Source organism: Bos mutus, chromosome X, assembly GCF_027580195.1.
Source record: "Bos mutus isolate GX-2022 chromosome X, NWIPB_WYAK_1.1, whole genome shotgun sequence".
NCBI classification, from domain to species: Eukaryota; Metazoa; Chordata; class Mammalia; order Artiodactyla; family Bovidae; genus Bos; species Bos mutus.
Genome location: NC_091646.1, coordinates 90,631,401 through 90,775,579, shown reverse-complemented (window position 1 = coordinate 90,775,579; position 144,179 = coordinate 90,631,401). Strand labels below are relative to the sequence as shown.

At 38.2% G+C, this 144,179-nt stretch overlaps 1 protein-coding gene, 1 non-coding gene and 1 pseudogene across 5 annotated transcripts; 1 reads left to right on the top strand and 2 right to left on the bottom strand.

Annotated features, from left to right (window-relative positions):
- Nucleotides 1-26,585: 26,585 nt before the first annotated feature.
- On the top strand, nt 26,586-141,131 carry USP9X (ubiquitin specific peptidase 9 X-linked). Of its 4 annotated transcripts, none has more exons than XM_070366149.1 (45): nt 26,586-27,226; nt 60,613-60,866; nt 64,756-64,901; nt 66,594-66,673; nt 68,378-68,490; nt 69,660-69,878; nt 72,365-72,480; nt 72,680-72,931; nt 73,004-73,142; nt 74,812-74,964; nt 76,055-76,159; nt 78,533-78,739; nt 80,087-80,223; nt 81,243-81,391; nt 86,312-86,399; nt 91,092-91,434; nt 93,661-93,756; nt 94,513-94,724; nt 96,506-96,746; nt 97,091-97,240; nt 98,057-98,177; nt 103,693-103,823; nt 104,015-104,293; nt 107,458-107,583; nt 108,782-108,907; nt 110,088-110,254; nt 113,575-113,683; nt 113,915-114,061; nt 114,644-114,790; nt 115,685-115,907; nt 118,475-118,695; nt 120,874-121,064; nt 123,989-124,162; nt 126,568-126,709; nt 127,879-128,632; nt 129,006-129,129; nt 129,630-129,855; nt 130,321-130,450; nt 133,101-133,286; nt 133,738-133,958; nt 134,152-134,240; nt 137,092-137,248; nt 137,446-137,706; nt 138,003-138,098; nt 139,543-141,131. In XM_070366149.1, the coding sequence occupies exons 2-45, from the start codon at nt 60,771-60,773 to the stop codon at nt 139,678-139,680; spliced, it is 7,728 nt and encodes a 2,575-aa protein (XP_070222250.1). In that variant the 5' UTR covers nt 26,586-27,226; nt 60,613-60,770; the 3' UTR covers nt 139,681-141,131. The 4 variants fall into 4 exon arrangements, with proteins under 4 accessions (XP_070222250.1, XP_070222254.1, XP_070222251.1 ...); XM_070366153.1 differs by having other exon boundaries at nt 26,587-27,226; nt 81,258-81,391; nt 137,446-137,658; XM_070366150.1 differs by having other exon boundaries at nt 26,587-27,226; nt 81,258-81,391.
- On the bottom strand, nt 47,469-47,540 carry TRNAC-GCA (transfer RNA cysteine (anticodon GCA)). Its single transcript has one exon. It is a non-coding gene; the product is annotated as a tRNA-Cys (tRNA).
- On the bottom strand, nt 88,266-88,991 carry LOC138986427 (chromobox protein homolog 3 pseudogene; annotated as a pseudogene).
- Nucleotides 141,132-144,179: the final 3,048 nt, after the last annotated feature.

The window sequence follows — 144,179 nt, the reverse complement described above, 5'->3', positions numbered from 1 at the left end:
ACAATGAAAAGACCCTGAGAGGCAACTCTTCTTCCCCACTAAGTGGAACTTTTTAAACTGTTTTTTAAGGCATAAGGTAGATAACATGAATATTGACTGGAATGTAACAAAGAAAAATATGGAGAGAGCCCTGGGGACTTGTACCAGTAGGGTGGAAATCTTTAGATGGTTGTTAAGAAATAGGATGAAGTAAAAATGGGACATTGGTGGGGTTAAAACAAAGGTTTCTTTTTTAAAATAATTTCTTTTGGCCACGCTGTGCGGTTTGGGGGAATTCTCTGACCAGGGATTCAGCCTGGGCTACAGCAGTGAAAAAGTCCTATCCAGTAGACCGCCAGGCAACTCACCAAAACAAAGGGATCCTAAGGATGGGTGGGCACAAGGACCCCTGGTTGACTCCCAATATTAAAGGGCCCCAAACAAGTCCGCTCTATTTACCCTAGTGGAGAAATTAAAAGCTGGAAAGCAAACTTTGCGATGAGAAACATGACCAGTATAGTAATTGCTTGGGGTCATGCTTAGGCCTGTTAATCAAAACAGATTGATAAAAGGGTTGGGGTCCCTGGGCTTGACCCCTCGCTGAAGACCTAAAGCCTTTTACACTAGAGTGGATAAAATGCGTAGGGAGTGAAGAAGAGAAGTTGCCAGTACTCACTGATAGGAGAATCACATGAACCCATTGGTGAAGCCCTTACTTAGGTTACAACTAAATCGAGAGAAAGTAAAAATGGAATGGTTGATAGAATCATGAAAGTTGAAATGTCTAAGCAGGGATTTTGTAGAAAAGTTGTGTTGGTATTACCGGAATGTTTTGTGGGAATGGCTGTTATGTTTGGCTGGGGAACACCTCCCCTACTTAGTGCTGTAAAATCCAAACCTGTGGATGAAATCCTAAGGGAGGCTACAGTTAGTACCGTAATGGATGGTACTAAGGTAAAGTTTTGTGGGAGAAGCCATATGTTGGAATAGGCTTTCTGTGAAGTGGTGGTGTCTCTCTTACCTGACTGTCATGGGGACGGACATACTATCTGACCAGGGAATGTTTCTCCCACTGAGGATTGTAAAACAGAGGACACGTGACTCCACCCCTCAAGCAACATTAATGGGACTTGCTAAATGGGACCCAGTAAGACCGCCTAAGTCCACACAGTGGAATAGAAGCTGGAGTACCAGTAGGGACAAAGTCTCTGGGCCATAGCCCGACATAGAATGTAGCTTGGACTTAGGGCAGGAGCCTGTTAGCACTCCCCGTGACAACTGGGACTTGTAACTAGAGAATTCCCATTTGAGGGCTATTTGCTACCTTGTTATTGTACGTTATTAACTGAAGCTACCCTTATGACTGAAGGACTTAAAGTGCTCTTAAATCTGAAATGGTTATAATGTCAAGGACAACGTTGGAGAAATGCCCTAATGGGAATGGCAGGGCCCAGAACAGTTCCATAACAATATGGGAATGGGTTATACAGGATTTTGTTATTGGGAGGAAGAAAGCAAGGAGACAGTCAGGAGCAGGAAGCCTCTTTTCTCCTAGGACTGACTCCAGAACTGTGTGAGTAGCGGCTGGATTCTACCGTCATTTGAACAGTGCCCTGTAAACAGCTCTCTACCGACAGAGAAAGGGCCGCTTGGTTTGTGGACAGCAGTTCCACAGTAAATGAACACCCCCGATCGAAGAAGGTGAAAACAAATTAGCTCAGTGGGCTGAGTTGCATGCTGTTTGCCTAGCAGTGATGAAAGAATTGATCAGCGGTAAAGCCCCTGTGTCTGAGTTTTTACTGACTCATGGGCAGCGGCCACTGGCCACATGGTCAGGCAGAGGGCAAGGGAAACCTGGCTTATTAAAGGGATGCCCGTTTGGAAATCACTATGGGAATTTGAGGAGGGGGCATGAAGGTAGGATGTGTTAATGCTTGTTGGGAGAACCCCCTTCCGGCTTTGGGAGGTGACTGGAATCAACAAGCAGATATCCATCCCCACGCTTGCTGGAGGTGGCCACCTAGGCCCATCAAGAGAGTGGATATGGGGGTGCTGCAGCATTGCAGAGACGGGACTGATCCGGACGTGGTCTTCTTGTTCCCTCTGAGACGCAAGATGCCAAATAAGAGCTGTTCTGTCAGCGAGACAGACGGGGGTGCGGTGGGCTGTGTGGCAGATTCTGGTGGGAAGACCTTGACTGTAGCTGCCAAGTGAGGCCAAAGCTGGAGGCTCAGGGTTCCAAATGGATCCTGGGTCCTGACAGGAGCAATGTTGAGCCCAGCCTGGGCTTTACTTGCCTGGTGGTCGATGCCAGTTCTCAGGGTGTTAGGAAAGGACCTGAACACAGGAGAGGGCACCAATTTGAACATCTGATCATCATTTCTTCAGACTAAGGAACACACTTCACCAGCTCATAATGTCGAAGGATGTATGTTTGTGCTAAGTCACTCAGTAATGTCCAACTCTTTGCAACCCCATGGACTGTAGCCTGCCAGGCTCCTCTGTCCATGGGAATCTCCAAGGATGGACAGCAATATATCCTCTTCAGAGTGTGATGGAATCTGAAGGGGCAGTTAGAACAATGGTTGTCTATAACAGGGGATAGAAGCATGAAGGGCCAGCTTCCCTGCCTTCAACACTCATATGAGTGGGGCTAAAGGGTTTCCTTGTTGGGTAGATTTCTCTGTTTCTCTGGTGGATCTGAGGGAAAGGGGGAGTGAAAGGCATTGGTGTTTTTTTCTTCCCCACATCACTTCGGCTTTTTTTTCCTTCCTACTTGATACAGGGGTCACAAGACCAGGGCTGGAAACAGGGATGGTTCCTGAGCAAGTAACTGTAACTGTGTTTTTAGCCTTTGTGTCATAATTCCTAAGAGCCTGATGGGGCAGGATGTGCCTTCACGCATGTAACAAAATTGGGATCAACAGCGAAAGCAGCGATATTGCCTGGAGGTAAAGATAGCCTGCTAGTTCTGAGTCTGTAACCTTATCTGACTAGAGGAGCACTCAGGGGAGGCGCTTGCTTAACTAGTATTGCTGCCTGCCATCTAGACCAGCGCCGAGGCCGAACCTAAAGTCCCTCCCAAAGGTAGGAAAATTTGGATATAGACAAAGAAAAGGGAAAATGGTAGCCGAGGGTAAATAGGAATGAATAAATAAATTGGTTGGGTAATGAGGGACATCCAATATTATGTTAACATCTCCCAAGAGGCTCAAAGCAAGATACCTGAAAGGGTGAAGCCGCATGTTGCTGACCCTACTCCTGCTTTTAGAACCTGACAAGATCAAATTGAAGCTTACAACCTGAGTGGACCTGGCCCTGGGAGACATTTTCATAGGATCTGATGCTGGGTTGGAAACTTATTAATGACTGAGTGGGATTCTAGTCATGGGCCGGTATCTTTTGACTTTTAGGACTATTTTGCTGTAAGGGATCCATATTTGAAGATCAGGGAGTGAACTGGGATATTTTGACTTATAATAAGAAATATATATCTTTGGTCCCCGATTGTGGCAGTTACTAAAGGATAATCCTTGGAACTTCCGTAGTGAAGAGAGCAACAAAGGTGTCTTTTGTTATGCTAACGAAGTGGCTTTTGGACTGTTCCTTAGAATGGGGTTGGTTGCCAGGGGGACCAACTTGTTGATTAGAAGGTTGGAACTTCTAGTCCTACCTCATATCGGAGGAGTAGAGGGGAGCTGTATGTAAGTTGAATCTATCACCCGTGGCCAATGACTTAGTCAATCTTGCCTGTGTAACAAAGCCTACATAAACACCTAAAAGTACAGAGTTCAGAGAGCTTCCAGGCTGGTGAACACGTGGAGATGTGGGAAGAGTGGTGAGCCCAGGGAGGGCATGGAAGCATGAGCCCAGGGGAGTCCTGTCCCCCCACCTTGCTCTATGAATCTCTTCCCTCTGGCTTCCTGAGTTGTAGCCTTTTATAATGAACCAGTGATCTAGTGAGTAAAATGTTTGAGTTCTTTGAGCTGCTCTAGCAAATTAATTGAACCTAAGGAGTGGGTTGTTAGAACAAAGCCAACTGCTCCAAAGTACAGGTCACAACCTGGACTTGGGACTGGTGTCTGAATTGAGTTACCAAGGAAGACATGGTAGGAATCTCTGATCTATAGCCAGTTTGTCAGAAGAATGGGTCACAGCCTGGACTTGTGACTGGCATCTGAAATGGGGGTGAGGTAGAGGGCAGTCTTGTAGGTTGAACTTTCAACCTATGGAATCTGATGCTGTCTCTGGGTAGACGGTATAAGAATTGATATGACCTGAGTTGAATTCTTGGACACCCTGCTGGTGTCTGAGAATTGCTTGTTTGGGGAAACCTCCCTGCCCCCAACATGCATTGAAAATTGGATCTCAGAACACCTAAAAGACAGGGTACTAGGAAGGTGCCAATGTTCTTCTTACTATAGGATTCACTATAGCTGTCTTAGCCTTCATTTCCCATCTGGCACTGCTCTGGGCCCCCTTAGTAGAGGATAACCCAGTGGAGAGAGAGAGCTAGCTGTTCACCCCAACCATCCACAAGCCACCCTACATTGTCTGCATTCTACTGTCCACGGGGCCACCAGGACAGGATTAACTTGAATGTCACAGAGACACCAAAGGGGAGTCTTCAGGCTGGCAGCAATGTCTGTGGTGTCCCCTGAGAACAGAGTCTCATAGAGATGGTTGGAATGGGCTTGTTCCTGGGCCTCTGTGACAGTCCTTAGCAACTCCTGGAAATAATTACAGTAATTACATATGAATGAGTTCCATTCAGAGAGTGCGTTCATTAGGTCCAATTTGTTCGGGAAGTCCAACAAACTTTGCCTAGGTACTCAACTAACACGATCGGCTATATAGTACTGTACTGTAATAGATTTATAATACTTTTCACACAAATGATATATCACTTCAGTTCAGTCGCTCAGTCGTGTCCGACTCTGCCACTCCACGGACTGCAGCATGCCAGGCTTCCCTGTCTATCACCAACTCCCAGAGCTTACTCAAACTCATGTCCATTGAGTCAATGATGCCCTCCAACCATCTCATTCTCTGTTGTCCCCTTCTCCTTCTGCCTTCAATCTTTCCCAGCATCAGGGTCTTTTCCAGTGACACACTTCTTCACATCAGATGGCCAAATATTGGAGTTTCGGCTTCAGCATCAGTCCTTCCAATGAATATTCAGGACTGATTTCCTTTAGGATGGACTGGCTTGATCTCCTTGCAGTCCAAGGGACTCTCAAGAGTCTTCTCCAACACCACAGTTCAAAAGCATCAGTTCTTCGGTGCTCAGCTTTCTTTATAGTCCAACTCTCACATCCATACATGACTACTGGAAAAACCATAGCTATGACTAGACAGACCTTTGTTGGCAAACTTATGTCTCTGCTTTTTAATATGGTATCTAGGTTGGTCATAGCTTTTCTTCCAAGGAGGAAGTGTCTTATAATTGCATGAAATAATATATAAACAAACACAAAAAATAAAACATTTTTAATCTTGCAGTACAGTATTGGTGGCTCAGCAAGTAAAGAACCTGCCTGCCAATGCAGGAGATGCCGAAGATGTGGGTTTAATCTGTGGGTCAGAAAGATCCCCTGGAGAAGGGAATGGCAACCTACTCCAGTCTTCTTGCCTGGAGGATCCCATGGACAGAGGAGCCTGGTGGGCTATAGTCCATGGGATTGCAAAGAGTTGGACATGACTGAGTGACTGAGCAAGGCACACACTACTGTACTCTATACTGCTGCTGCTGCTGCTAAGTCGCTTCAGTCGTGTCCGACTCTGTGTGACCCCATAGACGGCAGCCCACCAGGCTACAGTACTGTGCAATAAAGTGCACAAAAGTACAACTACTTGTACAGGATGCACATATATGACAATGTATGCCAGACACTTGAACTAACTTACATGATTGACATTCGAAGAAGTGTTAGTTGCTCAGTAGTGTCTGACTCTTTGTAACACCATGGACTAGAGTCTGCCAGGCACCTCTGTCCATGGGCTTCTCCAGGCAAAAATACTGGAGTAGGTTGCCATGCCCTTCTCGAGGGGATCTTCCTGACCCAGGAACTGAACCCAGGTCTCCCGCATTGCGGGCAGATTCTTTACTGTTTGAGCTACCAGTGAAGCCCCTGACATGCAAACAAATGTTCGTATCTGTGAAAATTTGAAACTTAAAGTTTCATATGTAGGAGACTTACGGTAGTTGTACTTCGGCCACCTCATGCAAAGAGTTGACTCATTGGAAAAGACTCTGATGCTGGGAGGGATTGGGGGCAGGAGGAGAAGGGGACGACAGAGGATGAGATGGCTGGATGGCATCACTGACTCGATGGACATGAGTCTGGGTGAACTCCGGGAGTTGGTGATGGACAGGGAGGCCTGGCGTGCTGCGGTTCATGGGGTAGCAAAGAGTCGAGCACGACTGAGCGACTGAACTTAACTAAACTGAAGTCCTTGCCTGACCCTGGGGCAGAGTGAGTAGCTTACCATAGCCTTTCTTTTATGCCACTAACACTGGACCCAGTGCCTGTGGGAGTGGCATCAGGTCCATGGGCATCGGGTTCAATGTTAGTGGCATCTGCATGAGAAAGGCTAGTTGGTTTCTTTCAGTTATCCCTAAGCATACCTGGGATTGGGATCCACGGTGTACTTGGCCATGTCAATATTTGTAAAAATATTTTTCAGGCAGAGGAAACACAAAGTCCTAGGATCTGAAGTGAGGACATGCTTATCGTGTTGAAGGAATGGTCCAGAGCTGGTTGGAATACAGAGTGAGGAGGACAAGTAGGATACAGAGTCAGAGGCAATGATGGGGATTGGCGACTACATCAATTTTCCAGCTCACTCCTGCCCAAGGGTTGTTTTAAACCTCCAGGCTTTTCCAGACTGGGCTCTTGGTTTCTTTGGCGATTCAATTCCCTCAAACCTGAATAGGCCTCTGATCTTTTTGCTTCTAGGCAGTTTTGAGTTTTGTAACCATATTCAAAGTTCTTTCCTAGATATAGTTGTTAAGTCTGCTTTGTGTTTTTACCTCCTTCTTCCCATGCTTTTCCTTTTTCAAGTGAATGGTGGCTACCTTGATGCCGTCACAGAAAACAGGCTCAGATAAGAAGGATGGACACCAACCACCACCCTCAATCTGATTTTTTTTCTTTTTTTTTTACTATTGAAGTATGGTTGATTTACAATGTTGTGTTAGTTTCAGGTATACAGAAAAGTGATTCAATTAAACATATATATATATACACACACACACACACACACACACACATATATATATATATATATATTCAGATTCTTTTCCCTTATGCGAATGTGCTCAGTCATGTCTGACTCTTTGCTACCCCATGGACTGTAGCCCTCCAGGCTCCTCTGTCCAGGGGATTTTCCAATTAAGAATACTGGAGTGGGTTGCCATTTCCTGCCCCAGGGGATCTTCCCAACCTGGGGAATGAACCCTCATCTCCTACACTGACAGGTGGATTCTTTACCACTGAACCACCAGGGAAGCTCCTTTCCCATATAGGTTATTATAAAACATTGACTATAGTTCCCTGTGCAATACAGTAGGTCCTTGCTGGTTATCTATGTCATACTCAGTCTGATTTTTGCTTCAGGGCAGAGTCCCTCTGTTTAACTGAGGAGTCTTTTCTTTTTTTTTAACCTGAGGAGTCTTAATGTGCCTTGTGTCAAGTGCTTAAGCAGTCCCTAAGCTGGGGCCTGGTGGCTGACACGATTGCAGCTGTTAGGCTGGGGAGAGATAATGAGGCCAAATGCATTATAGATTATATATTACAGACACACAGGCAAGATCAGCATGGTCTCCGCTCCCCACGTCCCTCGTCCCACAGCATCATACTGAACAAGAGGAGCCAAATGACTGAACACCAGTGTGCTAAGTCGTTTTGCTAGGGGGAGGCCAATTCTAAACTACAGTCAAGCAGTTTTCTAGATAGCCATGGAAGTTGGCAGCTGTAGCCTGGCGGGTAATGGGGTGGGTAGAAAGGGTTGCCCTCCCCAGAACCAGGGAGATGGGTGAGAAATGGCCTTGTGGCAGTGTGCCACAAGATAGTGAGGGGAAACTGCCTTGCAGCAGCTCCCTGTCCTTATCTCCCTTTGTTCCAGGAGGAATCACAGAGCCTTCTGCCAAGTCTGGTCAGACTACCGACAAGCCCTGCTTCTGTGACCTATATGGAGATGTGCAAGGCCACCAGCGTGTCCTGATACAGCTTGTCCCTTACACTCTGTTGCACAAAGCCTCTTTCAGTCTTCTCTCTTGTCGTTGGGGATTCAAAAGCAGGCAGCTTTTCTAACCCTGTGTTCCCCAATTTTTTCCCTCTTTTCCTTTTTGTCATTAAATCTGCCAATTCTGGCCTGAGCTTTTCATTTTCTTGGAAAAATACCTTGTTAAATACACCAGGTAACCATCAATACACACTATGAACACTTCCTTCTATCCTCTTTCCCTAAAGTCATTGGCTCAGTCACGTGTAGAATCATCATCGTGGCATGTCAGCTCTTAGTTGCGGCACGTGGGATCTTTAGGTGGCACACAGAATCTACTTCCCTGACCAGAGATTGAACCTGGGCTTCCTGCAATTGGGAGCTTGGAATCTTAACCACTGGAGCACCAGAGATATCCCCTGATGTCTTTTTAATACAGGTGTTACCTTAATCAAGCCTTTCACACCATTTAGTAAAACTCTCCATCTTTCCATTGCAGAAGGCAATGGCACCCCACTCCAGTACTCTTGCCTGGAAAATCCCATGGACGGAGGAGCCTGGTAGGCTGCAGTCCATGGGGTCGCTACCAGTCAGACATGACTCAGCGACTTCATCTTCACTTTTCACTTTCACTCATTGGAGAAGGAAATGGCAACCCACTCCAGTGTTCTTGCCTGGAGAATCCCAGGGAAGGGGGAGCCTGGTGGGCTGCTATCTATGGCGTTGCACAGAGTTGGACACAACTGAAACCACTTAGCAGCAGCAGTTGCAACCAAGGTCATCCATAGAGTAAGGTACAGAGTCATCCATCTCTGTTGTAGCAAGCTGGAAATGTTGTAGCAAGCTGGAAACGTTGTAGCAAGCTGGAAACGTTGTAGCAAGCTGGAAACGTTGTAGCAAGCTGGAAAGGTAGCAAGCTGGAAAGCTACAAGCTTGCCTTGTAGCAAGGCAAAAACATGTAGGAGTATAATTCAGTTCAGTTCAGTTCACTGGCTCAGTCATGTCCGACTCTTTGCAACCCCATGAATCACTCTTTGTGACTCCATGAATCACAGCACTCCAGGCCTCCCTGTCCATCACCAACTCCCGGAGTTCACTCAAACTCATGTCCATCAAGTCAGTGATGCCATCCAGCCATCTCATCCTCTGTCGTCCCCTTCTCCTCCTGCCTCCAATCCCTCCCAGCATCAGGGTCTTTTCCAATGAGTCAACTCTTTGCATGAGGCGGCCAAAGTACTGGAGTTTCAGCTTCAGCATCAGCCCTTCCAATGAACACCCAGGACTGATCTCCTTTAGGATGGACCAGTTGGATCTCCTTGCAGTCCAAGGGACTCTCAAGAGTCTTCTCCAACACCACAGTTCAAAAGCATCAATTCTTCGGCACTCAGCTTTCTTCACAGTCCAACTCTCACATCCATACATGATCACTGGAAAAACCATAGTCTTGACTAGATGGACCTTTATTGGCAAAGTAATATCTCTATTTTTCAATATGCTGTCTAGGTTGGTCATAACTTTCCTTCCAAGGAGTAAGCGTCTTTTAAGTTCATGGCTGCAGTCATCATCTGCAGTGGTTTTAGAGCCCCCAGAAATAAATTCTGCCACTGTTTCCACTGTTTCCCCATTTATCTGCCATGAAGTGGTGGGTCCAGATGCCATGATCTTAGTTTTCTGAATGTTGAGCTTTAAGCCAACTTTTTCACTCTCCACTTTCACTTTCTTCAAGAGGCTTTTGAGTTCCTCTTCACTTTCTGCCATAAGGGTGGTGTCATCTGCATATCTGAGGTTATTGATATTTCTCCCGGCAATCTTGATTCCAGCTTGTGCTTCTTCCAGCCCAGCGTTTCTCATGGTGTACTCTGCATAAAAGTTAAATAAGCAGGGTGACAATATACAGCCTTGACGGGCTCCTTTTCCTATTTGGAACCAGTCTGTTGTTCCATGTCCAGTTCTAACTGTTGCTTCCAGACCTGCATATAGGTTTCTCAAGAGGCAGGTCAGGTGGTCTGATATTCCCATCTCTTTCAGAATTTTACACAGTTTATTGTGATCCACACAGTCAAAGGCTTTGGCATAGTCAATAAAGCAGAAATCGATGTTTTTCTGGAACTCTCTTGCCTTTTCCATGACCCAGCGGATGTTGGCAATTTGATCTCTGGTTCCTCTGCCTTTTCTAAATCCAGCTTGAACATCTGTAAGTTTATGGTTCATGTACTGTTGAAGCCTGGCTTGGAGAATTTTGAGCATTACGTTGGTAGCCTGTGAGATGAGTGCAATTGTGAGGTAGTTTGAGCGTTCTTTGGCATTGCCTTTCTTTGGGATAGGAATGAAAACTGACCTTTTCTAGTCCTGTGGCCACTGCTGAGTTTTCCAAATTTCCTGGCATATTGAGTGCAGCACTTTCACAGTATCATCTTTTAGGATGTGAAATAGCTCAACTGGAATTCCATCACCTCCACTAGCTTTGTTCGCAGTGATGCTTCCTCAGGCCCACTTGACTTCGCATTCCAGGATGTCTGGCTCTAGGTCAGTGATCACACCATCGTGATTATCTGGGCTGTGAAGCTCTTTTTTGTACAGTTCTTCTGTGTATTCTTGCCACCTCTTCTTAATATCTTCTGCTTCTGTTAGGTCCATACTATTTCTGTCCTTTATCGAGCCCATCTTTGCATGACATGTTCCCTTGGTATCTCTAATTTTCTTGAAAAGATCTCTAGTCTTTCCCATTCTGTTGTTTTCCTCTATTTCTTTGCATTGATTGCCGAGGCAAGCTTTCTTACCTCTCCTCGCTATTCTTTGGAACTCTACATTCAGAGGCTTATATCTTTCTTTTTCTCCTTTGCTTTTCACTTCTCTTCTTTTCACAGCTATTTGTAAGGCCACCTCAGACAGCCATTTTGCTGTTTTGCATTTCTTTTCCATGGGGATGGTCTTGATCCTTGTTTCCTGTACAATGTCACGAACCTCCGTCCATAGTTCCTCAGGCACTCTATCTATCAGATCTAGACCCTCAAATCTATTTCTCACTTCCGCTGTATAATCATAAGGGATTTAATTTAGGTCATACGTGAACGGTCTAGTGGTTTTCCCCACTTTCTTCAATTTAAGTCTGAATTTGGCAATAAGGAGTTCATGATCTGAGCCACAGTCAGCTCCCGGTCTTGTTTTTGCTGATTGTATAGAGCTTCGCCATCTTTGGCTGCAGAGAATATAATCAATCTGTTGACCATCTGGTGATGTCCACGTGTAGAGTCTTCTCTTGTGTTGTTGGAAGAGGGTATTTGCTATGACCAGTGCGTTCTCTTGGCAAAACTATTAGCCTTTGCCCTGCTTCATTCTGTACTCCAAGGCCAAATTTGCCTGTTACTCCAGGTGTTTCTTGACTTCCTACTTTTGCATTCCAGCCCCCTATAATGAAAAGGACATCTTTTGGGGATGTTAGTTCTAAAAGGTCTTGTAGGTCAGAGTTGGACACATCTGAAGCAACTTAGCAGCAGCAGCTGCAACCAAGGTCATCCATATCCTGAGGTACAGAGCCATCTCTGTTGTAGCAAGCCTGAAACGTTGTAGCAAGCTGGAAATGTTGTAGCAAGCTGGAAACATTGTAGCAAACTGGAAAGCTACAAGCTTGCCTTGTAGCAAGGCAAAAACATGTAGGAGTATGCTTGGGAGGTTCTTTATAAGGGCAGGCTGAAAGTGGCACATGCAGTTTGTTCTCACATTCCTTTGCTATCATTTCATTGCCTGGCCATACCTAACTGCAAAAGAGGCTCGGGAAATGCGTCCCCAAGAAGACACAGAAAACCTGGATTAGGTAAGCAGCTATCCATCTCTGTCAAGGGGTGCTGTGGAACAGTGCATTTGCAGTGTGAGGGTTGTGAGAAGTGGCTGAATTCTGGGTTTATATTGAAGCTAGAGACATCAGAGGAAAAGGCAATGGCACCCCACTCCAGTATTCTTGCCTGGAGAATCCCATGGACGGAGGAGCCTGGTAGGCTGCAGTCCATGGGGTTGCTAAGAGTCGGACACGACTGAGCGACTTCATTTTCACTTTTCACTTTCATTCATTGGAGAAGGAAATGGCAACCCACTCCAGTGTTCTTGCCTGGAGAATCCCAGGGATGGGGGAGCCTGGTGGGCTGCCGTCTATGGGGTTGCACAGAGTCGGACACTACTGAAGCGACTTAGCAGCAGCAGCAGCAGCAGAGACATCAGAATTGTTGATGCCAAGGTTTGGGGCTTGAATAATTTGGAAGAATAGATTGACTGTAAAAGACTATTGAGAACTCAGTTTTGACCAATGTGATCTTTCGGGTGCCTGTGAAGCTTCCATGTGGAGACATTAAAAAGGCAGTTGGATATGCAGGTTTTACAGTTCAAAGGAGGGCCCTCAGGCCCTAGATGGTATCTAAAGCCATTGGACAACACTAATGGCAGCACTGTATGTACAAATAATACTGCACAAATTTCATTCATTCCATAAAGTCCATTTTTTCACCTTTTTGAGATTGGAATGTATGTCAAAACACTCAGTCCAGTCTTCAACGATTATGACTGATGGTGTTATCTTTCCTTGGTGGTAGTACTTAAAATAATGATGTATCTTACAATTGGTAGCACCTCAGATTCAGTGAAACTGTATTTATTAATGGTTGTAAAAACAATGATAATATTAAAAAAAAATTTTTTTTTTGGCTGCACTGGGTCTTCGTTGATGCTCACAGGCTTTCTCTGGTTAGGTGAAAGGGGGCTACTCTGAAGTGGTGGCTTCTCTTGTTGCAGATCACAGGCTCTAAAGCATGGGCTCAGTAGTCGTGGCACACAGGGTTAGTTGCCTTGAGGCATGTGCGATTTCCCTGGACCAGGGATCGAACTGGTGTCCCCTGCATTGCAACACGGATTCTAAACCACTGGTGGCTCAGATGGTAAAGAATCTGCCTGCAATGTGGGAGATTTGGTTTTGATCCCTGGGTCAGGAAGATCTCCTGGTGAAAGGAAGGGCAACCCACTCCTGTATTCTTGCCTGGAGAATTCCATGGACAGAGGAGCCTGGGGGGCTACAGTCCCTGGAGTCGCAAAGCGCTGGACACAACTGAGCGACTAACACTTTCACTTTCCACCAGGGAAGCCCTGATGATAATATTTAGAGCACTTAATATTGTGCATCACACAGTGTGCTAAGCCACTTCCGTGATTATCTTTATAGTATGGAAATATTCAGAGCACAGACATTGTGGCCTGACTGTGTGGGAGGCCAAATGCTTAATCCACCTGTGCCATGGTTTCCTCATCTCTAAAATAGGATGATAATAGTACCTAAGTTGGGCTTCCCAGATGGCGCTAGTGGTAAAGTGAGCAAGGCAACCCACTCCAGTATCTATGCCTAGGGAATCCCTTGGACAGAGGAGCCTGGTGGGCTACGTTCCATAGGGTCAGAAAGAGTTGGACACGACTGAAGTGACTTAGCAGGCACAGTACCTAAGTTATAGGTTTGGTAAGAGAATGAAAGGAATCGATACATGTAAAGCACTTAGAACAGTGCTGAAGTGCATTACTATTTGATAATATTATTGTTGAACCTATGAAAAATACATGTATGCAAAAAATTCATCAAGCTATATGCTTTAGTGCCTTTTATCCAAGTTACCGTATATGTTTTATGTCTAAGTATAAGAGGAAAACAAACCAAACAAAAAAGTTTAGAGAAAGAGATAATCTGTTTTCTAAATAAGAAAAAAATATGTGTACAATGATATTCACTGAAGTATTTTGTTGGAAATTAATACAGTTATTCCAGCTTTCTTTTTACTAGAGTTACCTTGGTATATCTTTCTCTATCCCTTCCTTTTTTTTTTTTTTTTTGGCGCACCACACAGCAAGTAGGATTTCCATTTCTGAACCAGGAATCAAACCTATGTCCCCCACACTGGAAGGCGGAGTCTTAATCACTGGAAGTCCTCCAGCCCTTTACTTTTAATTTATCGTTTCAATTTATTTGTCTCTATATTTAAAGTGGGTTTCTTGTAGACAACAATGATTGGGGCTTGTTTTTTTGTAATCTACTCTGACAGTTTTTGTCTTTTATTTGATGTACTCAGAACACTGATGTTTAAAGTGATTACTGATATAGTTGGATTAATATTCCTGTTTTCTAATCATTGTCCTTGTTTGTGTGTGTGTGTGTTTTGTGTGTATGTGTTTGCCTTCTCTTTTTCTGCCTTTTGTCTTTTTATGAGATATAACTGTATATCACATTATATTAGCTTCAGGTGTTCAACATGATTTGTTATGTGTATGTATTGCAAAATGATCACTGCAATAAGTCTAGTTAACACCTGTCACCAGACATGGTTACAGCAAAAATTTTTTTCTTGTGATAAGGACTTTTCCTATCTACCCTCCCAGCAACCTTCAAATATTACAATACAGTATTATAAACTATAGTCACCATACTGTACATTTCATCCCCGTGACTTATTTATTTTATAACTGGAAGTTTGTACCTTTTGATGCACTTCGCCAGTTTTGCCCACCTGCCCCCTCCATCTCTAGCAACCACCAATCTGTTCCTGTATCTATGAGCATGCTTTCATTTTATTTTTTAAAGATTTCACATAGAAGTGAGGGCATACAGTATTTGTCTGTGTCTGTCTGACTTATTTCACTTAGCATAATGCCCTCAAGGGCATCCTTGTTTTTGCAGATGCCAAGATATCATCCTTTTTTTATGGCTGAATTATCCATTGTATATATCTCACATTTTCTTTATTCATCTGTTGATGGACGCTTAGGTTGTCTCCATATCTTAGCTATTGTAAATCATGCTGCAATGAACATGGAGGGTGCTGCCTTCTCTGGTTTTAACTGAACCTTTTGTATATGACTCCATTTTCTCTCCTGTCTTAGCATATTGGTTATATATATTTTTAGTGGTTCCCCTGGAGTTTGCCATATATATTTACAACTAGTTCAGTTCACTTTCAAATAACACTATACCACTTCATGAGTAGTGCTAATACCTTATAATGGAGTATTTTCGATTCCTCCCTCCTGTTCCTTATAACCTCCTGTCATTCATTTCAGTTATGTATTAGCTATTGCACTTATTAAGTATTGCTATTATTGCTGACATTGTTGCTATTATTATTTTGAACAAACTTATCTGTTAAATCAATTAAGAATAAGAAAAATAAATACCTTATTTTATCTTCATTTATTCCTTTTATCTTTTTTTTTTTTTTTGGCCATACCATATGGCTTGTGGGATCTTAGTTCCCTGACCAGGGATCAAACTGAGGCCCATGTCAGTGAGAGCTTGGAGTCCTAACCACTGGACTGCCAGGAAAGCCCCCACTTATTCCTTTTCTAATGTTCTTTCTTTCTTTCTTTTGATCCAAGTTTCTAAATTGTATCATTGTTTTTCTTCTTTCTGAAGAACTTATTTTAACATTTCTTGAAAAGCAGATCTACTGGCAACAAATCCTCTTAATTTTTCTTTGTGTGAGAACGTGTTCATTTCTCCTTCATTTGAAAGATAATTGACTAGATACCGAGTTCTAGGTTGGTGTTTTTTTTTCTTTCAACACTAGAAATGTTTCACTCAAACCTTCTCTCTTCTTGTTTGCTTGGTTTCTGAAGGAAATTCCAATGTAATTATTATTTTTGCTCCTCTATAGGTAAGGTTTCTTTATCTCCTCGGGCTTCTTTTAAGATTTTCTCTTTGTCCTTGGCTTTCTACAGTTTCAGTATGCTATGCCTAGGTATAGATTTTTTGGTATTTATCCTGGTTGGTATTCTCTGAGCTCCCTGTATCTGTGGTTTGATGTCTGGTGTTTGATGTCATTAATATTGGAAAATACTCAGCAATTGTTAGTTCAAATATTTATTCATTTCCTTTTTCTCTTTCTTCACCTTTTATTATTCCCATTATGTATACATTATACCATTTATAATTGTGCCTCCTCTTCCAGTTCTTGGATATTCTATCCTGTCTTTTTCATTCCTTTTTTCCTCTTTACATTTCAATTTTAGAAGTTCCCATTAACATATATTCCAACTCACTTATTCTTTGTACTGATGAAGCCACCAAAGGCACTCATTTCTGTTATAGTGTTTTTTATTTCTAGAAATTCTTTTAAATTCTTTCTTAGAGTTTCCAACTCTTTGCTTACGTTCTTTGTCTGTTCTTACATGTTGTCCCTTGTTCCCACCAGAAGTTTTAGGATATTAATCACAGATTTTTAAAAAATTCCTTGTATGATAATTCTAACATCTTTTCTGTATCTGAATTTAGTTCTGATACTTGCTGTCTCTTGAAACTTTTTGTCTTTTGGTATGCCTTGTAATTTTTGGTCAAAAGTCGGACATGATGTACTGGGAAAAGGAAACTGTAGTAAATGGCCATTTAGTGATGTGGTGGTAATGTGTGGGGAAGGGGAAGCATTCTATAGTTTATGATTAGGTCTTAGTCTTTTTGCGGGCCTGGGTCCTTGAACCATGACCTTCACAGGTACTTCTCATCCTTTCCCCCTTTCTCATGGTAGGTGAAACAGGAAGGCTAGTGGGGACTGGAGTTGAGTATTTCTCTTACTGTTTGTAAAAGGCTACAGGGACCAACATCCCAGCCCACATCTTTTAGGCTCTAGGGATAGCCAAAATAGTTCAGCAATGTTACAAAGTTTCCCTTGGGACTTCCCTGGTGGTCCAGTGGATAAGAATCTGCCTGCCAATGCAGGGGACGTGGGTTCAATTCCTGGTCCAGAAAGTTTCCTCATGCTGTGAGGCAACTAAGCCTGCGTGCCACAACCAGTGAGCTCACCCACCTAGAGCCTGTGCTGCACAAAAAAAGTCACCCCAGTGAGAAACCCAAGTACCACAACTAGACAGTCACCTCACTCTGCAACTGGAGAAAGTTCGTGCAGCAAAGAAGACCCAGCACAACCAAAAAAAAAGTTTCCCTTGAAGGCAGGTCTTTATTGAGGAGAACAGAATACTCTGGGCATATTTCGCAAAGGTTATTTTTCCCTCTCCCTGCTCAGAAGTAGGAGGGGATTTTTCTTCAGTCTGCACAAAATATGGTGGAACTCCTAGAGGTAAAACATAGAAAATTATGGGGGCTCTCCTAAGACGGGACACCCCCACCCCCAACCTCGCGTTTTTAGCTCTCTAATTTTTGCACACTGAATCTCCAGTGATTTATCGATTACAATTTAAGTTTTCCTATCCAGGTAATGGCTCCAGCTGCAGGCTTCGGTTCCAAGGCTTCTGCTCTAGTAAACTGTAATTTTCTGTAATTGCCTGTCTCTCCTGTTTGAGGGGCAGTTAACTGTGAGATCTCAATTTTCTGATGTAAAGATTTAAAAGGAGTTGTTGATTTTCAATCTATTTACCTTTCTTCTTGTGAGGATAGAAGTGATGAATTCCAAGCTCCTTACATGCTGGATGGGAAACCAGAACTCAGCATTTTCTTATAATAGCAAAAGATTAAAAACATACCAAATGGATGCATCGATAAATGACTGGCTATCCTTCCTTGGTAGCTCAGCTGGTAAAGAATTCGCCTGCAATGCAGGAGACCCTGGTTCAATTCCTGGGTGGGGAAGAGCCCCTGGAGAAGGGAAAGGCTACCCACTCCAGTATTCTGGCCTGGAGAATTCCATGAGCTGTATAGTTCATGGGGTTGCAAACAGTCAGACACGACTGAGTGACTTTCACTTTCATCCAAATTATGCTGCATCCACCTAATGGAATACTATACAGTCAAAAAACAGAGTTAGCTCTAGAAGTCTTGATATGGAAAGATTACCAGACATTTGAAGTGAAAAATGCATGGTGCAGAAAATAAATAGAATAAATAGAATAATAATATTTGCTGAATGTTCTTTGAAGTGAGTGTTATTTTTTTTAAAAAAGGGGGTATGTGTATACAACTACTAATTAATACAGAAAATATAATTTTAAGAGATTAGTGGAAAATACACCAAAATTATAGCAATCACATTTAGAAGGTGGGCCAGGGAGGGAAATGGCAACCCACTCCAGTGTTCTTGCCTGGAGAATCCCAGGGATGGGGGAGCCTGGTGGGCTGCTGTCTATGGAATCGCACAGAGTCGGACACGACTGAAGTGACTTAGCAGCTGTTGTTCCATGTCCAGTTCTAACTGTTGCTTCTTGACCTGCATACAGATTTCTCAGGAGGTATTCAGGTCTGGTATTTCTCAGGTATTTCTCAGGTCTGGTATCGCTCAGGTATTTCTCAGGTCTGGTATTCTCATTTCTTTAAGAATTTTCCACAGTTTATTGTGATCCACACAGTCAAAGGCTTTGGCATAGTCAATAAAGCAGAAATAGATGTTTTTCTGGAACTCTGTTGCTTTTTCTATGATCCAACAGATGTTGGCAATTTGATCTCTGGTTCCTCTGCCTCTTCTAAATCCAGCTTGAACATCTGTAAGTTCATGGTTCATGTACTGTTGAAGCCTGGCTTGGAGAATTTTGAGCATTACGTTGGTAGCCTGTGAGATGAGTGCAATTGTGCGGTAGTTTGAGCATTCTTTGGCATTGCCTTTCTTTGGGATAGGAATGAAAACTCACCTTTTCCAGTCCTGTGGCCACTGCTGAGTTTTCCAAATTTCCTGGCATATTGAGTGCAGCACTTTCACAGTATCATCTTTTAGGATTTGAAATAGCTCAACTGGAATTCCATCACCTCCACTAGCTTTGTTCGCAGTGATGCTTCCTAAGGCCCACTTGACTTCGAATTCCAGGATGTCTGGCTCTAGGTCAGTGATCACACTATAATGATTATCTGGGTCGTGAAGCTCTTTTTTGTACAGTTCTTCTGTGTATTCTTGCCACCTCTTCTTAATATCTTCTGCTTCTGTTAGGTCCATACCATTTCTGTCCTTTATTGTGCCCATTTTTGCATGAAAAGTTCCCTTGGTATCTCTAATTTTCTTGAAGAGATCTCTAGTCTCTCCCATTCTATTGTTTTCCTCTATTTCTTTGCATTGATCACTGAGGAAGGCTTTCTTATCTCTCCTTGCTGTTTTTTGGAACTCTGCATTCAAATGGGTATATTTTTTCTTTTCTCCATTGCCTTTCACTTCTCTTCTTTTCACAGCTATTTGTAAGGCCTCCTCAGACAACCATTTTGCCTTTTTGCATTTCATTTTCTTGGGGATGCTCTTGATCACTGCCTCCTGTACAATGTCACAAACCTCCGTCCATAGTTCTTCAGGCACTCTATCAGATCTAATCCCTTGAATTTATTTGTCACTTGCACTGCTAGTCACAAGGGATTTGATTTAGGTCATACCTGAATGGTCTAGTGGCTTTCCCTACTTTCTTCAATTTAAGTCTGAATTTGGCAATAACGAGTTCATGATCTGAGCCACAGTCAGCTCCCGGTCTTGTTTTTGCTGACCGGATAGAGCTTCTCCATCTTTGGCTGCAAAGAATATAATCCATCTGATTTAGGTATTGACCATCTGGTGATATCCATGTGTAGAGTCTTCTCTTTTGTTGTTGGAAGAGGGTGTTTGCTATGACCAGTGCATTCTCTTGGCAAAACTCTGTTAGCCTTTGCCCTGCTTCATTCTGTACTCCAAGGCCAAATTTGTCTGTTACTCAGGTATTTCTTGACTTCCTACTTGTGCATTCTAGCCCCCTATAATGAGAAGGACATCTTTTTTGGGTGATAGTTCTAGAAGGTCTTGTAGATCTTCATAGAATTCTTCAACTTCAGCTTCTTCAGCATTACTGGTCGGGGCATAGATTTGGATTACCTTGATATTGAATGGTTTGCCTTGGAAATGAACAGAGATCATTCTGTCATTTTTGAGACTGTGGTAGTTGAGTTGCTAAGTCGTGTCTGACTCTTGCGGCCCCATGGACTGTAGCCTGCCAGGCTCCTCTGTCTATGGGATTCTCCAGGCAAGAATACTGAAATGGGTTGCCATTTCCTTCTCCATGGGATCTTCCCGACCCAGGAATCGAACCCAGGTCTCCTGCATTGCAGGCAGATTCTTTACGAACTGAGCTACAAGGAGGTACTTGGCCTCAAATACTCCTGCAGGCCATAATACTCTGGGTACCTGGTTAACATTTGGGCATCTCAAAGGTTTAATGGATGACTGCGGATTGGCCTTTGGCTCTAATTATAAAATCAATAACATTTATCCAGAAAAATGTGTTTTAAGGCCCAGACTTCCAATCTACAGCTTCTTGGTTTCAGCCTGACCCCCATGCAGAGTGCAAATAGCTTCTCCTGCCTTGGAACTTTCCACTATGATTTGGCATCCTGTAGCAGCTAAATGAGGGCTTCTCAGGGCCCTCAGAACCAGCCTGCCAATGCAGGTGACATAAGAGAAATGGGTTCAATCCCTGGGTTGGGACAATCCCCTGGAATAGGGCATGGCAACCTACTACAGTATTCTTGCCTAGAGAATCCCATGGACAGAGGAACCTGGTCAACTACAGTCTATAGGGTTGCAAAAAGTCAGACATGACTGAAGTGACTTAGCACGCACGCACACACAGCCACTAAATAGTAGCATCTTGGGGGGCAGGGTAACTGCAGTGCTATTTTGATTGTGAAAATGGTTGAGAAGATCAGATTGACTTGGCACGTCCACATTTAAATCATGAGGCATATACTTTGGCTAAGTAAGACTTGGAATCTTCTGAACAGATATGTGGACGGAGCCTTGCTATACCACTGTTGGGGTGCTCTGAGTTTATTAGAGCTAGCATAAGGGCAGGAGGGAGGCCTAATTAGCAGCCGGAAGTCATGCTCAAGCAGCTCACCCATGCCACAAACTGGTGAAAGGAAGACTCAGGCTTCTCTAGACGCGCAGTTGTTACTCTCCAAGTGGGAAAATATGTATTTCTTTGCTTAGATGAAATAGCAAGACTGTGCTAGTAAAAACACATTTAAAGGATCAGATTATTTTGCACTGTGGTTTACGTGAAATATATGAAATAGAACCCTGCAAAACTTAAGTAAAACCCAAGAGAACCAAAACTTCTAGAGTAAAATGAGTCAAATAATAACCTGGACTGTAACCAAGTGCTTGACTGGGAATAAGTCCATTTCAGAGAGATCCTCTCAGAGCAGGATGGATGGACTATTTTTAAGCATGTCTGTTCTAGGCACTGGTGTCTAAAATTCAATTGAATATCCTTGAGCACTAGCATATTATCGTCTGTGATCTTTGATGTTGTACCTTTTCTCCCTGGCTTCATTCTCTGCTTGATGTCATGAAGGAAGATGAAATGGGGCCATGTCCTCAGATTCTTAGTTCTCATATTTTTATGTTAAAATACTCAGTCACTGTGGATTTTCTTCATTCCATTCAAATCACAAAGCCTTCTCCAGGGGACATATTATCAAAGATCCCTCCTTTTTTATATTAGCTCGGCCATTAACCTAGAAGACACTTCTGCAGGAATGAAGCATTTAACACTTTGCCTATAGAACTTTGAAATGTGTAGCTCTGAAAATATTAAATAATAACAATTTGTTCAGGAAATTCTGTCTAGTCTTTAAGTAAAGTGTACTAGGAAGTAATGAGTAAACTTATCAAGCTTTTCTGGGGGATCATGGAAATAAGAGTATATTGGGAAATTTTATGAGGAAATGTGATATAATAAGGCTTTGCTCTACAAAGGCAGAACTAGGAAGTAAAAAATTAGTTTTAAACCTAAAGGACAGGTGTTAGAAAAGAGAAACCAAAATAAAAGACCTAAGAAGGAAGCCCTGGACAATATGGACTTTAAGGAGCTGCAGTGTGACATTCAACCTATTCTTTAAACTTGTGATGTGCTCAGTCATTCAGTCCTATTGGACTCTTTGTGACCCCATGGACTGTAGCCTGCCAGGCTCCTCTGTCCATGAGATTCTCCAGGCAAGAATACTGGAGTGGGTTGCCATTTCCCCCTGCAGGGGATCTTCCCAATCCAGGGATCGAACCTGGGTCTCCTGAATTGCAGGTAGATTCTTTACCAACTGAGCTTCGAGGGAATCAAGTGGAAGATGTTAAAAGGGGGCAGTCTTACAGGCCACACTCACCCTGGGAGCCACGGTGCACTGGGTAGCTCCAAAGAGCAGAGAAGGGAATGAGTTGCTGCTGACTTGGGGGACTAAGTCCCCCTAGAACTACTGATGGGGATGTAGTTCAGGCTAAAGCATATGACATTGATTTTTTTCCTACTTGCACAACACTGCAAGTAGGAAAAAATTGGTAAAATGTATATAACATAAAATTTTAAAATGTGTACCATTCATTGGCTTAATGTGCATTCACAGTGCTGTGCAACTTCCACCACTTTCCATTTCCAGAACTTTTTTTATCACTGCAAACAAACACTGTACCTGTTAAACAATTACTGTTCATTCTCTCCTTCCCCCAACCCAGGTAACCTCTATCCTACTTGTTGTCTATATGTGTGTGCTTAGTTGCTCAGTTGTGTCCGACTTTTTGCCACCCCATGGACTGTAGCTTGCCAGGCTCCTCTTGTTCACGGGAGTTCTCTCAGCAAGAATACTGGAGTGGGTTGCCATTCCCTTCTCCAGGGGATCTTCCCAACCCAGGCAGCAAACCTGCATTGTAGATGGATTCTTTACCTTCTGAGCCACCAGGGAAGCCCTGTTGTCTCTGAATTTGTTTATTATAGGTACCTCATTAAGTGGAATCATATGATATGTGATCTTTTATGTCTGACTTCTTTCACTGAGCACAATGTTTTCAAGGTCCATCCATTTGTAGCATATATTGAAATGTCATTCCTTTTTAAGTCTGACTAGTAGTCCGTTATATGTTTATACCACATTTTGTTTTTCCACTCATCTGTTGATGAACATCTGAATCGTGTCCATATTTTGGCTATTGTGAACAATACTGATGTGAATATGGGTGAACAGGTATTTGTTTGAGTCCCTGCTTTCAATTCTTGTGGGCATATACTTCGGAGTGGAATTGCAGGATCATATGACTTAAGTTTAGCTCTTTGAGGAACTGCCAAACTGTTTTTCCAAATTGCCAAATGTTGGCTGCGTCATTTTACATTGTCCACCAGCAGTGTACAAGAGTTCCAAGTTCTCCACATCCTTGCCAACACTTGTTATTTTCCACTTTTTGATAACAGTCATCCTAATGGGTGTGAAATGGCTTCTTCTCATGGTTTTGATTTGCATTTCCCTAATGTCTAGTTGATGTTAAGCATCTTTTCATTGTGCATATTGCAAAAAAGCCAGCTGGGATTTTGGTAAGGAGTGGGCTGACTCTGTAGATATATTTGGGGAGTACTCCTATCTTAACAATTAAATCTTCTAATTGTTGAACACTGGCTGTTTTTCCATTTCCTTTGGTCTTTAATTTTTCAATGATGTTTTGTAGTTTTCAGTATACCAATCTTGTCCTTTACTTAAATTCATTCATTAGTATTTTATTCTTTTTGATGCTATTGGAAGTAGAATTTTCTTAATTTCATTTTCAGACTGTTGATTGTTGGCATATAAAAATATAATTGAGTTTTAAAATGTTGACCTTATATACTGCAATTTTGCTAAACTCATTTATTAGCTCTCTTATTTTTTGCCGCACCGGGTCTTCATTGCTGCACCCAAGCTCTCTCTGATTTTGGCAAACGGGGGCTGCTCTAGTCGTGGTGTATGGGTTTCTCATTGCAGTGACTTTGTTGTTGCGGTGCATGGGCTCTAGGATGCGTGGGCTTCAGTTACAGCTCGTAGGCACTAGAGTGTTTGCTCAGTAGCTATGGCGCATGGACTTAGTTGCTCCGGGGCACATGAGATCTTCCCTGGACCAGGAATTGAACCCATGTCCCCTGCATTGGCAAGAGGATTCTTAACCTCTGGACCACCAGGGAAGTCCCTTTAATAATTTTTTATAGTGGATTCACCAGGATTTTCTACATACAAGATTATGTCATCCGCAAATAGTAGTTACATTGTTCCTTTCTTACCTGAATGCCTTGTAGTTCTTTTTCTTTCCCTGGTTTGAGCCACATGTACAATGTTGAATAGAATCAGTGACATCCTTTTAAAGGTGCATTTTAAAATTTTTTTATTTTAAGTAAGTATTTAGTTGGCTGTGCTGGGTCTTAGTGGTAACTTTCGAACTCTTAGTTGCAACATGTGGGATCTAGTTCCCTGACCAGGGATCAAACTCAGACCCCATGCATTGTGAGCTCAGAGTCTTAGTCATCAGGGAAGTCCCTAAAGGTGCAGTTTTGATAGGGGTAAAAGACCTATGTTCAACATTTACCAATCTTGTCTGGTGACCTTGTGAAAATCACTTATCCTTTCTGTTATCTAACATCAATAGTAATAAATTTTCTGGCTATCTCATGGGGTTCTGAGGATTAAATAAACCATTCACTTCAGAGTGTATGTGGATGGTAGTCTACTCTTTAGGAGCTCATACACTAGTGGAAGACAGTCCATTCATGGAATAATTATAAAAATAAGATTAAATGTGGTTTCAATTATTAGGCCCATGAATTTTGTGTCTTGGACACCTTATTGGATGATTTGCATAGTGAAAACTTATAGTTTACTACTATATACGGAAATGGTTTAAACTTATTTTTAATATTTATTTTTCGCTGCACTAGGTCTTCATTGCTGGGCATGGGTTTTCTCTACTAGCAGAAAATGGGGGCTACTCTCTAGTTGCCCTGCCTGGGCTTCTCATTGGAGTGAGCACAGGCTCTAGGGCACTCAGGCTCAGTAGTTGTGGCTACGGCTTAGTTGCCTCCTAGCATGTGGCATCTTCTCGGATCAGGGCTTGGACCCGTGTCCACTGCATTGGGAGACAGATTCTTAACCACTGGACCACCAGGGAAGCCCTCAAAATTTAATGTACTAATAACATTATGCTCTCCTGGTGTCATCCTAGTTTGGACTCCATTTTAACAACCGTTTATTAAAAAGCAACTTAATTGTAGCCACTAAATCCAACCCTGTTCTACACAAAATATAATTTTATTTTTTAGGGTTTTGCTATAATTTCGCATACAATTTGGTGTCCACAGCATTTTTTTACGTCCAAAGAGTATCTGCTTAAATTAGGAGCTGCATGTCTTTTCTCTTCATCTGGGCATTCAAGACAGGCTGTATTTTCCTTGCACTCCATTTATTTGAGATTAGCCTGATAGGCTTCACGTTGGAATATAAACACGTAGAAAATAACCCATGACATGGATGTCTTAGGTTCGCAAGGCCCTTCCGGGTTCTAACACTGAATTGTGCTGATGATTTGGTATGAGGCTAATCTTGGCACATTCGCTATGCCATCAGTGGCACCTAACTGTTCTCTTTGATGTTTTAAGGCTCCAAAGGGTGGCAGGTCACGGTCAGGCAGTGAAGGAGCCCAAATGCTTTCTGGCACAGGTGCTGCACGATCACCTGAATGAACTTCTCAGAGCACCTGCTTCCAAGATTGGGGAGAGGGCCCCCACTCCCAACTCCCCCCTGCCGCCGCAGGAGATAGCCACACCTTCTCCCTATCGGCAAGGAGCAGGTGGCTGGCCCTTGGCACCTCGCACTACGGCCCCCGCAAGGTACCCGCCCCGTGGGCTTGGCCGGCTCACGAAACACGTGACGAGGGTCAGCTGTGCCACTGGGATCCACCCCCCACAACCACTGCGAGGGCGATCGCCCAGCGCGCGGTCTCTGGGTCCGCTACCCCTCCCCCCACAATCCCGGAAAGGGGGGTGGTGACGTCATCATCCGGGCACTCGGCGGCGGGGCCTCGGTTCACAATGGAACAAAAACAAGCGGCCCAAGTCGAACTCTGAGCGACGCGACTGTGGCTTGCACGGTTAACTCTGTCCTGGCCACGCACCCTGCCAATCCCGACATCCCAGTTCCTTCTCCGGCATGCCAGATCCTTTTGGGCCGCCCCGCCCCCGCTTCTGCCCGTCCTGCCCTCACACCGCCCCGGAGGCGAGGGGCATGGAACAGTTCCTGGCCGTAGTGCAACCCTGGAGAAACAGTACTGTTTGAAAAATCTTGACCGCATTTTCCTCCCTTCCCCCACCCCGTCTCCCCGAATTCCAAGCGTCTCTCGCCTGGCCCGGCTTTCCCAGAGGCAGGAGCCATTCTTCCCCGGCGGAAGACCGCCCCGGCTGGACGGGGGAGAAAAGGGAGAGCAGAAGGAGCAGCTGAGCCAGAAGGAGGAGGAGGGCTCTGGGGCTGGCCCCGTGAGGGGCGGGGCTTGGCGGGGGCGGGGAACCTCGGGTCTGGGCGGTGCTGGGGCTTGTAGGAGTCTGCGCCGTCGCGCTGCTGCCTCCACCGCCGCCACTGCTGCTGCCACCGCTACCGCCGCCGCCACTGGCCGAGCGGTTTTTTTTTTTTTTTTTGGTTTGCCGGATCCGCCATATTGAAGAGGACGGGCATCCGCGGCTGCGGAAGCTAGTCTCCGCCGCCGCCGGAGCCGCAACCTCCCTGCACCCGGCCCATTCGGGCCTCTGCCGCGCGGAGCCCCTCCCCGTATCGCTCAGCTCACAGGCCTAGCGGGAGGCGGCTGCTTCTGCGCCCGGTGCTTCGCTGGGCGCCGGGTGCTAGGAGCAAGCCGCAGCAGAGCGAGCAGGCCCGGAGCGGGGACAGAGGCGGCGACCAGTGGAAGGTGAAGCCGCCACTGCGGGAGGAGGAGCAGGAGGAGGTGACGCAGGAGAAACGCACAGCCCGGAGCCCGTCTGCGCTCAGAAAGAGCCTCAGCCCGAGGCGAGAAGGGGGAAGAGGGCCGCCGCCGGCTGAGGAGGGGGGGGGGTAGGAGGCGGCCGCGGCCACCTCTGCTGCAAGGCGGGCGCGGCGAGCAGCGAATTTCGGTGCCTCTGTGCAGCTCCCCGGTCCCTACGCCTACGATCTCTCGACACACTTTGTCGCCCGTCACCCTTGGGCCTGGGATGCACCCAGGGTCGGCCTTGTCCCGGGACTGAGCCTTGGTTGTCGCCTCCGCGTGTCTTGCTTCTTAAGAGAAGACGCCTGTGTCGTGCGGTGAGTAGCCAGCAGCGCCAGGACGACGCGCTTTTCCGGGGCCAACAGCTGGATCGAGGGGAGGGGAGGGGAGGAGGGCGAGGGGGTGTGCGTGTGCGCGGTTCCTCTCGCCGCGGCCGGAGGCCGGGCCGGGGGCTTCCCGGCTCTCGGCCCTGGGCCTCGGGCGGGGCGGGCGCGCGCGGCGCGGGTGGGGGCGCGGGGCTCTGTTCCACGCCGAGCCGGCGTCCCGGGAGCGTGTCTGTGTGTTTTGGACTGTAAGGGAAAATGGCTGACGGCTCCGTCCCTCCCCCTCCTCCCCTTCCCGTCCTGTCTGGGGCCGAGTCGGAGGATGGAGTCTCCGGGCGCGGCGTGCAACCCCCGCATTCGCAGCCCACGGCCGGGTCGGCGCCGGGGGCTCGTCGCCCCCTGACCTCGGGGCTTGCAGCCCGGCCCTCGGCGGGCTCGCAGTCGTTCTCCTTCCCGGTCTCGTTCCACTTGACACCAAACGCCATTACTGAGGTGGAGTGATTTGGAGCCGTAGAGCTAGGCCTCGGCTACGCCTGGCTATCGGGCCCGCCGACTTGTCCACCTCTCCCCCACCCTCCCGCGATAACCCGCAGCTTCTCCTGGGCCTTGGGGTCTGGGAGCCGGAGCCGGGTTATCGGCCTCCTCCATCTCCCTCGCCCCCCTTCATTTACGGAGGGCCAAAGCTGCGGAAGATGTTTTGATGCAGAAGTCGCTTCCCAGCGAGCTTGGACCCACCACCTTTATATTTTTAACGGTTTGTGCAAAAAAAAAAGTACTAGCATGTGTAAGTTGGATAATGATAAAACCTTCGGATTCTTGTGACGTGAGGCTTCGGATGTGAGAAATGGTATATTTTTCATTCATTGTGAAATATTCAAGAGTTATGGAACAGGTGTATACGTGTTTTGCAGTATTTGTATGGACTTCTGGGGCGACTGGAACTTACCCGGGGATTTTTAAACTCTTCAACAGAATCTGCTTAAATTAAACTTGTTATTATTTGGAAGTTCCATACTTAAAATGTTAATTGGGTTTTCCGTCGTGCAGTTTACAGGTGTGTTTAATTTCTCCAGATTGTCTTTGAATGTAACTGAGCGCGTTCTTGGTTAAATAGTCACGCTTCATTTCGAGGAGAGGGAAAGACTTGCAGCGTTCTCTGACCTGGAAACCCTCGAGTCCCCCTGAATCTGCATAACATTGGTAAACCGTAACTTTTGAGGAAGAATTCGGGAGTCTTTGATTAAAAGAAACTTTTCAGCAGTTACTTAACCTCTTTTGGAGCGCATTATCCATTCTTAGTGATTATATGGTAAGGACTCCTTAACCGTGACTCGCTTGGCTTTGTTAATCCGTACACTTGAACTTAAAAATAGAGACTACAAACTCTTCTTTAGATCTTACTGGTGTACTGATTCGGTGGGCTGCCATTTTGGTTTTAGCAAATGCCTTCATAGTTCTGAAAGATTTATGCATTAAATGTACAAAGATGTCAACATTCTCAATTTGATAACCCATGTGCTTTGTCATACTTGTAACAGCGCTTGGATTAGAGTGAGAAAGAAACATTTGGAATTAATACACCAAGGGCGGACTCATAATGTTTCTGATTGCCTATTATGTTTTGTTTTCTCTCATTTAAAAATGATCCTTTTGAACTATACGTGTTTTTTTTTTTCCTCTACCCTGTTCCCTCTATTTTTTGCAAGAACACAGTTTGTAACTCTTAACTTGTTATCTTAATGTTCTCTTGCCGTTTCTTTTGTTTGCTGACCTTGGTAGTTTCTGAGAGAGAAAATTTTTGGAGGGATTAAATAACAGCAAAAACCGTACAAGAATCTATGAATCTAGAATCTGATAATCTAAATTCTTTAGAAAGTAGCTTTGAAGGGCAGATGTTACCTTTCATCAAATTACTGGAATCCCTTGGTGTTACATAGTTTTCTTGTTTTATCAATGAAAATGCTTCAGGAGGATTTACTTTGAATCTTTTTTTTTTACCCAGGCTTTTGAAATAAATTTTCTGACCTCTCAAGAAGACGAGATATTTTATGAGTACCTCCTTAAAGATAATTCTTCTGATATGATGTTAATAATGCTGCTTCGTTTTTGAAAATGGATTTTTCTCATGAATTTCCTGGTCCTCAAGTTCTTGATTAGTTGGGCACAGCAAGCATTCTTTCTTTTAGCTCATTGTTTCATAAGCTTATTGTTTGTTTCATAAGAATTTTAAAAGTAACAATTTTTGTACTTTCAGAATTTTTATATCAGGTTAAAAAAATTGTTTTAAAGATTAGTTCTCTTATAAATGTTTTGGACAATTACAAAGGAGTAGGGGAATTTTATTCTGTGGTTGTGGAGCTAGTTGGTGTTTTTGTTTTTGTTTTTTTTAATTTTAAACAGTGTAATGCTTTTATGATAGCCTGCATTATATTTTTCTTAGTGGTGGTATGTTTTCTGAATCCTGAAATATTTTCCCCCAAAATTTGGAAAATGGGGTTTTAGTTTCTATGTAGTTCTTTGAGGAGCTGTATCTTTGAAAGGTATTGTATTTATTGCTAAATTCTCTTCTAATTTTAACATGGAATCTAACAATGTTTAACAAAGGTTTAATGCGTTGGACCTCAACCCTGACTGTACATTAGAATCACTTAGGTAAGTTTACTGTTTTTAAAAAGAAAGCAAAAACTAATGCCTGGGTCCCGCTCCCAAAGACTTATTAATCGGTCTGATATGGGCCCTGGGCAGAGGTGTCTTTTAAAAGGATTGTGGGTGATTGTCACGCTGTCAGGGTTGAAAAACCACTGTTATTGCTGGTAGCATGTTCCTATTGAACTTTCTAGTGGATAAATAAGATAGTTTTTTCTTCCTTAACTGTTTCCTGTTATCACAACAATTGTCATTTGTTGAATTATGTGCCAGCGCTATGTTAAACACTTGGTTTGACACCATATGTGGATCTTAAATATTATTTGCATTAAACAAAGGACTAAGGTCTGTCCGGTTCAAGTAGTGGTGCTTCGACTACTCTGCCTTGTTAGTAAAATGACACCAATTATTTTTTTTTTTAATGGGACTTTTGTTTCCTGTACCAGAGAGGCTTTAGATTAAAATTTTAATAAAAATATAATGGTCTGCAATTTGGGAAATATCTTGATTGACTAAGGGAAATGCTAAAACTCTGCTGCAAATAGGTTCTTCCTTCCCCTTCCATATGTTTCCCAACACGTTCAGGTTGATAGTTTAGTTGGTGGATCTGTTTATGACTAAAATAACGTAAGGCAACTTAAGATTCCTAAAAGATGCAACATCAGACATTTCTCTCTCAGCAATTTATTTAAATCATCCCATAAGTGAACGTTTAGTATCATGTGAATTTCTGTTATCTCAATTTGAGAACTCTTGAGTTTTATTTAGCTTAGTTTAAAATCAGTGTAATTTTCACAAAAATTTCAAAATGAAAGGTTTTATTTTGTTTTTTTTGCAGTATTGGTTGATAATTTTATGGGATGAATGAAATAGCAATTACACCTTTATTTGGTGTTTCTGTTAATTCCCTTGGTCCATTGTGCTAAATTCTATATGAGAAGGCTGCTAATACAGAGTCTGTGAGCATCCTTAAGGTGTCACATGATTTGTCACAGATCTGTTATATTAATGATCACTGTTTTCCTATTTTCTATGCTGTAGGGTCCATCATAAGGAAAAAAGATATCAGGAAAGGTCTGATATTGGAGTTTGAATTTATCGTTCAGTTATTACTATTGCATATAATGATCAATGTAATATGTTTTTAAGGAATATGGTGTGAAAAGGCATACTGTTAAGATGAGATGTGTTACATAAATTTTTTTCTTAAAATGTGCCTATGCTAGTCTTTTGGGCCTCAGCACACGCACACTCTCTCTATATGCATTTCATAGCTAGTGGGTTTCCAGTTCTACAGTCACTGTCTTAACAGTTTTCTAGTTGAGCTGTGTATTAGAATCACCTGTGCAGCTTTTTCAAACTGTATTTGCTTGGGTCTTACTCTCTAGAGATTATAATTGAGTAGATTTGAGGTAGCAAATGGCATTTAAAAACTAAGAATATGATTCTGATGAGCAGCTAGGTTATTTTTTGGCAATGTTTTTTAGAAAAAGGGAAGATGAGATTCTGAGTTAACACACATATTTATTCATTATCTCTTACTGAGCATCGTCTTAGAGTTTCAGCTTTAATACTAACAGTATTAATACCTGTTAAGGCATTAGTTTTCTTTTCATCAAATATTTATTTGGCATCTACCATGTGCCAGGCACTGTTCTAGAGATTACTGTTGTCTGGAAGCTTTTGTTATATGAAGTGAGGGCCATTGGACTAGCTGGTCTCTAAGGTCCTTCCTAGCTCTAATTTTGTTATTCCTTATTGTGCTTTATAGAAGGGGCCTTAATTAAGTTGTTATAAGAAATATGCTGGGGCTTCTCTGGTGGCTCAGCGGTAAAGAATTCGCCTGCAGTGCAGGAGACATGAGTTCGATCCCTGGGTCAGATCCCCTGGAGGCGGGCATGGTAAGCCACTCCATATTCTTGCATGGGAAATCCCGTGAACAGAGGAGCCTGGCAGGCTGCAGTCCATGGGTTCACATAAAGTCAGACACAACTGAAGCAACTGAGCATGCACGCATGCAAGAAATATGCTTAGTTATGGTTTAAGCCAGTGGAACTTGCCTTTTACCTTTTATCCTCTTTAAGTAAATTAAATAGAATTTCCCTATGAATGCCAGCCTTCTCCAGTGAGCCCAGATGTCAAGTACAGCAGACATGTATTCTTTTAGTATTGGTTTTAGAAATAGCCGTACTTAGGATGCTTTTAATTTTGGGCCAGTAACTACTACATAACTCTGGTGTCAACCGTTATTTTACCATTCCTTTTCTGTATTGATACTCTGTCAGTTACCTCTGCACTGCTTGTATGTTTTTTGTTTGTCTTACTTATTTTGTTCAGATGCTTTGATTAATTTTATTAGTTCAAATTCTTTTTAGGTTGGTGGCATCTATCTGATCAGATTCAAGATCCTAAGTCATTGACATATGCCTGGCACATAGACTTTCAATAATTATTTGTTGGACGTTTAGTTCATTTTCTTAATATGATTCCTCTATTTCTTTGCGGCCCCCCCCCCCCCTTTATTACTTGGAGTCACTTAACTTGACCAGATAATCCTTTTATGATGAGCAGTCCTGGAAGTCCTGGAACAATCTAGTCAAACTCCTTGTTTTTCAGGTGTGGCACATGGCTCAACAAACTAAGTAACTTCACTAAGATAGTGTGCATAGACTAGCTTCTATGTGAAGCTATTTCCATATCTAACAAGTCACGTTAATTACTGAATTCTTTGGATTCCGTGACCTTTGTAGTGATTCAAAATTCACACTTAAAATCTTTTCTTAATAATGGATAAAAAAGGTCAGAGATTCTGTCCTTTACCTTTGTGTATTACAGAACACATAGAGTAACATTATTTACCGGGACTTCCTTAGTGGTCCTGTGGTTAAAACTCTGCTTCCACTGCAGGGGGCATGGGTTCCGTCCCGTTGGGGAACTATAAGATCCCACATGGCTCACCTTGTGGCCAAGAACAAACAAACCCCCCAAAACAAAAAGAAACCTCTCCCCCAAATTGTAAACAATCACTTTGACTGCCTGAATGGCAACATTTGGGGGAATGTTTGACTCCTGATGTCTAGAATGGCCTGTACAAAATTGATGTATCATTGTATTATGGCCCCTTTCTGGTTATCTTTTCTGTAACTGATCAATCATGTACACTTTGAACACTTTAGACTAATTGGCCAACCGTTACCGAAGAATTGTTTTCCTTGGGACAGTTTTGAGCTGGTTGTCTTGGATCTGATCCTCTGCTACAGAGCCTATGAAGTGGGAAGAGAAGAAAACAGAAAGAAAAGGAGCAGGGGAAACCTCTTTTTCCTGTCAATTTATTAATGTCCATTTCATTCCTACTGACTGTGGTGATTATTAAGAATTGTTAGTTTAGGTAGTTGGTTTCCGCTCTGTTCTAGTCTTTTCTTTCAGCTAGCTACTTAGAACTTCTAAGTAAGTCTACCCTGTTTAACTTGGATAAGGAAATTATATGGTATTGGACCCATGTTCTGCCTAGGTAGTGTAGAAAGATTTGGCCTCTCCTTAATAACACTGCCTGAGTTCAGAGCGGGGATCAGCAAGCTGTTTCTTGTAAAGGGCCAGATTGTAAATATTATAGACGGTAGTCTTTGCATTCTAAGAGGCAAAATTAAAGCTATTAGGTAAATTTTTTGTTGATAAAATTTAAACTATAATGATAATTGAGTTCAATTAATTGTAATTCTGGTCTAATAAGAGGCATAGAATGGGGGGGAGGACTAACAATACAGTATTTTGCCTATTGGGAGTTTAAAGTTCGAATGCTCTGCCATCAAGTTGATTGTAATTATAATGACCCTGTGTGAAATCCATTCTAAAGTTTGTGGGCTGTACAAAAACAGGAGGCTAGATTTGATCTGTGATTGTAGTTTGGCAGCCCTGGTATGGAGCATTGGTTCTCAAACCTGGAGGGCTTGTTAAAACAGAATGCTGGGTCCAAGTATGGAATGGGGCCCGAGAACATGCATTCTCGAACAACTCCCAAGCATGGAACTAGTCTTGGAGAATTAACTGGTTTAGAGGTGAAATCGAGCATATCCTACTTTTCTTCGAGTTAATCGCTTTATCTAATCTTTTTGAATATTTTTAATTTTGTTTTACTTTGTACTTTAAATTCAATGATTACACGTTAAATGCCTGTTGCGTAATATACCAGGTAACAGATGCACAAGGTGAACAAAACAGAGTTGTCCCCATTATACATACTGGTTGGAGGGAGTTTAAAAATTAATTTCCACAAACCCTTTAGAACTGGAGTCTGGGGACAAAGAGCACCATTTTAAAAGCAGTACAGTGGTGTTTGATACTCATGTTAAAGGAAAGCTAAATTGGAAAGGTTCGTTATCAAAATATTCATTAATTTGATTTCTTAGGGGATAATATTCTGTTTAAATGAATTTTTCAGAACACCAAAACTTGCTTTTAAATACTTAAAACCAATTTATTATTTGATGGAAAGCTTTCTAAAGATGTTATATGCTTTTTTAAAATTTTCTAATTATGAAACGACTGTTATCTATTCTGTTAAAAAGTTTGGGTAGCATAAGAGAATGAAAGCAAGGAGCAAAACACACAGACTCCACCCCCTGATAATTCCGTCATGTGGAAGCAACCTTATTATTAGCTGTGTGTTTAAAGGTTCTCATCAGATGATCAGCTGACTAAGTCGTGTTTCCTCCTGTCCTCTGCCTCCACTTCTGCCTCAGGACTTCAGAGTGTGCTGTTTGTTCATCCTAGAAGACGCTGTTTTGGGTCCCTCCTCACTCTGCTGCTCCTTTTTTAGATATTGCTTTGGTAAATATTGCTCAAAAATCATGAAATTGATTTTAATATGATTTTCCAACTTTCCTGCTGTTTAAAACTTTTTTTTCCCCTGTCCTCTGTTCATCTGACTCCAGATTCTTGGTACACTTTGTGTGCGTCCCCACTTCTCTTGCCTTTTCTTCAATCCCTCTTTTAGGGGCCTTCTGTTCTTTGCTAGTGGGAGTAACATCAGGAGTATAATTTAACTATTTTTGACCTGTTTTATTTTATGTATTTCTTGCTTTTCTTCTTTGGTGGCTATTGAAGTTTAAGGATGGTTCACATATACACTAAAAAGGTGCCAGACTGTTTTGAATTAAGTTTTTTTTTTTTTTTTTTCTTAAGCTATCTCACTTTCTCAATGTTTATTTTCACTGTTGTCAGTCCTGGTTTCAATCTTATTCCCCCCCCACCCGACCTTTAAACTGTGCTGTGGAGTGGGAAAGGAGGTAAGAGTTAGTAGTCTAATTGTGTATATATGTATATGTATATAGAGTGTGGATTTCGTACAAGAACTTTGAGCTCTGCTTCCTGTTTCTGTACTTTTTACCATTGAAACATGTTAGTCTTTAACTGTGATGCATAAGATTTTTGTATACTCAGTACTTTAATACACTATGTATTAACCTCCCTTCTTTTTGTTCTTTTTTGGCGGGGGAGCTGCGCCGGGTCTTTGCTGTGGTACATGGACTCTTCCTAGTGGTACAAGGGCATCTCTGGTTGTGGTGCGTGGGCTTGGTTGCCCCGAGTTATGTGAAATCTTAATTAGCTGATCAGGGGTTGAACCCCCATCCCCTGCATTGGAAGATAGATTCTTAACCCCTGGACCACCAGGGAAGTAACCTCCCTTCTTTAAGTCAGACTTCTGTCCATTAGCCGAAATGAAGCAAATGTCTTTTGATTGCATGGTGGTAGTGCCTGTCTGAGAACAGTTCTATTTCGGCAGTTAATGCTATATTTGTACAGCACTGTCTTGTGTGTTAATTTGCAAGTTCAACTGTATTTTGTCCTTTTATAAAATGAGTAGGAAAACAAAAGTGCATCAGTTTGAGGGCTCAAACCTAATGTCTTTGAGGCAAGGAACTGATTGGGGACATGAATCTTTAACCTTACTGGATTAGGTTCTGCTCATTGGTTATGTTGGTTGACTTTGTTCAGTGGTGAGTGAAATAATTAGAACAAAATAGGAAATTAACTACGGCAAGTATGTAATAAAGCTTATATGTGAAAGGTGAAGTGTAATTAGGGATTTTATAATACTTTCCTTTACTCTGACTGAGAGTTGGAAAAACCCCTATAAACATGTGAATCTGTTGTTTGGCTTTGAAATATTTGACTTCTGTCACATTTTCGGGAATGCATTATGTATGAAAGGGTACTGACTATATACAGCGTTTGCCCAGACTCTCTTGGAAATGACTACAGAAAGTCTCATTTTCTTATATTTAACCTGCCTACGTATATATGTTTACTGTGTTCTCTGTACGTAGATATCAATCAGTTACCAAAAATATTTTTGTTGTTGTTGTTGAATATAATTGACATACAGTATTAGTATTAAGTGTACAATATAGTTATCCAAAAATCTTGAGAATTTTTAACTTGAAGTATGCTGAACTGGGCTGAGAGAGACTGTGAGTCTGGGCTGAGGTTTGGAGAAGCCCAGTGGAGTCTCTGTCTCATAATGAATGTCATTATCAGAGCTCCCTGTCAGCTATCTTGAATTGCTTCTACTGGAAAATCCCATGGACAGAGGAGCTTGGCAGGATCGCAGAGAGTCAGACACAACTGAACACACACGCACAGTACACGAGGATTACCTTAGTGCATCGTGGGAAGAAGAATCACGTCAGTGAAAGGAGACTAATGGAAAGATTCTTTGGCTTCTGTTCATCTCTCGTTGCTGTTTAGTCGCTCAGTCATGACCGACTCTTTGCAGCCCTAGAGACTGTAGCCCGCCAGGCTCCTCTGTCCATGGGATTCTCCAGGCAAGAATACTGGAGTGGGTTACCATTTCCTACTCCAGGGGAGCTTCCCAATCTAGGGATCTTCTCTTGTGTCATTGGCAGGCAGATTCTTTACCACTGCGCCACCTGGGGAGCCCTCTGTTCATCTACACAGCCACAAAAATGAGGTTCTTCAAGTACCTCCATTTCTCTTCCTTCTCTCTTCCCAAATACAGCTCAAAACTCTTACCATGTCAGCTTTACCCAAATAGGTCATTTGGATGTAATTACCATCTACTTTTCCGAGGTTACTTCTTGTTCTCCCACCGAATCAAACTATCCATAGTTGATGTGGATGCGCTAGTCTTTGCTTTTTACCCATGGCTTTACTTTTGGAACTCTATCTCCCCTTTGTGGCTAGCCTGCCACCTAGCTCACAAGCCATCTTCATGAACTTTTTTCTGATTCTCTATAGTAGGAAGTGGTCTTTATTTTCTCCCTCGTAGCTCAGTCGGTAAAGAATTTGCCTGCAATGCAGGAGACCTGGATTCGATCCCTGGGTCGGGAAGATCTCCTGGAGAAGGAAATGGCAACCCACTCCAGTATTTTTGCCTGGAGAATCCCATGGACTGAGGAGCCTGGCGGGCTACAATTCATGGAGTCACAGAGAGTCAGACACAACTGAGTGACTGAGCATGCATGTACACACGCATGGTTTGGGGGGAGTGGAGTAAAGGAAGGAGGTACCTGAGACTTCACTTATATGAAGATGATGCTTTGGCTTCCATATCACTGAATGGAGTGCGTGATAAGTCGCTTCAGTTGTGTCTGACTCTGCTGCTCTATGGACTGTAGCCTGCCAGGCTCATCTGTCCGTGGAATTTTCCAGGCAGGAATACTGGAGTGGGTTGCCATTTCCTCCACCAGGGGGATCTTCCCAACCCAGGGATTGATCCCGTGTCTCTTATTTCTCCTGCATTGGGAGACAGGTTCTTTACCACTAGCGCCACCTGGAAAGCCTTTAAAAAACAGTACTTAGCTAAAAACCTTTATTATCTTCCCTTTAAACTCCTTCCCCCGACTCTCCACTGAGAGCTTCTTTCTGTTCAGATCTATTGAATGGTCATCAGGAGAAAGGAATCTGTGTTATAGAATGACTATTTCTCAATGTGGCTCTACTACTTAAACAGTGGATTCTCAAAGCACATGCCTCTCTGTATATGTATGTATATGTATTTTATATATACATATGTATAAAATATGTGTATATTTTATATATACACATATGCATGTGTATAAAATATGTATGTATTTTATATATACATATATATGTATGTATATATAAAAGCAACCCTTTCCCTCAACATGTAGGGGACTAGAATCTGGCTGGCATCCAGTTAAGTGTTAACTATAGGCTCTCCATGGTTTGTATAGGTGATATTTTACAGCTTTTTAAATAGATTGATACACAAAATGGATGAATAATGTCATTGTTTAAATAGTTGCAGTAACCCCACTGACTCCTATTTTGGAGAGTTTTTTGTTTTAAAAAAACTTTTCATATTTGAAATGAAAATGATGTAGTCAGTGAAAGTGTACTGGATTTGTAGTCAGAAGGGCTGTTGTAGTTCCAGTATCCCCCTCCATATGTTAAATCAATTAACTAACCTTCTGAGTCCTCACTACACTTATCTGTAAAACCAAGGTGTTAGATAAGAGATGACTTAAGGAACTTTATTTTTTAAGTTAGTAAATTTTATCTGTATGCCTAGAGATGTGGAAAAAACTGGAGTCTTAAAGAAGAGACATTTTCAAGTAAAGGAACATTGGAAAAGGTGTGTTTTTTTGTTTTTTTTTTTTTTAAGTTAATAGTCCTAAGCCCAAGTAGGGAGAGATAATGTAATTTGAATTTTTCCTCTCCCTTGTTTTTGGTTGTCCGTGTGTGTGTGTGGAGGGGTTTATTTTATTTAGTATCCTGTGGGTTAATTGTGCTTGCCCAACAGCTTGTACTGTAAATTTAGGGATTACAGACTTGCTGCTGCTAAGTCGCTTCAGTCGTGTCCGACTCTGTGCGACCCCATAGACAGCAGCCCACCAGGCTCCCCCGTCCCTGCGATTCTCCAGGCAAGAACACTGGAGTGGGTTGCCATTTCCTTCTCCAATGCATGAAAAGGAAAAGTGAAAGTGAAGTCGCTCAGTCGTGTCCGACTCTTAGTGACCCCATGGACTGCAGCCCACCAGGCTCCTCCATCCATGGGATTTTCCAGGCAAGAGTACTGGAGTGGGGTGCCATTGCCTTCTCTGCATCTGAAGTCCAGATTAAGCTTTAAGAAAGTATGCAGATGAATATAGTAGCAATGATTTTTGTCTGGCACAGATGGTTTCAGAGAAAATGTTGAAAACCTTGGTGTTTTTTTCATCACTTTAAGTAGCAAAAGAAGCTTATCGTTTTTATTGTTTATCAGTAGGCCAGTCATTCTTAAACTTACTGGTCTCAGGACCCATTTATAATTATTGAGGACCCCAAGGAGCTTTTATTTATGTGGGGTTCTGTCCATTGATACTTACTATATTAGAAACTAAAACAGAGACATTTAAAAACTTTTTTGTGTGTTTGAAAATCAAACTCATTGCATGTTAATATAAATAATACTTCTATGTAAAATAACTTCCAAAACAGAAGTTAAAAGTGACATTTTAAAAATGTTTTTGCAAAATTTCATATCTGACTTAATAAAAGAAAAAAGATGGAGTCTCTGTCCACTACTTTCTTCAATTTGTACATTATATAGACTGGAAGAACTCCACTGTATACTCCAGAGAGAACGACAGTGAAAATGGCAAATAATGTCATATTATTTGTGAAAACAATTTTGATCTGTTCAGTCTACTGAAAGGCTCTTAGTGGACCACACTTTGAAAACCAGTGCCTTAGACTCCCAAGGGAAGTTTGATATTATCTTTGGAGTGGCTTACCTGCTATATAGCTTTACTTTTTATTTTTGGGCCTTGTGGCGCAGCATCTGGGATCTTAGTTCCCTCACCAGGGATCAAACCTGTGTCCTCTGCATTGGCAGCACAGGGTCTTAACCATTGGACCGCCTGGGAAGTCCAGTCTGTGTCTTTTGATGGTCTCTGGTATACACCCAGAAGTGAAATTGCTGGCTTGTAGGGTATATGTGTGTTTAACTTTAGTAAATACTGCCAAACAGATTTCTCAAGTATTTGTACTAGTTTCGAACCCTACCATGAGTGTAGTTGCTGCTCTTCCTTAGCACTTAGTATTGTTGGTCCTTTAAGTTTGGCCATTTGGGTGGAGATTTAGGAATATCTAATTGTGGCTTCGGTATCTATTTGCCTGTGTTTAATGATGTTAGAACTTTTTCCATATGCTTATTGGTCTTTTAAACTCTATTTATTGGTCCATTTAACTCTTTCTTACCTATAAAATTGAAGTTTGGCCAGTAAATGACTTAAGTCTCTTGCAAGGGCTTCCCTGATGGCTCACTAGTAAAGTAGTCTGCCTGCTAATGCAGGTGACATGCCTTCGATCCCTGGCCTGGGAAGATCTCACATGCCACGGAGTAACTAAGCCCCGTGCACCACAACTATTGAGCTTGTGCTCTCGAGCCCAGGAGCCACAACTCCTGAAGTGCACACCCGCTAGAGCCCATACTCCACGACAAGAGAAGCCACAACAATGAGAAGCCCGTGCACCACAACTAGAGAAAGCCTCCGCAGCAATGAAGATACAGCACAGCCAAGGGTCTTGCTGCTCAAAGTCACTAGCTCAGTGAATTCCCTGAAATAAGAGATTCTTTAAGATACACTAGTAATTGATCTGGTAGTGACAAAGAGGATTAACATTCCTGTGATAATTTAAAAAATAATTGTGCATTTTATGGCTTTAGAATATGTCTGGAAATATGTTTGCACTTGAGAGACTGAATACTTCCAATTAAAATAAACTTTAGAAATAAACTGAGAAGACAAGAAATAACAAGTGTTAGGCTGTGGAGAAAAGGGAGCGTTTGTGCAGTGTTGGTGGGGTGTACATTGGTGCGGCCGCTGTGGAAAATGGTATGGAGGTTCCTCAGATTACAAATAGGAACTACAACATGATGCATCAGTTCTACTTCTGGTATTTTGCCTAAGAATATGGAAACACTAGCTTGAAAAGACGTATACACCCCCATGTTTATCGCAGCGTTATTTCCAATAGCCAAAATATGGAAGCAACTTAAGTGTCCATTGATAGATAAATGGATAAAGAAATTGTGGTATGTTTGTATATACTGCTGCTGCTGTTAAGTCGCCTCAGTCGTGTCCTACTCTGCGACCCCATAGACGGCAGCCACCACGCTCCCCCGTCCCTGGGATTCTCCAGGCAAGAACACTGGAGTGGGTTGCCATTTCCTTCTCCAATGCATGAAAGGGAAAAGTGAAAGTGAAGTCGCTCAGTCGTGTCCGACTCTTAGCGACCCCACGGACTTCAGCCCACCAGGCTCCTCTGGCCATGGGATTCTACTTGGCCATAAAGAAGAATGGAATTTTGTCATTTGTGACAACACAGATGGACTTTGTGGGCAACATGCTAAGTGAAATAAGTCAGAAAGGCAAAAAACTTATAATATATCTTGTATGTGGAATCTTAAACGAATTGAAGCTCACTGGTATTGGGAACAGATTGGTGACTACTAGAGGTAGGGAGTAGGATGGGAGAAATGGGCGAAGAGGGGGCAAAATGTAAAAAAAAAAAAATAGTATGTTATCATAAAAGATATAAACCAGGAAGCTTATTCCATTCTCAGTTTGTTCAGGACTGTCCAGGACTTTTATTTTTAGTGCATCCCAATAAATGCTCTAAGCTTGTGTGCGTGCACAGTTGCTTCAGTCGTGGCCGACTCTTTGCCACCCCATGGGCTGTAGCCTGCCAGGCTCCTCTGTCCGTGGGATTTCCCAGGCAACAATACTGGAGTGGGGTTGCCATACCCTTCTCCAGGGGATCTTCTGGACCCAGGGATCAAACCTGCATCTCCTGAGCCTCCTGCATTGCAGGTGGGTTCTTTACCACTGAGCCACCAGGGAAGCCCAGGTTGGCTATTGTTTTTGTGTGTGTGTGTGTGTGTGTGAAATTCAGTTATGAAATACATTTTAAAGAATTTGCTTGCTGTCTGTTCCTTTAGCGGGGAGGGAGCTAGACTAGTGAATTCCTTAAGGGCAGAAACTGTTTATTAGTCTATCTTTTCAGGGTCTGGCACAGAGTAATGACATTCAGTAATATCACCAAGATAAATTATCTTTTTCATAGATATTTTATTTCACCCTGCCTTTATTTAACCAGATTTCACCTATATAAACATACATTAAGGAATAGGCAAGGATAGAGATAACTCTTGCATACTCTTAAAACTACTGATTTGTTTTAATAAGAGTGCATGTTTTACCACCAGTGAACTTGTATAGGCCAAATTTTCTTTGTTATAAATTTGCATCTAGGGACTTCCCTGGAGGTCTGGTGGTTAAGGCTCTGTGCTTCCACTGCACGGGGCACAGATTTGATCCCTGGTCAGGGAAACTAAAATCCTGCATGCTGTGGCATGGCCAAAAAATACATCTGTATTACATCTGATGACAGGGGGAGAACCAGGGTTGTGGATGCTGCCCAGTTATGCATGCCATCAGCCTTAGTTGGTAATTGGTGCTGGTCTTCTGTGACTCTGAACTGCTGTCACATTGACTGCCTTAGGTTCCTCTGTCCCGCACACGTTTATTGGGTTGACCTGCTACTCATCCTTGGGCTTCCCTGGTGGCTCAGCAGTAAAGAGTCCGCCTGCCAGTTTCTGCCAGTACAGGAGATGAGGGTTCGATCACTGGATTGGTTAGATCCCCTGGAGGAGGAGATGGCAACCCACTCCAGTATTCTTGCCTGGAAAATTCCGTGGACAGAGAATCCTGGCGGGCTACAGTCCATGGGGTCACACAGAGTCGAACATGACTGAGCACACACACGTAGCACCTATATATGTGCATAAAATTTCTATATATTCTTACAGCAACTTGAAAACATAGCACTATTGTCCTCATTTTATATATAAGGAAACCAAGATACAGATGTGAAGGAACTTGTCCAGTTTGGACACCGAGTAAGTAACTGAGGCAGTTTGTCTTCATTCTATATTTTTAACCACTGCACTGTATAATGTCTGACTAAATGAGTTCCATTAGCATTCCCCTTGTTATTAATTTGGCCTTCTTTTGCCACAGCATGGAGGCATAAAATGTAGCTAAAGGGCCCTTAGCATGCAGCCTCTCATTTTAAAGATGAGGTTCCCTTGCTTTTAGCACTTCTGCTTCTTATTTCATTTGCGATCGGTCAAAAATATTGCTAACCTCTGGCCTCTCTTTTTTTTTTTTTAAGGTCTCAGTACACTAAGTGGGGGAGGGGCCATAATTGAATTAGAATGTTTTAAAGTTTTTAATGTTGTTTTCGTGTTCAGTGACTTTATATAAGTTCCTCTTTTGATTTGAATATTAGCCTTCATGGCATACTGCAGGATGTTATTTTGAACCTTTAGGATTAATTGTACACAGTCATGCAGACTTGAAAGGATAGCTTTTTTCTTCTATCTCTCAGCGGAGTCTACATGTATAAAACCATATTACAGAATAATGCAGTGTCCAACTAATGAATACATCAATAAAATGTGTACCATACAATGGAGTATTTTTCAACAGCAAAGAGAAATGATACGTGGTAAAACTTGGATGAGCCTGAAAACAGTCATGGTGAGTGAAGGAAGCCAGTCACAAGACTCCATGTTGTATGGCACCATTTATAAGAGGTATTCAGAACCGGCACATCTATAAAGACAAAAAATATCAATTAACTTGGGGCTAGGGGTGAAGCAGGAGGGAATGGGGGTGATTGCCACTAATAGTATGGGGTTTATTTTTGGGGTGATAAATATTCTAAAATTGATTTTGATGATAGCTGTACAACTCTGAATAAATACAGTTGAATTATATCTTAAGACTTATTTAAAATTTATTGTATATAACTTCAGACATAGTGAAGATAATCTCATTGACTACAAGGAATTTCAAATTCTTGGTTTTTCAGATTCTTTACATTTGTGATTTAGTCTTGTGAAGGTTCAGGCAAAACGAGTACTTACCTACTGGATGCACATTGAAAATGCTAATTTTGGGCAATCTTATCTGCCGTGTATAAAATGACTAAATGAAATGAAGTCTCTTTTCAATTTGTTGGATCAGCATGTTCATGCTTGGATTAGTAACTTCTAAGTGAAAGTGTCACTCCCTCAAGTTGTGGCGACTCTTTGAGATCCCACAAGTCTCCTTTGTCCCTGCAATTTCCTGCACCAGAGTACTGGAGTAGGTAGCCATTTCCTTCCCCAGGGGACCTTTCCTACTCGGATCAAACCTGGGTCTCCGGCATTGCAGGCAAATTCTTTACCGTCTGAGCCGCCAGGGAAGAAAGTGTTAACTAATTTTGATAAAGATTGGTAAGAGCTGTTAATGAATAACTCTGAGTTGTTTATCTTAACCTGTCTTTTAACAAAGAGTGGACTGATAAGTAGGCATATGTTCTGTGATATTTGATATGTTACCGTGTCTAATATTTTAAGTCAGTGATGTTCACTTGCTTTTTATGAGTAGATTGATTTGTTTAGGGACTAAAATTTATTGAGACCTCGCACTCTTTTTAAGGGTTTAATAAAGGAATATTTAGGGAAAAGTGTATCTTTTTTTGAGAAGTGATTTGAGTTTATGTACAGTATAAATCTCAGTATTTTGAAGGATTATAATTTAGAAAGTGGTGAATATTATTAACTTTTGTTTCAGTGGGCATAACTGTAAGCAATAGGTGTCAGTGACAAGGGAAATAGACTTTAGACTCAATAAAAAAGAGACCTTGCTGAGAGCAGTGAGCTTTACAGTGTTATAACTGAGAACTTTAAAGGGAAAATGTAAAGGTAGAATTTCCTACAATTGGAGCAGTTTCCAAATCCTAGTAGTCTCTGAGCACCTCTCCCTGATGGCCTGCAAGGTTCTAACCTTAAAAACATGTATCTCTTTGGTGCCCTTTTTGTGCTCAATTTAGAACAATTATTTTCTTTTTAAAACACGTCTTTTTCATTTTTATGATATTAAATATGAGTGTATGTGTTTTTGGGTACCTGGATGGATAGTCCAGAACTGCCACACCATTTCAGCACTTGCGTTAGCTTTGTGTTTTTAATGTATTAATGTTCAACTGTAGGGTTTGTCAGATGAGAGCAACAGAAGCAGATGTAACACGCAAATGATGTGTTGATGTGAAGGAAGAATGATGTCATGGCAAATCATGTACACAGACAGAGTGATGGAGTCATTTAAGTGGGAAAGCTGTATCTCGCACATGGTGCGCGATGGTGGTAGGATGGCGTGCAAAACCCAAAGGAGCCTCTGCCCTAACAGCCAGCGGTGTGCTGCCATCTGCCACGTATTAGTAACAGTAATAGTTTTGTTTGTATTTAGTTTGTGAACTTGTTTTGTAGCAGAGCAGTAAGCATAAGGAGTTGAATTCTAATTTCATTTATGCACATACTTAAGCAGCATTAAAGTAGAAAGTAATTTAGTTTTTTAAAATACTGTTAAGGTAGAACCAAATTTGGCAAACTTGAGGCAGCTTAGTATATTGTTGATGGAACTCTGATGCTTGGCGTCACATGACTGGAACTGGAGCTCCAATTCCATATTTACCAGGTTATTTCCCTATTTAATAAGTGAAAAATATATTTATACCTAAAAGGGCAGTTCATGTTCATTATTTTACTCAAAAGATAGGTTACTTACTGTGTAACACTGAATAATTTCGATGTCTTGTTACTGGTTTCTTTAGTTTTCCTATTGTAACATATTCTTTAGAGCCAGCACAAGTTCTCATAGGAATGCTGTGCTATGAATTCTCTTACAGATGGTAAGATTTGATTTGAGACATTTCAAAAAATAGGGCAAATTTTTGAAATATGGGATTTCTGTGTTAATGTTAACAGAATAATAAAAGCAACTACTTTAACATTTTTGACGGTGTTCATTTTATTAAGTTCAACCTGCACAGTTATGATATGTATATCAGGAACACAGAATCCTGGTAGTTAACAGTTGGGAGAATACTTTTCCTCTGGACTGATCTAGAGATCATATTCATAGGGAGCCCAGGAAGGTTCAGAATTGTCAAGTGTGCGTAATAATCGAACTAGCATTTCAAGGGAGAAATAACCAGTGTTTGTTAAAACATTACTATTTATTGGGTGCCTTCTTTGCATGGCACTTCAAATTCATTCTTCCATTAAAGTTTTTCAGGAATCTCTAAAGGTCTTGGCCACCTTGAGAGAGAAAAAGATGCTTGGAGGTTAAATATGATCTGTTCCATGTGTATCTATTATGTTGAAATTGCTGAGAAACCTCATGCTCTGCAAAATCAGGCACTACAAAGTAACACGACTTCCGGGGAAAGCAGGATTGAGAGCAAACTGATCACTCAGAAGCTATATAATTTTGTAGTTAGAACAAAAACTATAAAAATTTCAATAAAATAAACAGCACAGTTTAAAAGATTCTAAATTCCTGACAAAGTATAGTAAATATAGTTTTTTTTTTTTTTTTTTAAGGTAACCCTTCTATATAGGGAATGGGGAGGTTACTGAGTTAGGGACAAGACTGAAATAAAATTAAAATGCACAGAGACTAGAGGGAACAGTATGTGTACTTCCAGGACAGAGCAGCATACGGCTAGACTGAGCCAAGAAAAATGTAGGGTGACGGCTTTCCAGTCCAGACCTTTATCCCATCCTCAGGCTGCATTCAGCTGCCGTTACTTAGTACAAAATATTAGCATATTGAGGGGAAAGTTGCTTATGAGCTAATATGATTTTCAGATGTGTTTACTGGTATTTGCTAGTGAGGTAAATCTCAAAACTACCTTACATTGTGTTTTGCTTAATGCTCTTGACAGATGTGTTTTTTTGCAAATTGAAGGTTTGTGGCAACCCTGCCATCGAGCAAGTCTGTTGGTGCCATTTTTCCAACGGCATTTGCTCTACAATATACTGTAAACACAATTTTTATGTGTACTGGGAAACCAAAAAATTCATGTGACTTGCTTTGTGATATTTGTTTTAATGTGGTGATCTGGAACTGAACCCACTGTATCTCCAAGGTATGCCTGTACTTGTTTTGTAACAGAACACATCATTTTTTTTTTCCCCAGACTTCATATTTACCAAGTGTTTTTCACTCCCAAACCCTCAGACATGTTCCATCCGCAGTACTTAGTTAACAAAATAGTTGTCTTTGAAGTGTCCCCCCTCCAATGAAATGTTACTTGAGAGGAAAGGAAACTAATGCTTAACTGGACAGCTCTGACATTTAAAGGTAATCATTACCTCATTTAATCCTCACAACCATAGCCTTGTGTCCTCCTCAGGTGAGGAGACTAAGTCCCAAAGAGGTTTGGGAATTTTGCCCAAGATCACACAGTTAAGGACCAGAGTAGAAATTTAAGTTCATATATTTCTGGCCAGAGAATTGCTTTTGTATACCATACTGCTTCTGGCAAAATAAGTTTGAGATCTTTAACAAAAGTGGTTGACTAACACACTTGCTAGAATTGAAGTGAAGTCGCTCAGTCGTGTCCGACTCTGCGACCCCATGGACTGTATCCTACGAAGCTCCTCTGTCCATGGAATTTTCCAAGCAAGAGTACTGGAGTGGGTTGCCATCTCCTCCTCCAGGGGATCTTCCCTACCCAGGGATCGAACCTGGGTCTCCTGCATTGCAGGCAGACGCTTTACCACCTGAGCCACCAGGGAAGAATTGGTGAAGTCCTTCTATTTATCCCCTCTATGGTCTTTTCTCCTCCAGCACTGAAATTGAAATAGCAGTTGTAGTATAGCGGGGAGATGAGCAAAACTGTTGGTACCAGGGTATCTAGATTTGAAATTTAATTTGCTAGCTTTGTCCCCCATTAGTTATTTCATTTTAGTCAGATTACCTTTATGTGCCTCATTTTTTTCCATCTGTAAAATGGTAATAATGAGTACTTAATTCTTGAGATTGAATATTAAATGGGTTAATAGGTTAAAACTTTTCAATGATACCTGACGCGCAGTATCTGCTCAGTAGATGTTAACTGTCACTCCTGCCCCATTGCTTCCCTTATTTCCTTTTTGGTTCATTCTTTTTCTACGCTAATTCCATACTGTTTTCCTAATTTCTCGCTTTCCTCCCCATCTCTTCGTATCATTGATTTGAAATAGTTAAATATAGATTGTACTTATGACTATTAATGTTTCCAATACTTCCTAAGTTTTCATTAATGTTTTGGGTGTATATGTTTGAATACCTGTTGTTTGTAGGGCTGGACAGTTTTAAAAATCAGTGATTGTGAGTAGTCGTAATGCTTTTATTTCTGACCTCAGGGAGGCTCTTCTTTGCTGTTTTTTTCCCTTTGTTCTCTCTGGTAAAGTTGAGCTTGTTGCCCTCCTCAGACAGACAGCCCCTTAATTGCTTATTATCTCAGCCTCCATTGTGTTCAAGTGCTTCAGGCACGAACTTGCCTTTACTCTGTTCCAAGTAAAGTCAGCTCACTTGGCGAGAACTTCAGAGCTCCCTTATGGCCTCCTCCTCCCCTTGAACAAAACCTTTACACCATTGCTTCAGAATCGGGGTGGGGCAGTGGCCCTGCCTCACGGGGTGCTTGCCAGTGGTACCCCTGCTTCATGAGTAGTGTTGAGTGGCAGCAGCAGCCTCTAGGCTCCTGGTGTGGAACCTCAGTCATGTGAGTGAGATGGAGTGAGGGTCATTAGGACCGCGTTATTCTTGGCCTGCTGAACCTGGGGTCAGAGCTTCTGCTCTGCAAGTGGGACCTGGATGGAAGGAAGGCTCCCCACCCAGCTCTTCCCTGCAGTGGGAGCCTCTGCAGCTGAGAGTTGAGGATGATGAGAAATGCTTGCTATCTTCCTCCTCTTAAGGGGAGGGAGGGGTGGGCGGGGGCAGGAGTTGACTGGGAGTTTGTGGGTGAGAGCCTGTGTTCCTCTCTGTACCCACCTGGAATGGGGCTTCTGTCCTGCTGAGCTGGCTCAAAATGCCAGACTCTCTGTTTTTACTGAGTAGATTTTCTTTAGTATTCATTTGCTGTGTACCCTTAGGGTCATTTCTAGAGACTACAGAAGTTTTTTAATGGTTTTTACCAGTTACAGTTGTTTCACTGGCGAGAGTGTCCACAGAACTTCTGATGCCATCATTCCACAAGTCTTTTTTTTTTTTTGCCACACTTACAGCATACAAGGATCTTAGTCCCCCAACCGGGGATCCAGTCAGTCTCCCCTGTGTTGAGGAGGATGGGGGGGTGTTTAACCACTGAACTGCCAGGGAAGTCCCCCGTAAGTCATTTTTAATTTATTACTCATTGCCTACAGCCACTAAAAAATTCACATTTGAGAATGCTTTCCGAAGGATGCTAGAATTTATTGAAGCTTTTATGTACATATAAAAACCTCTGGTACCCTAATTGTGTACATATGGCTTGACAGATACAGTATGGAGAAGTTTTGAATAAAAAGGACCATTTACTGAGCACTTCTAAATGAATAAATTTCTGTTGCCACAGAGTTTAGAATGAAGGATGCAGTTCTGTTGTGATGACTTCTAGGAAGTACAAGTGGATGTACATGGTGATTTAGTGACAAAAATTAATGGTGTGTGTGTTTAATAGTGATGATAATAGAATACGGACATTTAGCTTAAGTAATGTTTTTAGATTTAACAGAGATTAATTAGACATCTTCATTTGCATGAGCTTGAGTTATTGATCGAATTTGAAGCTATCTAAAACTAGCATCACACTGGAGGGGTGGGGACTCTTTAATATAGCTGCCTTGACTGGTTTTGTGTATAATTTTATCATAATGTGTGATAAGAATGATGAGTCCTGTTATAATGATAATGGCAGTGCTGGTGGAACTACAGAAAGAAAGGCCTTTACTCTTGAGTGAAGGCTGCATTTTAAAATTGCCAAGGGATATTTAGGTTTATAGTTATGGACATGAAATGGCATTTTCCCATTGAACTATTGTTTTTATAACATCATTTTTGATTATGCCATGTTTCTTAGGAGTACAGCTGTTGTGATTTAGAAGAAAATATTTTGTGATATGTAGCCATTAAAGTGGAGAAGGCAATGGCACCCCACTCCAGTACTCTTGCCTGGAAAGTCCCATGGGCAGAGGAGCCTGGTGGGCTGCAGTCCATGGGGTCGCTAAGAGTCGGACACGACTGAGCGACTTAGCTTTCACTTTTCACTTTTCATGCATTGGAGAAGGAATGGCAACCCACTCCAGTGTTCTTGCCTGGAGAATCCCAGGGGCAGGGGAGCCTGGTGGCCTGCCGTCTATGGGGTCGCACAGAGTCGGACATGACTGAAGCGACTTAGCAGCAGCTGCCATTAAAGGTGAATATAGAAGAATACTTAGCATGAGGAAATTATAAATTAGGTGAAAAATCCGGTTTTATAAAATGTGCTTCTGCATCATAAATATTTTGATACTGTATCTTGGAGGTGTGGATATGGTGAGATTAATGGTAGTTTTCTCCCTATTTTCAAGCATTATTCGTGCGTGGCCTGGAAGTTAAGACTGTCACCCTGGAACTTGTACTCCCTCAGAATTCTGGCTCTTCCACTTGACTGCCTCTTCACTCTGCCTCACTTTCTGAGGCTTGTCAACCTGACTGTGATGGTATTGAAATTGAGGAATGAGAGATGGACTTGGAAAAATAAGTTAGGGCTGATTGTGATTGATCTTGAACAGTATTATGTAAAAAGTAGAGAGGTTTTTTTCTCTGAAAACTAAAGGTTTCAGAGACTGAAAATGTTGACATTAATTTAGCAATAATATACTAAAAAGATTGGTAGTGTGGAGACCGTCCAGGATGTTAAAATTGGAGTCTAGCCTAGAGTGCTGTGAGTGGGAGTGGAAAAAATAATGTTGGACACGTCATAAAAGGAATTACTAGAACTGAAAAGGGAGAGGGTTTGACTTGTAGTTCACCACCACCACCCCCTCTTTTTTTTGTTTTGAGTGTTTACCTATTGTGTGCCAATGAATTCTTGGAATTCAATGATGAGCAAAGCGCATGCAGCTTCTGCCCTTAGACTTGTTTTGTTTTTTTTTTAACTGTTCCTTGAGGCATGTGGGATCTTCGTTCCCCTACCAGGGATCAAACCCGTGCCCCCTACAGTGGACTTTCAGAGCCCTAACCACTCACCGCGGGGAATTGCCGCTTGTGGAGCTTTTCTGTTCTGGTAGGGAGCGAGATCATACACAGGTGCTGTGAAAGAAGAATGCAGTTTCCTCTGAGAGCCTCTGGGAGGAGTACTTGATGGATTCTGAGTGAGGAGAGTTGAGGATTGGTGCATCAGTAATTGGTGGGCCAGACTAAGACCACTTTTGCAAAGGCTCCACAGTCAGCATGAGAAAGTACATTTTGAAGGAACAACAAGAAGGCGAATTGGAGTTAGAACCAGCTTTGGGTAGAGTAGTTGCAAGATGAGCCCAAAGTTGGGTGTTCTAGAGCATACTAAACCATTAGAGAAGTATTTTGGTCTTCATTGGGTCTTTGAGGATTTTTTAAGCAGGGCCATGATATTTTAGGGCTTGCATTTTAATAAAATTCAGTAGTGATCATTTTTAATGCCAAAAAAAGAGAAACATAATTGGCACAGACAGGCCTGACAATAACCATACTTCTAAGAGAAAAATCAGTCTCATCCTTGCCCCACCCCACCCCGCTCCTAGTTCTCCCTCTTCAAATATGGAAAGAATATCTTCATCTTGGGGCTGTAGAGAATCTTCATGGTATATAATGGAAGAGCCAACGGCTTTGAGGATCTAAAGAGATGTTAATGCCATCTTGGACAGACTGAAGGTACTTAATCGCTTAGCTTCTGCTTCTGTTTGTTAAATTGGACTGATAATCATGGAATAGGGATCCTGGTGATTAAGTGAGGTTATATAAATAAAGGACCTACTATTGTGCCCCGTACATAAGTGCTCATAACTTGTCTAGAGTAATGTACAAATTAAGATGGAACTGGAAGGGGACCTGTGATACTATGATTTATAATAAGAAATGGTCTTTATCCCAGTTACTGGCGACTGAGCTTTTAAAACTTGGCATTTTCTAAGTGGTGAGGATCTGGAAGGTGTCTGTTGTTAGGTTAATGAAGTGTCTTGAAAAGCCCCTAGATCGCTGAGGATGGGGGCTGGTTGCCAGGGAAGCCAACCCTATGAATAGTGTTCTCTCTCCCTTCCTGAAGGAAGGGGAGAAAGGCTTAGAGGTCCTTAATGGCCAGTGATTTAATCAGTTGTGCCTAGGTAATGAAGCCTTCCTAAAACCCCAAAAGGATGGGTTTCAGAGAGCTTCCAGTTTGGTGAACCCGTGGAAATATGGGCCGAGTGGTGAGCCCAAAGAGGACATGGAAATTCCATGCCTTTTCTCCATACCTTGCCCTATACCATCTGGCTGTTCCTTAACTTATATCCTTTTACAATAAATAAACCAATAATGTAGTAAGTAAAATGTTTCTTTGATTTCTGTGAGCTGCTCTAGCAAATTAACCCAAGGAGGGAGTCTTTGGAGCCTCTATTCTGTAGCCTGTCGGTCAGAAGCACAGGTGACAACTTGGATTTATGGCTGATATGTGAAGTGGGGGGAGAGTAAATCTTGAGCTGTCTTTCGGGAGATAGTGTCAGAATTGAGTTGAATTGTAGGACATCCACCTGGTATCGATAATTACTTGGTGTAGGGCAAAAAAACACCCATTGTAAATAATGGGATACAGAATTGTAGAGCCACAGAGAAACTTTGAATGGAATAGAACCAACAACTCCACAAAATAAAAAATCCTTGGATAGTATAAATACTGAAACGTGTTTTGCCTTACCCACTTAGAGTGGCTATGGATCATGGTGTATTGATATAATTGATTGTGAGGTGTGTCACAAATAATAATAATAGGTAGTTAAATAATTAGTTAAAACAAATACAGTGACAATGTTTGCAAATGAGTTTATCTAAAAATTAGTCGGGATTATCCCCCAATAATTTTCACTTAACATTTCAATGTTATCTTAGAAGGGATTTTTTAAAAAGCAAAAGTCCAGGTATTGCACAGATAATTAAAAGTACATACTTGTTTTTGATCGTTGTTTGTTTATTTTAATTTTGTGTTCTGTTTCATATACTTTGAGGGTTTTGGCAGTTTTTCTCTGTCCATGGACGTGTGTCAAACCTGTAATACCCCATGTGTGTCATTTCTTATGCTGTAGAAGAACTGCTATGTAGAGAAGGATATTTTTTCTTCCAGACTACAATGCATAAAAAATTTGTTTTTAAACATGTTGAATCTATCATAGCAATAGAAATTCCAGTTTAAGATTCAAAAATATCTAAGTACTCTGGGCTTAAAATAAGCCAATACACTAAAATAGTGGTTATTTTGAAATAAAGCTTAGTACTTAAAAGATGTTTCATATTGACTTATAATAAAGATGAGACGACTTACACATTTTGCAGTTAAATTTTAAACCAACGTGTAAGTTCTTTCTTTCTGTTCTGTACTAGAGTATTAATTGCAAAATAATAGTTTGTCTAGTTAGTTGTAATTACGGTTTTCATTTTGTAGTGATCGGTCAGAGGAGGAAGGTCTAGTGCTAGGTATGTATAGCTTGTGTTTCACAGGTATGTCTCTCACCGCTTGAGTCAAGTATTTTAAGAGGAAAACAAGGGTAATAGATGCCAATTAAACATGGAAAGTCACTAGATGAAGAAAGATAAGTGAATAATTGTCCCCTTTGGTTTTGATACATAAAACCAGAATAGGTTAAGTTCTCAAGATAATTTCATGGATGTATATAAGGATGATCTATCAAATTAGTTTCTAATGAACTCATTTTGGTGATCAGTAAATAATTTGTTGGTCTTGCCATTGTTGCTTGTTTGTCTCTCAACACATTGTGTAATGTTAGTTCCACAAGAGCAGAGAGATTTGCCAGCTGTGTAATGCCATGTATTTATTCCTTTATGCTTAAAACAATATGTGGCTCACTGTAGATACTCAGCATATATTTCTTAAATGACTAAGCTTTGAGTTTTTATTTTAACGTCCTTTATATTTTGGATGAAAAGAGAAAAATTTAGAAAGAGAAAAGACTCTTTAAGTATAGTAGTATCATATATGTGGAATTGTAGAGACTTTCAGTGTGCTGTATAAAAGAGATACTGGAATGTAGGGAAAGTTTGAGCAGAGATGGGAGAATGTAGAGAAGGTCCTGTAGAGAAGGACCATTCTTTGTCTTGAGGGTTTCTGTGGTATTAAGGCCCTTCCATTTGAAAGCTGCTGTGGGAGAGGGAGAGGGTGGGGAGATTTGGGAGAATGGCATTGAAACATGTATAATATCATGTATGAAACGAGTCGCCAGTCCAGGTTCGATGCACGATACTGGATGCTTGGGGCTGGTGCACTGGGATGACCCAGAGGGAGGGTATGGGGTGGGAGGAGGGAGGAGGGTTCAGAATGGGGAACACAGGTATACCTGTGGTGGATTCATTTCGATATATGGCAAAACTAATACAATATTGTAAAGTTTAAAAATAAAATAAAATGAAAAAAAAAAAAAAGAAATTCAGTCCTACAAAGTTTAAAATAAATACAAATGGTTGATGTTTATGGAATACTAGGTTATTTAGTATAATGGATAACTAAGCTTTATCCAGGTAAACGTGATGCTGTTCCCATCTTGGAAGATGCTAAGTTTGAATATAAAAATACTATAGGTTCTAAAGGGACCATCCTTTTCAGCAAAATAACACTAAGGTAAATGGAAAAGGCAGCAGTCTGAGACCTCTCCCCAGATAAAACACCTAATATTGCCATTTTGTATTGCTGAAAATCCAAGATGCATTCTGGTAAAATTCGTATGAAAGGGAGGGAGAACAATGACCCTTGCAGTACTCCTGTTTTTCTAAAATAAAATGTTAAGCTTCAAACTTTACTTTGTACAGTAAATTTTCGCATTGTGATTTGTTGACTTTTAGTGCTCCTACAAGAAGTGGTGGCTATTGTGTCAGATTTTAAATGATTTGAATGATTATTGAGTTGCTCAGTTCTGTGTAGGATACTTTGACTTTGACTTGGTAGAAAGTTTGTTCTAACTCAGCTGCTGCTGCTGCTGCTAAGTCGCTTCAGTCGTGTCCAACTCTGCGACCCCATAGACGGCAGCCCACCAGGCTCCCCCGTCCCTGGGATTCTCCAGGCAAGAACACTGGAGTGGGTTGCCATGTCCTTCTCCAATGCATGAAAGTGAAAAGTGAAAGTGAAGTCGCTCAGTCATGTCTGACTCTTAGCGATCCCATGGATGCAGCCTACCAGGCTCCTCCGCCCATGGGATTTTCCAGGCAAGAGTACTGGAGTGGGTTGCCATTTCCTTCTCCAGTGCATGAAAGTGAAAAGTGAAAGTGAAATCGCTCAGTCATGTCCAACTCTAGCGACCCCATGGATGCAGCCTACCGGGCTCCTCCGCCCATGGGATTTTCCAGGCAAGAGTACTGGAGTGGGGTGCCGTTGCCTTCTCCGTCTAACTCAGCTATGAATGCCTAAATATCTGTGACTTGGAAGATAAGCTCCTTTAGAACCTTGAGAGTACTTCTTGTAATCAAGTAAAGGAGTGTGATAGCAATTCAAATCCCATCCACTTGAATTGAATGGGATTTATTAAGAAAGGTACCAGTGTTCCAGGGGATTCCCTGATGGTTCGAATGGTAAAGAATCTGTCTGCAGTGCAGGAGACCCTGGTTCGATCCATGTGTCAGGAAGATCCCCTAGCCATTCCAGTATACTTGCCTGGGAAATCCCATGGACAGAGGAGCCTGGCGGGCTATAGTCCATGAGGTGGCAAAGAATTGGACATGACTGAGCAACTAACATTTCACTTAAAAAAAAAAAAAGAAAGTTACCAGTGTTGGAAATTCCCTGGCTGTTAGTGGTTAGGACTCGGCACTCTCACTGCCAGTGACCCAGGTTCGATCCCTGTGGGGAAACTAAAGTCTTGAAAGCCCTGTGGTGTAGCCCAAAAAAAAAAAAAAAAAGGAAAGAAAAAGGAGGAAAAAAATAGTGGTGTTATTCTTGGGTAACATAGTTGTAGTCTATCTTTGATTTTTTTTTCCCTCCATTCAGACTTTCCACATTATATTTCAAAACATTATTTTCAAATTCTTAGCTCAAATATTCAATAACTCTACACAGTACACTATAGAAAAGGAAGAGAAATTTAAAATTTTTGAGAATTACTGTGTTTGGTATTTATGAAACACTTTTATCAAAATAATTCTCATGACTTTTTTCTCTTTTTGCTGTGCTACATGGCATGTGAGATTTTAGTTCCCCAACCAAGCATCAAACCTCTGTCCCCTGCCTTGGGAGCATGCAGTCTTAACCACAGGACCACGAGGAAAGCCCCTTCATGGCATTTTTGTGGGTAGCACTGTCTGCTTTAAAGACCTGGAAAATTAGTGACAGTACTTGTTACTGGACTTTAAGATAGGGCAGCTTGTAAGTGGCAGAGGTGGGGTTTTGAGCAAGAGTTATGTTTGAATCCAGAAATTACTTTTAATTGTTCCATTCCTGTGTCCTGTTCTTAATCTCTCAACCTAGCACACTAAGGGAAAAGTATCCAATTCTTATGTGGTGGTAGAGAGATGACTGTTAAAAATAGCAGAATAGAGCAGAGTATATGCTGTGCTGACACCTACTGTGCCTGCCCAGCACAGAAATGTGGAGAAGATGATTTAGTTCTGTGGTCTGAGAGAAAGGTGTTTTATTTGGGGAGAGGTCTCAGACTGCTTGCTGCCTTTTCCATTTACCTTAGTGTTATTTTGTTGAAAAGGATAGTCCCTTAGTTATCCACAGAATGCTTTTATCTAGAATAATTTGTCCTCTGACTTTTTGCCAGATATTTTTGATTTGTCTGTAGATGGAGAGTTACTGAGATGCATATGAATGGAATGATGTTGAGCATAAACAAACAACATGAGAATATAATTTTAAGATGTTTTAAGTTAATGTCCTAATGTTAAAGGAGTACAAAGCAAGAGAGCCGTTTAATATATATATATATAATATATTATTGTGGGAAAAATTCATAATCGATTTTAACCATTATTAAGAATACAGTTCAGTGGCATTAAGTGCATTAACATTGTGCAGCCATCACCACCAACCATCTCCACAACTTTTCAGTCTCCCAAACTGCAACTCTGTACCTCTTGATCAATAATTGCCCGTCACCCCACTTTTCCAACCCCTGGTAACCACCTTTCTACTTTCCTTCTCTGAGTGTAGTTACGTCATATAAGTAGAGTCATGGACCGCTTGCCCCTTTGTGACTGATTTGTTTCATTTAGCATTACGTCCTCTAGGTACATCCAAGTCAGAATTTTCTTCCTTGTTAACGCTAAATACTATTCCATTGTGTGTGTATACCAAATGTTTATCCATCCACCCTTGGGTTTGCTTCCTGGAAATACCTTTTGAAGAGTGATGGCATTGGTTTAATGGACGAAGTAATAAAATTCACTTTAGAGTTATTAACTTATCTGTGTTTTGTTCAAGTCACTTCTTAGAGCCATGGTTTTCTAGTTTACAGGAAAATACCACATTCTATGTAAACTGTAAGGATGTACCTTAAAAATATCATTTTAATTTTGTTGTGCCTCAGGATTTGTTTCCCCCTTTCCAACTTGCCCTATATTTGGGAATAAATAATAGACTTCTTCCCACCCCCCAAGATTGTGACTCCTCACTTTCAGAAGGAGGTGTTTATTTGTGGGGGATACCGTATGATGATAGAAGCGGAAAATGGGGAAACAGTGTCAGATTTCATTTTCTTGGGTTCCAAAGTCAATGTGGATGGTGACTGCAGCCACAAAATTAAAAGACACTTGCTCCTTGGAAGAATAGCAATGACAAATCTAGACAGTATATTAAAAAGCAGAGACATCACTTTGCTGGCAAAAGTCCATATAGTCAAAGCTATGGTTTTTCCAGTAGTCATGTATGGATGTGAGAGTTGGACCATAAAGAAGGCTGAGCACCAAAGAATTGACACTTTGGAACTGTGGTGCTGGAGAAGACTCTAGAGAGTCCCTTGAACTGCAAGGAGATCAAACCAGTCAATCCTAAAGGAAATAACCCTGAATATTCATTGGAAGGACTGATGCTGAAGCTGAAGCTCCAGTACATCAGCTGTCTTTTGCAAAGAGCCAACTCATTGGAAAAGACCCTGATGCTGGGGAAAATTGAGGGCAAGAGGAGAATGGGGCAACATAAAGAGATGGTTGGATGGCATCACCGACTCAGTGGACACGATTTTGAGCAAACTCAGGGAGATAGTGAAGGACAGAGAAGCCTAGTTCGCTTCAGTTCATGGCATCACAGAGTTGGACATGGCTTAGCGACTGAACAACAACCCATATGACGCTCATGAATCCATCTTGTACTCTTTTGTGAACATTCTCTTCAAGACCCCCACCCCCAAGTTTTCCTTCAGTTCCTGACCTAGAGTCAACTGTTTAGTGGATGTTTTCACTGTTGTTTCAGTGTCAAAAAGTGTACTTGTCACTGATGTGACTACTATCTACTTACTATTGTCTCCCCTCCCCTTTGAAAAGAATTGGAAAGGAAATCGAAGTTCAGGATTGTAAACGCCAAGGAACCTCAGGTTCAGGAACGGACGTGGGAGTAGTTGCAGCCAGTTGTGGCTAATTCTGAGAAGAGAACAGACAAGGTGAACAGCAACAGTCATTTGACTATCAGCTGTCAATTAGTAGAGCATTGATCAGTGAACCAGACCTTCTTTCCCCTCCAAAGTACGTATTTATAAAGATTTGCATGTAATTTGGGGGGAGTTAATCCTCAAACCTGTCCATAGACCTCAACTGAGGTCTAAGACTTAAAACAGTCTTGATAGCTTAGATATAACTAGATGATGAGAGAGACAATGGAAGAAAGGAAGGGGGAAGCAGAGGCCTTCTTTTTAAAATTTGGGGGGAAAGGGAAGGACGGAAGTTGGTGAATTTTCATCTTGGTAATGAAGATTGAAGCACATTTATAGGCTAAGAGACATCCAGGAAAAGATTGAGGGGGGTGACAATTGAGATATTATTCATTGGGGATCATGAGTAATGGGATCAAAAGGAAGAGATTGGAGCAGGGTTGAAGTAGAGAAGATTGAAGTTGAATCGGTTAGCTGATGTTTTGAGTGGTAAGAAAAAGAATAGTTAAACAATTTGCCAGCCAACCCAAAATGGCTGAAGAAAATGGTAGGTGGGTTTTTTAAATTGTCTGCTGCTGCTGCTGCTAAGGCACTTCAGTCGTGTCCGACTCTGTGACCCCATAGACGGCAGCCACCAGGCTCCCCCATCCCTGGGATTCTCCAGGCAAGAACACTGGAGTGGGTTGCCATTTCCTTCTCCAATGCAGGAAAGTGAAAAGTGAAAGTGAAGTCGCTCAGTCGTGTCCAACTCTTAGCGACCCCATGGACTGCAACCCACCAGGCTCCTCCGCCCATGGGATTTTCCAGGCAAGAGTACTGGAGTGGGGTGCCATTGCCTTCTCCGTTTTAATTGTCTACTTCACATAAAACTTTTTTGTAATGTAGGTTGATAAAAAAGGAAAGCAAAAGTGAGAGAGAGGCTGTTCAACCATGTTACCTTTGTTTTTCCACTTTACGTATTAAAGATTTTTCCGTTTTTAGCCTCACCAGTGCTCGATATTATCAGTCTTAAACTTTTTATTATTCCAGTTTGATAAGTGAAAGGAAATCTTCTTAGAACCCCATCTCTGGGTTAAGTGATTATATTTAAGCTTGAGGCAAACATGGAGTAAATGGAAATGTGGTTTCCTTAAAACTAAATTACCTGTAAATCAATCAGTTGAGGCTCTCATTCTTGGGGCATATTAGAATCAGTTATGGGGGAGGTATTTTTAAAAGTACTGATGCCTAGGCTTAACTCCAAAGTATTGTAATTTATTCATTCTGAAGAGGGGTTTAGACATCAGTGTTTTTAAAAGCACCTCGGATGATTTTACTCTGCAGCCAAGAATACAGAATTGAGGGTTTGGTGGTCTTCCTCTATACAGCTTTGCTGCTCAGGTAGCAAAGAAGAATTCCATTGTTAAACAGTTCGGGTCTGGAACCCTGCTGTGGCTCTGGGGGTGCCTGTGGCCAAAACCTTCCCAAAAGGGAAAAGTCAAGGTCATTTGACAAAACAGGTTGTATTGGAGGAGTAGGATACAGTTTGAACCCTCTCCAAAGAAAAAGTCCCCCAAAGTTTTAAAGTTTCTGTTGAAACCACTTGTACATTTGTTTAGAAACCATTTTAATACCCATGTACCAGTGATAAATGTTAGTTGTGCAGTTCTTCCTGAAATACTTTTAATAATCAGATTTTATTACTTGGTTTATATCTTAAATATGTTTGTGAGATTGTGTATATTCAAGGCATTAGCAAATTGAAGACAGTTTTTGCCACTCCATAATTGAATTGAAATAACAGCCAAATAAATAACCTTGATAATGTCTTTGGAATCCCAGGAGGAAACTGAAATATTATGAGGCTGTACTTGTATGTTTTCTTGATGTAACTACTGATGTACTATTATCAGTTTATTTAAATATAGTATTAATGAAACTAACTTTTCACTTTGTCCTCTCTTTTATATAGCCACCTTCTCCTGACTAGATTCACTGGTAATACTGAATTTGAACAATTCCTTAATGTTTTTTATGTCTAAAACAAATGTGCTTTTTTTTCTTTTACTTGTAGGTTATGCAATGGTCTCTGCAAGATGGTTTATTCTTGAATTGGAGCTTTTTAAGACTGACAAATGCTGGTACTTCATCTTCTATAAGTGGACTATAATTTCTTTTTTCAAGACAACTACATAAGCAGACAAAATTGCAAAGATCTGCCCTGTGTCGAGTATGACAGCCACGACTCGTGGCTCTCCAGTAGGAGGGAATGACAGCCAGGGCCAGGCTCCTGATGGACAGTCTCAGCCCGCCCTCCAACAGAATCAGGTAGGAAGTTTAATAGTTAAAGCTATGTTGGTGTATCTGTTACGGGTACAGATATCCCATGTTCTAAATAACTAAATATCCCATGTTCTGAATAATTAGCATATTCTGAATAATTTGTGAAGTAACATAAAGCTGTTATTAAGAAAAATAAACGTGTGTCTTACACAGTAACAAGAATCTCAAATGCTGTATAGGTGGTGATGCTTGGGTATGTAGCCCCTTTTTTCCCTCTGGTGTCTTATTCTATCAGTAATCATTAAAGTTAAGCCCTTTGTCGGTTCCAGAACAAAGCATTAAATCATTTGATGTAGCCTGTGGTGAGCGTATGGGCTCAAGTCATGTTGCTTGTGTTCACATTTGAGCTTTGCACCATGCGATGCTAGCTTTATGACTCTGGGTAAATTATATGACCTTTTAAGCCTCAGTTTTTCTGCTGTAAAAAGATAATACTGTAACTACTTCATGGGATCATTAATAGGATCAAATGAAATAATATTTTCTTAGAGCTTAAAATAGATTTGGGTATCAAGAGTTTATGCTGACCTCAAAACTCAGAGGGTAATATTCTTTTTCTGTTCTATGGATGAATTTGTGTAAGATTTCAGTTATTTCTGCATTAATAATTTCACCAGTAAAATTGAAACAATTTGGCCTGGGGCTTTATTTGTGGAAAGGATATAACTGCAGATCCAATTTTTTTTTAATAGGGGGATTTTCTGATTTGTGTGTGTGTGTGACTTTTGGTAATATATTTTCTCAAGGAATTTGTCCACTGCATCTAGATTGTCAAATTTATTGAAGCAAGACTGTTTATAATATCCTTTTTTATCTTTTTAATGTCTTAGAATCTGTAGTAACATCTCCTTTTTCATCCCTGATACTGCTAATTTGTGTTCTCTCTTCTGATTACCCTTTCCTAAAGGATTTACCAATTTCATCAAACCTTCCCTCAAACCAATTTTTTGCTTTAACTATCTCCCCCCTTCCTACTTGTATGCTTTTAACCCTTATTTCATGTTCCCTTTTACTTCTTTTGCATTTGAATTGCCGTTCTTTTTCTCACTTCTTGAAATGGGAGTTTAAAGAATTAATTTTCAGCTTTCTATTGTACATACTTTTATACCAGGAAATATTAAATTGAATAAGACAAACATTAAAACTTGTAACGCAGCTCAGACAGAGCTTAGAGGTGAATTTGTCACTGCGGGGCATGCACGTGAATCACAAACTTGCTTACAGTTGGTGCATGTTTCTGTAGAATTCTGTATGGGTTAGTGTTAGGCAAAAGTTACTGTAGAGTACTTATATCTGTCATTTGAGGATAACTTTTTATTGTCTAGCTATTATAGGTTATTCTCTCTATTGACAAGAATGATAGGAAAGAGTCGCACGTGTGTGCGCGCGCTCATGCGCGTCCTCTTTCCCTCCCTCCTTCCCCCACTTTCATCCTCTCCCTCTGTCATTTTAGAGAAGTGAGCAAGTCAGGTTTTAATAAATGTCAATTTTATTCCTTTTCCTCTCCAGTTCCCACTTTTAGGACATGTAATACTTAAGTATATGGTCACAGGTCTTGGACACAGTTAAGTCTTTCCTATGTCATAAATTTGTTAGTCAGTACTCGTGTTTCTTTAAACATAGTCAGTTTGTGGTAGATGCCAGAGATTTTATATTTTTAAACCAGGAGCTTGTGGGTGGATTTCCAGTGTCTATTGCCCTCTCTTTTCTGTTTCATACCTGCACCATGCACAGACTCCTAAATCATTCGCCAGTGTTTGTGGTTTGCATGGCTTTAGGTAGAAATTAAATCTTACTCTTATCTTAAGGTATATACTAAGAGCTCTTGGGTTTGTGATCTTCAACTTAATATTATGCATCTGCCTTATGTCCTCTTACTTTAAATAGCTCTTTACATTTTTGGAGATGATAATTTAAAAAGGAACAAACAAATTGCATTCTTCCCTTTTTTTGGCCTCGTGGCTTGTGGGATCTTAGTTCCCCAACCAGGGATTGAACCTGGGCCCTTGGCAGTGAGAGCACGGAGTCCTGACCACTGGATCGCCAGGGAATTCCCACAAATATATTCATAACCGTCTGTAGTATCCCTTTTTCGCTTTCTTATCCTCTGCTTTTTAATGTTAGGATTCTAGTTATTTCAAAAGGTTTAGCACTTAATGGACCTGGAAGAAGCAACCATAGCACTAATCACTGCCCACCTTATGGCTTACCTTGAATATATTTTTTTCATATGGCATAAAGGGAATTTCTAAAATCAATCAGATTTTTCACTTAATATATAGTAATTTTTAAAAGGGTTCCCACAGGAGAGAATTTTAAGCTCTACTAAAGCTCAGTGATAAATGAAGCAGCCTTGGGAAAGGCCCTATGAGATGAACACTCTTGGGAGATATTTATGGGAGGGTGCAGACTTCCTGGAATGGAATTTGGTAATATATATGTCAGCAGCCCTAAAAGAAATAATTTTTACCGTTGTTGTACTAATTATATTCCCAGGGTCCTGTCCTAAGGAAAAATTGAAAATTTTTATGTAAAAGATTTATATATAAAAGTATAATTTTATCTTAGCAGTAAAAATTGCAGAATGCTAAATGTCCCTTAATTTTGTTTAATTGATTGAATGCAATGTCCATATGGCCATTAATCAGCTCTTTAAAAAAGATTATTAGTGATGTGGGAAAATACTTAAATGGAAAAAGACACAAACTTAAGCAAGTATTATCCTAATTTTAGTGAAAATTTATACATATATATGGACAGGATTTGTGGGGGTCACAGAACAAAAATTTCAGGAAATAATTGAAAATGTCTCTGGTGCTTTGGTGTACTATTATGGGTATCTTAATTGTTATTTTTGTCTTTACAATTTCTGTGAGCATATCTATAATACATATATACCAGAGGAAATGGGGGAGGCTTTTTAAAAATTAATGAAGCAGACTTCCTAAGTTACATACTTAAAATGCAAATATTTCTGTTGGGCTTCTAAAACTTGAATTCTGTTGTGTAGTTTTTTTGCCTTGAAACTAGCCCTTTAGCACCTACATAGTGTTCATCATCTTAAGTAAAGATTTGCTGTTTTCTTGCAAATTGGCTCTATGAGTTCATGTATAAGGTTTGTAACTAGAATATAGTATACCCACCTGTCTTCAGTACAAGCATTTATTTACGCATCTGTTCAGTGAGTGCTAATAAAATGATAAGGAATGGGACCTTCTCTAAAAGGGCCATCAACCTACAGTGGGTAGAAAATTCCACACAAACACACAAAAATCAGCTCAAAATTTAGACTAGTTTCAATTAGGAGAAAAATACTATCTGCTTTCAAAATTAATAAGGGTTATAAAAGTTCATTCACTTAGTTGTAGAAATACTGTGCACAACTAAAGTATGGAGGGGGGAAAAAAAGAAGCACCAACAGTGAAGAGTAAAGTTAGCCTTATTAGTTGAAGATGAAGTCAGAGACTTTTTAATCTGTAAAATGTGTGCAGTAATTTGTATCATGAACGGCTCATATATGGGAAATGTAAGTGGAGAAGCAGTACACATGGTAAATAAGAACTCAGACTTTAGAATTAGACTTGGATTTGAATCCTGACCACAGAATTGGAGCTGTGTGACCTTGGGCTAATTACGTATTGTCCGAGGTTTTGTTTTTTTAATCTATTAAGTGGAAGAATACTTCCTTAGGCTGTTGAGGATTAAATGAATTTATGTTAATGTGTAGTAGCACACAGACTGCCTGATACATCATAAACTTACAATGATCATATCTTTAAAAATTTAAATTATTGCCCCCAATCTGTTTTGGTGTTTGAATTATTAGATGTACGTTTGTTATAGAAACTTAAATCTGGAATATCTAATCTTTAAGACCTCATCGCCTGATTCCTCCAATGAAAATTCCCCGGCAACTCCTCCAGATGAGCAAGGTCAAGGTGATGCCCCATCACAGCTTGAAGATGAGGAGCCTGCATTTCCACATACTGACCTGGCAAAGTTGGATGACATGATCAATAGGTGAGTTGATTTTGTCTTGTTTTTTGATGTATGTCATACACAGGGAAAACAAGATTTTCATAGTGTATTTTTATATTATGAAAACATAGTATATTTTCATAGTACTAATCAGCATAGTGATTAGTACTAAGAAAAGAGCAAGAGTGGATAGAATATCACAGTTAACCATGTTGCCTCTTTAAAGACCCTTAACATCTTAGTCATTGCCAAGTATTTTGCAACCTGTGGTTCTTAATGGATTTAAAAATGAAAGGAAGTAACAGTGTCAGTAAAGTGTTAAGATTAATGATGATCACTCTAGCTGGTGTATTACTGAAGTAGAACCATATGTGTGATTTCCCTTTTTTCTTATTGGTGAATGGGTTACTGGATTACTTGAATACTTTTTGCATGGCCCTAAGGTAAACCAGGTCAAAAGGAGATTGAATTCCTCAGAGCCTGCCCCTTGTCAACTGATTAGCTGGAGGCATTTAAGCATCTCACCCATTTGTTTCTCCTGATCTTCATCTCTAAGGAGTAGTTCAGCATATACATTTTTTCATATTCATAATACAAACATTCACCTCCACCCCCCACCCACCCCCACGCTTTATTTGGAATAAGACTCAGAGAGTGAAAGTTTAAGCTTGTGTGTACGGGAAGGAAAATATTTAAAAAGAAGATAAGGGAAGAGTGTGTTAGGGACCCTCACCCCACCCCCACCCCCACTGGTCTGTGGTCTTACACCAGGCTGTAAGCTCAACAAGTGAGTCCTAGGGAGGTGTGACACATCCCCTCAAAAGAAAAGGAAGACACACACTTATAGGGACTTACTTGCTTTACTAAATTTACTTTTTAAAAACATTCTGATTACATAACTAATATAATGTAAGTACACATTGTTAAACATAGAAATATATTATGTCAGTAAGGTTCACTATAATTTCCTTGTTAGGTACACACCTCCCAACCAAAACTTAACCACTAGCAATAAGGTTTTCATTTTTCCAGGTTATCTTTGTGTTTATTATCATAAGCACTGCTTTCTCTAGAAATAATGGAATTCTTACTAAATTACTGAAATGTTCTCCTCATTTCATTTATCTTAATTTTCCTATTAATATGTATTTAATTCATTGTTTTTAGAGATATATTTGAAAGAACACATTAAATGTATATAATGAATTAGTCAAGCCAACAAACAATTGTATAAAGTTGTAATGTCCCTGACCATTCTCTATAACAGAGGTACAATAGCAAAAAGTTGTATTTTGCTATTCAATTTTTGTCTGGTGGTTGCTCACTCAAGGACAAAATTGCATGTTAGCAAATCTGGTGGGGAAGAGAAACATAAAATGATTGTTTTTTATGTAAATGAGCACTTTCGTATGAACTCTAACAATAGATATCCATTTAAGTGATATATGATTATTATAGTAGTTTTATATCTAAGTTATTAAAATAATTTATTCCCCCTTCTCTCATTGCTATATTTTTTTCTTGATAGTTCCTTAAAAATTTTTTTGTTTGTAGAGACAACAGATGACACTTAGTCAAACAAAGCAGATAGTCTGCCAACTTTGTGGTTTTAATATTTTAGTGTCATTTTAATATTTTCATGGTGAGGTAAGTAACTGTAATTAGTAACTCATTTATAGTGCCTCTTTCAGTGTTCAACCAATAAACATCTTTTTATATTATTAAAACTCTTAGGCCTCGATGGGTGGTTCCAGTTTTGCCAAAAGGGGAATTAGAAGTGCTTTTAGAAGCTGCTATTGACCTTAGTAAAAAAGGTAAGTTTAAATGGTATTAGGCTTTGCATACAATGTATCCTACTAGAAAATAGTTTCACTTCATGCCTGAATACTTTTTCTGTATATTCTTAGACAAGAACATTTAGCTAAGTTTTCTTGCTATGGCTTAAGATTTATACCTGGAGCAAGGGTTCATATCCTTTGGACAACCTTCAAGGATGTTTGTGAACTCTCAGAAGTTATACATGAAATTTGTATATATTCATGTTTAAACTGTCCAGCTTATGTGTTATTTTTTAATACATAGAAAGGTTTGAATTTCCTCTAAAAGAAAAAAAGACTTGAAAGATGAGATACTGGTTTTTTCCTTAATAACCCGTTTTTTTTTAAAACTGTGTTTTTATTCTTGTCTAGAAGTAAAAGCTTAACTTTGGAATTAATTTTTTTCAATGATTGGTTCTTAAGGTGCAACTGAATTTTCTTAGCAAAGGGCTACTATTGTAATATGTACATATTTTTAAGGCTTAGAGATTAAAGTAAACAGCAGTAACATTTTAGTTTCTGAAATTGGGTAGCCATGGATATGTTCTCATTATCAGTTGAAATTAATTATTACAAAAATTGTCTTTGGTACTTTGCTTAAGTCTGTCTCATTCCAAGCAAGGTAAAATTTCCTTTGTCTTAATTACCCGCCTTCATTTAAAGAATGTGTCTTTACACCTTATTAATCTTATAAAACCAATCTAATGAGTTATGAAAATGCATTATCAGATTACCATTGTTTTTCTACTACTCAAATTTCTTTTGTTCATTTACACATTTATTCATCCGTTCAGCAGATTTTTTGAAGACTTCTGTCCTAGGCATGTTTTAAGTCCTAACTGTACAGTGATAGGCAAAAACACACAATGGTTATTTCATTTAATATCATTGCCATTCACGGGACATGCAGTCTCTACCCCTCCCACCCCCCCCATATTTTTTTAGGACCCATGGTTTATTTTAATTTTAGACAAGGTTCAGATTTTTTAAAAGTACAGTACTAGGTTTAAATGTCATGTCTTTTGTACAACCAAAATCAGACACTTTATATACAAATTGAATGGGTTTTCATTTTGTCATCGAGAGTTAAAGATTTTGTGTGTGTGACTGGGGACATGTAGCACTATTGCCTTTCTGAAATCAGATGGAATTAAAGACATAAACAGATGTTGAGCCAGTAAAAGAGACTAATAATGAAGATGAAAATTTATCTTTAATTGATGAAGCTCTTCTTTAGAATAATATAATAGTATTTGTCAAATGGATAATTTACAACCAGAATGAGATTTTAAAAATAGTTGAGAAACATCATTTTTTGTTTTTTTTGTTTTAAAGTTTATTGTCAATAAAATACTGTAAAGTATTTAAATCTCCTATCACATTGTTCTCATAACCATTTTGTTTTTAATGTTGGGCCACTGTCATAATTAGAAATATTTTCAGTTCATCTTAGTATTACTTGGCTTAATGTACTTTTATACTGTTAAGTATTTTTGAAATTCATTGATGGTGGTTTTTATTTTTCAATCTGTTACTTTTTTGACCTCTTAGATAATGCTATGAATTTTTTTCTGAAACTAGTCTGCAATTGTTAGCTGTTACTGAATATTTTACAGTTACTACTTTTTATCATGTAATTGGACATTGTAAGACAATTAGAGAAATAATCTGTTTACATTAATTTTTCTCTCCTTCTCTTAGGCCTTGATGTTAAAAGTGAAGCATGTCAGCGATTTTTTCGAGATGGGCTAACAATATCTTTCACGAAAATCCTTACAGACGAGGCAGTGAGTGGCTGGAAGTTTGAGATTCATGTGAGTCTTTTATTTTAAAAATCTGACTTATATAGTCATGATTTATATATATATATTTGGTTACATATTTGATCATTACTTGAATTAAAGGATTTTTTAAAATGAGAAATTTTATAATTTCTGTTGAAGAAGCATGATCATTTAGAATGTGAGTTTTCAAGTTAGAAAACATAGGTTTAATCTGTTTCCTTATTTCTCGAGTGCCTTGTGATTTTTGAGATGCCACCATATTTCATTGAAAATATGACATGTTGTGAAATGCACCATTTACTCATTTTATGTACCACTAAGGAAGGAAAACGCCCAAGATGGGGAACCTATTATCTGGCACACAAAGGGTCAATGCAGAGAAGTAAACTTTAAGTACAAAAAGAGACACCAAAGAAACCTGCGCATTTCAACTTTGGCGCCTGGTGGAGGGGGAGAAAATCTCTTGAAATTTTAAACCACAAGCCAATATTCAGTAGTGGTCTCAGGTTTATATGATGTATGATTATATGATACAACCAAATTCCAGAGATCTTAAAAAGTGAAAAAAAATGTGCATTTTTAGATTGAAGTACCGTAATTACTACAAGTTTCTGTTTTTTGTTTATTATAGGGAAATATGGTCACAAATTGTGAGTTTTTGAGTATGAAATGGAAGCTTTGGGAGTAGTACCAAACTTTTGCATTGAGGCTTAGATAGCAAACCTACTCCATCTTGGATATTTCTACATTGCTTAGATTTTAGAGTTGTTGCCTCCAGTTTAAAAATTGCAGGGAGGAAGCAGTGGTAATGTGCATCTTGTCTGGGGACACAGAGCAGTGCCTACTTCATTTTGTAAGCCATTGCAAATGGTTCTTGAAAGTAGATACTATATAATTTATAAAGTAAATGCTAATTGCTTTTTTAAATTTATTTTTAATTGAAGGATAATTGCTTTACAATATTGTGTTGGTTTCTGCCATAGGTACACATGTCCCCTCCCTCTTGAACCTCTCTCTCACCTCCCTAATTTCTTTTTTGATATATCAATTTGATCCCAATATTAGTAAAGTTAAACATAACTCAGATGATCAGTATCGAACAACTGAAGGATAATTATTAAAATATAATTAATTAAGATTGGAAGATATTTCTGTTCGGAATTCTTTATCTCATTAATTACCTTCCTTTTATATAACAGAGGTGTATTATCAACAATACTCATCGCCTGGTGGAACTATGTGTGGCCAAGTTGTCCCAAGATTGGTTTCCACTTCTAGAACTTCTCTCCATGGCCTTAAATCCTCATTGCAAATTCCATATCTACAATGGTACACGTCCATGTGAATCCGTTTCCTCAAATGTTCAGTTGCCTGAAGATGAACTCTTTGCTCGTTCTCCAGACCCTCGATCGCCAAAAGTGTGTTGATTTGTTGTTTTCAAAGTTAAATGTTACAGTTGTTCTGCTCTGCTACAGAACTTTAAATGATCTTAACCTCCTGGTAGCATGGGGTAGAGTTATTTCATATAGCTTTTGCATTGTTATTATTATTTTTTAATATAAAAATATTTTTGGCTTTCTCTGTGTAGTTAGTCCAATTGTCTTTTGCCCAGTCTCTTGGGAAATAGTCATAATTTGGGTTAGTATGGAACAGAACATGTTTTTCCTTTTCAGTAAGGGTGGAGTAGATTATTTCTTTGAGGCCTGTCTAATGTGTCATAAAACAATATAAAATACAAATGAAAGCAAAATAGCAAAGCTGACAAATATCAATTAAAAATGTAAAAGTCCTCCAGTGTAAATTTTCTATACCAGCATAAATATAATGTACGTTTAAAAATGAGTGCCTAACTATATTCTAATAAATATTAAATAATTAATTAACCATATACAGTTTTTAAATTTTAGAATTTAAGACATTTTTTAAATTTGACCTTTTTTTCTTTAAACAGGAAAATTTGAATTTAAAATATTTGGTTTGTTCTGTTGAAAGTGGAAGTCATCAAAGTATATTGATTATATTGAGCTAAGATTTTCTGATTTTTCCTTAGATTCATATTGTTGCCGCTTCAGGCTTGTTTTTGAGTAAATCAGTATTTAAATAATGACAATCTCCAAAATATACCTGTATTTTTTTTTTTAATTAATTTTTTGCTCTATAGTCAACAATAATCTGCAAGAGTCTCAGAGGGGACAACTTGATTTAGGATGGCTTCGAGTTGAAGATTTTTTTATGTATCTTTCTTTGAAGCCTAGCTTTTTTTGAGTATTACTAGTTTTTGAGTATTTCTAATTGCTTAAATCTACATTGCAACTAAAAACATGAGAGATTAACTTTAGACTGATTTTTACTTTGTGCACATATATATAATATGCTATATATATTTAATAACTGTTGAGTATATCAGCCTAATAGTCCCATTCTGGTTACTGGAGAAATAAAAATACATTACATAATAAGTATGTACTTTCTTTGAATTGCTGAATGCCAGAAGGGACCTGGTGAATTAAACGCTCAGATTTTTCATTGTTTTCATTTAGCCTTTTAAGGCCAAATAAAAAGGAAAATATTATAATGAACTTACATAGAAATATGGTAGTTGATTTATTTGAGAATTTAATTGATTTAGAGTCTCATAAAAATCATATCAAAACTGCCATAGTGTTTCTTTAAAGCATTATCTAATACTTGGCATTTTCCCTGTGTCCTGAACATTGTTTTTTGTTTTTAAATAGTTGTAGAAATGACTTTTGCTTAAGACCTAATATAGAAAGTGCCCCTTCCTCCCCACCCCCACCCCCCTTTGTTTTTCTTCCCTTAGGGACTTCCAAAATGTAGCCTTTTAGAAGGCAAGGAATAGAAAGCTGTTCTAGGTACATGAGTTTCTAAATACACTTGATTCTTTTATCTATATAAGCTATTGACTTGTTTTTAATTTTACCTATGCTATGCTATGCTAAGTCGCTTCAGTCGTGTCCGACTCTGTGCGACCCCATAGACGGCAGCCCACCAGGCTCCCCAGTCCCTGGGATTCTCCAGGCAAGAACACTGGAGTGGGTTGCCATTTCCTTCTCCAATGCATGAAAGTGAAGTCGCTCAGTCGTGTCCGACTCTTAGCGACCCCATGGACTGCAGCCTACCAGGCTTCTCCATCCATGGGATTTTCCAGGCAAGGGTACTGGAGTGGGATGCCATTGCCTTCTCCGAATTTTACCTATAGGCGTGCTTTTAACTACACAAACTGTTGCCTATCCCAGCTACATTGTACTTGTTGTCTCTTAGGGAAGAGGTTGAAAGGTAATTGATACTATATTGCATTGTGGTACCTCTAACATGAGAACTGGGGATATTCACAAGTCAGAACAAAGCATCATCCAGCATGTTCTAATTAAGAGCAACAAACAGAATACCAGGAATTCATTTTTAATGGATAGGTCACTCTTGGGCTTTAAGATTATTGTGTTTCAAGGGTATTTATGGTTATTCACAGCTACAACAAAAAATAAATTTCAAACGGTATCTTAGGTTACCAAATAATCTTTCTTTTTTTTAAGTCTTTTTACCCTCTTAAATTTTTAAAAATAGACCTTCAGATAATAAGGTTTTCTCATGATGGGATCTTTGAGATGGAAGCATGGCTTCTAATTCCAGTTCACCAGTTATATTGAGACAAACAAACAGCTGTGCCCTAATGGTCTAATCTGTACTACCAATTATGCTTTTCTCTCATAGGCAGGATTACTGTGAACAACATGCAATATTTTGTGTCTTTTTTTCAAAGAGGATTTTACATAATTATTTTCCTTTATTGCATTTCCTGTTTTCAGCGTGTTTAAGAAATTACTTCAGATAGCATTTTCTCTCCAAAAGTAGGAAGTTAACTTTTTTATTAACTGTATTACAGGGTTGGCTAGTGGATCTTCTCAACAAATTCGGCACTTTAAATGGATTCCAGATTTTGCATGATCGTTTTATTAATGGATCAGCATTAAATGTTCAAATAATTGCAGCCCTTATTAAGTAAGTTATGTTTTAAAATGAATCTTCAGTGCATTCTAGAAATTGCTACTTAATTGCTTAGTAAAAATTGAGTTTCCTTTTTCAAATATGGTTTCTTTAGCTGGTAACTTGGATTAAAAAAAACAAATAGTCTGAGTTCAGTCCTAGTTGATTGTAAGAAATTGTATATTGAAAGAAATTTCTGTCTGTCTTGTTTCAGACCATTTGGACAATGCTATGAGTTTCTCACTCTTCATACGGTGAAAAAGTACTTTCTTCCAGTAATAGAAATGGTTCCACAGTTTTTAGAAAACTTAACTGATGAAGAACTGAAAAAAGAAGCAAAGAATGAAGCCAAAAATGATGCTCTTTCAATGATTATTAAATCTTTGAAAAATTTAGCTTCAAGAGTTCCAGGACAAGAAGAAACTGTAAAAAACTTAGAAATATTTAGGTTAAAAATGATACTTAGGTAAGATATTTACCTCTTGAAATAATTTATGTGAATTTTAGAATCATATTTAACACTTAAATTCTCTTGTAGATTATTGCAAATTTCTTCTTTCAATGGAAAGATGAATGCACTTAATGAGGTTAATAAGGTGATATCTAGTGTATCATACTACACCCATCGGCATGGTAACCCTGAGGAGGAAGAATGGCTCACAGCTGAACGAATGGCAGTAAGTCCTTTGATTCTAATTTCATGAATAAGAATCTGTCTAAGGCAAAAACCATAGCTCTACTTAAAGTTAGTAATATTAGCATTTTAAAGAAAATTTTGCATTTGGGAGATGTTTGGATCAATTTGTAACTGTTAATCCTGAGAACTTTTTGTAAGTAACGTGGTTTATTATTTGGTATTTTTGGTGATATATAATTATTTGATGATAATGGGTAGCTTAGCACATCTTTGATAAACTTACTGCTGAATGTAGGCGTTCTGAAGTAATTATTAGCTGGGTAGGAGTTGAAATTGAGTAAAGAAAGGTGATTGGGTAGTATCTGGTACCTATTGAATGAAGTGACCTATTCGTTTGATGAATTCCACTTAAAGATTTTAAACTAGGAAATAAAATTACTGGAATAAGAAACACATGAGTTAATGTTTTATCATAATTGTAAGGACTTCACTTATGTACTTGCGTTTCTATTATTTTGATGTTGAAAGTTTAGGAAATTTTATTTACCATAGATGCTTGCATACTTACAGTTTAAAAATGAATAAGAATGCCCCTTAAATATTGGTTGCATAACCTCAGTGCATACTGTCTGACAGTACTGAGGAGACATCTGTAAAAGAACTGTAAAAGAAGATAATGATTAGAATATGAGAAAAGGTATGGTATGTGGAGGATGCCTTGATATTGGCCCTGTGTTAGGGGGTCAGGTGGTAGCCTTCTGGTTTGGGGTATGTTATTTGTCTGATCGCCTTGTGGGAGGTCTAGCACAGAGCTACTCAGTGTGGTCTGAGGTCTCATTCTGGTCCTTGAGCTGCTACAAAGCCTAGATGAATACAGAAAATGGCATTAAGTGTTTAGGAACTTCTGTAGCAAATTGATATTGCCACATTTTCATTGTGTTCTTCAAAAATACATGCCTATAACAGATTAGAAGTAAAAATGGACCTTTACTAGCTGAGAAGTGTACTTCTTTCTCTAACATGTTTTGGGGCTATATAGTTTTTATTCTCATTAAGTTGAATACTGTAAAATCATACCGTGTGGGCTATGATTTTGTATTATATCATGAGTTAGTTTTCTTTTATTGGCTTAAATATTAAATAAATGCCTGTCAAGCAATATAGCATAGTGTTCAGACTTAGGAAGCCTATAGCCTTGATTCAGTTTCTGGTTCCAACACTACTGAGCCTGTTTATTTTTCTGTAATAGGGCAGTATAGCCCTCATTAGGATTGTTAAGATTAAACAAGCTAATAGATAAACAATATTGTAGTTGGATCATAAATAAGAGCAAAATAAAAAAGTACCTTTTATCCAAATAAAAACTGGTATAAAAAATGTAAATCCTAAAATGGGTCTTATACCTACCATACTTAAACCATTGGTGATTGCTACATTTAAGCAATAATTTTCTGAGTAAATGCTAGAGTAAAATTTTTTAATGAATTCACTATTTTTAATTCATGGAAGCATTTCTGTTTGTGCAAAATTAAGTTCCATGAAGTTGTGATTTTTTTTTTCATAATTTTGTATCAAAACACATAAATGTGTTAACATTAGTACATTATATTTTGTGAGTTTTTAAATTCCTACTAATGCTTACAAGTGTGAGCAATACTTTATGTATATATTTTTGAAAGCTTTGAGACAAGTTTTTGAATTCTTTTTAGGAATGGATACAGCAGAACAATATTTTGTCCATAGTCTTGCGAGATAGTCTTCATCAACCACAGTATGTGGAAAAGCTAGAGAAGATTCTTCGTTTTGTCATCAAAGAAAAAGCCCTGACCTTACAAGATCTTGATAATATCTGGGCAGCACAGGTAAGGACTTTAAGATGGTGGTTATTTGATTTGTAAAAAGAAACATGCTAAAAACTAAAGAAAATGAAGTAGTTGTAGTGAAATGGAATGAAGACTTAACATTGTTTGAAAGTCCTGTCAAGAATCTTTTGGAAATAGCCAGTAATATTTTTAAAATAAAAATAGTCCGTCATCTACTGTATATATTTGGTAAAGGTCAGCAATTTGTAGGTTTTAAATAAGAGACAGTAAAATAATGAGAAATGTCTATGGAAAGAGTATAAGACATCTATAATTGATTTCTTCATATACTTAAAGAACTCTAGTGTCAGGAGAGTTAAATCACTAGATTATTTATAAAAACCTGTAATACAAAGGATTAATAGTTTTTAGAAGGGTAAGTAAGCTTTGGTTTCAGAAATAGGAACGGTGTGATTCCTTTGGTTATCTTAATGACATGTTTTCTATTTATGGAGCACTTGAGAAGTATTGATGAGTTCTACACTACAAAGCTTTGTTTATTGAGTTTGTTGTTGTTGTTTAGTTGCTCAGTTGTGTCCGACTCTTTTGCAGCCCCATGGACTTGTAGCCCACCAGGCTCCTCTTTGCATGGGATTTCCCAGGCAAGAATACTTGAGTGGGTTGCCATTTCCTTCTCCAGGGCATCTTCCCAACACAGGAATTGAACTCACGTCTACTGCATTTCAGGCTGATTCTTTACCACTGAGCCTACCAGGGAAGCCCTTATTGAGTCTTTAGAAGCTGAGAAAACATTCAATTTTGACTTTGGTTCCAGTTTTGAAACAATACCGCTGGTGTGCCTTACTATTTTCCTATTTGCATTGTTAAAATTGGCATGTTAAATTCAGTAAACTGTACTAAAAGTGAACATGTGTTTGCAAAGTCTACATTAACCGTGTATATCAGGAAATCAAGTGGGCAGGTTTTAGATGGCTGTTGTAAAACATTTAAAACATTAGGAATTTTCTTAGGTTACACAGTTAGATGGAGATGGGAACACTGTATTAATTAATAGTGTTCACAGACAGTATATGCTGCTTATTGCTGTTTAGATTTTAGTGTGCTCTGATTTTGTTTGTTTTTTCCATAGGCAGGGAAGCATGAAGCCATTGTGAAGAATGTACATGATCTACTGGCGAAATTGGCATGGGATTTTTCTCCTGAGCAACTTGATCATCTTTTTGATTGCTTTAAGGTAATAATTAATGTAGTTTAGTAGTACAGTTTCATTTTTAATAGAATTAATTCATTAGATCTATGAATGATTCTTACCCAGTAAATACTTAAATAGAAATTATTAAATGATTTCTGGTGTAACAGAATTTACCATTGTTTTCTCTTTCAATGAGCACTTTTTATAATAATAGCCCTTATAAATAAAGAACCTTTTTTTTTGTTTTTTTTAAACTCAGGTGGTTTTTTTCTTGTTTTTTAAACTCAGGTGATCAATTTGGATTCCTTTCCCCTCGCAGTTTGTGTTTTTATTATAGGTTCTGTAGGACTGAAGGGAAAGATAATTGGTTACAATGAAACATCGTCAACAGCAAGGACTACCTGCTGTGGGTAGTCCTGGTAGTCTAGGGTGATATGCACAGGCAAGCTGGAAATGTAATTCATGGACTTTGTGGAATTGTAATTCATAAGGTGTAGCCCAAGAGCTCCTGTTGTCATATCTGCGTTAGTGCTGTCATGTACTTTTTAAGGCCATATTGTATAGTGGTCTCTCCAGTTACTAGTATTGGGTTTTTAAAAGCCAAGTGATGAGTGAATTTGTGGATTAAGAAGACAAGACGCTATGGCAGTGTTCACAAAGGGGTATTCTGTTAATAACTGGTCTAAGATCATGAAGGTATCTTGTTAAAAATAGGTTATACTGACTGCTGATAGGAACATAAGTTCCTGCAGCCACTTAGGAAAATAGTTTGGTGTTTCTGGAAAACTGTTAAGATTTTCATGACAGTTTGACTTCTGAATATATACTCTAGAGGAACTGATGCATATGTGCACCAGTATACACATTCAACATTTGCAGCAGAATTATTTATATTAGCAAAAAATTGCTATGTAAGTTGGATAAATGGTGGAATGTTCATGTAATGAAACGTAACAATGAGAATGACCAACTCAACCACAAGGATGAATCTAATGAACAGAAGGTTGAAGAAAGGAATGAAGACACACAAGAATTCATAAACCTTCATAGAACATAAACTTCAGAAATAGACCCAGCTAGCTTCTGGAGTGCTGCTTACCATTTGTTATTTTCATCCTGGGTAATAGTTACATAGGTGTTTATATTTGTACTATAGTGTGTATGTTTGTACCTTTCTTGATGTGTATTTCACAATTGAAGAAAAAATAATACCAATTACTAGCTTCCATCCAAGACCAATTAATTCTGAGTTGCTAGGACCTGGGAGTCTGTATATATCATAGGTGGTGGTGTGCTCTTCCTTTAGGAGAGACATTATGCTTGCTGGTCTCTTTAAAATATTCTTAATTGTAATATAATCTAATATTTTAGTCATATTCTTAGCAGCTTTCTCATATTCCTTTCATAATTTTAAGAGGTTTGGAGGAATTAGAAGTATGCATTCCAGTTGACTTCAAGATATCCTGTATTTATCACATTGTTAATGTCTGTGTAATAATTCCATTGAAAGAATCCTCTGTAATTACTTAATTATCCTGCTGTTTGCCATTTGGTTGCTTTCAGTTTATTTTCCAATAAACCACCAATTACCAACTTTATACATATACCTTTCCTCATATTATTTAGCAGCGTCCCTGGTTTCTACCCACTACGTGCCACTAGAGCATACACACAGACACACACACACACACACCATTATATAAACCGGGTGTTTAAAAAGTAGTATTTTAGGGAGGGTTTTTTGGTTGTTTTGTTTCTTTTCTATTTTAGAACTTTTAAATGAGTGGCCGGTCTTCTACTAAATTGAAATAGCATTGTATCATGTCTGTAAGTTAGAAACTTTTTAGATAATAACAGACTTTGTTATAGACTTTTTCTTTTAATGTGTGCAGTGCACATTGCTTTTTGATTTATTATGAATATTTTTGTATATCAAGTTGTCTTTAACATCTTTTAATATAATTTTAAAGGTACAAATGACAGACTGAATCTAAGGCATTAGTTTTCAGCCGGAGGCTCTTCTGCTTCCCAGAGATACTTGGCAATAGGTGAAGGTATTTTTGGTTGTCACAGATAAAAGCAGGAGTTGCTACTGGCTTCTAGTGGGGTAGAGGCCAGGGGTGCTGTTAAACTTCCTAGAGTGCACAGGACAGCCCCCCACAACAGTTTTGCTAGTCCAAAATGTTGGTAATACCAAGACTGAGAAACCCTGATCTATGGTATTTAACTGTAAATGGAGATTTTTTTGATTTTTCTTGGAGTTTATATCTGTCATCTTATTGCTAAAATACCAGTTGAATAATTCTGTGCTCAGCTGTGTTGTTTCTCTGATGAATATTGTTTATCTAGTGACACTTTTAAGCAGTGATGAATAAATAGGTGTTGTTGCCATATCGTTTAAAATTTATTTTCTAGGCCAGTTGGACAAATGCAAGTAAAAAGCAGCGAGAAAAGTTACTTGAGCTGATACGTCGTCTTGCAGAAGATGACAAAGATGGTGTGATGGCACACAAAGTGTTGAACCTCCTCTGGAATCTGGCCCATAGTGATGATGTGCCTGTGGACATCATGGACCTGGCTCTCAGCGCCCACATAAAAATACTAGATTATAGTTGTTCCCAGGTAAGGGTGTGCGGTCTTGCTCACTTTTTGTGACCTTTCTCTTTCACGATGACGATGGCTTTTAGATATAGAATAGTTCTAGGTTTTTCTGACATTATTTTTGAAGTGATCTTTAAGAATTGACATACTTGGTTCATACAAGTCTGCCTTCCTCTGTCTCTTATGTCTTAAATTTTCTGCATCATCTGAAAACATTTTAGTCTTCTTGGTAGAAAGACAGTATAAATAAGTTACAAAGTCGTGGTAATGTCAGGTGTATGGTGCTAAATACCAGTTTCAAGTAGATCATAAGATACTAAAGCTAATTATGGCCTTTAGAGGTAAGAGAAGTTAGGTTTTCTTTGCTTCTTAGGGAAGTTAAGAAAAATTAATAGAATTTCCTAAACTCTAAAACATGTAGTGCCTTCCCTATAAGTAAGTCATACAACTTCCCTGCATTTTAACTTGTAGCATGTGTATCTTTTAATTCATGATAAAATGAATATTCCTGAAAAACTAATTTTCCTGCTTGTTAAAACTATTTGCTGTACTGATGAACTGAAATTTAGAGAAAAACCAAGAGTTCAAGCAGGTTTAGGTGTTTTTTAACTATACTTGTGATAGTTCATTAAGTATTTGGCATATCAAATAATAAGAACCTCGAGTTTAAATTATTTCATTAAACACACAAACACAAAATAAAAGTCATTTTATTAAATTTTTAGGTACACAAACCTGTATTTCTGATTACTATGGACTCAGGGAAGGAGTAAAGTAAATAAAGTGAGAAGTAAAAATATTTGGAGATAGTTTTTATTTTATAACATTAGTTTTTAATTGCTTATCACTGTTTCTATCTCTTTCTCTCCTTGTGTGTATGTGGAGATGTCCTTATTTTTATTTTTGGTGAATTTTTTTCATTCAGTTGCTATACCATTGTTTCCTTGGTAAAATACAAATTTTCTGTGTTCTTAACAATGGTAAAAACAAATCCATACAGAGTAGCAATCGGAGTTACATGTTTGCTGGATTTTTATTATATGGTAGAATCTCTTAAAACATTGGATAAAGCTTAAATGCCTACCTCCTGGCAACTTTTAAAATCAAACTTTCTGTCAGGGTGCTTAATACCTTTCAGTAGATATATCTGAATCCATGTCATGTTGAGTTTTTATAATAGTATTTAGGAGCTTTGGTAGTATATGTGGAATAAAAGCATGTTTAAAGCAGCTTTTTTTATTATTAAATTCTTTACTGCAACGATGCTGGTATTACAAGAAGAGCTGTATTTGGTAATTCTCCAACTAATTTGGAGGTAGAATTCTTCTGAGTATTGACCTATATAAAAAACTGCAATTGTTTCTTAAGGACCGTGACACACAGAAGATACAGTGGATAGATCGCTTTATAGAAGAGCTTCGTACAAATGACAAATGGGTGATTCCTGCACTGAAACAAATTAGAGAAATTTGTAGTTTGTTTGGTGAAGCACCTCAGAATTTGAGGTAAGACTTAACAGAAAATTTCAATATTTTTAATTACATATTTTACTGAAAAGAAACATTGTTTGGTGAAACCAGGTTTTAAGAAAACTAGAGTAGGGTGACAGGAAGCTTACACACTAAATTCAAACAAAAGAGGATTCCTTTATCACATCCACTTCTTTGATTTTACTGACGAAGAAGACAGAATTTAGTGATAAGTATCAGAATAGAGGTGATAATACCGCCTTCATGTTGTCTATTCAGCTCATATAACCAGAAAGTCCAAGAACAAATTATTTCAGTAACTAAAGTTTAACTTTAAAAATTAACTGTTTAAAAAACCAGTAGATTTATTTTACTGTGAAGACTTACATAGTATGACATTTCAAAGTCAATAAAACATTAACTATTTCAGAGTGAACCGATCATGGAAAGATAACATCTGTAAGAAAGAAAAATTAATGGATTAGTGTAGATACTGGTGAAAAGGCAAACAAAGCAGGAGGGACAAAATGAAATGAGGAATGACATTAATAGACAGAAAACACGCCACTGAAAGTACATTGGCATACTTGCTATAAATAAGAGAGAATTCTGTACTTTGGCTAATAAAATTTTAATGAAAGCCCTTTCTTTGATTAAATCTCCACTACAATTACAACATAAATCTTCGTAGTGCTAATGTTACAAGAAATGTTTCTGTTTTATAACTCTGATAATCATGTAAAGTTAGAAGCACCTAGGTACTCCTATATATAGTATAGAAGAAGACATCAATCATTGATTTTTCCCATGGTGTGAATTTGGAAAATATTAATGCATAGTTTTTGTATAAAGTAAGAATAATGGAATTAATGTCTTATTTTTGAGGCATTGATTATTTTCTTTTAAATTGCTTAATATTATCATTAAAGTAAATGGCCAAGTTAATTCTGTTATGAAGGAAACCATTTTAAGTTTTTAAATTAGGAGCTAAGAATTTAGATTATATAAGCTCTTTTGATTACAGCAGCATTTAATTGCCTAATTATATTGTTAAGTTCTTCTCGTTTCAGTCAAACTCAGCGAAGTCCCCATGTATTCTATCGCCATGACTTAATCAATCAACTTCAGCACAATCATGCCCTAGTTACTTTGGTAGCAGAAAACCTTGCAACTTACATGGAAAGCATGAGGCTGTATGCTAGAGGTATGTATTGTAAGCTAACATGAGCTATGGGAAATCACAGCAGTTTCCCTTCCCAGCTTTTTTTTAATCAGTTACCGTAGAAGTGACAACAGATATATTTTTAAAGATGCAAGGTAGTTGGTTTTATAAATTGTGTTCCTTTATGAGCTTGTGACCTTCTTTTACTTCTGAATCTTACACGCCCTAAACTCCAGGCCAGCAGTTCAAGGCTCTTTAGTAAGCGCTTGCCTTTCTTACTCTCCTTCTTAAATTGATTTCTTTTTTTTCCCTGCCTGGGAGCTCTGCTGCCTCTACTACAATTGTTTGTTACCTTTCTAGGTATGTACCTGACTTGGTTCCATCCTTTGTTTCCTTCCTACCACCACCTTTATCTTTTTAAAGTCTATTCTTCCAAATACCATAGTTCTTTTGTAATCCTAAGTCTGTGTCTCATAAGTTCTTCAGACTTTATGAATTGAAAGTTTATGAGATCCAAGACTACTAGAGTCCACATTTTACATTGAATTTCAAAGTGTGAATTTGTTTTAACGTGTTCAGGTGATTTCTGTGGTGTCAACAGGCAGTTTTTAAGCGCCTGCCATATATGGAGCTCTGTTTCAATTCAGACGACAGTTGTGTCTGAATGTGTGTGCTAGAGTGCAGATGGGTTGTTGGTACATATTCCTCTGTCTTACACCAAATTCATAGGCTCCAAAATAAACCCCCAAACTTTCTTGTAGGTTGAAGTTGGTCCCCATAGCCACAGAAAGAAAACTTTATATTACCAGAGAGGTAGAATTAACATAATGGATATTGAACATACCTCTCCTTTAACATATTAAGAGTCTGCAGAAGCCAATATATGTATTAAAAATGAGGATATTTCTCATACCTCTATTATTTGAAGATTTAGATTGTTGGCATTGTTGAATAAAATTCCAACAAAGGCTCTTACACATTGCAAGGATAATTTTCCTTAACACTTCAGGTACATACATACATTCCCATATAAAATTCAGGTAAACATAATTGAAAAATGAAGCAGCTCTCAAATACCTGAGCTGATTTTGTTGACTGTCTTCCATTTACCACTCTGAGCATAAGCAATCTAAGCATCAGGCAACTGATAGGCACCGGGCAGTGATCTTTTATTGTTTCATTTCTTAGTTCCTTCTAAGTAGCATGCTAGAAGAATCATGGCAATATATGAATGCAGCCAATATTTTGGACATGTTTGCATATGTCAAACAAAATCTGAGAGAGGTATAAGCTTAGTTTAATGTAATTGATTCTTCATTATGATGTCACCTCCTCTTTCTGGTACAGTGCCCTCAACAGAAGCTAATGCAGGCCTTTCCTGCCCGCCTGCCCCCCCCATGAAGCCTTAATACAAATCACATGACTCCATTGCTAATTTTTACATACTTTATTTGCATATGGTATTTCATTTAATTTCGTTGGCACAGGTTGAGACCCCTACTGTAGAGGCTATCAGGAGATGATACACATGCAATTCAGCCTCACTCGAATTTTCTGCTCCTTTTAGTCAAATTCTACATGAGTCTTTGCTTCATCTCAATTGCATGGACTTAACATCTTCAGGCTTTAGTTTCCCCTTCTTATATTATCTGTATCTTCATAAAATAAGAGCTGTGAATCTGCACAGATTGCCTAGATTTGAAACATGACCTAACGTATTAGGTGTATGACCTTGAACAAGTTATTTATGCTAGAATAATCCCTGGCACATAGTAAGCCCTTGAATTTTTGTTGCTATGTTCCCCTGAGTTTATTGGAACCATACCTTCTGTTTGTCCTAACCTTTGATATACCTTTTCTTCCTCTATTATAGTACTTCTTCTGATTAATACTGAACAGTCTCCAGCTAGTAAAATTCTCCTATTAAAACAGACTTTTCACAGCATTTAGAAATTGGTGGTTGATGATACCATCAGTCACCAATTTTCAAGTCTATAATTCTAAAATAAATTTCTTTTAGCCTCTATAAAGTGTTGCATGGATCTCATTAGGTATGAGACATTATTCAGTAGGATAATATCAGGCTCCTGCTGCTGCTAAGTCGCTTCAGTCGTGTCTGACTCTGTGCGACCCCGTAGACGGCAGCCCACCAGGCTCCCCCGTCCCTGGGATTCTCCAGGCAAGAACACTGGAGTGGGTTGCCATTTCCTTCTCCAATGCGTGAAAGTGAAGTCGCTCAGTCGTGTCTGACTCTTAGCGACCCCATGGACTGCAGCCTACCAGGCTCCTCCACCCATGGGATTTTCCAGGCAAAAGAGTACTGGAGTGGGGTGCCATTGCCTTCTCCAATACTTAAGTATTACATGTTTAGAGGGAGAATAACAGACATCCTGTTTATGTTTTATAAGCCCAGAAGCTCATCTGTAGCAAAGTGGAAGGCCTCTCTATTCCTATTTAGCAGAGAGGGATCTTTTTACTTCTTGACGTTTTGTGATTATTGTTTGGCTTTCACTGGGTGTTTTCAAAGCTCTTCTATATGTTCAGGGTCCTGGCTCTTCAAGTGCTGCCACGTAAATAGAAGGGAGAGAAGGCTGAAACTGGTGGGTAAATTTGATAGACTAGTTATTTGCATAGTCTGAAAGTGTCTCCCCACGAATTCATTAAAAAGAAAAATAGTAACTTTACAGTGGAGAAACCTGGTGGAAACCACATTCACCAGGTGATCATAGTTGATGTGAATACTGCCATAGAGTGACACACACTGTTCCCCCGATGGTGATTCTTTGAGGCGGCCAGAGGGTCATTTCTGTGGTACTCTGCCAAATACCTAGCTTGAATCTGATCATAAAAAAGCATCAGAGAAGCCTACATTAAGCAACAGGCAACAAAATTGGCTCATAGTTTTATAAAAGGTCAAGAAATAGAAAGGATGTTGAATTCTCCAGATTAAAGAAGAGTTAAAAGGCACGACAACTAAATGCAGTGTGTTCGATCTTGGATTTGGAGAAAAGAAGGCATAAATGGGAATTATTGGTAAAATTATAATTGGAGTTATTTTTTGGTTATCTTAATTTGGGGTGGGGGGAGATTGGGCAAGGACGCCACTGGAATTTAGTAGATAGAGGCCTGGGATAGTGCTAGATACACTGCACTGCCCAGGGCAGTGCCACAGCAAAGAATTATCCACTCCAAATGTCAATAATGTGCTGTTGAGAAGGCTTGGATTAGATAATGTTATTTTATCAGTGTTAATTTGATAATTGTGTGGTTATGTAAGATAATGTCTTTGTTATTCAGAAATACTCATTGCAGGATTTAGGGACTTGTCAGCTCACTCTCAAATGGTTTAGAAAAATTATACACATGCATGCATGTATGTAATGACTCATCAAGCAAATAGGGCAAAATGTAAACAGCTGGTGATATGGGTAAAGGTGATGAGGGTTTCTAATATTTTTTAAGCTCAATTTTGAAATTATTAAAATTTCCACTAAAAAAGAACCTGCAAAGTAAACAAAGCTGTGAGTAAACTCCTTGGTGGGGGTGGAAGTAGTCCATTGTTTATTCAGATCCTTTGATGCTCTGAAAAAGAAAATTGCTGACATAGTGGAAGAGAATTGTTCAGTTTCTTGAGAAGACCTCTTGAGAATTAGTGCTTTGAGCACTGATGAAATTGAATTTTGGGGGAGTAGACTATGTATTTAGGACTTTGGGTAGATAGCAGTATATGTAGATGTAGAAAGCAGGTAGTCGTAATACATTGGGCTGCTTTTCTTCACCAAAGCATCAAAAGATGTTTCTAAACATCGTAAATGTTTCCATCTTTAAATGTTTCTTCTCTGAACAAGATTTTGTTCAGAGAAAAAACCTCACTATTTTTGAAGACATTGATTACCGTTACTATTTAAGGGTCTCACTCATTTAGAACTCTTTGGCACCAGCACATATGTACCTTAAGGTTCAGGCTATGAAAACACCAATAATTAATGCTAAGGGGAAATTACACAGTTTCTTATTCCTCCATAACTTTCATCAGCTTTCTGGGAGAAATGCCACTGTTCCTGAGAGGTTGACAGCACTTGTTCAGAACATTTGCTTCAGCTTTCTTCTGCTCTAAGTCACAAATCAACCTGAACATTTCCAGATCATATGACTTTTTCTAATAAATTAAAAAAACAAAAACAGAAAACACTCTCCAAGATGTTTTTAGGACCGGAGGTGCTTTTAAAGATGATTTTTTTTTTTTTTTTGCTCTGCTCTTCCATTGCAAACACCGAGGCTCTTTTTTTTCCCCCCTGTTGTATGATATACTCTAATGAAAGTAAAATCAAAGGGTTTACTGGCTTTTAAGTTTTTTGTTTAAGAATTTCCAATTTAGGCTAGACCTTGTGACCAGTACCTACTCATACTCATGATAGAAGGGTAGGTTTTCTTAGATTTATCTAAGACTTTCATAACAACATGGTGGTGATAATTACGGTATGATAACTTCATTATATAGAGGAGCATCTTGTGTTACTCTAATGTCCAGATAAAAGTAGATAAAAGTTAATAATATAATTTTTTATAACTACATTTTTTTTTCCCATGAAGACATTTCAATGTAACAGAAAGGAAATTAGAGAAAAAAGTTTGTCTTGGTGGTCAGTTCATAGACCATTCAGGTCAATCTTATGCTGTAATCAGACATTACTTCATTATATATGAAAATTGGACAGAGGGTTGTATGAAGAATTATTTTTGATGACACATTTAACAGACCATTTTCTTTTGGTTAGAAAAAAGGGACGATTATTTTGGTTGGGTAAAAAGATGGATAGAAATTATGACTAATAAGTAAATTTCAAATTGCCTTTAATGATAAAGAATTAATGATCTTTTAACGACTTGTTTTCCTTCGATTAAAGTCAGCAATGATATGGGTAACCATGTGTATAATGCACAATTTTTCTTAATTTGCAGACCATGAAGACTATGACCCACAAACTGTGAGGCTGGGAAGTAGATACAGTCATGTTCAAGAAGTTCAAGAACGGCTTAACTTCCTTAGGTTTGTTTTAAACAATTAGTGTTGCTCTAAGACACAGATAAAGAATGTCAAGTTGATATGCTGTATGGCTAGGTCTTTGTTAGGTGGCTCTTGTCACCTTTGATTTTTCCCATCTGGAAATCCTTATATGAAAGTCACAGGACATTTCCCTTTGTGTTCATGATTAAATATTAAATTATTGACTGAGTTTTAACTTTTCTTCTTTGCAGTATTTGAAAAGAACATATTTAAACCTTTTGTATAGACTTCTGGTCTTCATATTTGTTTATATTAGGAATATATTTAGTCTTTAAAGAACAAATTTCCATATTTGACACAGCCGGCTGGAGAACCATATTAAGGAAATGGGGACGAAAGTCTTGTTGGACCAGTACCCTAAAAGAGTGGTTTGAGTTCTCTGGTGCTTTGTTTATGCTAACAGCGGCTGACAAAGGCAGTCTGAAATTATGTGTTAATAACATTCTGTTGGGGATAGAGAAAGGAGATTTATTCCCATAGTGAGTGAGTGAGGGCGTGAAAGTCGCTCAGTTGTGTCTCACTCTTTGCAACTCCATGGAATAGTCCATGAAATTCTCCAGGCCATAATGCTGGAGTAGGTTGCGCTCCCTTCTCCAGGGGATCTTCCCAACCCAGGGATTGAATCCAGGTCTTCCACATTGCAGGCAGATGCTTTACCAGCTGAGCCCCCAGAGAAGCCCCTTATTCCTGTAAGCCAAAGCTAAATGTAGTCCAGGGCTTGATACACTCAGTGATTAGCTTTTTTTTTTTTTTTTAAAGGAATATAAAACTATTTATTGACCACTGTTCACCAGTATTTATAATAAAGTAAACAATATACAGTTGAATAACATTCTGATTACTACAAAGTTATTGTTTTTCTTGGCTTCTGCTGAACTAGTAACCCAAAATACTGAGAAAATTGAGCCTTCATGTAAGGAATGGATTGGAGTCAAGTCTGAAAATACATGTAGGTCAAGCGTAGATTAGAAAAGTTTGTTCACTCATTTATTCCTGTAGATCGTAAACTGCCAATATTTAAAAACTATCTGATTAGGTTTCCATGAAACAAATCTGAGACATCCCATGTATCACAACCTTTCCTAAATATAGCACAGAGACTTCAATTTCTTATAAAACAATGGTTCACCAAAAGGAATCATCAAGTGTCCATTTAATTAAGTTTTGCTTTGCTATATTGAAACATACCAGAATTTTTCTACTTTTTTCATTTGATTGGGAAGGTGGTTGATAGTGATAAAAATTTTCCTTCCAGGTTTTCTGCATATAAAACTGCATTTATATGCAGATTCTGATAGGGATGCTTTAAAAAATTACCCAATTTAAATTCCTTAATGTGTCTAATTACAAAATTATTTAATTTGAAAGGTTAAGACTTAAATTTTTAATCTAAGTTGAAGTTATTTCTTATATTGCTCAAAATGATGTAATTCCAGAACATGGGCTTATCCATGGTTATGAAAGGCTGTGGTTTAAATATATTTAGCAAAACAAAAACCACAACAAAAAAATTAACTCCCAAACCATTTACATATGTCTTTTATGTATACACATATAAAAAACTTAGAATGGTCCTCAGGCATATATAAGTTAAATGCAAATTCTAAATTCTGATTGAGTAATGATTATGGAGATTTCCTCCAACATTTAGAAAAACTGTTCTCTAATGCTGAGGAAATAATATACCATGGTATCAAATTATTTCCTACTGAAGGAGGCAACTACAGAAAGCTTTTATTTGTTCAAAGTAACCAGTGCTACAGATGGAAAAAAAAAACACACCAAAAAACCCAATATTACTTCAAAACAAACAAATCAAACCTGATTTTCATTAGAATGTAGTTATTTCTTCACACTAATAAATCAAAAAACCAAGACCCACATTTTATATATATATATAAAAATATATATAAAAGGCAATGCAAACAATTGTTGAGCCTCATCTTCCGGACAAGAATGCCAAGTTAGTCTCTCTTCATAAAAAGCAATTATAATTTGAGGACACTTCATATTTGCCTCTTTTGCCAGTACCAAGTCTGCCTCATCGGAATCTTTGCATTTCATGAGGAACATTAATTCTCCACTGCTGTCTGTGGCACCAGTTATTCGTTCTGGATCAAGACCTCTGGCAAAACCTCTCGGTTTATCAGCAGCATCTCTTTTCTTCTTTGATTTGCTATCATCAGATTCACTGTCAGACAAAGATTTTCTTTTTGTTCCATCTTCTTCTTTACCAGCTTTTTGAGAATTAAGAAATGCTTCAATTAACTCTGGACAATCTAAATTTTCTTCAGGTTCCCAAGTATTGTCTGCATCTGTAAATCCCTTCCACTTCAGGTAATACTCCACTTTCCCGTTCACTACACGGCGGTCTAGCACTCTTTCTACTACAAATTCTTCAGGTTCTGCCTCTTCAACTTTTTTACTCTTTCCATTTTGCTTCTTTCCCATTTTTTGCAATGTAGTTTTATTGGAGGCCATTTTTTGTTGCAGACTTGAAGAGCTATTATTCACCGCCTCTGAGCTGCTCCGGGTCCCGGGTCTGCGACGTCTCCAGTGATTAGCTTTTAATGATTATACACTTATAGATTTAAAATTGTTTAAAATTTTTGATGATGAGAGGTTTCTTGCAATTCAGAAACCCCATCATATATTTTCAGATCATAAGCACCCTAAGGGAAATGCCCAAATTATCAGTGCTTCAGAAAATCTATTGCATGTATTATTTTGATACATTGGGGAATTTTCTCCTGGACTGCATTAGTTATAGGCTTATGGTTATTGAATTATGTGCTTACTTGGAAATATTTGCATAAGTAGTTACATTCAGATTTTAACTTGAGGGTAAAGTCTAGACACCAGAGTTAAAGAAATTTGGCCTTTGTTTAAAGCAAAATGGTTCTGTGAGTTGTAGAGGGGTGGGGGGGTGGGTGTGGTTTTTCAATTATCTGAATGAAAGAACCTTCCTCCCCAGATTGAGAATCATTGCCATAGTAAGACATTGTTATTGATTGGTGTGTGTTGTATCCTTTAGATTGCCTAGAACAGAAGAGTTGTTATAAACTCTTTTGCAGAAGCTGTTTTAGTCCCTGCTCTATTAGTACTTATGTATATGACCTACATCAGTTCTCTGAAGGCACAGGAACTGAGCTTTACTCACTTTATATTTTAACCTAATAGCAGCACAGGGAGATAGGTATTATCCCCATTTGATTAATAAGGAAACTGAGATTCACATGGCTTAAAGCTATGTTTGAAATCATGCAGCCCCGGTATATAGTTGGTTACACTACTCAACTAGGTGTATCCAGCTTCAGTCTTTGCTCTTTCTATTAGACAAGTGATTTTTTCAAACCTACTTCGGAGCCTTAGGGCTTCTGAGGAGCTTCCTCCAAGATTTCTGGACGAGCAGTGGAAGTTTTATCCCCCTTTCTCACTTCTTTCCTCCTCTTCCCAACAGTTGGAGCAGCTCTGCTTTTATTTTTTATACAGTGCCCTTCCAAATGGAATTTTTGCTTAAAGAAAGCAAAAAAAAAAGAAAAAGAAGACACACACACAACCCAAAAATGAAAACAGTTGTATTTTATCACATTGGACCTCAGTTTCCTGTCTGTAAATTAGACAGGGTGACAGGGTTAGGTAGGACAGCTGCTAGAAAGCCCTCTTTAAGCTTAACAGTCTTATGAAAATGTCAAAGACACTGGAATTAATAACTCAAAATGCTTTGAAATGAAAAGGGAACCTTAAATACATTCACCTTACTCTGTAATTGGGTAAAGAGGCACCCTTAGATTAGCTAAAAATTGTGTTAAGTTTTTCAGAATAAAACGAGATGTTCATTCTGTCATTCGGAGATGCGCCAGACAGGGTGGGTGGATGAATGCTAAAAGAAAAAGAAAGCTAACTGAAGAAACTAGGTGAAACAGAGTTCACCATTATTGTCTTTAACTAAACCTATAGTCCTCAAACTAGAAAGACCCCTGAGAATGCCACTGAATAATTGATAAGCATCCCGTTGAATTTTGACATTAAAAAGTTTAAGACATATGTATGTTACTCAGTTCAATGTGGCCAAGTGCTGAGTGATGACTATTAGATCAGATCATCAGCAGATATTAAAATTTAAGGAATTTTAACTCTTCAGTGTTATGATTTATCTGTGAAAGTTACATAAGTAGAATACCTCTTTCTCCAGTGATACCATATAAGCAGAATGCTAAAACTCAGATAGCCTATTAAACATACTTTCAAAATTGTCTGGTTTCAGAGATCAAATCAGGGAACAAATCTTTTTTTTTCTCCCACTGTATATCCTTTTGTTTTTATTGAAATATAGTTGATTTACGGTGTTTTCAGGTGTACAGAGAACAAAGGTTTGTTTTGGTTTTGTTTTGTTTTTTTTTCCCCCTAGTTTAGGTCCAGTGATGTAGCAGAGTTCTTGGTACATTGTAGATGCTTAATATGTGCTTGCTGAATGAATGAATACCTAGTATTTTTTAGTAATAGATAAAAATTACGAAATAAATTATTTTAAGACGCTGATAAGAACTGACATCCTTTTACCTGTAGTTAAAATATAGTTGTGATAAGTGGATTATTTCCCATATATACAGATAGATTGCCTTTCAGGATAAAAATTATGTAGATCTAACTGCTAATTTTATGTTTTTCAAGATTTTTATTAAAGGATGGCCAACTGTGGCTATGCGCTCCTCAGGCAAAACAAATATGGAAATGCTTAGCAGAGAATGCAGTTTACCTTTGTGATCGTGAAGCCTGTTTTAAGTGGTATTCCAAGTTGATGGGGGATGAACCAGACTTGGATCCTGATATTAATAAGGACTTCTTTGAAAGCAATGTACTTCAGCTTGATCCATCCTTGTTGACTGAAAATGGGATGAAATGTTTTGAACGATTCTTCAAAGCTGTGAATTGTCGGGAAGGAAAACTGGTAGCCAAAAGGAGAGCATATATGATGGATGATTTGGAACTAATTGGATTAGACTACCTTTGGAGGGTAAGTGAGAAGTGGGAACTTGATAAACTGTGTATGTGATATAGTTTTTTCAAATAGGTAAGAAATCACAATTTTACATATAAATTATATGTATATATGCTGCTCTGATGCTTGTCCTAGGAGCTAGAGATAGTTCATCTTTATCTTACTATGTCATCTGTCTTTGGACTTTTTCATCTCTCTCTCCCTCCACCTCCCCTCCTTCTGCCACTGATACTCCTTTTCTCTTGGCTTAGAATCTGTCTGCCCCCGATGTGTTTAGAATGTAAGTGCACTAACCATAGAAATCTTTCATGCCTCTCCATGAAAATTATTTTCTTCCCTTTTTAATTTAATGTAGACCTCTATTTCTTTTCAGTATTAATTTTAGCTTATTATACACTTAATGCTAATATAGGAGAAAAGAAGACTTTATTTAGAAAGGCTTATGAATGTATACTTTATCAGCACTGTTTTAACTTACAATATTATATATATTTTTTAGTTGAGTTATAACTGACATACAACACCATGTTAGTTACAGGTGTACAACATAATGATTTGATGTGTACATATTGCAGAATGATCACAATCTATTGTTACAGTTTTTTTTTTCCCTTGTAGTGAGAACTTTTAAGATTTACTTGGGACTTCCCTGGTGGTCCAGTGGCTAGAGCTCTGCTTTCACTGCCATGGCCTGGATTCAGTCCCTGGGCAGGGAATTAAGATCCCACAAGCTGTGTGGCATGGTCAAAAAGAAAATGTATTGCCTTAGCATTCACTCTTTCAAATATGCAATACAGTATTATTAAATATAGCACCACGCTATATGTTACTTTGAGCCCCTTCACTCATTTGGCAAACAGCAATCTATTCTTTGTTATCTATGAGTTCAATTTTTTGTTTGTGTTTCTTTGATTTTTAGATTCTATATATAAGTGAGATCATACAGTACTTCTCTCTCTGACTTATTTCACTTAGCATAATGCCCTGAGGTTCCATCCATGTTGTAGTTATTAATATATTAGTCCTATCTTTAAATATCTTTAAAAATCTGACCTGTTCGCAGCAGTTTATATTGTTTTCTGGATATGAAATGTGTTTCTGCAAACCATAGGCAGACTGAATTGTTTATTTTAGTATTTGATTATTCACACTGTAAGTGGTTTTCAACATTTTTAAACAGCAGAAACTGCTTTTTAAAATCAAAGTTTACATAAAACTTCAAAATGTAAAACTAGTTGAAGTGAGAAAAGAAAGCCTGGTTGGTGTTTTTGTCTTGCGACTCAGTCTCCCTGTGCTTTACTTCCTTCCCCCTCCCATGCCTTTTATAGGGTTCATCCCTAAAACTCTTCATCACTTAGAGTCTATACATAGTTTGAAAACCATTGATATGATTAGATGATGAAGATGGGGTGGGTAGCCTTTTATGCTAAGCTGTATTTCATGTTATCTTGATTTCCTTTAACTAATTTAAATTCCTACTTTAATATCTCACTACTTGGTTATTGTTGTTTAGTCACTGAGTCGTGTCCAACTCTTTTGCAACCCCATGGACCATAGCCCTCTAGGCTCCTCTGTCCATGGGATTTCCCAGGTAAGAATACTGGAGTGGATTAGCATTTCCTTCTCCAGAGGATCTTTGTGACTCAGGGATCCAACTTGCGTCTCCTGCATTGGCAGGCGGGGCTTCCCTGGTGGCTCACCTGCCAATACAGGAGACCCCAGTTCAATTCCTGGGTTGGGAAGATACCCTGGAGAAAGGGATAGGCTCCCCACTCCAGTATTCTTGGGCTGCCCTGGTGGCTCAGATGGTAAAGAATCTGCCTGCAATGCGGGTGACTTGGGTTCGATCCCTGCATTGGGAGGATCCCCTGGAGAAAGGCATGGCAACCCTCCCCAGTATTCTTGCCTGGAGAATCCCTATGGATAGAGGAGCCTGGAGGGCTACAGTCCATGGTTTCATAAAGGGTCAGACACAACTGAGCAAGTAAACACAGCACCAGGGAAGCCCACTGCTTGGTTACCAAGGTGTTGAATTGCAGGAGTAAATGATACTAATGACAGCATATTTTATTCTTAGTGAAATGTGTCTTCCTTTCTTAACTTGATTTATACAAAGACTTGAGGTTTGCTTTTTAAATTATTGAATGCTGTATTAAAAATCCTGAAGGTATGGTTTGAATGGAAATGGCCAACTAAAATATTTCTTGAAAGATATTTACACTTCAATCTTTTTTAATCTAGGTGGTGATTCAGAGTAATGATGATATTGCCAGCAGAGCTATAGATCTCCTTAAAGAGATATACACAAACCTTGGTCCAAGGCTACAGGTCAATCAGGTGAGGATTAACATGTATTAAAATTTTCACAAGTTTGAATTCTGATTGAAGAACTCTTGTTAATGAGAATTTTTTCTTTAATTCAGAATCAACTAGAAAATTTTTATTTTAACTCATATTATAAAAATATACCTAAAATATTTAGTCCACATTTCTCTCATACAAAATTCTGTCTAAATGAGTCTCGTTTTGAAAATTATCTTGAAGTGATTATTTTGAGTATAATTATAGTAGGAGATTTCAGCTGAATTTCTTTCAATTTTAACACCTCATCCTGAAATTCAGTTTTTGTGTGTCTAGATTATACTTGTTAACTTTTAAATAACCTTAGCTTTCTTTGATAAAACATAATGAGTGTTTGTTGTTGTTGTTTTTGTTTTATTGAAGTGTAGTTAATTTACAATGTTTTGTTAATTTCTGCTGTGCAGCAAAGTGACTCAGTTATACATATATACAATATGTCTTTTTCATATTCTTTTCCATTATGGTTTATCACAGGATATTGAATATGCTATGCTACTGTGCTATACAGTAGGGCCTTGTTGTTTATCTATTCCATATATAATAGTTTATTTCTGCTAATCCCAATCCTTCCCTCCCCTAACCTCTCTCCCCACTTTGGCAACCACAGTGTGTTTTATTATCAGTATAAACTCTTGTTAAATATGATTATGGTTAAATGAGATCTACCTTTAATTGTTCCCATCTTTAATTATATAAAGCTTGAACTGTCTGTATTTGGCCCATTATTTGTAGGTGGTGATCCATGAAGACTTCATTCAGTCTTGCTTTGATCGTTTGAAAGCCTCCTATGACACTTTATGTGTTTTGGATGGTGACAAAGACAGTATTAATTGTGCGAGACAGGAAGCTGTTCGAATGGTTCGAGTATTAACTGTATTAAGGGAATATATAAATGAATGTGATAGTGATTATCATGAGGAAAGAACAATTCTGCCTATGTCAAGGTTTGTAACTGATCTACTGTGCTGCTACTTAATTGACAGTCTCCTAGCCATTGGATTTTAAAGTGATGATGTACGGGAAGAAGGAAAGGAAGTTTTTCATTTTTGAAAAAATGTTCTTAGCATCTTGCTTAAGAACAGTGTTTGTATCTTACAGAATCTTTTTTTAATAGTAGACCTTTTTTGTTTTGTTTCCTGGATCTGTTTTTTGTTGCTTTTTGTTTAGGGCATTCAAATTAAGTCTAGTTTCTTTTTATTCTGGGGGGGGTTTGTTTGGTGTTTTGTTTTTGTTTTTGCCATTGATTTTATTGCCCATTAAATGTTGCCAGGGATATTTTGCTGTTGAGGTGTTTTGACACCATTCGTTTCCACTTTTGAAAATAATAGTATAGTCTGATTGCAGAGTTAATTGGAAAGAACTCTTAAAATAGGCTGCTTTGACAGATAGCCAATACAGTAAGAAATATTTTCAAATGATTACTAACATTTCTTTTTTCACCCAATTTTATTGAGATATAATAGACATACAGCCTTTATAAGTTTATAATAATTTAGTACATCATGAAATTATTGCAATAAGTTTAGTGAACATTCATCATCTCATATAGATAGAAAAGAAAAGAAATGACTCTTCCTTTGTGCTAAGAAGTGTCAGGATTTATTCTCTTAACAGCTTTCATATATAACAGCATTTTGTTAATCATGTTGAACATTACATCTCTACTACTTAGTTATAACTGGAAGTTTGTACCTTTTAATCACCTTTATTCAATTCCTCACTCCCTGTCCTTCCCTCTGCCTGCTGATCATAAGTCTGATCTCTTTTTCTATGAGTTTGTTTGATTTTGAGGTATAATTGACCTACAATACTATGCTAATTCCTGGTATACAACATAGTGGTTGAATATTTCATTACAGATCACCATGATAAGCCTAGTTACCACCTGTCCCGTGACTCTTACTTTGTAACTGAGAATTTGTGCCTCTTAAAATTTCCCTTACCTAATTCACTCATATTTGGGTCTATTAATATTTCTCTTAAGGTTTTACCATTTAGTAATTTCAAATAATATGTATAATTTAGAAATATTTATTGAATATGAGCCATTAGTATTTAAGAGTTCTATTTTTAACCATGAAATTATTTAAATTGCTCCTTGAATATGTTTTTTATTTTTTTGCTTCTTACCTGCAGAAAATAATATGCCAACATAAGTATCATTGAGGGGATGAGTTTTGGTATTAGTTGGGCTTTTATAGCATAAAAATAAGTGATATATTACTCATGTCTCTTATAATGTCTTATAACTAGATACCTACAAACTAAGTACAAGAGTAACAACTATGATTGTTGGGTTTTGAAGATTACTTATAATATTTGGAATTAAAAGGAGAAGTAAATACTTGTTTTTAAGATCCTAAAAATAATATGGGCTTCCCTCGTGGCTCAGATGGTAAAGAATCCTCATGCAACATGGGAGACCTGGGTTTGATCCCTGGGTTGGGAAGATCCCCTGGAGGAGAGCATGGCAGCCCACTCCAGTATTCTTTCCTAGAGAATCCCCACGAACCGAGGAGCCTGGCACGTTACAGTCCATTGGGTTGCAAAGAGTCGGACATGAGTGAGCAACTAAGCATAGCACACAAAAATAATATGTCTTTAACTCATTTTTCCTTGTTTAGTAAGAAAATATTCCATTTTAAATTCCTAGCTTTATTTTCTTAGCAAGAAGATTGAAAGTCTGCTGAATACGATGATGTTTTCCCTTTTTTTATTTCCCCAGAGCTTTCCGTGGTAAACATCTCTCTTTTATAGTTCGATTTCCAAACCAAGGCAGACAGGTTGATGACTTGGATGTATGGTCTCATACAAATGATACAATCGGTTCAGTACGACGATGTATTCTCAATCGTATCAAAGCCAATGTAGCTCATACAAAAATTGAGCTCTTTGTGGGTGGTGAACTGATAGATCCTGCAGATGATAGAAAATTGATCGGACAATTAAACTTAAAAGATAAGTCGGTAAGTATCTATAATTACCAAATTTTTCAAGAAAATCAAGCCTGGGACTCTCAATTTAGTAGTCAGCATTTCAATCAATAAATATTAATGAAGCATCCGTTATATGTGCGACTGTATTAGGTGTTTGAATTACTGTAACACTGAGACAGGCATAATGGTACCTACAATATAGCAGAGGAAAAGATTTCTAAAAACAAAACTATTTAAGTGATTAGGTTAGACAATAGTTATAAATTATATTTCTGAAAAGATAGCATGTAGTTTTTTGTTTTGATTGGTATATATCACTACTGTTTTGTGTATTTTTCCTTGTCTTTGATACTAACTTATATATCATTTTTTAGCTAATTACAGCCAAACTTACACAGATCAGTTCCAATATGCCTTCAAGCCCTGATAGCTCTTCTGATTCCTCAACTGGGTCTCCTGGAAACCATGGTAATCATTACAGTGATGGTCCCAATCCAGAAGTGGAAAGCTGTTTGCCTGGGGTGGTGAGTAGATAGTTTTGAACTATTGTATGCAAGGCATTATGCTAGATTATTTAAGAATGTGTATAGAATAGTTCTTTTTTTTTTTTTTTTTTGAGCTTAAAATTTATTGTGGCAAAATATCAAATAACTGTATATAACTGTATAGTTAACCATCAACTTTCAAATAGATCCTTTGAAAGGTGATTGTAACTTGGTTGAAATTTTAAAAACCACATTTTATATAGATAGAGTGCCATTATATTTATATAAAACTAGCCTATTATACAACTCAATTATAATTTGTAAGTTCACTGAGAAAAATAGCACTGTATTTTGTATTTGTGCCACAAAAAATGAATTCTTCAGAACTGTTTCTGTAGGAAAATACCCACAGTCTTTCTCAGATCGCCAGTAACGTAATTTTGTTTCTAAAGAAAGTAACTTCTCCCTCCCTTACCTCCCCACAAAAATTTTAATAATACCAGCCACTCTAGTGTCAGAAGAGTTGGCTCTCTCAATCAGTTGGATTAGGAATTTAACTGTTAGTGGGGCATGGCAGCCGTTTGTTTATACAGAATCTGACTTGTATGAATAATAAGAATAGTTTAACAAAATAGTAAAAAAGCTGTCAGACACAAAGTACTAGAGGTGGCTTGGATAATATATTCAGTCTACATTACGAAGGATTTGTAAAGGTGAGAAGATGTGTAGGCCGACCATTTCAGGATAGAAATGACAGAAGCAACAGTATGGAGATTAACAAACACATTTATTTGGGGACTCTTCCTTTGTGGAGGTGTAATTTACAGATAACATTCCGTGTATTTTGTATTCTAGATAATGTCACTGAATCCCAGATACATCTCTTTCCTTTGGCAAGTCGCAGACTTGGGTAGCAGCTTAAATATGCCACCTCTTAGAGATGGAGCAAGAGTACTTATGAAACTTATGCCACCAGGTAAGAATTTCCTTCGTAAATAATTATGGTGTTGATAAAGTACATGTTGGACAGGAATGGGTTTGTTAACAAATTCTGTTCCTAGATGGAAAATAATGGGAGTTGGCAAACTTCAGCTCTCTGGCTAAATCCAGCCCACTGCCTGCTTTTTGAACAGTCCAAGAGTTAAGGATGGTTTTTACATGTTCTAATTGCTAAAGAAAAGAATCAAAAAGAATATTTTGTGACTTACGAAAATTATATTACATTAAAATTTTTATATCCATAAACAAAGGTATTGGTGTACAAGCTCTGCTCATTCATGTACATGCTGTCTGTAACTGCTTTTGTCATAGCATAGCAGCAGTTATGGGAGAGACCATATGGCCTGCAAAGCCTTAAATATTTACTATCTGGCCCTTGACAGAAAACATTTTCTGACCCTTGGACTGTGTTCTGGGTCATGTGTCATCTATAGCATTGTTTCTTTTTTATTCCTGGGAAACAGCCATTTTCAATTTGTAGCTTTTATTATCTGTGTGTGTTATCTGTAAATAATACCCTCACGCAACTGTCAGTTTTACCTACCTACCTACTGATTTTCCATTGTGTAAATGAAAAGTTATTTCCACATTCTTCCCATTTTTCCTTTTTCCTTTTTTTGTGCCACATGACATGCAGGATCTTAGTTCCCTGATCTAACCCGAGCCCCCTGCAGTGAAAGGGCAGAGTCTTAACCACCAGCCCTGTAGGGAAATCCCTCCTCCAATATTTTCTTAAAATCATATTCAGCATTTATGTTTTTAAGAGTATGTGAAAAGTAGTTTGCTAGATTAATGGCAGCTTTTTTTTTTTCAGGGCTTAATTTTCCCTTTTCATTTTCTTGATTTTCTATACACCTATCACTAATTCTTCCCATGTATTCTCTAATAATCTCTCAAAATAATTTTCCATTATCATGGGTATTATATGTCAGCTCCACTGTTGTCCTGGAATTTTTCTTTTGCCTCCTCTCATCTGATTGCTGTTTGTTATGCAGTTACCATTTTGGGACTTCTTTCTTCAGCCTTCCTATGGTAGATTCATGTTCATCAGCTCCTATGTCTTGAGCCTTTCTTGAGGGACTCTGTTATCTTTCTGAGGCACACCTTCGTGCATTTATTTCAGAAGGGGTACATGGGAGGTGGTTTGGTTTGTTTGTTTCTGAAACAATACTAATCTGAATAATAGTTCACATTTGATTAGTAGTTCAGCTTTGTGGTGGCATCCTTAACTTTTTCTAGCTCTTCTGTTAACTTCTTGACCTCAGATGTTCTAGTGTTAAAATTTTAAGATCTTCCTCCAAGGAATCCTTTCCATAGGATTTTGTTTTTCATGAACACATTTCAGTGTTTGTGCGCTAATAGATGTTTTCGTCTAAAACCTAATGTTCTACACAGTTATGAGCTGAAAATAAGAGTCGGTGGAGAGAATTGGACCAGATCATTCAATTGTATACAACTTTAAAAAGTTTAAAAAAACTTTTTGGAAACATTTACTACCTTACAGAAAAGTTGTAAGTACAATTCAAGAACTCCAAGAACGATAGAGTAGAGCCTTGCTTCTCCCCTGTAAATTAATGTGTGATCACTATTTACTCATAGATTCTTATTTTATCCATCGGGTTATAGCCATTACGTTGTTGTTGCTCAGTTGCTGAGTCATATCCGACTCTCTGTGACCCCATAGACTGCAGGCGCTCCAGGCTTCCCTGTCCTCCACTGTCGCCCAGAGTTTGCTCAGGTTCATGTCCATTGAGTCGGTGATGCTATCTAACCACCTTATCCATAATAGCCATTACAATCATTATTTATTTTGATACTCAGTTGTCCCAGTCACGATCAGTGGATGTACGCACTGTGTTTTTATATGAACCCAATGCTTTTTTAGATGTAGCTTAGATATAGTTTTATCATCTTTCAAGTACTTTTTACTTTCTGGCACGAGATATTTAAAGTTCATGGTAGTGCTTTCTCTATTCCAGCCCTAGAATCAGGCATTTCTCCTTTTAGCAAGGGGGAGGGTACTCTGCTAGAAACCAGAATGCAACAGCTAAATTGTGCTCGTAACTACTGCGGTGTTCTTGTCACCTAGGCCTTTTCTTTGATCTGAGGAAGTAATACACACTTAAATACACACACATTTATATCAGAAAACCAACATGGACTCATACTGACTAATCCTGCTTTTTAGTTTTTCTGTATTCCATATTTGTCTCTATTCTCTGCATTAGTGAGACATCTGCTTCCCAGCTTTATCAGTCTGTTGGGGAGGGAGATAGAGTAGAAAGTTGCTTCTTTTGCAGACTTCAGTCACTCTGTCTGTATCTGCTAAGTATGTTTTGCTTTCATATCCTTAACTTTCCTAGAATTCGGTGGGGTGCTAATTTATAGGTACCCTTTTTCTTTCTCCCCAAAAAGCACTTCTTGGGTTCAGCTAAGCCAGCTATTAATATCTTCCATCCCCTCTACACCTTCAATAATTTGCCGACATCTCTAACGTTCTTTCCACTCCTTTCAGTGTCTTTATTCTTTCTGAGTTCATGTATTTTAATTTATTCTCATTTTAGTGAAGTTTATTGCTGATAAATGCAGTTCAGTAATTGGCCTAGATAAATTTTAAAACTGTCTTGTGTTTCCATTGTCTCCTTTTTCTAAAGTAGACACCATGTTGACCTTTCTTACCCCATCCTGAGTTATATGGTATAGAATCAATTCAGATGTTAATTAGATTCTTAAATAAAGCTTTTCTTAATGACTTGATTTAATTTGATCTTTATCTGTTGTATTGCTTAGAATTTATTTTACTTACCTAGTATTCGAGTCACAGTTGTTGCTTGATATATGCAAATTCAACTTTAATATTTGAAAGGGCCATCTCATAATCCCTGATCTTGTGGTTGGAGCATACTGCCACCAGGTGGTGAGAGGGAGCTCTTGCCAGGCAGCTCAAGCAGAAAACTTAGGAGGGTGCTTTTGTCATATTTTATATAATCCAAGTATCGTACCTAAATTAGAAATAGCCAGCTTTGAAAATGCCAGTAATGGTTGTATGACAGTAGACAAATCATAGGCTTTGGACTCAAATGGACTTGAGTTCAGATCCTGCTTCTTCAAGTTGCTACTCCATGGCCTTAGCCATAAGTTTTCTTAGTTTTACTGGACCAATAATAATGATTTCATAGAATTGTATGAATTAAATGAGATCGTATATGGAAAACCCTAGCCTAGTGACTGGTATTTAAGCATTATTCAGCAAGTGTTAACCTAGTCTCTGTCACTGTGGTTGTTACACACATGGGCACGTGCATGAACACATTCTTTAAGAAAGGAAGCAGGAGCTCAAAGAAGAGGAAGTAGTTATACATTCTAACATTTGAGGAATCATTTAGTGTTTGTGCACACTTGCACATATTTTAAAAGGAGGAACAAAACCAAGGTGGAATTAGAAGCTTTTTCCTAGTAATTGACTTCTATTTATTCTGAGTCTTTGCCTAAAGTCAAGCGCCTCCGTTATAATTTGCTGTTAAACCTTAGAACTTACACAGTCCTCTGTAGGTAAACTCCTCAGAAGTTCTTGTGACCCATGCACATCAGGAAACCAGGTTCTTGCCTGATACAGAGAAGTTAAAATGTATATTGCTTTACCAGCAGAGGAGTTGCTTTTCCTCTTCAGAGCTTTCTTTTTCCCAGGAGTTTGGTCTAACTAATATCTTCACACTTGTTAAGTTACTTAACCTCACAACATTCCTATGGAGGGAATTATTATTTTTATTTGTATTTTAAAGATGGGGAAACTGAGGCACAGGGTGATTTTTTTTTTTGTTGTTGTTGTTGTTGATGCTGCTGCCGCTGCTGCTTTTAGCCAGAGACACACAGCTTAGAGGAAGTTCTAAGATAATGCATGCAGTTGGGCTCTAAACTTTGTACTCTTAACCCATGTGTTACTGCTCACCATTTTTCTAGACTTTTTAATAGCATGCTGCTATATCATATAATTAATTAGGCTTAGGTATCTCTTCAAAGGACTAGAAAGAAATAAACTAAAATCCAGGATTATGGGCAGTTTAAATTTTTCTCTTATTTTCCATATTTTGTTAAATGAGCATGTACATAATCGAAGACCTAAAGTTATTTAGGTTCATAGATGCTAAAGGTGAAATGGCTACTAGTGATTTGGTTCAGATCCCTCAAATGAATAAACTGTAATCCAACATTAAATGATTTACTTAAAATTCAGTGCATCCTTTTCTTATAGCCCGTGTTTCTTTTCTCCTATTCCCTTTGCCCTTCACTCAGAATACTTATAAAACTAAGCAGGATATTTTCAGATATAGTGTATGAATTGGTTTCTTTGTAGAGAATAATTTGGATCTTTATTGTCTAAGAAAAGTTTTTTGAGAAAACCTAAAATACCCATTGTTAGAGTATCATTTTAATCTTTAAAAATGATGTAGAGGGTGAATATTTAATGACAGGAGAAGATATTCACAAATGTTATATTATTAAAACAATATTTCATTTAGTTACATGTTACTCCTCTTCAGAATAGGGAAAACCAACAATTTCGACACTAATTTGAATTTTTTTGATAAGATATTTCTGGGCCACTAAAATTTAGTTTAGCCTATGGAAATTATAGTAATTTTCAGTTATCTTTACTTTTCAAAAAAAAAAAGCTTTTACTGAAAAAAGAAAATCTTATTTATCCAAGTGTATTTAAATCATAGGGCATTTACCTTGCAAATTAAAGTACTTCTACTTTCTGAAGTAAGTTTGAGTGTTTGGTAGCTAATAATGGGATTTTTTTCTACGGTATCTTTTCACTGTGATTTAAGTGAAGTGCATCTTTTAATATTATCCCAAAAATATTTTTACTTTGAGGTACTGTTCCCTTTTTTTTTTTTTTTAATGTTTACTTTTTAAGGTACAGTTTCTAATGGTACCACCAAGTTTCTTGCATTGTAACAAACCGGTTAATGTGTGGTGTCATGGAGGCTAACATTAGAAAAGTTGGAGAGAAGAGCTTGTCATACTTTCATTTTGTTATTTTCAGCTACTTTTGAAATGTGTTGTATTTTTTAGTCTCCGTTGCTGTGTGCTCAGTCACTCAGTCGTGTCCCACTCTTTGTGACTCCATGGATTGTAGCCTGCCAGGCTCTGTCCATAGGATTTCCTAGGCAAAAATAATGGAGAGGGTTGCCATTTCCTTCTCCATTTTCAGTCTCTAGTGTCTGAGGAAGACATGTTGATTTCAGATCTCTGAGTAGGAGACTGCTTCCCTCATACCTGGGTTGAGTGATAAAAGAGCCCTGGTTGATTGTGACTTTTTCTTTGTTTTAAATCAATGCAGATCTCGTTATGTCTTGTGAAGTTTGAGTCTGTAACTCAATTGATTTCTGTTCCATACTAAAGTAGTCTTTAGAATATCCAAAATGAAATATGAATGCATGAATTATGTTTTATTTTAGACTATGTCTCTTTTTTTTTTCTTACAGATAGCACAACAATAGAAAAATTAAGAGCTATTTGTTTAGACCATGCCAAACTTGGAGACAGCAGCCTTAGTCCATCTCTTGACTCACTTTTCTTTGGTCCTTCAGCCTCACAAGTACTATACCTAACAGAGGTTTGTTTTACTTTTTGAATTTATCCCATGTTCTTTAAATTTGACCTTTTATATGATAGTGTGAAGAACATGGAAAACTTGTGAAGTATTTTTGAAAGAATTTAAAAATACAGGAAAATTTTAAACTAATGATGATGAGGCAAATAAGTTGTCTTTTTAAAATCTTTTAATACAGTTTTTCTTTTTTCCAGGTAGTCTATGCCTTGTTAATGCCTGCTGGTGCACTTCTGGCTGATGATTCCTCTGATTTTCAATTTCACTTCTTGAAAAGTGGTGGCCTCCCCCTTGTCTTGAGCATGCTAACCAGAAATAACTTCTTACCAAATGCAGATATGGAAACTCGAAGGGGTGCCTACCTCAATGCTCTTAAAATAGCCAAGCTGTTGCTAACTGCCATTGGCTATGGTCACGTTCGAGCCGTGGCAGAAGCTTGTCAGCCGGGTGTGGAAGGCGTGAATCCGATGGCATCGGTAATACAGACTTTTAAAAAATCTTTTTATAATAATAGATGGCAGTTTTTAAAATTAAACTTCTTAGCAACTCTTAAGTATAGAGTTCAGAGTTGATTCAAAGTGCTTTCAGTTCCTTTCCAGTAGTGCCTCATTTTATTGGTTTCCTTCTATTAAATTATATTTGTATTAAAATTACAAATGCTTTTCACTGACTGTACTCTGAGCAGAGAGTTCTTCCCAGCCCCCTTAAGTCCTGTTGACTTTCAGTTAATGTTTATCGACACGTAGTTGACTTACACTGTTAGGTTAGTTTCAGGTGTGCAGCATAGTGATTTGATGTTTTTATAGATCATACTTCATGTGGTTATAAAATATTGGCTATATCCCTGTGCTATACCTTACACCCTTATAACTCACTCAGTCTATACCTAGTAGTTTGTACCTCTTATCCCCTTCACCTTTTTTGCCCTTCTCCAACCAACCCCTTTCCACTCTGGTAACCACTAGTTTGTTTTCTGTATCTGTGGTTCTATTTCTGTTTAGCTATACTTGTTTGTTTTATCTTTCAGATTCCACATATACATAAAAATATACGGTATTTGTCTTTCTCTAACTTACTCTATTAGCATAATACCCTCATGATCGTCCCATGTAGTCACAAATGGCAAACATTCATTCTTTTTATGGCTGAACACCCCACGTCGTCTTTATCCATTCATCTGTTGATGGACACTTGGGTTGCTTCCTTCCGTATCTTGGTAATTGTGAATAATGCTATTATGAACATTGAGGTGCATGTGTCTGTCCAAATTAGGGTTTTCATTTTCTTCAAGTATATACCCAGGACTGGAATTGTTGAATCCCTGTTTGCAGATGACATGATACTATTTTTAGAAAACTTTAAAAGTCCCACCAAAAAAAAAAATAGTAGAATAAGTGAATTCAGTAAAGTTGTGAGATACAAGATTGATATACAGAAATCTGTTGCATTTCTATATGCTAATAAGAAACTATCAGAGAAATCGAGAAAGGAATCACATGAAAAAAAAAAATATGTAGCAATAAATTTAACCGAGAAAATGAAAGACCTATACTCTGAAGATTATAAGACATTGATAAAAGGAAGTTGTAATACGATATGAAGAAATGGAAGGTTATGCTGTGTTCATGGATTGGAAGAATTAATATTGTTAAAATGTTCATACCCAAAGCAATCTACAGATTTAATGCAATTGCTATCAAAATACTTGTGACGTTCTTCACAGAACTAGAACAGATAATCCTAAAATTGGTATGGAACCACTAGAAACCCCAGATAGTCTTTCAGTTATTTTATTTATTTTGGCCTTGCTGAGCAGCTTGTGGGATCTTAGTTTCCCAACCAGAGAATGAACCCGGACTCTCAACAGTGAAAAGGCAAAGTCCTGACCACTGGACACCAGGGAAGTCGCTCTTTCAATTATTTTCAACCTATGAAACACTCCATATGAATCTCTTACTATCTCATATAGACACAGGTGGTAATAAAAAAGATGTACAGTTGACCATGTACAACACAGGTTTGAACTGCTCGAGTCTGCTTATACATGGATTGTTCGATAAGCACTGCAGTACTACACCATCCTAAATTGATTGGAACCACAGATACCCAGGGCCAACTGTAAAGCTATGTGCAGATTTTCAACTGCATGGAATGTCTGTCTTAACACCCATGCTGTTCAGGGGTCACCTGTAACTGATTTACCTTGTTGCCAGCCTCTCTCCCTACCTTAACAGGCTTAACCTCCAATTCTGATCTCATTTTCGTCTTGATGGCATTCTTAATCCATTTTAGCAAAGGTTCTCAAGACATGCCAGAATTCAATGTCTGTTTATGAGAAGTTAAAATTATGCATTTGAGTTCTTTTACATGCCTCATAAGTGATGGTTTTCTAAGTTAACAGTAGAAGACATAAGGTTCAGGAATACAAATTTTCTGTTTTAGGAATGGCTTAGGTCTTAGGGAGATTAGAATATTGATTATATATGTGATGTTATAATAATCACATGTAATTGAGATAATAACATAATAGGTGTGATAATGATACTTATGATTATGTTTAAAAGAAAGAACCTTCTCAAAAATAATTGCCATTTACAAATGATATTATATAGTATTTAGGATTTGCTTCAAAATAATCCTGGGGTAGGAAGAGGATGGAAAGTGAGAGGGAGTGGTTAGCTAAGATAATTTTGGTCCTTTTGTTCATAATTGTTAAAGCAGCACAGTGGATAATACTGTTCTCTTCATTGTCATATATGTTAGAAATTTTCATTTAAAAAGCTAATGAAAAAAAGTGGCCTAAGTCTTAAATTGTTCTGTATTAAAAGTAGCATACTTACTAGGATTTTTAAACAGTGGTGTTCTTCTTAAGATAAAAACATTTTTATTGTAATCCCTGACACAGTAGCTTATTAATGAGGTAAACAAAATATAAATGTTTCCCTCTTTCACTTTTCTCTTTTATTCGGAGAATGTGCTACTGTGGATACAAAGGTACATAATAGCTTCTAATCTCAAGGAGCTCACAGTCATCAGGACACTAAAGGCAAAATTAGTAAAACAGACTTGTCTTAAATACTGTTGTAGAAATACTTGGAGCATAAAGAGGAGGTAGAACTTGTAAAACAGTCAGAATTGCCTGGCTAGTGACTTGAACATTTTTTCTTTATGAACTTAAGTGTGACGCTCTGGTGCCTTTTATACATTAATGCTTCTATTCTATTACTGATATTCCTTAGTTTTTCTCCTTTTCTAAGAAGAATTTGATGACCAGGTGAATGGGGAGCAGGGTCTGCGTAGGAGCACGCATGTGGAGTACTTTACTGAGTTTCTAGATAGAATTGGAATGAGTCAGTGGGTTGATCACTCATTCACCTCTCTAAGTTATGCTGAATGCAGTTGTAGAGACACAAGTCAGATTGATCTAAAAGGGATTTGCAGAGGGATACGTGGCCCTCCACTGCACAAGGGAAAGAGAAAGCCCACATTGTTGGTAATGCAAAGAACTCTTTGTGTAAGCCACATAGGTTCTACAGTATATTTACAGAGGGCATGTCATCCTGGGGGAGTAGGGATGAATGAGGGGCAAATGATTGAGTCTGGGTATGTACATAGTATTAAAATGTTTGACTTTTTTCAGGTCAACCAAGTGACTCATGATCAAGCAGTGGTGCTACAAAGTGCCCTTCAGAGCATTCCCAATCCATCGTCTGAATGCATGCTTAGAAATGTGTCAATTCGTCTTGCTCAGCAAATATCTGATGAGGTTAGTGTTAAACTTGTAAGGCTGTCAAATTCCGGAAGGTGCATTTCTTTCATTTTTGACCCTCTGTTAATGTAGAAATAACCCTTATCACATTTTGGGGCTTCCTTTTCCTAGACCCACCCACTCAAATCACCAAGTTAGTCTAGATAAAGTTCCCTTAACATGAATTGTGTCTAATGTTAATATTGGTACTTTTTGGTTTTAATCGCCTTTATGTACAATAAGGGGCTTCCCAGGTGGCTCAGTGGTAAAAAAATAATAATAAAGAAATCCACCTGCAAATGCAAGAGATGTAAGAGATGTGGGTTTGATCCCGAGGCTGGGAAGATCCCCTGGAGGAGGAAATGGCAACCCACTCCAGTGTTCTTGTCTGGGAAATCCCACGGATAGAGGAGCCTGGTTGGCTACAGTCCATGGGGTCCCAAAGAGTTGGCCACAACTGAGCAACTGAACACACATAATTCATGATATACAATGAATAGCAGCACCCTTTTAAAGTACAATCTAACAAATACATGTTTGTGTCTCACCTCCACTGTAGTCAAGACACAAAACATCTCTGTCCCTCTCTCCATATGCCCCTTTGCAGTCACTTCTTCCTCTGGCCTCAGATAACCACTGATCTTTTCTTACTGTATAGTAGTTTGCACTTTCTAGACTTTTACACAAGTGGAATCTTACAGTTTGTGTTCTTTTATGTCTAGCTTCTTTCACTCAGAGTAGGCTTTGAGCATTATCTGAGTGGTGTGGATCATTAGTCCGTTCCTTTTTATTGCTGAGTATTATATCCCATTATGAATATTCCACATGGTGTTTATCCACATACTTGGCGAAGGACATTTGGATTGTGTCTCTTTCTTAGCTCTGAATAAAGCTCCTGTGAACATTCTGTACAAGTGATTGCGTGGACCTAAGTTTTTATTTCTCCTGGGTGAAAAACTAGGAGTGGAATGGTTAGGTCACGTCTGTAGTCTTTTTCAGATTCTTCTGGAAGTAGTGTAGAGCCAGGTAATAATAGCAGACTTCATGGTATTGCTGTTAAACGAAATAATGGGACAAAGGCAATGTGGGAACCTAAAGTCAGTGGTGCTGCTTCATAGCCATTTCTGTTTCCTCTACAGAGAAGCATTTTTGCTTTTCTAGGGATTATTTCGTTCCAGTGCTTTATCAACTGTTCTAATTACTCATTGTCTTGCAGGCTTCAAGATATATGCCTGATATTTGTGTAATTAGAGCTATCCAAAAAATCATCTGGGCATCAGGATGTGGGGCATTACAGCTAGTATTTAGCCCAAATGAAGAAATCACTAAAATTTATGAGAAGGTAAGAATTACCACAGAAATGTAATACTTTAAAGTAAATGCTGTTTAATTGTACATGAGGTTGAATTATTATATCTGCCATCTTTAAAAGTAAAACCAGTTGCATTTTAATGGTTGAAAATAAACTGATAGCTATAGTTAAGGTGAGGATATAGTAAAATTTTACTTTGAAAATAAAGTACTTCGAATTTGTGCCACAAGGCTTTTTCTTAAACTATCTTTTTGTACTTCTCACTATGGTCAGATATGATTGTTTCATACTGAATTTGCTTTCTCCTATTCTCTTTATTCTTCTTTCATTATCTTTATGTCTTGTGTAAATTTTAGTTTAGGTGACTGTCAGTTGGGATACCATGGCATTAAGTATTTTTGATTCTTTTAAAGCAGTCAAGAATATCAGCCAGTTAGGTATCATCCTTGATCTCCCATTAGATTAATCAAGTTATTTAAAGAAGAGAGACTGACTCTGACTTTCTGTTATATATACCTGCCCTTGATAACCACTGCCACATATATAGAAGGGGAAATTAAATTGTAGGAGCTTCCCTTTTATGGTCAACATAACCCTGATTTGCCTGGGATATGTTTTGACGTCCTATAGTATGTCTGGTGTGGTGGTGTTTATTCATTTAGCAAATATTTGAATGCCTATTCTTTTGCCAGCATGTATTAGAAATACTGCTTATTGATAAATTCAGGTTAGAATTTATTAGCTACCTACTGAAGCATATTTTAGTTTAGAAAACCTTCGAATCCTTCCTGAACAGTGGTCTGAGACCACTACTTTTGAATAAAATGGCACTTTAGGCAGGCTGCATGATGGAACTAGTCAGTTGAGTGGTCTGGTTGCAGTGCCAGAATGATTCTTGAGGAACAGTTGTTGGTGCAGAAGTACACAACGCAGAAGGTCTCCAGGAGCCTGAGGGGCAAAGAAGCAGGTAGTATGCTCAGTGTACTCCTGCGGCCCTCCTTGGGATGTAGCAGAAGAATAGAATTAGACTTCATCCTCTTATTTATAGCCATTTCTGTACTATTCCAAAAGGGCCTTAGGAGTTGTAGGTAAAGAGGCTGAGGCCAGGTGGTTTAAGTGAGTAGGTATGTATTAAGCATTAACTTGAACTTGTTTGAGATTTTTCTTAAATGCATCTCTAGGTAATTTGTCCCTGACTATAATTTTACAGACCAATGCAGGCAATGAGCCAGATTTGGAGGATGAACAGGTTTGCTGTGAAGCAATGGAAGTGATGACATTATGTTTTGCCTTGATTCCAACAGCCTTAGATACTCTTAGTAAAGAAAAGGCTTGGCAGACATTCATTATTGATTTACTATTGCACTGTCACAGCAAGTAAGTATCTTTTTAATTGTAAGAGATTTGATCTTAATTTTTAAAGCAGAAATGAATTAATTTATGTTGGCAGAATTTATCCCGGAAATCAAATGTTTATTGTCTCTATAGCACATTAATATTGAGGAAATTTTTATTAAACTGTGTTTTTGCTTAGATCTGAATTTGTTCGGTTTTGTCTACACAATGTCAACATTATTCTCAAAAGTAAAATTACTTTTTCTATAATTTCAGAATTTAATTTCACCTAAGAGGTATGTATTTTAGTCCATTTTAAAAATGTGGTTTACAGGATTTAAGTAAATACAACATTGGCTTCCTTTCTTGCATACCTAGAAGGCAAGTGTTTTTTTAGTGAAGTTGTTAAGTCAGTACGAAATTCACAAGGTGTGGTTATGGTAAGAACTTTAACATTATACACCAAGAATAAAGACCAATTATAAAGTCCTAGCTTTTCATTTTAAGAGCATTTAATCAATGACATTGACTGTGCTTTGGGCTTCTTTTTGTGCAAGTCAATGAAATTTGTAGAAAATGTCAGTTTTCCATCCTCTTATGTCAGTCTAATCTTGACCTTCATAAGGTAACTTTTTAAACTTGAGCTCTAATCAGTATTACTGTCATATGTAACTTAGCTACTAGGGATATAGCAGCAAATAAAACAGGCAAAATGCCAGCCTTCTTGGAGTCTGTACTAAAAGGGAGGTGAGGAGTGTGGAGGGAAGACATGGGAAAATATATGGTATGTTATAATAATAAATGCTATTGAGAGAAAGCAGGAATTAGGGATAAAGGGCGGGGGTGCGGTCAATGGAGTTCAGTTTTATGTAGGATAGTCAGAGAAGGCTTCCCTGAGAAGGAGACCTTTTAAACAAAGCTCTGAAAAGAGTGACATAGTGATCTATGGAGGAAGTGTGTTGGATTTTTGGGTGGGATTTTTTTGTGTTTTGTTTTTCATTTTGAATTGTATTTTTTTATTTTCTTCGGCTTTATTGAGATGTAGTCAACATAACTGTAAGTTTAAGGTGTACAAAGTATTGGTTTGATACACTCGTATCTTGCAATATGGTTACCACCATAGCCTTAGGTTAGCTAACACCTCCATCATATCTTATTTAAAATTTTGTTTTATGTGAAAAATATATTTTGGTTATGTGGCCAAATATATATTTTTTTAATGTTTGCTTTTTAATTAAGGTATAGGTGCTTTTCAGTGTTTTCAGATGTATAGCAAAGTGATTGAGTTATATACATATATTTTTTCAGATTCTTTTCCATCATAGGTTATTACAAGCTACTGGATATAGTTTCCTGTGCTATATAGTAGGTCCTTTATATATATATATTTAGTAGTCTGTTAATCCCAAATTCCATGTTTATCCCTCCCCCTACTGCCTTGGGGGAAGTGTGCTTTAAGCAGAAAGAAACAACAGATGCAAATATCCCAAGGCAGGAACAATATGGAGGAGACGAGGATTACTGGAACAGCAGAGGCAGGGGAGTCATAGGAGGTGAGGCCAGAGGGGCAACAAGCAGCCGGTGAGGATTTTATAGATCATTGTAAAGACATTAACTTTTACCTGCGATGGGTATCCATTGGAGGGTTTGTTTTCCATTTGGGTTGGTTGGGTTGTTTTGTTTTGTTTTGTTTTTGGCCAGTCCGCTGGGCGTGTGGGATCTTAGTTCCCTGACTAGAGATTAAAACCTGTGCCCCTGGCATTGGGAGCACAGAGTCTTAACACCTGGACCGTGAGGGAAGGCCCCTATTGAAGGGTTTTGAGCAGAGGAATGATGTGCCCTGGGTTAACATTTAAGTTTATTCTGGTTGCTTTGTTGAGAATAAGTTACAGAGTGGCAGGAAATGCACTTGGACTACTTCATTAGTCCAAATAAAAGATGAGAGACTCTGGAAGTACAGCAATAGTAGATGTGAGAAATAATCAGATTGAATAAATTGTGAGGATACAGACAACCAGATTTTATTTTAAAATCCTATTAAAGACATGTTTCTTTTGATGAGTTACTGAAGTCTGCATGTGTGAGGGAGGGTTCATTAGGAACTGGCAAGCATCAACTCTTTATAGACCCTCATGCTCTTTGGGCTGCATACCTAACTTCAAAAAAGATAAATAAACTGGGACAGTATGAATGACACTTACTTTGTAAAAGTTAAAGACCCTCTACCCCCAAAACTAAGTACTCTGGGTGTTAATTTATTTGAGTTTCACCAGACTCAACCAACAAAGCTTCTAAAGGTCCCTCTGGTTTATAGGACCATGTACGAGTTCAGAAACCTTAAAAATATCCAGGAGGGAGGTTAGTACACAGAATGTATACTTTCAGCTTCTTATATTGAATTAAAAAACTGGTTCTAAGCTGTCTATCAGCTAGCACATTGACAGAAACATAGTTATTCACAAAATGTAGTTGATAATGTCTGAAATGCACAAGTGTTTTGTCAGGAGATACTTTTTGAGCATCTTCCTTGTGTCAGAAGTTGCTTTAAGTGCCAGGAACTCATGTAACAAAGAAGCAAAGCCCTGCCCTTGAAAGAGCTTACTATCTAATGGAGACAGACCTCCATCTTGTAAACCAACAGTACTTAAACATCTGGTAACTAGTTCTTAGCACTTGTTACATGCCAGACATGATTCTTCATTCTGGAGGCACAGAAGTAAACTAAATGGATGATGTCTTTGCCCTCTTAAAGCATTTATTCTAGTGATAGCTGTATAGGATACATATTTTTTAAGAGATCCATGGTGCTTAGGTAAAATTCCCAGTACTGGGACCAGAGAAGTTTTTCCCATGAGTAATCATAGAACATTGTGTAATACAGTTATCCTCAGTCTTTAGCACATGTTAGAATCACCTGAAGGGTTTATTAAAACACAGGTTGCTGGGAACTAAGAAACCACATAGCAAGTTCTCAGATGCTGCTGATCTGGGTAATATGCTTTGAGATAAAAATTCTGTGGAATGCCCAGAAGATGCATAAGGCTTACCATACAACTCTTGTATCTAGAGGAACATTTCCAGCCTGTTCCAAGAAAGAGGGTGTGAGAGGGTATCCTCAAACTCCCTTGGTGACATTTTGACATTTTAGTTCTTGACACAGCCTAAGTTCATCTATGAAATGTTGCTGCTTAAAGGGGTGTTACATATTCTTTCTTGTATTTTTACTTTGAATTTACCAACCCCTTAACACCGTCCCCCGTCCCAAGAGACAGTGTTGGAAGTTTTTTTTTGTTTTTTTTTTGGGTTTTTTTTCCTTTTTTTCATGAAGATAATATATTGAATGTGAAAAATTTTTATTTCAGAACTGTTCGCCAGGTGGCACAGGAGCAGTTCTTTTTAATGTGCACCAGATGTTGCATGGGACACAGGCCTCTACTTTTCTTCATTACTCTGCTCTTCACCGTTTTGGGGGTGAGACATTTTAAAAATATGCTTATCATTGTGATTCATTCTTACACAAGGAACAGTCAAGAATTTATGGTGTTAGCTTATATTAAAGTTAGAGCAGTCTATATTTATTTAATAAATATTAGTAATTGCCCATACTATCTTAGTCATCTACTCTAGTTAACTCTGGGTTTTTAAAAAGTGGATTCTGAGGATGGACTTGTAAATTAATATTATTCAACTTTATTGTTTCAGAGCACAGCCAGAGAGAGAGCTAAACATTCAGGCGACTACTTTACTCTTTTAAGGCACCTTCTTAATTATGCCTACAATAGTAATATTAACATACCCAATGCAGAAGTTCTTCTCAATAACGAAATTGATTGGCTTAAGAGAATCAGGGTAAGTTGCATTTAGTACTGTGTTTATCGTATCAATAAATAGAATGTTTTATTATTAGCTAGTTTATAGTCTTTGAGCACTTTGGTTAAAGAACCAAAGAATGTACTCTGTGTTATTGGATATTCCTAACTCATGATTCACTGAATGAATGCGTAACTAGTTTTGTCAAATGCTTTGTTTCACATAAGACTCAAAACACTGACATGCAGCTTCTTCCATTTTAGAGTCTTAGGCCCATTTGCAAATTGTCATCTTTTGAAAAGTATTCTTGAATTGTTTTCGTCAAAAAATCAGTGATAGGCCAGCACTTCATTTAACTTTATTAACATCTGATACTTAGTTGTAGAAGAATTTATTTCTAAAGAGATTGGTAGTTAATAGCCTTCGGATTAATATTTCTTCAGATTAACATTTCTTCCTAGTTTGGGAAGCCTACTTCTGAAAGTTCTGGAGAGAAAAAAATTGCTTAGAATAGAAAGGTTTTAAGGGAATTGTCTCTGTCCAGCTCTCTCTCATTCTGACTTCTCCTTCCCTCTTTACCACCCTTTCATAATTTAGGCATTTGATATTTTTCTTTGGCAGGATGATGTTAAGAGAACAGGTGAAACGGGTATTGAAGAGACGATCTTGGAAGGTCATCTTGGGGTAACAAAAGAATTACTGGCTTTTCAAACCCCTGAGAAAAAGTATCATATTGGTTGTGAAAAAGGAGGTGCTAATCTCATTAAAGTAAGTTATGTCATCTTGGCTGGATATCATAACCTTCTGAATGTTTATTAGTAAATCTGTCTGGTTAATTTATGGTATCATTAGTCTTTGGTGTATTATCTTGTCCTTTTCTCTTTTCTCCTTTTAAAGAATATAGAGGTTACAGTAATGTTTTAAGTACCGTTTCTAAAATTTTTACATAAATTTCAGTACGTGTAAGTAAGCACTATTTAATTTTTCTATTTAGAAAATCTGAACTTTTCACTTCATCAGGCTATGTAAAATGAGACAGACCTCTGTTATGTAAGGCTGTGCATATTTCTTTCCTTTTTTAATATTTATTTGGCTGCACTGGGTCTTAGCTGTGGCAGGCAGGGTATTTAGTGGTGGTGTGTGGGATCTAGTTCCCTGACCAAGGATCAGAACCTGGCCCCCAGTATTTGGAGTGTGGAGTCTTAGCCACTGGACCACCAGGAAAGTCCCAAGACTGCATAGTTCTATAATGAGTGTTTTCACATACGTGGTAATGCAAGGAGACAAAAAGTACCACTTTCGGACATTTTCTTCTAATTCAAAATGAGTTTTGGTATACATGTGATTAAGAGAGTAAATTTACTTAATGTGAATTGGAAGTGCTACAGTCAGCTTGTTCTCGATACTTAACGTAGTTTTTAGCCTGACAAATTAGATTTGTTTGTTAATTGTAGGAAAGTGTTTTGAAGCAGGGATCTTTTTATTAGAAAATCCAAGTAAGTTAGCGGAAATGTAATGAGATCTTGTGTTCTGACAAGTAATTTAACAATATTTCCTGCCAAGAGACTTCTTTCTTAAGAAACACATGCACACATAAATAACTATATTTTTTAATATAAATACATACCATTGCTAATACATAATCTTTTTTCAACTTTGTAGGAATTAATTGATGATTTCATCTTCCCTGCGTCCAATGTTTACCTGCAGTATATGAGAAATGGAGAACTGCCAGCCGAACAGGCTATTCCAGTCTGTGGTTCACCAGCTACCATTAATGCGGGCTTTGAGTTACTTGTAGCATTAGCTGTTGGCTGTGTGAGGAACCTCAAACAGATAGTAGATTCTTTGACTGAAATGTACTACATTGGCACAGCAATAACTAGTAAGTATTTTAAAATACAAAGTTCTGATGACAGATAATTCTCTAATGTGTTCAAATTCTTTTCCTTTTAGAAAATATCTTCAATTCAATGTTTTCCTTTCTTTCAGCAACTAGTTTAACACCATTACAAGTGAGTCTTAATGTAGAAAAGTTTTCAGATGTTTGTAAAATGTCTTCCTGTGAGTGGTACAAGTATTTAGCAACAAAACTTGACTTCAGTCAAATCTGGACTAAAATCCAAACTCCAGAGTAATAAATGGTGGTTTAGTCGCTAAGTCGTGTCTGACTTTTGTGACCCCATGGACTGTAGCCTGCCAGGCTCCTGTATCCATGGGATTTTCCAGGCAAGAATACTAAAGTGGGTTGCCATTTCCTTTTCCAGGAGGAAATAAATAGTCAATAGATTTCAGAGTTCAACAGTGTAAAAATTCAAATTACATGCATTGAAAAACCTTTCAGGCCCTCACTTAGAAGCTCTTTAATGTTATTTTCAAATGAATTCTGAGAAATCTGGTTTTAAAGACTAGGATGTGAGAAGATAACATTCTAGTGCCCTTGATCCTCAGTTAATGCTCACATGAAACCCATGGAACAGACTGTAGACTCCAGATCTCACTGATACAGAACTGAAGCTCAGAGGGGATGAGGACGATATTAAAATGACTGACACACACACACACACACAAAATGACTGACACAACAGACATAAGAAAGCAAACCACAATGGAGGCTGTTCTGTTTTAGAAGAAAACCAAAGCTTAAGAATATAATTGATTATGGGCAGTCTTCAAGAACATGTCACATTATTTTCTGATATCTTGTATTTTAGAATTTCAAGATGTTTTTAATAATATTGTAGGAGATTCTGATTAAACTGCTTAAAAGATTAGATAGTTATCCTATCAAAATCTATATACAATAGGATGGGGGTTTTTTGTTTTTATTTTTTTAAATAATTCCACACTTTAGTTTTCAATAAGTTTAAACCCTCAAGAGATACAGCAGAATTCCACAGGAACCAAGCCACTATTTCCATAGACACAAGTTATCTTTTCCCCAGATTCTTACAGTTTTGTTCAGTTTAGTGCCAGGAGTCACTGTTCTTTGCTTTGTACACGTGAACACATCTCTTGCCCAAATTTCGGTTTCATCTTGGGCATAAACACCTCCAGTTTTCAGAAGAGGATCCAAGTGCTCCCTCTGGTTTCACAGTACCCTGCTTAGAGCCACCAAAAGTGGAGCCCTGGATCATAGCCTTCCAGACCTATTTGTTCTAGAAGTCCTGTTCCCAGCACTCCTCCATAGGCTGCAACATGACAGAAAGAGAAAGGCCACTTGTTTTTAAGGAGTTCATTTGCACAGTAAAAATTGCAAGTACCAAACAACGGTATGTTCTGCAAACTGTTTCCTGCCCATTCCAGTCCTGTAGTCCCCTTTAACAGCTGTAACCACCATCTTCAGTCCCTGTCTGTCCTCCCAGCATCTCTGTATGCAGAATCTGCACACAAAATGTTGTTCTGTTTGTTTAGTTTTTTAACCACACATTGTGATGTAGTGCACAGTGTTCTTTGTTCTCCCCTTAATATATCTGACTATTTCCTATCAACACATAAATATTTACCTAAATCCACTTATTAGCTATATATCTTTCAGTTCAGTGTACTATAATTTCTTTAACTGGTCTTATAGGCAGTGATGATAATTGCATTGTTTTCAGGTTTATACTAGGTACAAGGAGATGTTCGTTGATTTACAATTCACACAGAACTCAAATCCACTGTCTCTTGCTCCTCAAAATAACATTGTAGTTATAGGCAAGGCAAGTGTTACTCTTATTACGACACTTCTTAGGAAGGAAACGGAGGCTTAGCTGAAGATGAAAGAGTTGGTAGGTATCAGAACCTAGCTATCAACCCAGGTAATAAATTCAGTTCAGTTCAGTCGCTCAGTCGTGCCCGACTGTTTGCGACCCCATGAATCGCAGCACGCCAGGCCATGCCATGTGGTGCCAGCCAAGATGGGCGGGCATGGTGGAGAGGTCTGACAGAATGTGGTCCACTGGAGAAGGGAATGGCAAACCACTTCAGTATTCTTGCCTTGAGAACCCCATGAACACGTAATACCTTAGGATTATTTAAAACTGAGTAAACTATAATGTATTTATATATTTTATATAACACTTCATGCCAGAATGAGTTTGAAGGTGCTTTAAAAAAACATACAAAAGTAGAAAAAGTTAAAGTTCATAATGACTAAACTATAATAAAGTTAAAAGTAAACATGTAGAAAATATTTTGCCTTGTGCCGTCTTGTGAGACTACTGAGACTGCCATAGAAGCAACCTCAGCTAAAACTCTAGTTCACAGACCCTGGGTAAGAATGTATACAGAGGTGCGTGTTGCCATACATCTTAGGTTTGTTGAGACTGAAATGTGTGCTTAGAGCACTGCTTCAGGTCGCCGTAAAAGTAGTGGAATTGTTGGTGATGTTAACTTATCAACTTGGTAAAGTATAAAGTGGGCAAAATATTTGTATTCACGCTACAAGAATCTTTTGTCTTCTCTCAGCTTGTGAAGCACTTACCGAGTGGGAATATCTACCACCTGTTGGACCCCGCCCACCAAAAGGATTTGTCGGGCTGAAAAACGCTGGTGCTACTTGTTACATGAACTCTGTGATTCAGCAGCTCTACATGATTCCGTCCATTAGGAATGGTATTCTTGCAATTGAAGGCACAGGTAGTGATGTAGACGATGATTTGTCTGGGGATGAGAAGCAGGACAATGAGGTAAATTTTATTTAGCATTTTTGTCTTCTGTGTTCGAAGTTCTGATTCTAGATAACTGTTGTTCTCTCTTAGAGAGCTACTTTCGTTGGACCTGTTGGCATATATTTGAAAATAAAGCTAGAGCCTCCCAGTGTAGACTGCTGCCTCGACATAGTGTTCACTGCCTATGAGACTTTCAACTACAGCTGATTTTTATGATAGTTTATATTTTTAAAGCAACAGTTAATGTACTAACTTTTGGAGGTTTGGTTTAATTTAGAGTTTGTATGATGATAAAAACCTTCATCTTTAATAATAGTTTAATTACACTTTTACTTTCCTGTTTGATATTTTAATTATGTATCTCCATTTATGCTGTTATATACTATACCAGTTTCATTACCTATGCTTTCTTTTTGATTGCTTTTGCCTTTCTCCCAGATCATAACTCGTTTTACTTAGGAAACAAGCTTCTCTCTACTTCGGACAAAATTTAGGCTCCTGCCAAGTATCCAATGCAGAAATAAAGCTGTGAATAAATTAGATAGTGGTGGATCAGAGTTGACCTAACTATGGCATAGTTCTTTAAAGAAGAGACTGTGGTCATGTTTGTGTTCACCCTGTATCTCTTTGTTTTTATTTGACCTTTTCCCATTCATGGTGTTGGTGAGAGCCGAGGAGAGAAGCCAGAGTGTGCTCTGTCTGTAGCAAATGTCTTAAATGGTTCTTTTCTCATTCCATCTCTTCAGTCACCAAACTCTTTGCTCTTGAGTGGTTGAATCACAGGGAGGGCTTCTGAAACATACACTTGCCTCAACTCTTCCCCAGGTTTGCTTTCTTTGCCTGTGTGCTTTTTTCCTTTGCTAAACTAAGTTTCTCTTGAGCAGGGACTGGCCATTTCTATTTCTACATCTAGGTCTCACACACAGTTCCACAGCCAGCATTGTCTTTCCATCTCTATGAATTTGACCGTTGTAGGTACCTCACCAAAGTAGATCCGTACCATGTTTATTTTTCTGTGACTGGCTTGTTTGACTTAATGTAATATCCATTTCACAGCATGTCTCAGAATTTCCTTTCTTTTAAAGGCTGAATAATATTCCTTTGAATGTATGTACCACATTTTGTTTATCCATTTATTCATCAGTGGGCACTTGGGTTGCTTCTACTTTTTTCTTTTTTTTGCCACTCGGCTTGTAGGATCTTAGTCCCCCAACCAGGGATGGAACCTGTGCCCCTGCATTGGGAGCTTGGTATCTTAACTACTGGATCGCCAGGGAAGTCCCTGCTTCCACCTTTTGGCAAATAATGCTGCTCTGAACATGGGTATACAAATATCTCTTCTAAGATCTTTCTTGCAGTTCTTTGGTTGTTGAACCCAGGCATGGAATTGCTGGATCATTTGATAGTTTTATTTTTCTTTAGGAACTGTTTTCTACAGTGGCTACACCATTTTACATTTTCCACCAATAGCGTCCTAGGATTCCAGTTTCTTTGCACAGAGCTCTTTCATTTTTCTGAGGTCCAATATGTCTCTGTTCTTTCGTTGCATGTGCTTTTGGTATCATATCAAGTAAATCAGTGTCAAATCTAATGTCTTGAAGGTTTTGCTCTATGTTTTAAGAGTTTTGTAGTTTTAGCAAATCTTTGATCCACATTGAATAACCTTTTGTGTATAGTATTAGGGGAAAGTCCAACTTCATTCCTTTGCATATGGATATCTAGTTTTTCCAGCACCATTTGTTGAAGAGTACTACTCTCTTAACATATACATTGTGTTGAATGTTTACAAGTCTAAGCAGTTTGCATACATTATCTCATATCCTCCTCAGAACACCTACATGAAGAGTGTGTTCACCCATTTACACGAGGCACTTAATTGCTCAAAGTCACTTAGCCTTATAAGTAGCAAAGCCTGCGTTTGTGACCAGTACAGCCTGAGTTAATTACCTCACTGTCCTTTGCTCTATCACCTACCTCTGAAATACATAGTTATTCCTTAGGACAACTCTTATGTGAAATGGGTGGGGATAAACTCTGATACTGTAAATTAAAATTTATAAATTGAACGTTACGTGCTTTGGAAATGAATAGAAATACAAGTGATTTGTTCACTGATCATTCAGCATTTGTCTCAACATAATTTTTACTATACTTTGAAGTTCGATTAGCTCATTAGTGATATGTTTTGCTTTCCAGAGCAATGTTGATCCCAGAGATGATGTATTTGGATACCCTCAACAATTTGAAGACAAACCAGCATTAAGTAAAACAGAAGACAGAAAAGAGTACAATATTGGTGTTTTGAGACACCTTCAGGTCATCTTTGGTCATTTAGCTGCTTCTCGACTACAGTACTATGTGCCCAGAGGATTTTGGAAACAGTTCAGGTAAATTATGGATGGCTGCCTGGAGAATCCCAGGGACAGGGGAGCCTGGTGGGCTTCCGTCTATGGGGTCGCACAGAGTCGGACATGACTGAAGCGACTTAGCAGCAGCAGCAGTAATTGGGATATTGTTTAAACCTTTATGACCGTCTCATGACACTAACATTAAACTTCTAAAACCTATACTGGAAAGTACTTTTATGTTTAATATTTAAGCAGTAGTAATAGTCAAACTTTATTTCATAGTTGGGTTTGTTTTCTCATTATTCCCAAAGGAGGTAGAAAATGTCTTAGTAAGAGGCAGCATTCTTTAGTCTCTTAAGATGTTAACGATTTTTTATTTTGAAAGCTTATAATATTTACATACGTAGGGAGAAGAGTATGAACCCTTATGTATTCATCACTCAACTTCAATAATTGTCAACTCGTTGCCGTTTAATCTGCATTCCCATCTACTTCTTTTTAGAAGCAGATGCATAATTTCACCCATAAATATTTCAGTGTGTATCTCTAATGTCTTTTTTTAATGTGACCATGATACTATTATCGTGTCCTTTAAAAATTCCTTAATATCCTTGTCAATGTTTGGTTTTACCCAATGACCTCATAATTTTTTTTTTACTTAATTTTTTGAGATCATGACCCAAATGAAGTCCATATGCTGCAGGTGTTGATATGTCTCTGTAGTCTCTTCTTTTTTCACCCTTGTAGTTACTTGTTGGGGATAAAAAACAAATAAGTAGTTCACTCCATACATATTCCCATTTGGATTTTATTGAGATCCCTGTGGTGCTTTGTTTTCCTCAGTTCACTACATGTCATATAAACAGGTAGAGAGAGCTAGAGGCTCGATCAGGTTCCGCTGTTATTTTTTTCTTGGAGTGGATAGACAAGGCCTACCTCATAGGTGATAACAGTGAGCTCAGTGAGGAGAAGTATATAATGTCTGTCTGCCTCCTAGGATAACACCCATTGATTATCATTGCCTAAATGCAGCGTTTAATCAGTACTACAAAATGGTCACATCCTAGTTTATCATTCTTTCATTTAATAGCCAGAGTAGATCTGTAAAGGAAACGTCCCCATAGCAACTTTTTGGCTAGTCTAATGTACAATTTTATAGGAAAGGTGTGATAAATACCTGAGGGGGGGTGGAATTTGTTGTTGTTCAGTTATGTCTTGATCTTATTTCTCTGGCCTCATTTATTTCACCTTTTTTTTTATTACCTCTGTGTCATGCACTGTACTAAAATACTGTAGTGTTACACAACTATGTATCTGTACTATGTAGTACTATGTATGAAAACACCCTAATCCTTCGTAATAGTGTTTTTGTTTTTAAATAGTACTCCTTTCTCTTTTTTTTGGCTGTACCAGACAGCTTGTAGGATCTTAGTTTCCCAACCAGGTATTGAACCCAGACCCTTGGCAGTGAAAGCATGGGGTCCTAACCACTGGACCAGCAGGGTATTCCCTTAAATACTACTCCTTAGAATCCCTTCAGGGTATCTCCCAGACAGCTGAGAGCGGGGAGCCAGGGTCACCTGACACTGCCTCTCTGGTCCGCCTTCTCTGCTTCAGTCATAGTGGCTGCCCTTTTCCCTCCCAGGATACTACTTAGATTTCTTTTGAAACCACTGCTTTCTAATACAGTGATCTCCGTATGACTCACCATATAAATTCCACCGATTGCTCTAACTAGGCCCCCTATTTAATCCACACTTACTGGCTTGCACACCACCCCCCCTTTCCCAGCTCCGCTTTCACTCTTGCAGTCCCATCACCTGGCAGAACTCTCACCTTCCTCTGACTATTCCAAGTTTTCTTTCTTTCTCTAGCTTGTCCCATCTCTGCCATAAGGCTTTTAGCATTTCTGTTCTTTCTCTTCCAGATTATTACTCTTAAACTTTTTGAACTTTTGTCTTAAAATTTGTTGTTTGGTTATAATTCTCACTCTTCTTGTAATACATTTGCTGTTTTTGGCTTCTGAGTTCATTGTTCCCTGTTAGTGGAGCTCTCAATTTGTCTAGACTGGCACTTTTGGATTATCTACACTTTAGACCTGTGATGTACTCTTAAGTACATGTGGGTGAGTTGACCACATTTCGCACCCCTACTTTTTTATGTTGAAAAATTTCACACCAGCAGAAAAGGTAAAGTAGTATAGGAATCACCTTTATGATGCATATTCTTCACCCCGATTTACCAGTTGTTAACATTTTGCCATATTTGCTTATGGGTATACTTGAGTTTTGGTTTTTGTTTTTTCTAAACTAGTTGATAGTTGGAGGTATTACTCTTGGTCCCCCTCATATGCCTCAAAGTGTATCCTCGAAGAATAAGGACATTTGCCTACATAATATTTAATACAATTATCATATGCATGAAATATAGTATTCAGTAATGTCATCAGTATATATTCCAATTTCCCCAAAATAGTCTTTGTAATTTTTTTCCCCCAATTTCAGACTGGTATCCTAGAAAGAATCACAAGAATTTGGTTATTAGCTCTTCAGTCATCTCTAAATTAATCTCCCTAATTTGTCATGATGTATGGTGCTTTATTGATTTGTGTAATTTTTTCCCCATGATTAGATTCAGGTTAAACTTTGTTGGCAAGAAGAAATACCTCTGAATGCAGTGCAATGAGAAGCATATAGTAACATCACCATGTAGTTTTTCTTTGTAGTTTTGTGGTATTTCTTTCCTAGTAAAGTACCACTTTTCCTGTGAATCTTACTTTCTCCTACTCAACAATCAATACATAAAGAGCATTTGTTTTTTTCCTACTTCCTCATGTAATTGAGGAGTAAAATCTCAGTTTATATGTGTTTTTTAGGTTGTATTGCTTTTTCCCTGAAAAATATATTGTATTTATTGTTCTGGGACTGTCACACGTTACATATTTAACTCCATTCATTTCTTAGGCTTTGGGGTGAGCCTGTTAATCTTCGTGAACAACATGATGCTTTAGAATTTTTTAATTCATTGGTGGATAGTTTAGATGAAGCTTTGAAAGCCTTAGGACATCCAGCTATGCTAAGTAAAGTCTTAGGAGGTTCCTTTGCGGATCAGAAGATTTGCCAAGGCTGCCCACATAGGTGAGTACTAATTGCATACTTTATATGTATATTGTACTGTTTATTATTAATTACGTAAAAAAGTGAAGTGGTAATGCTACCACTTACTTAAATACATGAGATGGGATGAATTATATATTGTGCGTACCTTACTATTGGAGGAGGTTGATTGTTTGTCTTCTCATTTTATTACAATGAAGTTTAACAACAGAAAAGTTACATGAACTTTGTGGATCTGTTTGTTTGGTTTTGTCAAATAATACTTGGTTCCTTTAACTCCACCTAAGCTTTTACTATTTTATACTCTTATATGTCCTTATGTATGATCATGCCTAAGAAAATACATGGCATTTTGCATATACAGGTATTACTAATGAATTTTTCCTTTATCTTAAAATAGTTAATAATATTGTAAATATGTTAAGTTTAGAAGATGACAAGTGTGGGGCACTATTTCCTATACAAATGAAATGCTGACTCTTTGAAAATAGCATTGATTACTGTCATTGTCTTTAAGGTATGTGATTACTGTCATTGTCTTTAAGGTATGTTTCCCACACAAAGCATTTATAGCAAAAAATATAAACATTTGTTTGGGTTTTTTTTTTTTTTTTTTTTCTTAAAGGGAAGTTGATTAAGAACTCTTATTGAAAATAGTTAAAATAACTATTAAAATTTACTACTGATAGATACACGTTTATGACTATGGAAGTTTTACTTTGGAACTTCTCTTGTATGTCATCAATTAATTAATGTTAGTTATTGAAGTCCCTTCTCACCAAAATATCACAGTAAGGCAGTATTTTCTACAAGGACACAACTTAGCAACTGAACAACAGGAACAAAAGAGCATTATGTATAGTCATAGGTTGTGTGTATATGGTTAGTGGGGGGTGCTTCATTTTTGAACCATTTTAGAATCATTTCATTTTGGAAATGATTGAGGGAGTGGTAATATTATATATAAATGTTAAGCTATTCATTCTGAATGAGGCCATAAAATTGTTTACACAGAGGGGGCAACTTTTGCTTCTTTTGAAAGACTTTGTGCATTATTAGGTAGACCATAAAATTGTCATTTTAACCTCTTGATTTTATACTGATTTAAAAAAACTTTTCTGGCTGTTTTGGTCAGTTTTTCTTGGTTTCTTATAGACAGTTTTCAAAAATATTGGGAAATTACTGGTTTTCTTTGCTAAGTGAAAATGTCCAGAGAACATATAATCTTAAGTAAAATTCCTGAAGTTCAAATACCTACTCCACAACTAAACTAGTCCTGTTCCATGCTAGAAGGTTACATAAATGAGAGTCCTGTGACAGTCTGTTTTAGGGTATTTATCTAGAATAACAGTTAACAAACTGTGGACCATAGGTCAAGTCCAGCCCTGCATCTGTTTTTGTAAAGTTTTATTGGCACATACCCCCTCCTTTACCAACTGTCTGACTGCTCTCACTGTAACAACAGAGTTGAGTAGTTGCTATAAGGACCTCAAGGCCCAAAAAAACTGGTGATATTCACTCTCTGGCCTTTTACATACAGAGAAACTTTGCTGACTTCTCATTTTTCGAATGACCAATTTTTTACCTGAAATCATAAAATCGGACTTCTTTTTTCTCATCCATGGGCTCTTCCCTAGTTATCATAACAATTTGCTTAATACTTCATATTCCATTCATGTCACTTACAAATGCCTTTTTCATTAACTAAATTGAAAAGCCCTTAATACGAGGGACCATCTTAAACACTGACTATCCCACAGTGTTTTATACATGGTAGGCACAGCATATATTTGTTCAGTGAATTAATTTAATGGTTGAGAGTGAAGTTCTCACATCCTATGTTCTAAATTTATAAATATGTCTCTTCACAAATCTGAAAATTCCTTTGGTAGAATATTGCCAAAAGGTGGGATTCTGGCTCCTATTCAGATAGCTTAGCCCATGTTCATTTGTATGTTCAACTTGTGCTTTAGTAATGTTTCCATTATAGAAGAGGAGAAACATTTAGAAATTTAGCTCATTATAATCTAAACAGATGATGGCGGAAGGAGCATGGTAGACTATATAGAGATGGAGCTGTGAAGCTAGACAGATCTAGCTTCAGAACACCATTTCTCCTGGTAATCTTCACATTCTGAACCCCACTTCCCTCATCTCTGATGCGGAGATGGTCATAGAAAATATTTGTTGTGAAGACAAAGAACCTGTTATGTATAGTGTGTAAACAATCTAATGTAGTGCCCAGCAGAGGATAAATGGCCTGTAAATGGTAACTGTCATTTATGAGTACATTTTTTAACTTAATGGCTTTTGTGTTCTATTATAAATATTGCAAAAGTGGTTTACATTGAGCCCATAATTAAGTAAGATGTTTAGAAAATTAAGGAATAAATTCTCTTTGATCATTTCTTAAATAATATCTTTAGATACGAGTGTGAAGAATCTTTTACGACTTTGAATGTAGACATTAGAAATCACCAAAATCTTCTTGATTCTTTGGAACAATATGTCAAAGGAGATTTATTAGAAGGTGCAAATGCTTATCATTGTGAAAAATGCAATAAAAAGGTATGGATTGCCCAGTTTTGTTTAAAATAATGATGGTTACATATAATGGGTTTGGAAGAATGATTGTTTTCATTTGTTCTCAAAATTTGCCCTCTTTATTCCCTGCCCTGCTTTGTTAACAGTGGTAACAGAGAGGTAGTTAAGATAACGGACTTAAAGGGTTTGTCAGGTAAAGAGAAGCTAGTACCAGAAAGGGCTAGGGGAAGCAGGTAAAGATAAGAGTGAATCACTTTAGAGGTCGCAATAGCTTAATACCACAATCTCTTGTCTGACGTACACAGGCACCTTTCATCCATATCTGACCAGACTGCTTGAGCTCCGCAAAGCTACAGAGCTCATAGAGGAAAACATTGCTCCTCTCACATCCAGAGTTACTAGCTAAGACCGAGAAGTTCGCTGAAACCTAACTGTTAATTGCTTTATGTAGCCACATAAGATTTCTTCTACCACCTGTTTTTTAAAACCACTTGGATCAATTTTTTTGTGACTCACCTGGTACTGGTTTTTGTCTGTGGGCATTTAATAGTATCTTTCTGGGCTCCCAAACCCTCTTACCTCTAAGTCACCTGTATTATTTTGACTTCACATACCACTTGGAGAGGTTAATCTAGAGATTGAGATGATCTGTAAAGTCATACCCCTGCCACTCAAGCTCTAAGCCTTGAGGCAGGTTACTTAAATCTCTCAACTGCTCCTCATTCTCATGCTTAAGGTTCAGTAGTACCTGCTTGAGAGGGTTGTGAGGATTATACATGTTACTACTGGGGCAGCATTTAGCATATAATGTAGCACCTAACTGCCCAATAAATATTGGCTGCTATTATTATATTTCTGTAGTTGGCTCACAGCAAATTACACCTTCATTAAAATAACAATAGCAAACAGGTAATAATGGTTAGGTAATACTGCCAACATAGAAATCAGGCAGCGAGTAAATCACTAATTTTTGCAGTTGGTAGCAAGTGGCATCAGAGTACCTTCTGTATGACTTGTTTCAGTTAACATAAACTATAAACTGACAGAACTGCTCTGATTATGTTCACTATCACGTTATGTTAACACTTAAAATTTCAGATGAGTGTTGAGAATTTAATAATAGAGTTTTAAAGTTTGGTGTTTTTTTGCAGTGGATTATAAGAACATCTAGTAATTTGTTCTGTTCATTTTAGGTTGATACTGTAAAGCGCTTGCTTATTAAAAAATTACCTCCTGTTCTTGCTATCCAACTAAAACGATTCGACTATGATTGGGAAAGAGAATGTGCAATCAAGTTTAATGATTATTTTGAATTTCCTCGTGAGCTGGACATGGAACCGTACACAGTTGCAGGTGTTGCAAAGCTGGAAGGAGATAATGTAAACCCAGAGAGTCAGTTGATACAACAGAATGAGCAGTCTGACAGTGAGACAGCAGGAAGCACGAAATACAGACTTGTGGGGGTGCTTGTACACAGCGGTCAAGCAAGCGGAGGACATTACTATTCTTACATCATTCAAAGGAATGGAGGAGATGGTGAGAGAAACCGTTGGTATAAATTTGATGATGGAGATGTAACTGAATGTAAAATGGATGATGATGAAGAAATGAAAAACCAGTGTTTCGGTGGAGAGTACATGGGAGAAGTATTCGATCACATGATGAAGCGCATGTCATACAGGCGCCAGAAAAGGTGGTGGAATGCTTATATACTTTTTTATGAACGATTGGACACAATAGACCAGGGCGATGAATTGATACGATACATATCAGAGCTTGCTATCACCGCAAGACCCCATCAGATTATTATGCCATCAGCCATTGAGAGAAGTGTACGGAAACAGAACGTGCAATTCATGCATAACCGAATGCAATACAGTATGGAATATTTTCAGTTTATGAAAAAACTGCTTACATGTAATGGTGTTTACTTAAATCCTCCTCCAGGTAAGCATCAAGAATTTAGCTTCTTAGTAACAAAGCATACCTCTTCTTGCAGGATTTCTTGGCAGGCATCAACATGCTTGTTTTCTTTCTTTCTGATTGTTTTCAAGTCCTGTTTCAGATGACTGTTACCTTTGAGCATTATATATTATCTGGGTATTTAGAGACAGAGGAGCTTTTGTTTGTTATAACAATTTGTGTTTATTTACTCAAGCACTAGTTGAAGTTTGCTTTAATGAACAGAATTATTTCATAAGCAGCCTCAGGGGTTTTAACATAGTTGGGGCTTGGAAAATTATAGGTAATGCAGATTTGTATGAAAACGGGGCTTGGGCATACAAATTTGACTATTTTTTAATCTGCACTTTATTTATAGGGCAAGATCACCTGTTGCCTGAAGCAGAAGAAATCACAATGATTAGTATTCAGCTTGCCGCTAGGTTCCTCTTTACCACAGGATTTCACACCAAGAAAATAGTCCGTGGCTCCGCCAGTGATTGGTACATTGTTTTGGATTTTCATTCCTATTATTACTGGCATTTAGTTTGGTTCTTTAATATACTGCTTTATTTTTTCCAAGCCCTAATAATCTTGTTTCAGATTTGGAATGCAGAATTTAAAAAATCTTGGTAGCAATAGTGAAAGAAATCATATTTAAGTAATTCCTGAGATTAAATGTGGCCCTTTATTACTCAGGAGCCGGCTTCTGTTATAGTGTATCATATCTTTGACTTTTGTGTACAAAACATTACAGGATGATACTTAAAGGTTATCTAATCACAAAATGATTACATTTTAGCTTCCCTAGATTACATTCAGCCATAGGTTAAAAAGGTAGAAACTTAAAATGAATTTGTTTCTAATTGCGGAAGTTTAGAGACCATTTATATCATACCTTGATTTAACAATATTTACTTAACTATTCTAATAGTAAGATGTTAAGGGAATGGGGGTTATCGTTTTTGTCATTGAACCTAGGATTTTGTTTGTTTTGTCTTAGGTATGATGCATTATGTATTCTCCTTCGTCACAGCAAGAATGTACGATTTTGGTTTGCTCATAATGTCCTTTTTAATGTTTCAAATCGCTTCTCTGAATACCTTCTGGAGTGCCCTAGTGCAGAAGTGAGAGGTGCATTTGCAAAACTGATAGTTTTTATTGCACATTTTTCCTTGCAAGATGGGCCATGTCCATCGCCTTTTGCATCTCCAGGACCTTCTAGTCAGGTAATTGCCCAGTTTACTACTAATGATTAAATGCTTACACATGAATTCTGTTTCCTGGAAGCTGAAGCCACACATATGTGCATCTGTTTGAGATGTTTACCTAATAAATGTGCATGAGCATGTAATAACCATGTGATCTGATGCCTCAATGTCTATGAGTTCCATTAAAAAGTACTTCCCAGCAATGAATAGTGACTATTGGCTCTTTAAAACTTAACAGAATTTTCTGTTAATTCAGTTACATTCAGTGGCTTAGTTATACACTTACTGTTATACATGAATTTTAATTCATCCCCTTTCCTAAAAAAGCAACCCTTTTTAATAGTTCCTTGTGTGATCAGTCCTTCCAGAAATTTCTGCCTATATTTAACATGTCTATGTGCGTCTTCCGTTTTTATGCAAAGAGAATTATATCGTACCTGCATCTTGTTGCTGGAAAACAACCAATGTTTTCATCTTTTACAGGCTTATGACAACTTAAGCCTGAGTGATCACTTACTAAGAGCAGTATTAAATCTGCTGAGAAGAGAAGTTTCAGAGCATGGGCGTCATTTACAGCAGTATTTCAACCTGTTCGTAATGTATGCCAATTTAGGTAAGAATTTAAGTTTTCATAATTCTGCTTTAATGTATTAAGCAATGAAATCATTGAAGTCAAGTGATGAAATATAACCTGGTCTAAAACAGAAAGTGTTTCATAAAACCTACTATGAATTTTATCTGAAACTTTTTGCTACACTTTTTCCCTTGTACTTTATTTATGCATGTGTCTTATCTCTGCTCAGACACAGGTCAGAATCTGTATCTTAATCATATTTTTATCTCCTAAAGCAGTGGTGCTAGACCTGGTTTTTTGAAAATACTGATTCCTAGGCCCCATCCCAAACCAACGGAATAAGAATTCTCAGAACTAACACAAGGAATCCACATTTTCAAAAGGTCCCAGATGATTGTGTAATATTCACCATGGTTGGGTGAAGGATTTAGTCTATACTTAAGTTTTGTTGAAGTAAATGAAATTAAAAGTTGAGGATAATATAAATATTCACTTAAATTGCCTGTTATTTCTGTTAAATTCTAAACCCAAACATGACTGTCATTCCAGGTTTTATGGTGTCACTTACTAATCCACCAATGATCCATAACCCTTTTAACACGGCAGCATTCTACTTTGTATTTGTCGTCTTTTCCCTTACCTCCCCATACTAAAGATACTTGCATATTTGCAGTTGAAAAGAATATTTATTACACAAACAAGCATAAGGGGAATCTGTACTTCACATTTAGATGTGCCAAATCTTAGGTATTTATAAAAATTATACTCTGTTCAACTCCCTTTTTTAGGTATTCCCTGTCTAAAAAAGCATTCATCATTTGCCCATAATGAAATCTAAAGTTTCTCTGCTGAAAGCAAATACAGGTCTATAAACTTTAATGCAAAATCCTTAGGACCAATAGGCTTTGGGGTTCAGAAGTGTTCGGGTTTAAGAAAGGTAAAATAGTGCATATGCCATGAATTATGTAACATCCCTGGAGCAGTGTCCAGGACAGCACTTTGTAATCATACATATGAGTATTCACATTGAGAGGGCTTGGATGGAAGACTGTAATAGCTCTTGTCAGTTCAGGCCAGATTTTCAAACACATTTTATGAGTGAACTTGTTTATATTGATGAAAAGAGCTGTTTGAATCTAGGGATTTCAAATAGGGATTGTGGACTTGTATTTATTATACTTCTTGGAACATGGCAGTAAATAAGACTGTTACTTTCTAATGGGGTATAGAAGCAAATTAAAGGGTACTTGCCATAAAATATGTGACAATAATGAGGAAAATACAGCATGCTGTAGAAGTACATCAGTAGGGGTACCTGACCAGATTTGGGGAGTGTGTGGGACTTAATGGAGAAAGTGATTGTAGGAATTGGTTGAATTTTTCCATGCAGAGTGAACAGTAGGTGCAGAGACTTGGAAGTAAATTCAGCATGGCTCATGGAAGAAATGAAAGGTTATTCAATCTGACTAGAATTGATGTAATATGGGGATGGCAGGAGCGGTGAGCAGAATTCTCTAATTGTGCTATTCTGTCAAGCCTTGAGAGATTCTGGACTTTATCCTGAGGGCATTGATGATCCATTATAGAATTTTGAATAGACGTGGCTTCTAGAAAGATCATCCTGGCTACAGTGTGAAATGGATTACAGGGAAAGTAAGACTAGAGGATTTTTTAATCCTAGACCACCTGTTGACAGAAATGTGGCTTATACTGAGAAATTGACAGTGAGGGGAATACAAGTAGACAAATTCTGGTGCTTTTCATTAGATGTAAGGCCAGTAGGATTTGGTGATTGGATATTCAGGGAAGGGTAATGTGGGAGAGATGTTAAGAATGATGCCCAGAATTCCAGCTTGCTAAACTGACCAGGTAGTAGTGCCATGTACTGAGCAGGGCAGACACAGGAAGAACATGGACAGGGAATTTGAGTCTTTGTGACACCCAAATAGAGGTGTCTGGTAGAACAGGATCTATTTGGAAATATTTTTGAATCAGCTGAATAAAAATAGCTGGAACTTGAAGCCATTAGAATGGGTTTGATCATCCAGGGAAGGCATACAGTGTAAGGAGATAGCCTGACATGGGAACTTGGAGGACCATCACTTTTTAAGAGACAGGAGGAGGACTCAAATAAGAACAAGAAGAGGTAGAAAGAAAATGAGAGGAACCCAAGAAAGGGTGAAATGGTTACAATTTGAGAACTATTCCCTTAACTTTAAACCAGAAAGAGGGGCAGAAGCCAGGTAAGCATGGGTTGAAGAGCAGGCAAACGAGAAAGTAGAGGGAACGAGGTTAGGCGTCTTTCAAGAAGCTTGGCTTAGAAGAAAGAAGAAAGGCAATTTATAAGAGAATTCTGATTTCTCCATTTTCGGCGTTCATTTAGGATTGCCGTCTAGGCTGGTCCCTGAGACTCCCCAGGCCATAGAAGTGTCCCGAGGATTGCAATGTCATAGTCACTGTTTAACCATTTAATATTTAACTCCAATTAGATTTTTGGTTCTTTTAATTTTTTTAATAATTATTTTTTTTGTATTATTATTTTTTAATAATACTCTGAATGCCAAGTAAAAGTAATCTTCTGATCATAAAGGTTGTAGAAAAAATAACTACTTTATTATGAAGCCCTTCCATCCCAGTTCTTTCATATAATTCTTCCCCTCTCTTCCTGCTTCTCCCTTCTGTACTGTAGGTGTGGCAGAGAAGACACAGCTTCTGAAATTGAGTGTACCTGCTACCTTTATGCTTGTGTCTTTAGACGAAGGTCCGGGTCCTCCAATCAAGTATCAGTATGCTGAATTAGGCAAATTATACTCGGTAGTGTCACAGCTAATCCGCTGTTGCAATGTCTCATCAAGAATGCAGTCTTCAATCAATGGTAAAGTCAAATACTCCATTCTTTACATTGGTTTTAAAGTACTACTGACCATAAATATTTAAAGTGATTCTGAAGAAGTTTCAGTATAAAACAAGAATCTTTGAAAGTCCATGCTTTGGAATATTTTATATTTTGAGTCCTGCATGGTTTTCACATGCTTAAGGGAATCTTTCTATCTACTTGCTGCTGAGGTTGGCATCTTGTTTATGAAGTAGTTTGAGAACTAACTTTTAAATAAGAAAATACCAGTATTGGTATTTAACTTTTATGTTTTATCATCTTGATATATCTGATCATTATAATGCTTCATATTACTTTCTTTGTACTTGGGAAATGATCTATATTATTTTTTTCTTTAAAAAACATGATAAAGCTATTTTCTGTAGTGAAAGCTGGATATTCTTGTGGAGAAGCTGATTAGTTTTTCATTGATGACAAATCTGTATTCTAGGTAACCCTCCTCTTCCCAATCCTTTTGGTGATCCTAATTTATCACAACCTATAATGCCAATTCAGCAGAACGTGGCAGACATTTTATTTGTGAGGACAAGTTATGTGAAGAAAATCATTGAGGACTGCAGCAACTCAGAGGAAACCGTCAAATTGCTTCGTTTTTGCTGCTGGGAGAATCCTCAGTTCTCATCTACTGTCCTCAGTGAACTTCTCTGGCAGGTTAAAGGAAAATATACATTCATATGTCTCTATAACTTGTTATTTTATTTTTATTATCTTTGTAAGTATACAAGTATACTAGTTTTAGGTGTGCAACATAGTGGTTTGATGTTTTTATACATTACACATTACAAAGTGATCACCAGTGTTGCTGCTTTAAATAAGTTCTTTACCACGTTTTACCTGTTCTTAGGTGGCATATTCCTACACTTATGAACTCCGGCCCTACTTGGATCTGCTTCTGCAGATCTTGCTGATTGAGGACTCCTGGCAGACTCACAGGTAGCTACCCTTTTTTTTGTTTCTTGCCCAGTTCTTAGAGTAAGTGAAATTAACAGCACATTTATTATTTTTAACCTCTTGGAAGTCTAATAAATGTTTTATTGTAAAACTTAAGGATGAATAAAATGGTTCCCTCTTCCCTCACAACTTCATTTTTTTTTTCCTCTCATTGCCCAAGTTGCATACTTAATATACTAACCTTTTTCTTTCAGTTGGTGTTGTTTTATATTTGGAGGAATTTTTTGGTAAATGTTTCCATTTCATCAGTGATGCTCTAGAGTTATTTTAGGATTGGATTACGTTAGTTTTAGAATTATGTGAGAGTCCCTTCGGTAAAGAAGTATAGGCGGGTCCCAGTATTCGTTGTAGTTAATGATCTGAAAGTCGGTGTGAGCACTGAGCAAGTGCTACTAGGCTGTTGCTCCCCGGGGGATACACAGTTAGGCTCGTGCAAGCCTCTGGGCACATTTTTTTTCAACCAATCAATACATAACCTTTTTTAAAATGTGTTCTGTTTAAAGAAATCTTGTTTAATATATATTGAAGAATTTGTTGGGAAACAATTAAGATTTTGTATAGTAGACTGCTTCCTCTCTGTCACTATAACTAAAACAAACCTGAAAACAAGTTCTGTAACAACAAAATGCTTAAAGAGAAATTAAAGTCTTGAGTGTTCGTGCGGATTGCAAATGCCAGAAATCATGAAATAATATTTTCAAATTATTCACCAAAATTAACAATCATAGATTTCAGTTAATATTATAAAAATTGAATTAAACCAGAAATCAGTTTTCCATTAAACACAAAATTTAATAGTTCCAAAACTGTAGCCGTTTATTTTGAACACTACCAGTACCCTTCTCAGTATGATCAGAGGAGTTAAAACTTATGAGTCAGTTGAAATGGAATCATAAGTTTTCACTATTTTCTTTTGAAAATACTATAAACATGTATAGCTTTAAACCAGTTAGCCATATCTTAGCCCTAATTAGAATAAGTAATAACACTAAAGGCACATGTGCTGGTTTAAACATGGGAATTTGTTTTTTTGTGTAATAAGATTGCTGTTATGATTCCCTGGCACCAAGCTTGAAAATAAATTTCTCCTAGTGGGCTTTTAGTCTTTCGGTAAACTGTGTATCTATGGAGCATCTCCCATGGGCTTGGCACTGTTAGGCATTGAGGAACAAGGGAGGCAAAGGTAATATTGATAAAAATGGTATTTTTTAAAGCAGTTGATTCATTATCACTTGAAAGAACTGAAGGTAAAAACAGAAAATACACTGCAGTGTTTCCAATTAAATAGCAGGAAGCCTCTACATGGTTGACTGTGTGGCCTGAGATTGTTTAACTTTGCAAAATTACAAAGTTATTTCCAAACAAAATAAGTTTTATGAATGCATGTAATACAAAAAAACAAAACTTGCCTTTTGATTTGAAACATTCTATTAAGTAAAATGTACAGTGTATAAAAGGTTTTTTTAAATTACTGACTATACAGGTAAGATTTCTTTATTTTATTTGTTTTTAATACTTAATTATGAATTCATTTTATTTTATTTTTTCCAATCTTGCAAAACTTTTTTTTTAATTAATTTTATTTTATTTTTAAACTTTACATAATTGTATTAGTTTTGCCAAATATCAAACTGAATCCGCCACAGGTATACATGTGTTCCCCATCCTGAACCCTCCTCCCTCCTCCCTCCCCATACCATCCCTCTGGGTCGTCCCAGTGCACTAGCCCCAAGCATCCAGTATTGTGCATCGAACCTGGACTGGCATCTCGTTTCATACATGATATTTTACATGTTTGATTTCTTTATTGAGATAAAATTCACTATTTGTTTTTTAATTCACTATTTTAACCATTTTGAAATATGCAATTCAGTGACTTTTAGTATATTTAGTGCTGTGCAACCATTACCACTGTCTAATTCCATTCATTTTCATCACTGTGGAAGGAAAATCCAAACCCACTTAAGCAGTCACTTCCTAGTCCTCCTGCCCCCACCCCCGACACCCACTCGTCTGCTTCTGTCTCTCTAGATTTGTCTATCCATGGGCAAATACCCAGGACTTGGATATTCCATTCATCTCATGTGATCGGAATCATACAATATGTTCTTTTGTATCTGGCTTCTTTCACTTAGCATAGTTTTCAAATGCATCCATGTTAGAGTACATATCTATAATTCATCCCTCTTCCTGACTGAATAATATTCTGTTGTATGGATACATTACATTTTATATATTCGTTCACTTGTTGGTGGATATTTGGGTTTCCACCTTTTGGCTGTTGTGAATAATTCTGTTGTGAACATTCATGTACACATTTTGTATTTTCAAAAAAACACCTGTTTTTCAATTCTCTTTTGATATATAGCTCAGAGTAGACTTGCAGGCAGGTAATTTTTAAAATATCTTTTGAAAAATTGGAAGTATTCATAACAAGATTTACTGTTTTAACCATTTTTAAGTGTACAGTGTTGTGTTACCATCACTGCTATCCATCCCCAGAACTTTTTCATCATCCCAAACTGAAACTCTGTACCCATTCTTGCTTTCTCTAACTTTTGCCTATTTTGAATACCTCGTATAAGTAATCATACAATAATTCCTCGTATAAGAAATCATACAATATTTGTCGTTTTGGATCAGAAATAAGTTGGTTCTAGGCAGCCATATGACCTGGGGTGCAAGCCTTTTAACCTCTTTTTTTCTTACATGTTCAAATAATAGATCACATGACTACATCAAAGACCTTTATTGAATGGCCCATAGTAGGCACTTAGTAAATGTTAGCTGCTATTTGATTTTAGAAGTTTTAATTTATGTCGTTCCCTTTCAGAATTCACAACGCACTTAAAGGAATCCCAGATGACCGAGATGGGCTGTTTGACACAATCCAGCGCTCTAAGAATCACTATCAAAAAAGAGCATACCAGTGTATAAAATGTATGGTAGCGCTCTTTAGCAATTGTCCTGTTGCTTACCAGATTCTACAGGTGAGGGTTTTTTCTCTGTGTGTGTGTGTGTATAATTGTGTAGAAACCTCTGTGTGTGTATAATTGCATAGAAACCTGAATCTAAGGATTCTGTTTTAAAAGATGAGAATTACAAGAATTTGGAGTTGTCATTTCAAGTTAACTTTGAAAAACATTGCAAAACCTTTTTACATACATAGCTTTATTTTCTTTTGAAGGGCAATGGAGATCTTAAAAGGAAGTGGACCTGGGCAGTGGAATGGCTTGGGGATGAACTTGAAAGACGACCATACACTGGCAATCCTCAATACACTTACAACAATTGGTCTCCTCCAGTGCAAAGCAATGAAACATCAAATGGTTATTTCTTGGAGAGATCACATAGTGCTAGGATGACACTTGCAAAAGCTTGTGAACTCTGTCCAGAGGAGGTAAAAAAAGCCACCAGTGTGCAGCAGATAGAAATGGAAGAAAGCAAAGTAATTTTTTACTTTATAGGGCCAGTGTTTATTAATGATAATGGGGGAAGAATTATGTGGAATTTTGTTTGCATTAATATGTATACTATATGTGGTCTTAATGAGGGAATCTTTTAAAGAAATTTTGGGGAGATTGCCTGAATCTAGTATTTCTGAGAGAAGCCAAATCAGGTTTCTTTCAGTTATTTTATCTATAACAAAATTTGTCAGTGGGTTGGTTTTTTAAAGATTTTATTTCAAACAAAAAAAATGGAATTTGCCTACATAATTCTTTATTTGTAAATATTTAAAATCAGGAACCAGATGACCAAGATGCCCCAGATGAGCATGAGTCACCTCCACCTGAAGATGCCCCGTTATACCCCCACTCACCTGGATCTCAGTATCAGCAGGTATCAGGCTTAGTTTGTGTTTTTATCCCCTAGAATTTTTACGCATTATTTATAGGATGGCTAAGTTTTCTGTTGCCACTGTAAAGTAACAGGGGGATAATCTAGACCAGCTTTGGGGGCATGATCAAGAGGAATGGTTGGCATGGGGTCACAGTGTGATACGTTTGAGCTTCCCCTGTGGTGTTTCCTGGTCAAATATATGCAGCCCTCTTGTACTTAGTAGATGAAGTTAGTAAAAACTATGATTATTTGTATCAATATAAAATGATAATATTTACTATAATGGATTAAGATGACATTTCCTAATAGGCCAGGTCTACGAGTAGAGACATGAAATATGGCAGTGAAGGAAGACCCTGGATATAGGAATGAAAGAAGAACTGTTTGCTTACATAGCATAATCAAGACTTCAATGACAGTAAAAACTTACTGGAAAAAAGTCAGGGATTTGACAGATTTCCATGAATTTTTTTAGAAGATCAATAACTAAATTTAGATGAAGAAGCTTCCTAAATGAGAACGTGTCTAAGTCCCAGGTGTGACGCATTTCGATCTTTTGTGGCAGTGATTCTGGAACAAGCATTGGAATCCCCTGGTGGGCTGTTGAGGGAGGGGCACCCCAGAGTTTCTGATTCGATAGGTCTAGGAGGTGGGAGCAGAAAAATCTACTTTTCTAAGAATTCCCAGGGGATGCTGCTGCTGGTCTAGGAACCATGCTTTCAGAACCATTGTTTAAGCATTCTTACAGTTCATAGTAGAGGCGGAAGCATGCTGGCTAATTAGAAAATGCACATTCAAGATATTTATTTTCCTAATAGAAATTACAGAAAGTGAAAGCTAAAATCTTCTTGGCTTGGGTGGTGGGAATGTACAGAGAAATGAGAGTTCAGGAGTTTAAAACATTAAGGACCCAAATCCAGCAGGAGAAGAATTACTTCCCTCAGCGCTGAGACAGCTCACGCTTAACCATGTCTGATTAATCCATTATCTTCAATGTTGTGTTGTTTTCATTACCATCATTCTGTGTTGAGGGTTGTCGCTTACGCAGACCTCATGGCCATTAGTCAGATCTCTCGTGTAGAGGTTCCAAGGTGCTTAGAGTGAGAGTGGATGTGTTCTGGAACTTTTGTGATTTTTTTTTTTTTAACCGCAACCAATAATGGGCTGTGTTATCCCTTATTTGTCAGACTTGAATGTGAATAATTTGGGGCACTTTAAATCGCCTTGGCCGAAGAATTACACCTACGCTGCTCTTCCTTGGGGCTTTGAGGCTATCTTTTTTTGTTTCAAACCAGTGTTTTTCATCATTAGCCCAGGCATATTTACTTGTTAAGTCCCAGGAATAAAAAGAAATGTTTACATTTCCACAAGCTTCAGCCTGTGGTCTTTAAAGTTGAAGTTCACTATATTAAGTTTAACATGCAGATCTTGTCTCCCCGCCCAGAATAACCATGTGCATGGACAGCCGTATACAGGCCCAGCAGCACATCACATGAACAACCCTCAGAGAACTGGCCAGCGAGCACAAGAAAATTACGAAGGCAGTGAAGAAGTGTCCCCGCCCCAGACGAAGGATCAGTGAAATGCACACGACTAGCTGGTTCCATCAAGACTGCACCCAGGCCTTACAGTCCAACCTTTTTCTGTGTCTGGCTAATATTTAAAACTAGAAAAAACTATTCCTAATCAATATGGAGTGGAAAGTTTATTCACTGTCTTATCTGCAGAAATTTGCTGTCAATATATAACTCGCCTGCAGTGGAAAGTGTATAGTGTTTTGTAATAAATGGCCTGATGCTAATGTGTAAATGGCAAAGGTGTATATAGTATATTAATGTCTGACTGTTAATTCTTAAGCAAGACTTTTTTCTTGATGAGACTCACAGATCTACAAAACCTACAAAAATTAATTTTCTTGTTATACCCATTGCACTCTCCAACCAGTGTTGCCTGCCTGACGGCAGTTGGATCAACTCCTTTACAAAAACAAAAAATAAACCAACAGCAACAAACCACAGCCCGTCCATGTCAGCCACACCAATAGTTTCATGTTCATTCTTGGCCACTGGAGTCAGTTTTATTATGAGCAATGTAAGGCTGGTAACCTTTAAATTATTTGGTTGATGTGGAAAATTGGTGATGTAACATTGTTTCTAGATCTTTTTCATTGCCTTTTTATTCTGATGTTAGGTTAATCACTTTGAAGCTATAGTTATGCTGTAACATTTAGCATGGCTTCACACCAGGTTAGTGTAGCCAATGAGGAAAAAATTACCATAATGACAGCAGTTGTCCCAGTGTGACAGCTGTATTGCTCAGAGCTTTTCCTTACACCTAGAATATAAAATATAAAAACAAGGGGAGAAGTGTGATAAACAGGTGGATTTCAGTTACACATATGTTGCTTACATCTTAATGTTTGACAATTCAGTCTCTGGGTGGGATAAAGAAACTTTAAGTGTCAGTAATGGGAATTTTAAAAGATTAAAACAAATATGCAAAAATTTGCTATGCCAGGATGCTCGGAGCATAATAGAAGACTGTATTTGGTGTGCTTGTTTTGTTTCTTTTGTAGAGCTTACTAGGAGAACCTTCTAAAACTTGCCTTCTGCTGGATCCCAGTGAAGCGGAGGTCATCAGAAACCCACAGTACTTGGAACACCATTGCACCAAGATGTTGGCTGAGCTGCCGCTCAGTCACAGTTTCACTTGAAAGCAAGAGTTGTCCTAGCTCCTTCTCCATTATTCCAAAAATTTTCATGTTTGAAGCAGGGTCTAATTAAAAAGAAAACTGGTTAATATAATTGAGGTATCAATATCAGAATAAACATTTAAGATGATAAATTCATCAGTTAATACTGTATTTAAAAGAGAATTGGTAACTTGAATGTGTGTAATTTTTTGGAACCTGTCTAAAAACCAAATACCCCTGCAAACAGATACAGTCCACCCTATTCTATTTAAATATTTTGCTGTTTTATTTTATAGAAATTATTTTGCTGAATTCACAAATAGAATTTGATTTAAGAAGAACTTTTTGTCCTGTGGTGTGTTTGGGGGTTTTTTGTTGTTGTTACTTTTTTTTTTTTTTAAGGACTGCATATTAAGGTTAATTCTGTGCATAGCACACCTAGACATGACCCTGAATTCAGGAGTTCAGTCACATTGAGTTTTTGTGCACAGAAAGATTTGACCTTTGGCCCTTGACTGAAGATTTAAGACAAAAACAGGATGTTGACACTGTAAAAGTTTCCTAACATAATCAATCTTGTACTTTTTGTATGTTTTTTATATACATGTATATTTAATGAGCACAAGCTTGGTTGTATTTTTTACAATTCAGTTAATAGGCAAATGTTTTGTCAAAAAGGCTATAGTTGGAATTGAACAAAGCAGAAACAAAATTGAGAATTTGTTATTTTGTGATGAAAGGGGGCAGGTATTTAAGATAAAGCTTTGGATATCTTATCTGCAGTAAGTACTCTGTAGTCAACCTGTGCTTCTAGGTTTTCTGTAACATTAGGAAAATTGACACCGGATAGAGCCTGTTTTTACCTTAAGTATATTACATATGAGTTTAAGTGTGAGCCAAAGTCATACACACCATCTGCAGTTCCAATTGGTAACCTGAATTTAGAAGTTCCTCAATTCCAAGTCTCCTTAACAGTGAGCAAAAACAGGTTAAATTTATTTGAACAACTTGCTATCATAAATTACACCATCTGAGCTGATTTGTGTGTGTTCTGGTCCTTAACAAAAGTATGTAATATACTTAATTTAAAAACGAATGACTTCTAGATGTGAACACTTGACATTTTAAAAGGCTGTGAATTTTTCTCCTTGGAGGGAGATCCCACCTTGGCTGCTTTGAGGGCCTGTGAATCCTTTCCCCCTCCACTTGAGGAAGAGTGGTCTGTGCTGTGATCAGGATCTAGGGAAAGTGAATGGAAAGAGTTACTTTTGTTTGTTTGTGCAAATTATTTTCTCTAACTCTTAAGCAAGCATTAATGTATAACTGAAAATTCTAAGATGCATGTTATTGTAAGAGCAACATAGCAGTGATTTTGAGGTCTTTTTCTGAACACAAATGGCACATTTTAAACTTCAAGTCTTCAAAGTGCCTACAGATTATTTAATTCTCCCTCAACTGATTTCTTGAGCCATATATATATTTCCCACTTTAAATGTTTGTTGCAGAATCACTAGTCTTCCTTTCAGAGAAGTACCCCCGAAAATTCTAAATGGCATGGTTACTTTTTAGGAGACAGTAGAATCTGTTAACATAAAGACTGAAGCTATTTGCATCGTTAATCTCTGTGAACAAGGGCTTTGCCCTATTGGATCTAAGTATTTCAGTGCACAACTTGGCGAAAACCATACTGCTGCTGTTTCTAAGCCCTCTACCAACCAAATTTTCATGTTCAGCATTGTCGAGGCAGAAATAAGAACATCCTCATATTTGGGATTTTTGTCTTCATTGATTTTTCTCTCAATGATAATTTCCCAGCCTTGTCTTTCAGCTGTTATGTGTACAAATTTAGAATTATGAAAATGTTTTATATTTTTTTCATGATTAACTTTTATTAGTGAATGATAACAATTTAAGTATTTAACCCTAGTAGTGGGTTAAAAAGATGAGGAGCCTTTTTTATTTGAATTACATTTATAAATGAAAGCAAGTCTGTGAATACTCAGATGACTACTCCAAAATAGTTCCATTTTTTCTTATTTTTCCAGCTGGAATTCTTACTTTGCTGAATCTTGTGGTTAATTTTGGTGGATATATCCTGCCTTATTTAGAATTATAACTGGATTTTTAAAAATTGCCTTTTCGTAAGTGCCCAATTTTGGTCTCTAGTTTGAAGGTATTACATACTGCCGAGAAAGTAAACACTGCTCTCTCCCCTCCAGTTTTTGTGTTACTGATTTTAAAACAAACGTTCAGTACTGGTTTCCTAGTGGGGCTCAACTAAAATAGGGCCTGCGCCTATGTGAGTGTTTAGTGTTTGAAAATAAGGTTTTGGGTGTGGTAAATCACTACAGAAGTGCTAAATGTATTAACTTGCTGCCGATTGTATTTACGATTATTTTAGATTATTTTACGTCTGCAGAAATGTAGCACTTTTCCTCCGAATTTATAGGTCTAAGAAAAAAGGGGGAAAGGTGCACCATGTTTTAAACTTGCAAATGAGTGAAAAAATTTTTTTGCATTTTGAAATCCAGATTCCTAAAAGGAAATCTCACCACCCAGATCACATACTTCTCAGCCTTTTACAAGCCAACAGACTGAAGATTGTCCACAGTTCCTAAGATTTAGCACATATACAAAAATAAAACTTTATAAATTAAATTTCGGTTTCCCCTTTTATTTATTAAAATAAGATTTTCTAAATGGAAGGTAAATTAGAGGTGTAATTGATCTGAAGGGAACTTTAAAAGGAAAATGTTTGTAAGTAGAGGGATGCAGCCCTTAATTTGTATCTTCACATCTAAGCCTTTCAAACGAGATTGTGGTCTATTGACAACCCTTCATTCTAAAACCAAGATTGGTCAAACACTTGGTTTCAAAGTTCACTTAAATCAGCAATAAAGCAGGTCACATATTTGAGGGGTGTTCAGTCATGTCCGACTCTCTGCGACCCCATGAATCGCAGCACACCAGGCCTCCCTGTCCATCACCAACTCCTGGAGTTCACCCAAACTCATGTCCATCAAGTCGGTGATGCCATCCAGCCATCTCATCCCCTGTCGTCCCCTTCTCCTGCCCCCAATCCCTCCCAGCATCAGGGTCTTTTCCAATGAGTCAGCTCTTCGCATGAGGTGGCCAAAGTATTGGAGTTTCAGCTTCAGCATCAGTCCTTCCAGTGAACACCCAAGGACTGATCTCCTTTAGGATAAACTGGATCTCCTTGCAGTCCAAGGGACTCTCAAGAGTCTTCTCCAACACCACAGTTCAAAAGCATCAATTCTTCAGTGCTCAGCCTTCTTCACAGTCCAACTCTCACATCCATACATGACCACAGGAAAAACCATAGCCTTGACTAGACAGACCTTTGTTGGCAAAGTAATGTCTCTGCTTTT

Coding starts and splice junctions, on each gene's coding strand:
- USP9X (XM_070366149.1), top strand. CDS start 60,771: ATGACAGCCACGACTCGTGGCTCTCCAGTAGGAGGGAATGACAGCCAG. Junction 80,224..81,242: donor GAAGCACCTCAGAATTTGAG/GTAAGACTTAAC, acceptor TATATTGTTAAG/TTCTTCTCGTTTCAGTCAAA. Junction 129,856..130,320: donor CTCCAGGACCTTCTAGTCAG/GTAATTGCCCAG, acceptor CATCTTTTACAG/GCTTATGACAACTTAAGCCT.